The 125,665-nt window shown below is 36.6% G+C and overlaps 1 protein-coding gene across 1 annotated transcript; it reads right to left on the minus strand.

Moving 5' to 3' along the window:
• Positions 1-49,699: 49,699 nt before the first annotated feature.
• LOC111642405 (WD repeat-containing protein 46-like) lies at positions 49,700-120,378 on the minus strand (the record flags this gene model as incomplete). Its single annotated transcript, XM_023388753.1, has 9 exons — positions 49,700-50,072; positions 70,366-70,476; positions 74,094-74,189; positions 81,197-81,291; positions 85,334-85,481; positions 96,298-96,451; positions 97,370-97,469; positions 117,677-117,812; positions 120,123-120,378. Coding segments are annotated over 9 exons (1,210 nt in total), but the record flags the coding sequence as incomplete, so codon positions are not given.
• Between the last annotated feature and the right edge of the window lie 5,287 nt (positions 120,379-125,665).

Here is a 125,665-nt window from a genome sequence, read left to right on the forward strand (position 1 = left end):
ATTTCTAGACTTTTCTACAGCGTGCGGAGCTAGAAATCTGTAAAGGTAACATTTTGTAACAAAAATAAATCTGCCCGAGGATTTTTTAAAACTAAATTAAAAACGGTAACTCCCGAATAAAATCTTAGTCTCGAGGTTCTAAAAGGCGTGCAGAAATTCTGACATCAATTTTTGCTTTATAGTTGTACGCGTACGTGGTGTATACCCGAACGGCAGATTAAGCGGTAAGCGAACTATGCGGGCGCTTAGGGTCCCGAAGGGGCTCCCGCAGTCTTTAAAATGCTACTGAAAAAAGGAATTGCGAAAACGAAGAAAATAGAAATAGTCCAAAAAAAAAAAACGCTTCGATATATATAGATACATGGAAGTAATAAATGATATAGCTTTATGGCCAACAATATTAACGGATGCTATTATTGATCATATCCTTAAACAAATAAATAAAACCAAATAAATTATGGGGCCTAAATGCAAATCCTTGCACGGGACACAGGAATGGCTGGTTACGGCTCTGATTATACTAGTCACTAGTCTGTTGGATGCGGTACGAATTTGGCGTTAGCCTCGGCCCTGGGCATCGGAATTTTGAAGCGAAGGAGGCGATAGTACGTAACGGTTTTATTGAAGGGGGCGATACTACGTTGAAGAGGCGACGATTCGTTAGAGGTTGATAAACACTGATGTAAATGGACAATTTGCGAGGATTATGGCAACAGAGTAAACGACGGAGAGCGATATCGTGTCGGTTACGTAGCCCAACTGCCGGTTATTACCCGAGTCGTCCGCGTACGTTGCCACAAAGTAGTTGCCACACCATTAATATATTATACGGTACAAAGTCGGCCCCGACGGAGAAACTCCTGTGGTTACTTTAAAGTAATTAGAAATCATTATTTATCTTTGTAAGTTTTATCGAAATACGTTTTAAACCCGTGCAAAGTAGTCTCTGAAACCTCTGGGATCGAGGGATTTATACGATATGAAGTCTGCCGTAGACATTTGCTTTCTAAATCATTGTTTACCGTAGGTTTTCATTTGCAGATTAGTACATCGTCGTCCCCGTCGAAACTTTGACTAAATCTAACGATACGCAGCCGACGATTTTTCTCTTATTCAAAGTTTGGTTAAGTAAGTACGGTAATCGATAATAGAGGCGAGAGTCGAATAATTTTGTTTTAGAGCCGTATCGACGTAAATATATCGATTTTACTAAGAAAAGACAATCTTTTAAGTATAGGTTTCTCCAATACTTTATTCGTAGTGTATATAATATCCGTGCGGTAACTAGAAAGGCCTATATTAAAACCGTCCTCCTTTCTTCGTAAATCGGTACCACTGCCTTATTACCAAAACTACTGGGAAATTAACCCGACTTTAAACAATAGAAAGATCAAAATATATTCGAAAGGGGCCAAGAAATTACAACCGTTGTATATTGTAATGCTTGGGTATAAATAAAGTCGCGGTCGTACGCTTTCGCTCTTACACGCACTTACTAAAAATCGTCAAGTAAACGTCCGGTTCGGTTATTATATAATATCTATAATGGCCACATCAAAACCAGAGTTACAAATCTTCCGCTTTCCAACAGTGTTCGGTAAATGCGCTAGCAACTCGGTCGAACTTGGCTTTTCCAATTTAATTCGTTCGTAAAAGTTGTTCGAAAACCATTTGTTCTCAAACCGAAACAAATTTTCCCGTAAGAAACAATATAAAACGGATTAATCCGTTCTCGACCTCCAAATCAAAGCCCTTTTTTTTACTATCTTCGGAGTTAACCGTTTGTCCCTCTCTCTCTAATCTATGACCGGCTTTTGCCTTTTTCGGCAACCGGGGCCAACGTGGGGGTCGACATTTTGTTCGTAAACCGAATTGTTCGAAACCCGACGTTTAATTGTACTCGATTATTAACGATTGTAATTTGAGATAATGTCGAAATCCGCTTACTGTTATCTTTTAATCTAATTTACCGGCAAACTATGCATATCCTGGCACAATTTATTACCCTCATCGAGGTTAGAGAATTTATTATTATAAATTTTTTCATTGTCGTGTATCGAAGTTTTATTTTCTTCGTTAATTAATAACACTTTGTTGGCGTTAACAAATTCGTTGATTTTTATTTTTTAATTTATTTCTTTTCCTTAATTAATGTTTGAATGTGATAAAATTGGCTTTAAAAAGTGTCTTCTGTACTTTTTACGTTCCGTTATCTTCGATAATCGGAAAAACTTAAAGAATAAAAAATGTCGGTCCCTTCCTTTACCCGGCAACATTGACCTAAATTACTCTCATCGAAATTAAGTAACGAAAATAACCTTAAATCTGGGACGAGTTTTTAGTAATTAATCTACATTTGGCGAAATGGAAGGACAAAAATTAAATGTCGGGTTATTCGATGCTTAATAAAAAGTATTCTTACTCCGACTGGAGCAGAGATGCCATCGGAAGAATAACAAAATTTTCATTTCGTTACCATTTTCCTACGCGTGTAACGGTTCGGAATGATAAATCCTTTATATTACGCATACATATATACAGTATATAGGCTATATGTAGGAACAATTATTCTGCGCCTCTTCTTCTACTCGTAACGTCGAGCGAGGTACGGTACAATAATGTACGAAACGCCGAATAAAATAAGAGAAAACCCCAAAAAATAGATAAAATAAAACTTGCCTTATCTTTAGACGAGACGTCACGATATTTTAAGTTTATCGGAGCGCTTTGTTTAATTGGCGAAATCCGTTGTCTCCACTCCGCGTAACGTGGCGTGTTCGGCGAAATCTTTTGTACGGAAACGGAATGCTTTCGTCACTTACGTAATCCTTTGTCTTTCTTCGTGCAGTCTTTTGACAATAGATGAAAAGTTTTTCCGCTTCTTTCCAGGCCCACGTTCGTTTGCCGAGTCTCTCGGCCAAGCGCTGCGGCGGAGGGTAACCTAAAAAGTAGTGTCAAAAAATACCGTTTACCATAAAGGGATGCGGGTATTAATACTATAATTTAGTAAATATTATTATTTTAATTTATGCCGAAGTTAATATTATAGCCAACCACTCTATATCGATACGTCTGCGCACTTTTTCGGCAAATCTATTACGTTTTTCAATTACGCCGTCGTTACGGCCGGTGACGAAAATACGATCTCGGCGAAAACCGTTGTTAGAAGCGCCTATTTAAATACGTCGACCGTATTTAGATGTACGCGCCACCCCACATCTTCTCCGCACAATACGGCGTTATACCTCGGACCCGTCTTTAGAACAATTCTTACATTTTTTAAGTCGGACCTTTCTTCTTGTTTGGGAATGGTGAAGATGGTCCTCGAATTATTTTCGTCAAGTTTATTTCCTTCGACCAGTGTCGGCGCCGTAACTCGTAAATTTCCGATATCTGCCAGGAAACGGCAATATCGATTAAGAAAAGTCGCGTCACCGTTAGCGTAATTCTAACGTAAAAATTCTGGAACGTTCCGACACAGGCGGATGGACGACGACTGTCTCCGGCCACATTTATAAGGATAAATGTCGCCTTCTTAAACTTACTTTAGATAGTTAAAGAAAAGGAAAGGAAAACGGGAGAGGTTGTAAATTATAAAGGTTCGACACCAAAAGGTTTTATTAATTAATTTCACGTATTGCGCAGTAAAATGGGCTGGCACCCGGTTATCTTTTACCATCCCACGCAGCATTTTAATTACATTAAATAATAGCCAGATAATATATTATTAATTTGGCCGGGCAGCGCGATAGCCCGTCGAAAAGTCCCCAATTAGGATATTTTAAAATTTCCGACATCTAGATATAGTACGGTACATATATGGACTTGGCAATTTTGCGCCGAGAAGAGTAGTGAAATTAGCTCTATTCGACGGTAAATTGTGACGTTAATTCTTTTCGTCGAAAGAGTGCGTTTAGAATTAAAAGATTTACGAGTTTCCTGTAGAAAATGCGACGTAATGCGCATTAATTTAAGCGGGAAAACTAGCGATAAAGTGGGACGATAGGATGGCGATGGGTCCGATGAAAATACCAGGTCCGCGACGGCTTTTTTCGAAACGACTCGCGCCACATTTGCCCCCCGAAAATTTTTATTCCACCGTCTTTCCAGCAAAAGTTATGGGCCGACGAATTTTTGGGCAGCTCGGCGTAACGACGGCTCTTACGTCGTTTTCCTACGTTCGGCTGGACGTTCCCACTTTTGTAAAATTACAGAAACGGAGACCGATAGAAAAACAGTTTGAAGTCTTCTACATCACCGTCGAAAGGCAGTCAACACTATCAAAGTTTACTTTCATTGGCGGGCTCTTCCTCGCCTACGTATAGGCAAATCTTGTAAAGTTCCTCTGGCATGGCGCACTTGTAAAAATAAAATGGAAATGTTTTTCTACTAGTCTTCGTTTCTGTTACTTTACGATATAAATAAATTGTTCTTTACATTCCCGGAGGACCGAGGCGTAGGCCTACCGTCCGAGGGATCCAAAACCCAATCCGGAATTTTTCTCCAGCGGTCCGTCTAGGATACGTCGGGTCCCGTCCCCGGTCATCCGGCCCACTTGGACGGGAAATACTACTCTCCTACCGACAACGGATAAAAGAGGAAACCCCGAACGAAAGTGTGGAATATTTTGAAATTGCCGCAGAAAAATTATTTTGATCCCGAAATAATCAAACTGGCAAAAATATTATTGAACTTTTAATAATTGATAAACGTAATAAAACAATTATTTAGTCTAAACACCAAATTCGGTAAGGATATTTGCATAAATTACAAAATGGCAGCATTTTAAAGAGTGGAACAAAAGTTTGGAACGACGAAAAATATTAAACCAAAGTATGAAATAACGACGATTACTATTTCGTAGAGCCATCTTTTGCCCCAATTACAGTCTTAACTCTTTGCGGCATTGTAGAAATAAGGTTTTACACCGTCTTCTTTAATTCTTCTATTATTTTAGCTGCGTTTTGAAGATGGCATTCTTCGAAGACGGGTAAGATCGACTACGACTATAACGTAATAATCTTAATCTTCGCTATCGTTACTTTTTGCCCCAGCAACGCCGGGCCTATCCGCCGGTTATAAAATAAGGTACGATTTAAAAAGGGAAAATGTGGTTTTCGTCACTTTTGATGGCAAAAAAGCTACTAAAAGCTTAGAAAAACTACCTATAAAAGTCGAATGAATTTTATAGTAAAAAGACGAAACCGCTAGAAATGTAATATAAACAACATGGGTTATTAATATAATTAAATACACGAAATTAAAAGTATATTTTATCGGTTTGTAAAAATAATTACCCGTCTGACAAAATTTGACTAGAATTTTCTTTTTTGCCCCGGAAACTGCGGGCCCCGAGCTACAGCTTACGTAGCTTACTGGTAATTCCGGTCCTAGCTTTAGCTTTTCTCGTAATTCGTGGCGTAATTGTAATTGCCACGACGTCCGAAGACGATAAAGTTCTTTAAAGCGTTATCTGGAAGACGAAAAACCGAGATGGGCCACGTCCGACGCTAATTTTCTGTCTGTGCGATGGCCGGCCAAGTAATATCGATCTTACACCCGAAGTCTTTTCACTTTCGTTACGTGGCTAACGGCAGTCGGAGAACGATCGATAACGAAAGCTTAGTTATCGGAACCGAAAACCAAACGTACCGTGCCGTACGGCTAGGAATAGCATTTTCTCCGTCGATTAATTAAACGCCAATCGCGCGCTTCCCATAGAAACTGGTTTTCGTCGTATTCGTTAGCTCAACGATACGACCGAAATAGATGCCTGTCGATGTGTCGCCGCGGCTTCCGTAACCGGAGCATATTTTTCATCTATCCGCCAACGTAACGCCGCCAGTTATTAACACCCCATTCTTTACCAGTTTTTCCGGTGGCGTAGGGCTGGGTAACCGTTTTCCGCCGACTTCCTCCTTACCGTAACGCGCGATAAATACCCGTCTTTCCCCGTCTGGAATTAATGCCGGATGACAAAAATATGTTTTCCTTGACAATTTTAATTAAGATACGGTCGTTTCTCTCCATCGTACGCGTACTGTACCGTACGGGCCTATACGTTCCGTGGCGGGTTTTGTAATTTTTATTTCTGTTCGTATTAGTTAAACGTTTAAAAATTATTACAGTATTTAATTTTTCTACCAATTACCGTAATTCGGAACATTGGCTATTTTTCTTCATACGGCCAAGTTTTTTCGTTTTATTTCTCGCAAGTACCGTAAATGGCCATCCGGACGACTGGACTAGTGACGACGCGGTAACTTCGAGAGTCAGTTTGTAGATTTGGTAAAATTAAAAATTGACGTCGTCCGAGGTCGATTTCTACGTACCGGGCGGTACTTACGGCGGTATAGAGGAGAAGTATATCTAGTTCCGTTTTACTTTATTTGGACTTAAAGTAACGCCATATCGGATTCTACTCGTTTCCCGGGTGGAATAGGCCGGTTCCTTCCCAAAGAACACAGACGGAGCGCCGGTGTATTTCGAAAGAAACGTTACTTAATTGGACAAACGTGTAAAGTATAACTTAGTTTTACCATTTACGCCGTTATAAAATGAAAGTCGGCGCTAAGGAAACGACGGTGTTCGTTATCCTTTCGTTACTTTTCGAAATCCCGGAGTGGCCGCCGTTAACTCCCTCGGGGACGGGAGAGACGAATAAATAGATTTTCTTTCTCTTTTTAACGACGTTATTTATTTTTTACTCGGATACGATTGCCGTGTATTTTCCAAGAAGCGCGGGTTTGTCGGTTTCGATTTAGACGCCGCGGGACGTAATACGTAGGGAAAGCCTTTCCGCCGCATTAAACTCCTCGTACGAACTTAATTTTAGTTACGCCAAAGCATCCACCGACGTAAAAAGACGTAAACTAGACAATTTGTCCAACTTTAACGGGCGCGCGGGCGAAACCTACTTTACCACGGAACGATCTTCCGTGGTAAAGGAATAATTCACGGGGATAAGGAAGAGGAGAGGGTAACCGGGGAAGAAGGCGGCGGAAACCAGCGCGCCGCGCGCCGTCTCTGGGGCTAGCGCGGTAGCCCGGCGCTCCACCCGCGGCTCCTCCGGGCTTCCGTCCGTCCCCAGCCGGGCTTCGGCCGCGGGGTGGAAATTTCGTAGCGGCACCGGCCTAGCCCGTTGGCCTCCGGTCTTTAATATTTTAAAAGCCTTAACGAAATCGTTTTATTAATATTGTCGTTCGTATCCCGGCCGCCACCTTCTTTCTCTCGGCCTTTTCGTCTTCGTTACGTTCCTGACCGTAAAAGCCATGGATTCGGCCCCTTCGGCAGAGGCGTAAACTTCTCTCGTACGTTGGCAATTAATGGCACCGGCCGGTGATTACTAATTATTTACGGAATTTACCTTCCGTCTAGGTCCTAGACGGGCCGGTAACTCCGGGTGAGAAAATAAGAAAACCCGGGTCTGCGCCCGGGGATTACTATTTGCGCGTGTGGGCCTAGTTCTTACCCAACCGCGTTTGGACGGCTGTTAAAAGTCGGAGGCCGTGCCCGCCGCGGAAGAGGAACCGTGGGAAATAACGGGACGGACGAAAACATTTGGGAAAAAGTATGGAAACGGAACGACGACGCATCGTCCCCGATTGGTCGGCCGCGGGTCGTTGCGCCTCGGAGAAGAGAAAGGAAGACGAAGGCGGGTTTACCGACAAAACCGAGAAAATTACAAGTTTGTTTGCCGTAGCCCGAGCGGGAGACGGTGTAGGGCCCGGGAATAAGCGCTAAGAATTATCAAAGTCCAGCATTTTTGATATTTTTGTAAAGATAATTATAACGTCGAGTCGAAAGGTTTTTCCGGGTCTCCTTACATTGGTTAAATCGTTGTAACATTAACCGAACAAAAACTGCATTTTCCATCGATTTCATTACCGTTTATTTAGTTGCGCCGTTACTTTACCAAAAGAAGAGAAAGTCTGGCCATATTTGCCGGCTTCGTTAAATTATGCAAAAACCATCTTCAAAACATTATATTCGGCCGTTTGGCAACTTCACCCAATTGCCCAACGAATTTGCAAAGGTTTAAGGTAAAAGTCGGGAATTCAGCGAAATTTATCGAACTGGCCACGGTGCGCCGTAACCGGCTATTACGCGTAATGGCCGGTTAATCCCTTTTACCGTAACTTATATATAATTCCGAAGATGACGTCGAAAACAGTCCGGCAACGGCGCATAGGCGTATCCACCGGCCGCGGACTCGGCACGAAGCTTCGTATTTCCGGCCGTTAAAGGCCAGGCCGTCCCTTCCTTCTCCGGCGCTACTCGGGCGTTTGGTTTCCGCGGGTCCACCCGTCGGCCACGCGTCTTTCGGTGGCGGATCGTCGACGCCGCGGCAGATTCGACCAAAATGGGAACGTTTTTAAATATTGAAAATAAAAGTACAAGTAAAATACTCCGGGCGAAAATGATAAACGTCCCGCCACTTTTACCCTAACGTCGACTCCCACGTATTACGGCGGCGGAGAAAGAGCCGGGGGATAAACCGTTACCACCCATACGTCCGTCCGCCTAGACCCGTGTTTCTCCGCCTCTAACCAATCGTTGTCCCCTTCGATAAAACCGTTACGTAGTATCGCCGTTGGCTACAAAATTCCCATACCCAGGGACGAGGCTAACGCCAAATTCGTACCGCATCGAATAGACTAGAACCAGAGGTTGCCCCGGGAAGATTTCGAGGCGGCGCTAGATCTCGTCGCGGTGTCACCCCGTAAACACTAAATCGTAGATAGAGATTACAGATACATTTTTCGCATTATCGCGCTTTATCAACGTTCTACGCTGTACTTACGAGATTTGTAACGGAAGTGGGGGGATTACCTCTAAACGCGCGGTTGACCTGGCATCAGAATTTTTCATCCAGCTATTCGGACTCGAGTAGCTAATATTGAAAGATTGATGGCGGGCCACGTAAATTCGTTAGACGGGCCGGATCTGGCCCCGCGGGCCGTACGTCGGCCGTGCCTGGACTAGTATAACGTTATTTGTTTAATTATTGTAGGTTATTACAAATAAAATATGTAATTATTCTTAATATAAGAATATAATTCTTAATAATTTTACTATATCGCCCAGAAAATTGTTTTTCGCCCTCTCCAAAATATAAATAGTTATTAATCGCCCCCTGGACGTGGAAAAACGCCCACACGGGGCGATATCCACCCGGTTGAGAAACGCCAGCCTAGACTTTGGGGTGGCGACCAGCCGGTCGGATTTCGGATGGGCGCGCGCCGACGTATTTGTCGGCCGCCGTCTTCCTTTCCGCTTGTAACTTTTGTAGCGGCGGAGGCGGACGATTTGCCGGAACGAAAACTCCGGACTAGGCGTCCTCCTCCCCCCGCTACCGTCGGCGCCCGCCGCCAATTCCCGGGTGGCGCGGGGCGCCAGACGGGAAGAGACTCCGGCCACTTGGACGCCCGGACCGAACGAAAACGCTGGGCACTTGGAAATATTAGGAGAAAGAGAAACGTGACTCTTCTGTGTACGACGAATTTATTAACCTGCCGATAAATAAATGAAACGAAACGAATAAAATTGTAAAAACCACATTGCCCGAGGAAAGTAGTAGACCGGGCAAATAAAGGTGTTATATTCCCATCAAAATAAAGAATATGCGCTTAAAATATAATACATCGGGCCAAAAATCATTTTATATCGAAATTTACTCCGAGAAGCTTCTTTCCGCCTTTCTCGCCCGATATTCGACCGACGGTCGGACAAAGGAGGAAAGATTCGATTTTATATTCGTTCCATACGGGATGGCACCAAATACTTAGCTTTAAATCTTCGTCGCACTTTTTGTCGTCTTGAAAAAATAATTGCAAACAGTTTTAAGTTTTTTTGGGGGTCCCTTTTATCGACCAATCGTCAATTTTTCTCGCCAATGACCTATATTGGAAACAACCGTAAATGCTAATAACCAGTAAAATCATTATTAATCGATCACTCGGCCTCCGACGGGCTCCGAGTTATCCGGCCGCAAACATCCGTACAGTACATAGAGGGGGAACGATCTTTTGCATTTCTCCACGTTTCCGTGTCCCGGAGTCCAAAAATGCAAAATCTCGACCCATCGTCACACTTTCCTCCCGTTATTCTCGAATAAACGAAAACACGCGCGTGCTCCGAAGGAAAGACTTTCTCGAATTTCCGTTTTGTCACGCTCGGTCGTAATTAAACGACGCGCGAGACAACGATGCCCGGAAATTATTTTACTCGGTACGATACCGAAATGAATTTAAGGTACGGAGAAGGACAAATACAGTATAAAGATTTGGAATTTCCAGGCCCGTTAGACCAATGCGTCGGAAATAACGTTTTTAAACATTCGAAAATTGAGCGATTTATCTCGCGCAAAATACTTAAACTTACCTACGCCAAAGAAGCTTTTAAAGTATTTAAAAACTAGCGAATGAGCCCGGCCTGGCTCGGGCAAAAACTAACGAGAGCGAAGATTAAGATTATTACATCGTAGCCCGTTTTCGCCGGCTGCCAGAATTAGGTTCACCCTCTTCCGAGACTAATTTAAAAGTGTTTAGGCGGGTCTAAAAGTACGTTCGATTTCTCGCGAAACACCGCATTCGAAATAGTACGGTAGAAGCCCAGTTCTTCGGGATTATCCTTAACTTTCTCCCCCTTCCCCGCGGGGAGAATTTTATAAAAACCTCTTCCTGGTGTGTACGTTGTCTCGACGTACCCTGGCCGCGTACCAAATTTTAACTTTCGACTCCTAATCGTTTTAACTCTTAACTCCGCGCTGATTATTATCAACTTATCTCCATTATATTATAAGATTTGGAAAGGTTTAATTAGTTAATAATGTATTCCTCCGCGTCCGTTTAATTGCATTCTTTAGTATATACAATTAAATTAAACAGAAGTACAGTACAATTAAGTTAAACCAGTTCCGAAATATGGTTACAACTACAGATTTAGTTATTCTAAATCGGAAACTTCAATCTTTATTAACAAATCCCTTTCGGTATGATCCGGGTGGGCGTAAAGTGACCTTTGTTCGGTTAAAATTCACTCGTAATTATTCCAGTTGTATTAATAAACTTTAACAGTTTGGTAAAACCCTGCGAAAGGCGCAAAAAGTGAAATTTTCAATATTCTATCATCCCCGGGCAAACCCGCTTACTCGAATAAGAAAAATGTCGGAAGAGTTTAGACAGAAATTGCCGAATTTTGTACGGAGGATTTCCAAAATCGTGTACGGGGAATTTTCCCAATTTTCGAAACGTGTTAGAGCGAAATGGCGTTGTACGAGCGATACCTGTATTCCGTTCCAGCATTACTGTTTAATGGCGTAAATAATCCCGGAACAAATATATTTATTTGTGAATTTGTCTCTTTAATCCGATTTTCAGTTCGGTAGACTATCATATACAGCTTTCAGGTTATCAACTTCTTTTATTGGTTTGTCATACGCATTTCGGACTCAATTGTAATTTAAGTCCCTCTTCAGTACAAACTGTTAAAAAAATTTATATACAATTACTTAAAAATTATATACAATTAGTGAGATTACAAAATTCTTGGCGTGTAGATAATATTTACTGACATAAAACTATTAAACAATTGTTAGACAAATGTATTTATGCAAAAATTGTTTGGTTCCCGCATTTCTACGGTGGTTCCACCTTCAGATAGTACCGAGACCCGACCGATAGCGAAAAACTTGTTAGTGCCCAGCCAGTTTATTCGACTGGAATCCTACAGAAATAGGTCGGCGCCCAGCGTGTTCCCGTACACGATTTTAATATTATTTCCTCGGTCATTTTAAACAAGATTTATGTTTTCTCTCGGCGTTGTATACAGTCTGTCTCCGCTCGGATATAAAATAATTAAATTGATCCAAAATCTTTACTGTTTAATCTTTCGAAAGAGTTATCCGCATTTTGCATTTTACACAGACCGTATCGTTCTATTTTTGGGCCGCCGATAAATTCCCACCGTGTTCCGTTCGTCCTTATTTATCTCCAGAACGGAGTTACGCGGACGAAAGACCGGAGCAAATACGGAAATCCGGGGGGCGGGAGGTTCCGATGAACTACGTAAGAACTTCCGATTCAATATTAACGGAAGTCACGTTATTTCGATTCAAACATTTTCCCCCCATAGGAGTTAGATAAATGAACGGCATTATTATTAAAGAAAAGGTACGATGCGGGGGGCGAGCCACTACTACTTTGAGACGGAGAGCGTACATTTTAAATTAAATAAACGAAAAATACCACGAAAAATTGCGGCCCGGCGCGGCAATAAATACGCGTAATCGCCGGCATCTTTTATATTTTCTCGAGATTTGCCAAGGATCGACGACGACGCCGCGGTTGGGTGGCTCGACCTACGAAATTAACAGAATACATTACGCGACATCCCATTGCGCGTTTACCTTTAGGACAAAAATTTGCACCGGTCATCTGGAAACGGCGCAAACAAAAACAATAGTTCTAGAAGTACTTACACTGGCGACAATATCGATTAGCCACAACGAGAAGTTAGAAATCGAAAGCGTTAGCCAGTTCCTTAGCCGCGCCATGCGTCGAGAAGTTTTAGGCCGAATACGGTCTTAAGTGATAACCAGGAAAATCGCCAGTTAGTGGGTGAGCGAAAAGAGCGGGCGGGGGAGAAAAAATAAAAATATTTGTATTATTCGCCTTTCTACCTCGGCGCCGGGGGCCAACGTCTATTTTTCTTTGTCCTAGATTACCGGAAGTAATCGAGAGTACACCTCCGGTTTTGTTCTTAAATACGAATGGTAGAGATTGACGTAACTGTAGGCGGACTCTTTCTTCCCCGGTTTTTGCTCCGTTTCGCTTTTATCCGTTTCTCGAAAGTAAAGACTCTTAGCCGGTTGTTTATATATTAAAGGCATTTGCGTATCGTATTTCCAACCGGTGATTAGAAAACGTTTATTCCGCATGGGTTAGAATCGCGGTTAGAAAGGCTACTTGTAAGGAAGAAACGGCACGGATTATAGCTGATAGAACGGAAATTAAAGGAAGAAAAAACGAAGGCGGCCGACGGAGGATGGAAGTATTTGAGAAAACGGACGAAAAGGATCTCGAATTCCGAGATTCTTCGCTCGTCGGCAACTTTTGTACGTAGAATATTTTCACCGCGGACAAAAGACGAGTCGAAATTAAACCGCCGAGTCACGAAAGTCGCGTCGATGGTAAAAGAAAAACTGCGACTGACCATAAGATGGCCAGCCAGCGGAACTCGAAAGTTTATCCGAAAAATACGTCCGTCGCTCTAGGAAACTTTCTACGTCCATCCCGTCGTAATAAAAAAATCAGTTTTTCGCCACTGTATTTTCGAAAATTATTAAATCTTTGGCGGAAATTTACGTATTTTTTTTCACGCCACGAAATGGACACGGGTCGTAACGACGGTTAATAGCGGCCAGAGAACGGCCGGCGACGGGTTTTCTTTCGGGTGTGCTCCGTTTTCAGATCGCCGTAACTTTGGAAATTTTGTTCTCGTGTTACGGGCGTCAGTACGTTTTGTATTGTGCGGGCCCATCGGGCTTTTCGCGTGCCATCGATTTTATTTATCGTCGGTTTCCGACGGCTTTTGTTTATCTATTTGTAGTGTAACAATTTCGTTAAGTTATTTTTAACGGTTTTCGAGTTATTTGTACCTTATAATTTTACTGTTACAAAGAGCTGCTCGGCCACGTGGTATTTAGCCGCTCGGCGTGGCTTTAGCCGTTCGGCGTCGGGTTTGCGTGGTCGCGTGTTATTGTTTTTCGGTGAATTTTACAATTGTCGGGTAATCTTTGTGATTAGAATTTGTGCTCTTATCGTGGATGAACCAGAAAAGAGCCTTCTTGATCTTATTACATCCAGTTTGGAAGAGATTATGGAGGCCATTCCGACAAAGTCCCATGGATCGGTTACCACCAAGAAAAGGAAAGCTGTGAGGCAAGCGGCCATGGACATGCACGCCGCTGCCAACAAACTGTTTGGGATGGTGCTAGCCCTGAGGTCATATGGGGTCAAACCATATGCCAGCTATGCGGAGGTCGTGCGTGGTGGGCAGTCTGGTGGCAGCCAAACTACCAACTGAATCACAGACATAGTGTCCTCCAACGCCTCACAAAAGGGGTCCCAGGAGTTAATTATCGAGCCCGTTGAATCAGCTGACGGGATGAAACTCCAACCAGAGCAAGTCATGGAAACTATCACCGAAAAAATTGACCCTACTGGTCTTAATATAGGCATACGTAGTGTCCACTCTCTTTATAGTGGAAGTCTAAAGTTTCGTGTAAAAACGGAGCAAGACGTTGACAAATTAAAGAATGCTATAGAGGAGCTACCGGAGATGAACGACAAAGTGAAAATTACAAAACCAAAGAAAAGGAACCCCAAACTAATCCTGTTAAATGTTCCAAATACCGAAGGTTAAGAAGAATTACTCCATAAACTTTATGAGCAAAATAAACAGATAAGAGGAAAATTCAGCAGTGAAACTTTCAAGCAAAGCTGTGACATAAACCACGCCATTCCCTCAAAGAAGAGCAAAGACCATCGTCACGCAATAGTGGCAGTAGCCGCAGCAATAAGGAACACACTAATACCCCTAAAACAACTGAGCTACGAGTGGGGACACCTGGTAGTGGATGACTACATCCCCATTGTCAGGTGCTTCAAATGCACTGGCTTTGGTCACATAGCCAAATTCTGCGACCAGAGTGAAAGATGCAGTCAGTGCACTAAGAGGCACAATTACAAAGACTGCACTAAACGACATGAGGAGCCAAAGTGTATAAACTGCTATAAAGCCAATAAGAGACAACCAGATGACTTTAAATACCGGACTTATCACAACGCTTTCTCTGCAAACTGTTCTCTAGTAAAAGATTACAAACGTCTTTTAGTTAGACAAACGCTGTATGAATAACGCCTCTGTCCCTCCCGTTTCTTGCCTCTGATCATATCAAATTCACTACCAGTCAAGACTTCAACATTCTCCAAATAAATGCGCAAAGAAGTCGAGCGGCCTCCTCCCTACTTATCAAAACTGCTAACGACTTAGATGTAGACCTCATCCTAATTCAAGAGCCATACACCATTGGGAACCAGATCACTCGATTTGGGCAATGGAGAACATTATTCAAACAGGAAGGGAAAGATAGGCCAAAATGTGGGGTAATAGTTAGGAACAGAGGCATCGCGGCTGCCCTGATCCCGGACCTCAGCTCGACTCGTATCACAACAGTAGCCCTTTTAAACGAGCCTCTGGAATATGTCATCTGTGTTTACTTTTCCCCGTACGATGGGGACGAAGACTGCCTGCAAGAATTGGATAAAGTGGCTAGGGCCCTTAGGGAGAAAAACTTTATTATTGCAGGGGACATTAACGCAAAGTCCCCTCTCTGGTATCATGAGGAGGAGGATGCAAGAGGTAGGATGGTGGAAGACCTCATGATTGAGTAAGACCTCTTTTCTGCCAACACTTCCACTATCCCAACCTTCTTTACAGACCGCGCTAAAGGTTGGGCCGACGTTTGTCTGGCCCCCACTAGCATTGGTGGTCAATTTAACTTATTTGAAACTCAACAGTGCCTTTTGAGAAAAAAAAAAAACTGACAACATCCGCCAGCGACCACAGATATATCCTCTCGGCTATTCAGAAATCAGGCCACCCTCATAGTAACAACATGGAAAGTCAATACAGTCGCAAAATAAACTGGGAGTATTATCGTCAATCGTATGCTCAAAACTAGAGAAACCACACCTTCTCTCCCCTTACTGATATCCAAGCTATAGATAAATACGTCACCCACATCACTACATCTATGCAAACAGCGGTAACGCTGGCCTCTAAGGACACTACTAGAAGGCCTCGTCTCATCCACTGGTGGACAGACTCTCTTGACAACGAGAAGAGAAGGGTCAGAAAGATACGACGGAAATGGTCAAGAGCACATAGCGTGAGAGCCGAACAACTCAAGAAAGAGTATAAGGAAGCCCTGAGGATATATAAAAACAACATCAACAAAGCCAGAACAATGGCGTGGAGAAACTTCTGCACTAAGCACACCAGCAACCCGTGGGGGATCCCTTCAAGGTTGCCTTTAATAAATACACGAAGGCGGCCATACCCCACATCACTACGAACGAGGACTCAAACAACAATAACTATAGCATCCAAGACAATATTAAGAAACTCTTAGAGTTCCACTTCCCTGATGATAACCCCGATGAAGATAAGCAACACCACAAAGATATTCGTGCGGCAAATGACCTTCCTTATAGTGGCCCTGACGACAAGTGCTTCACATTTCATGAGATAGGCAGGGAAATTTCGTCCCTAGGCAACAAAAAATCGCCAGGGAGTGACAACATCACTGCGGAAAGGGTAAAGCACGCCTACAAAGAGGTACCAATTGCCTTTGTTGTTCTCTTTAACGAGTGTCTCCAATCTGGTTATTTCCCTAGATGTTGGAAAACAGCTAACATCATCTTCATCCCTAAGACTAATAATCCGTCATCGGCCAAAGATTACCGTCCCCTCAGCCTTCTACCAGTAATGGGGAAGGTCTTGGATGGCCTTCTTATTGACCGAATCAACTGGCACCTGGTTAAAAATAATCTAATGCACGAAAATCAGCACGGCTTCCGTCGGGGATGCTTAACCATCACCGCCATCCAAAGGGTAGTCAACTTTGTTGAGGGTGCATGGGATGAGGACCAGCATACCCTTTTAATTGCCATTGATTTTCAGAAAGCTTTTGACCATCTCTGGTGGCCAAACATACTTGAGAGGCTAAGGACTATAAATATTCCGACCAATATTTATAACCTAATAAATAGTTATTTGTCAGATAGAAAAGCTGGCTTTTTCTCAAATGGTCTGGACCTAATTAAACAGGTTAATCGGGGATGCCCCCAAGGCTCCAGAAGTGGACCAGAGCTATGGAACCTGGTCTATGACGACCTTCTTTACTCCACCCATACCGGAGAGGACGCACAAGTCCAAGGGTTCGCTGATGATACCCTAATAATGTTAAGACACCGGAATTGTGCCACCCTGCAAAGAAAGGCCAATGAACTTCTAAAAACTGTATACAACTGGAGTGAGCAACATAAACTCCCCATAAATTTTTCCAAGTGTGAAGCCCTTGTTTGCACCAGAAGGTCATTGAGAAAACAACTTCAACGACCACTGAGTATCTACGTCAGTGGACAGAGAATAAAAATTATTGCACACTTAAAGTATCTTAGTGTCATTCTTGACCCTACTCTTAACTGGGGCAAGCACATTGAACAGATCTGCCAAAAAGGGAAGCAGCAGGCTAACTGGCTGCACCATATTCCCAAAAACACCTGGGGCATTAGCCCAAAAATCGCACTCTAATTTATAAAGGCACGGTGGAGCCAGCTTTGCTTTATGCAGCCCAGATCTGGGGCAAGAGGGCCTCTATCGTCTATAACAAACGTCGACTTTTATCAGTACAGAGAGGCTTTGCATTGCGCATCTGCAGGGCTACCGGACTGCCCCTACGGACGCCCAGCTGGTCCTGGCCAACCTGCTCCCCATTCACCTCAAGATTAAGTCCATTGTTTGGAAATGGAATATTCTAAACTCTAATATGGAAAACCTCACGGACGATAAGTTGCAGAACGAAATTCGGAAAGGTGACTTTCCGCCGAACAGCCTTAGCCTCCTTAGTGACATAAGACTACACGGCATTGATAATTATATAACAGGCCTTGGGGCAATGCACCACCCTGCTCTCACTAACCAAATCCAGGTAGAAACCCTCGAGGAAGGCAAGGCTCACTATAGATGGCATGTGTATACTGATGGCGCCAGGAACAATAATGGGACCGGAGCCGCTCTGGTGATGTACGACACCTTGAACAACAAAGTCTTCCATGAGAAATACTTCAGGTTACACAGTCATTGCTCCAATAATCAGGCAGAGATTCGGGCAATGGTCAGGGCCCTTCCCTTGATTACCAGGGGCATAAAGAATTACACTGTGGGTATAAAATTAATAACAGATAGCCGTTACGTAATCCAGACTATTAGAGGAAACAACAAAACGGTGGCAGATGGGATTAAAGCAAGGCACCTTGCCAACAATCTCAACAACTACAGCAACGTTACCCTTTGTTGGGTTCCCGGTCACCAAAACATCGAAGGAAATGAGCGGGCTGATTCCCTGGCCAAAAAGGCTGCTGGTCTGAAGCTAAATCACACCTATGGACGTGTACGTATAACGCACATCAACAGCTACATCCTCAAAAAATGCTATGAAGCGTGGCAATCGGAATGGGAAGTCTCCACTACTGGCCGCACTACCTACCGCTTCCTTCCCTCCATCCACAGATCCTCCTGCATCCTCCTCCATCATCTCCACCCCCCTCTGAGCTCTCCCAATGCCTCACAGGGCATAGGAACCTTCCGGCATATCTACACAGGTTCAAAAAACTTCCATCTCCTTACTGTCATTGTGACAACACTATTATTGGGGATGTATTCCACCATGTCTTCGACTGCCCGGACTTTGACCTCCAGCGTGGTCCTCTATGGATGCACTGCACCCTCAACGGCTAGCCATGACCACCTCCAGCGGACTTTCTATGTGAGATTAAAGAAACATTCACCGTGTTCAACAATTTTATAAACTCCTGCACCATCTTCCGTGGATCCTGGCAGGGTTGCCCTCCTACAGGCACTCCCCTGCCTGCCACCGGTCCATCTTAGGCTGGCCACTCATCCCCCCCGTCGGTTGGGCTCCACCTCTGTCTGCCATAGTCTGCGGGCCTCGTCACTAGTCCGCAATTTCCTTCTAGCATCCAGCTATCATCTTCCGCAACTTGTCCAGCAGCAGTAACCTCTTCCAGTTTCCAGAAACCATAACTCACCGTGTTCGTCAACTACCCGCCAATAAGGACCATCGGACAGACTTTACAGCATCAACACTGCTCGCGCAAGGCACCTCTATGGACTACCCAACTTTTTTGTAATACCCTACTTGAAATGTATTTATTGTATAATTATACTTAGTACCGTACTCTTCCCAGCCAAATTGGCACCTTGTTTATATGTAGATGTTCCTCTATTTTCAATAAAAGAGATGCGTCCGTCCAGGAAATCCCGAACCCTTCCTTTCACCCTCTGCCTCTTCCACCCCCTCCCCGCCTTTTTCCTCTTCCTCTCTAACCTACTTCTTCCCAACTTCCACCCTTTATCCCCACCTTTTCTAACTTCCCGGGCTAAGTCGAAAGACAGCCTGCTCATTCTATTCCTACTGAAGGGTTAATAGCGGCCGCGCGTATTTCCGGAGGAAGCGCTAACGAGAGAAGATCCACGTTTATCGACTTTTGCCGTCGAGACGGGTTTTCCGGTAAAACGGCGCGTTTCGAAGAAGTATAGAACGCCGATAAATACAATTTTCGAAAACTTTAAAACGTTTCCGAACATAATCGGTCCCTAAGCGTTACGTTACGTACGGTACTTGGACTAGGAAGAAGCGGAATATTTCTACTTCCGGCTTCCGTGGTCGGAACGGAAAATACAGTGGCGGGGATAAATTCCCGCTCTCTCCGACGAAACGTTTGTACTTTCCGGACTATTTCCGACCGTTGGGAGCCGACGACTTTTCCGGCGCGATAAGTGCGCCGATTATTTCCAACTTAGGTAAGGCGTAAGTACAACTCGTAGAACGCGTCTGGACGCGGCCTTCTCGGGAAAATTTTAAACCACGAGATCGGCTAAAACCGCACGCGTCACTTAGAAACCGGCTAAAAAAAAATAAAAATACATACTAACGTTAAGTTATTATCCGAAAATTAAAGAAAAAAAAATGTGTCCCTTAAAGTCGATGGCGTCTATCTACGAATGAATTTACTGTATTAGACTATTGGCATCCTTTCTAGAAACGATTTCGTAACGATTAAAATTATCGCTACAAAATATCGCGCGTTATTTCCAATCTTATCGAATGGCGAAATTCGAATCGTCGTTCTTCGCCAGTGGAGTCGAATTTCAGAAAGAATAAAAAACTGGAAGAAGAATGCTGACGCGTAGAAATTGGCGGAAGGAAAGAAAAAAGCCCGACTCGAGTGGCCAATGGGAAAAAAATGACAAAATTGATCGCAGCTCTTTTTACTTTTAAATCTCTTTTATTCGATTTAACCGATTTATAGAAATTCCTGGAAAGCGCTGGCAAAATTCGAGTTTATGCCCAGGAAGTTCTCCTCGGTATCGATCGGTGTAGAAATTTTCCGAAATTTTCCCAATCGTTTCGTTCCCCGGGCGAAATACGGCGCCTACACCCACCCGCCCCTCCTCCCCAAACCCATAGCGCCAATTTCGCTATTTTTAAGTACGGAACCGCTATGGAAAACACGAGCCTATTATTTCCGCTCCGTTGGCGTCAACGCCATCGTACCCGTACGTCGACGTCACTCTACTCGTATATCTTATTTGTCCCCGCTCCGGCTTTTATTTCGCGCTAATTCCTTTCTCCATTGTTTCTCGGTAAAATTATGTTTTGGTTATTTTATTATCGTTATTCCAAACATTTGCCTCCACCCAACTTCTCGCGCCCCCATGCCCGGGCCTAGGGGGTGTAACGGAGATCCGTCCCGGTAATCGTATATCGTACGTCTACGTATTACGAATTAATTACCAACGAACGGGCCCCGCGGCGGAGAAAAGCCGTAGAAAACGAGTCGAGAATAAACGATAGCGCGGTCGTCGTCCGATTTAAAATCTACGTTTTAATTTCGACCGGATATTTCTTCGTTTCGGGTCGAACGTCGTTCCCTATTCGAATAATGTGAAAAACGACGGAACGTTACCCGGTTCGAGACTTAGGCTAAATCTCGGACGTACAGTACGTAATGGTTACGCTTTCCGGCCGGAAGTCTACCGCCGCGTTGGTATTTTTTACGTAAAAGGAAAAAGTTATTCCGGTATCGGACATCGGTGTTTAGCCGTAAATTAAATACTGGGTTTCGGTCGAAGCGATTTCGTATTAGTTCTTCGAAGGTGGGTTCCGAATAATTTTAGCGCCCGGCCCGGCCCATGTACTTTTGTTATAATAAGCCTACAGAATACGTATTTTAATCTTACAAAGGGGAGGTAGTTGGCGCCACGTCCCCGTACGGCGGGCGTAAAAATACAATCCCGATAAAAATTGTACGGATAAAAAGAAGGAAAGACGATTTCGTCGGTAAGGAGTTTAGAAGGAAAGGCGACTTACTGGTTATACGGACGGTTGGCATTGGTTATCGCAGTGTTTTGCAAACTACGCTCCGCCAAAAATTATGAAAATTAATACCAGCCTAGTACAACTTTATTATTATAACTAGCTGTTACCCGCGACTTCGTCAGCGGAGGTTTTGCAAGCAAACCCCATTTACATCCAATATTTCAATAACCATAGTAATTGTTATATAACACCTACCGCTGAAGAGAATTGCCGAAAATCAAACGAACTATTTTCAATTTGATCAATTTTCTGAAACGTTTACAATCGTTCTATAATCGAACCAATACGCAATAACAAATTCGAATTTAAAACGGTTCGAACATTTTTAAAATCGAAATGGATAAAAATATTTATAACAATGTCTGAAATGTTATTAATTTAATACACCTAAGTACTCGATGAAAACTATATTCTCTCCCTCACCCCCCGCGGGGAAATTTCTAAAAATCCCTTCTTAGTGTACATTCTCATGGCATACCCTACTACAACGCAGATAAAAACAAAAAATCGCATCTAAAATAGCGCAGTAGAAGCCGTTCTTCCGGTTAAGCCTTAATGCTCTCCCTCACCCCCCGCGGGGAAATTTCAAAAAATCCCTTCTTAGTATGCATTCTCATGGCATACCCTACTACAACACAGATAAAAACAAAAAAATCGCATCTAAAATAGTACAGTGGAAGCCGTTTTTCCGGTTAAGACTTAATGCTCTTCCTCACCCCCCGCGGGGGACTTTCTAAAAATCTCTTCTTAGTGTGCATTGCCATGGCATTCACTACTAAAACGCAGATAAAAACAAAAAATCGCATCTAAAATAGCGCAGTAGAAGCCGTTTTTCCGGTTAAGACTTAATGCTCCCCCTCACCCCCCCGCGTTGGAATTTCGAAAAATCCTTTCTTAGTGTGCGTTTCCATGACGTACCCTAACTGTGTACCAAATTTCACCTCTTTAGGTTAAGCGGTTTGCTCTGGGCGATGATGAATCAGTGAATGAATGAGTGAGTCAGTCAGGACAAGCAATTTTATATATTTAGATTATTCTCTATCTAGCGCTTTTAATTCTTTTATATTTGATTTTATATTAATAAAATCAAATATAAAAACAAAAATAAATGGGATACTTGGACGACGTATCCGATTTATTTAGAACCGATTAATTTTTGTTACCGAAATCTTACCAAATCATTCTTATCGGGCCGCAATTTTCCAAAACGCGGCTACGAGTCGCCGGACTGTTGAAACTTTACCGACGTTTAAAACCGCCTCCGTTACGATATTTTACTGAAAATACTTTTCGTACTTGGAGTTATCGTCAAACGGCAAAAAGCTTAATTTTGAGGGTAGCGACGAGTTTTATAAAAAGTTGTAAATGCTAATAACGAGTAGAATCGTCGATAAGTCCGACGCGTGCCCGTCTATCTCCTCAACCCTCGATCTTTAATCGCCCAACAATACGCCAACTCCTCGAAAATTTTGGAAAATTTTCGACGGGAAGCGCGGAAGTTATTAAGCCTCCAAGAGACTAATTCGTATTTTTTAAAATTACCATAATTTGCATTTTTAAAAAGTTTTTCACTAAATCACCGAATCCCGTCATTTAAAATTCTGTTTCGTTAACTCTACTGAGGTTGAGAAGAAATCGGAGCCGCGCGATACGCGAAGAAAGGACAGACGAGGAGACGGAGAGGAAGGAAGAGACTCGAAGGTGATAGGAAAGGGAAAACGTATCCTCCGGAACCTTTACTCGAGTTTTGCCTTCCGCTTTTACGCGTCGTTTGCGGATAATGCGGATAATTTTTGTCCTCGCCCGAGAGGGAGCGTAACGCGCCGACGATATAACCGAATTAAGAAATTCGTCGATCGTTTAGACGAACGAGAAAGCGGAGTTTCTTCAGACAGTGACGACGATATCGGACATAAAATCAAACCGACCAATCATCTTATAATTTGTCGACGGATTCGACTCCGACGACGAATCTAAGCGAAGAAAACGATAAAAACGCGACACTCGACCGCGTACTACATTCCTCGTTCTTTCGAAGAAGAAACGACGTTTTGGCATGGCTTCGTACCAACAGTCATTCGGGGCTGTCTGGATTTCCAAGCCATCGATGGTTGGATGGAAAACTTCAAATGGCCACGCAGTAAACGAGAACTTCCTATCGAAGAAAGCCGCCGTCTTAACGTAATACGGCCGCCGAAAAATTTGAGGAGAAGTCCACGAAAGTGGCGGAAGTCTAAAGATGGCGTCTAAATGCAAACGAAACGGGGATAAACTGGAAGGTGCCGAGTTTCACCGCGGGAATCGCGGCTTCCGGTTTTAAAGTTAGCCAAGAGTGATTGGCGGGATTGGTTTACGCCAATGTCAGGCAACCACGCGGCTAGTGGCTGAAAATTCTAAAATCCTTCATTCTTCAAAAATTTCTCCCGCTTAACTTCTACCAGGCAGAAGAAAAATGCGTAGATGTATTCCGACCTATTTTGTAAACGGTAAACTTTATAACGAGTATTAAAAGGAGTGGCGACCGCCAAGAAAGCGACAACTGTCGCCGCTGCCGGGTAGCGCGACTGACGGGCTAAACGCAATCGACGACGACTTCCAGGCAATTCCGCCGAGTGTCGTAGCTTCGGTTTAAGCGACGAGAAACTGAAAACGAGGTACGGCCAGGTGGATAAACTACAGCCCGCCGACTCGTTTTGTGCGGACCACACGCGAGTTTACAAATTTCGCAATTTTATTAATAAAAATAAGAATTAACCTATGTACCGTATATGCATTGAAACATTCGAAAAACTGAGCAATCTCGTACGGAAGTACCGTACGTTACGTTCTCACCTAGGTTTGTGCCGCAATTGTCAACGCTATCGGTCGATCGGCGTTCGACCGAACAATAGCGCCGGCATTCCTCTTTCTCCCTCGTAGAAACTTTACAGCTATCCGCGTAACCCCGGGGTAGAAAACTTTGCTCGCTCCCGATGTACGGGAAAAATTGTACGCCGCTTAGCCTAATCGCGGTAGAAAGTGGCAAAGAAAATGTTTATTTAAAAAATCCTTAATCCGAAGGACTGCCGGTAAACGTTAGTCGAAGCTCGGGTGTCATCGGGCCGTAGGCACGACGCATTTACCCATCGGTAAAATTGGGAAATCGGTGTATGACGTCATTCATCGATTACTGGGAACGAGTAAGCACTTTTACTATTCGGGTGAAATTGTGCGGTAAGGAAAAGCGCCAGTATCACTTTTGAGGCTCCTACCAGCAGGCAAAAATTGTAACCCATATAGTGACGGGGTAAAAAATTTCTATTCGTCCTCCGCCACGCTAATATTTCTTCACTTATTCTAGCGTAGATCTTAGCGAAACCGAGTTTCCAGGAACAAACACGTTAAAAGACCATAATAAAATTAATCTAACAGTAATACGCATATTCGAGTATTAGAGGAAAAGGTGGTATTATGGAACACTGCGGGTATTACGGAACCACCCCATTTCGAACTGATAATAAAGGCGAACTGTAGCGGAATGTGGCTGAACTGAACTAGGCAGACATCCATAGCGAGGGGAAAACCCGTTTTACTTCAGTTAAACGGTTGTCCGCATTTAATCAGAAAATTTGTTTTTTTCAAAAATCGCAAGTTTTGAATGCTAAGTGAATTTAATTATTTTTAAAATATAAATCGTATAGTTGTGGTTCACTGGTGCATGTATTCAATTCCAGAGACTTAGGGGTACATATTAATCTATGTGATGTTCACGTTTTTTAAATTTTGGTCGTGACAGACATAAGTAAATTCAAGATGGCGATGCGTGAAATACGGACCCCATTGGTGCTTTTACAGTAATATGGAACTCAACTCCTCCAAACTTTCTATTTGCAAACAGACATTCGTCCGGAGCAATTTGTGAAAAAGACACTAGGTAGAAAGTCAATTCTTCCCGAGAATATCGAAAAAGAGCTGCTGGAATATATATTGTTGATGGAGGTCATATTTTTCTATTATAAAAGCGTTTTTGCGATAAAATACATTGGAGTAAATAATTTGGTAATTATTTAACATTTTTTTGTACTTTCCTATTTGTTTTTGGCTACATTAAAGCATTTTTTTGAAAATATACGGTAAGGTTCCATATTACCACCCGATTTTCTCTAAGCCTACTTTCGGACTTTTTGTACAAAAGCCTTCAAAAACCATACTTATAATTACACTAGCGAAAAATCCAATTAGGAGCATTTAGTTTACTAGTTACCAGTACTTTTCGCACAAAAAATGTGGGTGTAGTTATGATACCTTGTTTACAATTCACTAAAATATAATTGGGGTTCCATAATACCACCTTCTCCTCTAATACAGTAGTACTTCGTATTTCGAATTTAATTTCTTCCGGGAGTTAGAAGTACGAATCAGTTTTCCCCACTAGAAATAAGGAAAACCGACATTCCCAGACCCTAAACAATACTCATTTCGGTACACTTAAAACAGCGAGTACTCGTAATTTAAATAAAAATAACGCGATTAAACGTTGTAAATAATAAATTAAAATAGGAAAACAACAAATGAAATACGCATTTACATCACCTCAGTGAGGATGGGCGACGTCCCGCTTCTTACAGCCACTGTACTACGCGGTTGTTTGGCATTCTCACAAATATTATAATTCTCTATCAAACATCACCGACCGATGGATGCTTCTGGTTTATTCACACCGGGAGAAGTTTTTCGTCTCGTCTTTAACACGCGAGATCGACGTTGCGGCTTAGCCGTTCTAGAGCATTGTTTCTCAACCTCTAACGAATCGTCGCCCCTTCGATAAAACCGTTACGTAGTATCGCCCCCTTCGCTACAAAATTCCGATGCAGAGGGACATGGCTAACGCCAAATTCGTACCGCATCGAATAGACTAGTGACTAGTATAATGTTATTTGTTTAATTATTGTACGATATAACGAATAAAATATCTAATTATTCTTAATGTAATGTTTTACTCTATCGCCCAGAAAATTGTTTTTCGCCCCCAAAATATAAATTATTATTAATCGCCCCGTCAACATGGAAAACGCCCACACGGGGGCGATATCGCCCCCGTTGAGATACACTGTTCTAGAGAATGGTACGCGCCGCTTCCTTACGTTAACCGCGGTCGCCAGATCCTACCCGGCGCGTACAGCTTTGGCGCTTTGTCATAAGTTCCTTTTTTTACCCGGAACGTCGATATTATACCTTCCTCCGTTGCTTCTCCGACGTTACGGTTAATAAGTAAGAATTATATACGTAAACAGACAAAAATAATGTGAAATACGCACCGTAAATACAGGAGCGTAACGCAGAAATGCTTTCAAAGCCGGAGCGAGACCACTCTGCCTTACCTGTTGTATTTACGCAGGAAACGCATTTTTTTCCCCGCGCACCCAGTTCGAACGTACAGTACGAGTAGAAAAAATCGTTCGAACTCCGGATCGAATTTCTCTCGACTATAGCGTTCGAATTCTGGACATATAGCTTAATTTTATGCTTAGATTTGCGAAACGGTGTTTGTTAAAGATAACGACGACAAACGCATCAGTTTAACTTTGTACTTTTTTGCGTACAAAATAAGTCGGCTGTCGATCCTGGCAGCGATGCCAATTCAGTACATTTCTAATAAACCCGGTTGAATTTCTGATGTAGTACGTAGTAGAAAATTTAATAGATCGGAGTTAAAATACAGTAGAAATAAGTATACGTCTTTCTGTTTTTCTTGTATTTATTATAGAAAATCCAGTCTCATACGTTTAAAATATAAAAGCAGCCAACGTGTAATTCGAATCGATACCGAATTCACAACCCAATTCATAGAATTTAAAAGCAACGGACGGTACGACGTCGGTTTATACGACGAATCGTAAATACGCCATTTCTAACGTTCCGTCGCTCGAGATTGTAAAAAACAAACAAACATTCAAATTTTAACTGTCGTTCATTTTCACAGTTTGCACTTATTTAAGATATTTATGATTACGCCAACAGAAGAAATTTAAGACGTTGGAACAGACTAGCATTCGGTAACGACTAGCGTTAACAATAGTACAGTACAGTAGAGCGTCGTCTATCCGAATCAATCGGGACCTCGGGTCGTTCGGATAACCGATTATGTACGAAAAAATATATTAACTTATTCCATCCCGAAATTTTTCTCCGTCGCGTGTCGCTTCGCGTGTCGATGTTAAGCCTAACGTGAACTTTTAAAAATAATAATCGTAACTATTGTATCGTTAAAAATTATTTCTTTATTTTGTACGAACAAAATAAATATATTGAAAAATATAAAAACAATAAAAAATTATACTTCAGAAGTTAATTTAGTATCAAAAACGTAAAATATTTGAGTAGCCCAAGATATAGCCAAAGATTGCAGCGCCACAGCACTGACGAAAATTTAAATCTGCCGACTGGAATTCTTTCGGATAACCGACGCTCTACCGTATTTATACGAAACAAAACAATACGACCCAAACTCGGTTCGCATTCGCGCGTGTTTCGCTTCGACTGGCATTTTCGGCAGCCGCTCGAGACCATTCGTCCACAACTTTTACTTTCTCGTCGGAGAAAATAAACGCGGCTTTCAAATTCTTCACCGCGCGCAAACAGTCGCGCGACGTTATTACCGACGAAACCTTTAAAAATTACAGGATTACGGATGCCACTGGACGGGTAGAATCCGCAGTTAGCGGGATTTTTGACCGGTTTTATTTCGGCGCGTAAAACAGAAAAATGCTACTCGGCTCGTATAGCCCATACGAGAGAAATGGCGCTTATCCGCGATTGGTTAATCCAATTTTAGAAGATGCGCCGAGGGTAAATAAAGCGTTTGGAAGAAATGAGGCGGAGAAGCCTTTACAAGATTTAATTAGAACGTTGGAGAGTGGTAAAGAAACGGCGCCTCTCGACGCAAGATTTAATTCGTTTTAAGACAATATCGATTCGTCCGTTTACGGATACAATCGCTGCCTTTGGAATATTCGTTGGGAATTAAGGTGCCGCGCGAGAAACGAAACGAAACGGTTTACAGACGACATTTTAAGGAGTCGGTGCGTCGACGTTTTTAGCCAAACTAATTAAGAAAATAACACGAAGCTTAGGTAATAATGAAAATATTTTAAAGAGAATGTCTATTTTTGCGGCAGAAAACACTAAAAGCGTTAAAGCTAAATTTAATCGCCTCAACGAAACATCTTAAACGTCCTCCGGCATTAAGAAATATAATCGAAACTCGATAGAAAAACGTATCATCGATTCGGTGGAAAACTTTTGGTTAGAAGTAGCCAAGGAGAGAACCGTGTAAATTACAATTATCTTTTCTATTACTTTCGAACCGAAATGCCGAGGTAGAAAGGCTCTTTAGTCGGCCGAACGCGGTTAGGCTGGCTCGATCGGGATTGCGTAGGGAAGGAACGGTTACGATAATCTCCGGATAAGAGTGCGGAATGCTACAAAAACAATACCCACGCGGAATCAAAACGGGATTTTGACACGGTTTCGTAATTTTGTACCAACCTCATTTTTTGTTATCGAAAAACTGTATGTAGCGCCGTTATCTTTAGTAAGGTAAGGATGCCGAATATGAGATACCATTTTTATTTTTGACTATAAAAAAATAACTATTACACTTGAAGCTTTACAAATTACAATTTTGAATAGGGAATTTAATATATTTAACAATATAATTGCTATTTAGTCCTAAGTATAATACATTTTTAGTTATATTAGATAAAATTAAAAAAGTCCGAAATCACGTCTTAGGTAAATGGTCTCCTATTATGAGATACTAGGGATTGCTAACATGAGATAGTATCTCATATTAGGTTTAGGTTTATAGTATAAATAACAAATGGAAAAGCAAAACATACCCAATTAAAATCACACTTTTAATTTGCACTTATTAATTAAATGTAGACTAACATCAATCTTTAAAATNATTGCTATTTAGTCCTAAGTATAATACATTTTTAGTTATATTAGATAAAATTAAAAAAGTCCGAAATCACGTCTTAGGTAAATGGTCTCCTATTATAAGATACTAGGGATTGCCAATATGAGACAGTAACTCATATTAGGTTACTTTAGGTTTATAGTATAAATAACAAATGGAAAATCAAAACATACCCAATTAAAATCACACTTTTAATTTGCGCTTATTAATTAAATGGGCAAAAACATCTATACTGGGCAAAAACAGTATACTGTATAATTATATGTACAGTACCTAATTTATATATAATACTGTACAGACGATAGTAATCTCTCCGTAGCGTGGCGCTTGACGGCGCGGAAAGTAGTTCGGCTGCCCGATGACGTTTTACGTAATTATAGGAGGTTTTTTTTACCGTTTTTTACGGATACCGTCGCAATTTTTTCGCTGTCTTATAGGAGTCGTAATTATAGGAACCCGTTTTATAGGGGGTCTACTGTATCTGCTCGGACAGTAGAACTGCTCTCCAAAGCATATCCAGTGGTAAGCTGGGTGGCAAAATTCAACGGATGATCGTTGGGGAGCTAACTGGTAGCACCAGCCACAAAAACTTCGTGTGGACACGGGCACATTCTGGTGACACTGGTAACGAGGAGACTGACCGCCTCGCTAGAGAGGTCTCCTCGAGTACTACTGACATTACCTTCGAAGACATCCCGATGGTGGCAACCAAGAAACTCATCCGGAACACTATGATCGACATATGACAGCGCAACTGGGAAGAGGAAGAGACAGGAAGGACAACATTCAGCTTCTTCCCAAACATTGCACAGCGGCTACAGCTTCAACGCCTCAGCATCAGTAGCGTAGCGTAGGGCTGCGGCACTTTTTAGGGGGCGGCAAAATTTGACAATAAATAATAATAATATCTTGTAAGAATTTGAACCATTTTATTTCATATTTTCGTCTACCTACGATTCGGACCAAATGAAATGAGCACGGAATAGTGGGAATAGTGTTACCGTCCGACTCGCCGTCCGGAGATATCGTGCGCGACCTGTCGACCTTTATTTTCTATGCTTCTACGATTCATTGGTACTCATATACACTTCCAATATCCAATAGGGCTAAGTCATCTAGATTACTTCGCGACCACAACGTCTTAGTTAGAAATAAGAAGATCTTTAACGCACTTATAAACTTTGTCGAGTCAACAAAGGCTCTGGACCCGCAACGCGACAATGAGTAAGAACATCGTCATCTAGTTTAACACGTGTATTGTGTATAGCTACTCGTGTGTAGTCGAGTTACAACTCTATCCGCCAAGCGGTATTTCCTGTAAACCTAATCATAATATTCACCATTTTGATATCAATATTGTAAATTTTATGGTACTAAGCCAGGTAACGTCTACTTTGTGTTAAGGAACTTATAGTCGCGTTTTTATGTACGGACCTAAAAATCTGCGCCTCTCTCGTTTTCTTTTGTAAATACTATTTCCATACGTAACCCGTTTAAGTTTTAAATAGAGTTTCCGATGCGGCTCTCCACCTCCCCTTCCACTTTCCAACCACCTTCGGCCCCTGCCACAAAAGACCTTCCCTCCGACTAACCCTTCTCACTTCATTTCATCTCTTTGAGGATATACCACCGAGTAACGCCTCCTATCCCCCTATAAATATTGAAATTCGAAATACGGGTAACCCCGGGAGGAGGCGGTAGTCGGGTTCCAGGATAAGGCGGGTTAGGCCAGACCGACACTAGGCGTAAAAAGCCAGTTTACGTTCCGAAAAGACGTTTTTAAATACATTTTTGTTTGCTTTGGTGGCGTAAGAAAAAAGTTTTATTTAATTCGGAAAATCTAATTTAAGAAAACGACGCGGATAGAAAAGAATTATAAACAGCGGGCAGCCGACGGACAAACTGCCAAAGGGAATTTTCGGCCTATAAAATTGCGTAGTCAGCGCGGAATCCAAAAAAGCCCTTCTGATTAAAGGGGCTAGCTGCATTAATATACTGTTATGGTGAAAGGCCGTGGCAGGGATAATTGGGGAAATGCTACCAAATTTATTGTATATGGAGAAGGACAAACCTCGCTGGGACTTGGACATGTCCAAATCTAAAAATGCAATTTTTTCCCCCAGATTTAATAACGGAGCGAGTAAAACCTGGCTCCGGGCTTTCTTTCGAAATACGGCCGGAAAGACCGAACCGAAGTTTTCCCCGTATTTCTAGTAATCGGGTGGGGGCGGAATGCCCGGAACTGGAGAAAACAAAACGACTTAGGCAATTCAAGTCGGCGAAAAAAAGAAAACGGCCGCCATCCCAGGCGGAAACGGAAGAAGCGCGGAATTCGTTCCCGTCGGACGGACCCGGGACGATCCGGATCGACGATAGAGGCGGCCGACCGGGGGCATGGGCGTCGGGCCATCTCGTCTAAAGGTTTTCCGTTTCTGGAGGAAACTAAACACCTAAACCCTTTCCGCTTCTCGCCCTCCGCTAATCTCCGGCGGAAAGTAAAGGCCCGAACTCTTTTCGCCTCCCCGCCCTTTCTCGGTCCCCCCCGTTAATCTCCCCGGAGAGGGAAAGTGGCGACGTTAAGGGGAGAGGAGACGTCCCTCCCTCCCGGACGAGAGGGAGCGATTCCTCCGCCGGGACCCGGAACCTCTTCCTTTAATTACGGGCGCCGATCGATGGGAGAGAGGAGGCGCCGGTCGGACGCGGGGTCGACGCCCGCCGTTGGCACATTGTCAAGAAGCGTCTCCCTCCGACGGGAAGATCCGCCTGGTCCGCCCTAAAAAGCGAAGATCGTTCCCGACGGAAAATGGACGGAAACGTGGCGTTAGGCCTTCTTCGTTTCTTCGCCCACCCCGGAAGAAGCGTGGGGAAAAGGTGGTCGGCCGTGGGCCCCTCCGGGCCTAATTACTCGCCGGAAATGTTGTAAATGCCGGGCGGGCCGCGACTCGATCCTTTCCCCTTCCGTCGGAGATAAGAAGAGGGAATTGGGCAAATGCCCTGGGGTCGACGCCCTTAGATTTTTTGGTTTCCTCCGCTAAACTCCGGCACGAGCCGACGCGGCCGCCACGCCGCGCCGGTCGATTTTTCGGAAAAGTGGCGCTTTCCCGGCTTTTTCGGTCGGACCATTTGTGCCGGGTGGAGCGGGAAGCGGAGGGGAAGGAAAACGGGATTCCGGAAGAGTCTCCGGCGCCACTTATTCCCCCAGGCCCGCCTCGTTCCTCCGGGATGAGACAGATCCGGAGCCGCCTTCCCGTCCGTCGCCTCCGGTCTAAAGTTACCCGCGCTAAATTTAAGCCGGGGAAGGGTTTCTGGGACGGAAGGAAAACGTGGCGCCGGCGTTACAGAAAATACGAGGACGGCGGGACTAGACGTTCTTCCGCTTTAAATATTGGCGGAATCCACTGGACGTAAACGGCTTAGCCGCTGGCCCGTTATTTTTTAGTTGGTCGATTAATAATTCTTTATTTTCGAAAATTATACGGCCCGACGGCGTTTCGGCCTCCCCTCCCTTCCCTTTCGTTACTTCCGAGCCAACGGGAAGACGGAAAGTAATCGCAATGTATATTTGTGGAAAATTGCGGCGGAAATAACTGGCGTTTCCCACCGAAACCACAAGTCCTTGGCAGTCCTCCCCGGAATAACGCGGCCGCTAATTTGTGCAATTGTAACGCATCTTTCGCTTTCCCACCGTCGATTATCCGTTTGACCGGTTCAAAAAATTAACCCTTCGGAACGACGTTGAAACGTACGTAAGAAAGGCAATCCGGGCATTTTTCTTCACTAATAACCCAACGGAACGGACCGAGGTTTTGCGTTTTCATTTAACGGCTTTTCCACTTCCCGGGTGGATATAATTAAAAACTGGCGCCCCTAACGAATAGAACTAGGGCTAGAAGGTATTGGTCGGTGGGCCTAAACGTCGAAGCACCGACCGAATAATAGATTTTCCACCCACTGGTCGGTAAAACCCGGTCCGAGCCAATAAAACCCACCCGACGTCGGCGGGTGGTGGTGGGTTGGGTGGGGGCGGCTAGTATAGAACCAGGCCGACCACGGGTTGGGTCGGGGCGGGTGGCGCCTAAATAGAGGCGGGTTTCCCGTAAAGGACCCGGGAGGCATTTCTCGGACAAATGGCCCGCGCCCGGCCCGGTCTTAATCGAATCGAGGCCACGGGAGCGGAAGCCGATTCGGTAGTCCGATCCGAAATCTCCATCGACCCGGACCGAAAACGTTGGATTTGTGGGAAGGAGAAGTTGGTCTTGCACCAATTTATAAAAGAAACGAACGAAAATTGCCGTCGTTTTTTCCTTTTTGTAAATGGCAAAAAGAAAGAGTAATTAAATGCAGCCATTATCGGAATTTCTGCACGCGTCCTACCCACCGGGATAACCCGCCGGACTCTTGGCTTACAAATCGATTTGGCAGCCGGAAAAGCGGTTTGGGTCCGGCTTTCCTCCGGATTTTAGCTCGGGCGGCCGAGTCCAAAGTGACGGGGACCGCGCCCGTTGGTATCGCACCGTAAAATAACTCTCCTTCGGGAGTTATTTTACGGTGGCGATACGGCGCGGTGGGAGCTTGGAAGACGGAAGAAGAAGAGAACGGCGGTCGGAGCTAATTGCCACACGCTTAAACTCTAGTCTTCTCCGGAGACGGTCGGTAATTACCGGAGGAAAGAGGCCAAGGAGATTACGTCCAAGCGGCGGGACGGATGTATTTTACGGAACTCTTCGGTGTCTTCCACGCGCCGGCAAACCGCGGTTATTACGTACGCCTTAATTATCGATCCGAAACGTACCAGGGCGGCCAAATACGCCGACCGCTAGCCCAGCCTACACACTTTCGATTTATAGGTCTTATTCGGTTTAAATTAACTTTTATTATTCTTAATTTTCGTACCGTACCATAACCGCGGTATTACCGAGACCCGGCGTACGTCCTAATAGGAAAAACGTAAAACGATGGCTATATTCGCCAGACTTTTTAATGCGTTGGCGACTTTTTTCGCGTAATTATTTTACTCTTTGCACTTAGCCGGCCTTTACGCGTTATTGTCACTACTGGCCCCGGGCGGCGGAAAATAATAAATTACTCGGAACTATTTACCACACGCTTAACAAGTTTTACGCTTATATAACGAGGGAAACGACCGGGTAGGCGGCGGGCATAATTTTGTTTCGGAAGGGCAGCTAGTATAGAAATTATATAGAAAATAGCAAAAGTTGTGGCAACTACACCCTCTTTCCCTACGCGCATTCCCGACGATATATCGGTTACAAATATTTAAGATATAACGGAAAGGTTAAAAATAAAATTAAATAAGTTGGCCGAAAAGAATTGGGCGCATTTGGAGACGGGCTTTGGCCCTGGCAATATCGACGAGAAAAGTTACGCCGTTCGCCACGAAAATTAGCTCTGCCAAGAGTTGCGATTACAAGAGTCTGTACACACTAGGCGTTTTTCAACGCGCGTTAGCTCGGCGTTTAGCACTAGCTCAGTTTGGAAATGGACGAGAAAGTAATTGATTGTGTGTGCTCCTCCATCGTCGCTATAAGGCAGCACATATATCTCAAAGCGTCCGTAAAGCGCTCGCAAAACGCGCGTTTAACGCGCGCTTGGCTTTTGAGTGTGTACGGCTACATAGAACTCTTGGTTCTTTTAAACGCGCGCTTGGCTTTTGAGTGTGTACGGCTACATAGAACTCTTGGTTCTTTTAAACGCGCGTTGAAAAACGCCTAGTGTGTACAGGGTCCAAAACGAAAGCCAAAGGGTCGTCGCGGGAAAAACTACAAAGGAAAGGAGATTGCGGTTCCCCGTTAGGCCGCGGGGACGGGTGCCGTACGGCATCCGGGTCCTCCCGGGAAATGGCTGGCCGAGTATAAGTAAGCAGTCGACGACCCGGCATTTTCTTTATAAGAAACGAATTAATCCGTGGATACGGAATTATTCGCTATTAAAATGAAATTTTACACGGGTTAAGACGAATTTTTTAATTTAAATTTACCACCGAAGGACTTGGCATTTCCGGAATTACGGTAACGGAGGCCAAGAAAGCGCGGGTTACGATATTTTCTGCCGGGGAACGTCCGTCCTGGCTAACTAGGCCGAAGATAAAGGAGAAGGCTGGAAAATGTTTAGGCTAAACAGGGAGGAACGATCCGACTTCCGGAAAGGAAAGGCAAAGAATTGTTTAGAAGAAGCGGAAAGCCGTTGGGATAATACGTTAACCCGTCAGGCGCGGAGGCGCCCAGGCTCCCCGGACACTTACCGAGTTACTTGCGTTTACGCGGAAAGAGGACGAAACGGCAACCGTTTCCGTCGTCCGTTGCCGCGTGTGAGTACCGGGCTTTAGACGTAAAATGCTGTCGACCTCCGGAGACGGCAAATGCCTTTTTTTGCTTAGGAAGGGAATCCGTTATTTGGCGATTAATTGCCCGGTCCAAAGGGTAGAGACTTTTCCCATCGTTCCGGGACCGGCTTCCGCGGGAAGAGTTTTTTGCTTTTGCCGATTAAACGCGACGAAACCGCCTCCCATTCCCGCGGGTGGCGGATTTTATCTCTCCGCTCGGTCGGGTTTAGGCAAATCGGGTTTTCCGCCGCGCCCGTCGGTTACGTCGTCTCGGACCATTCGCGCTTTTCTTTCGGACCCACCGCCGCCCCGTCCGGCCCGGTGGGAGGGGTCTTTCGTACGATAATCGCCGGTCCCCGTAAGCGGTGCCGCCGACGACGACGGAAAAGCGGTAATTTCGGCAGAGTCATTTTTCCGCCAGGCCGGCTAATCGGCGGCCGGGGTTTCCGGGAACGTCTCGGTCGCTTTGTCCGCCGTCCCGGAAAGTTAGCTTCCGGGACGGCGGAGAAAGAAGAGCCGGAGATTCCGTCCTAGAAATTAACTCCGTTTTTCCTACAAAATAAAATCTTTACCACCGCATTTTATTAATAAAGTAAGTTTTTTCGTATTTGATTCGTCGGAAAAAATGACAAAAAAGGACCCGTAAGCGGTTTAAAAACCCGCTGTGCCTGCCGGCCCGTATCGGCTTTCCGCCGCTTGGCCTATTTACTAGTGCGAATAATCCGAAGCGGCGGTTGCCACCTCCTTCCACCCGTCTGTTCTACATTTCGTCCGGTACTCAAACCCCGACGTATATAAATAGGTGTGGACGCCAACGTTGCCTTACTTATGGAGCCGCCGTTTTGGGGCTTTTTGAATAGTGCGGGTTTTATACAAACTTATAACAAACGGCGAGTGTTATACGACACGAAATTAAAATTACGTAAAACCAGCGAGACTCCATTAAAACGGTGGAAAAATAAAGAACATCCTCGTCGTTCGCCGTCTCCATCCAAACTAATCGCATTAGTTTTATCACCCAGGCCGGCATTTTGTAAAGTGTGCAATAACATCCGAGAAAATTCGAAGGAACCGTACCTCTATACCTGACACTTGGCCACATGAGGCCTACTTCCGGGCTCCTACCGCGCGTTTAACGGACGGCCCGGCTAACGTTTATCGACAGAGAATAAGACGAGTCCTACCCGCCACCCTTGGCCAGATATTCGCCTCCTAACGGCGCAGCGCGGTCGCCATCTCGCTGGCTAGAGAGTTAAATTATAGGCACGGCGATCGGTGTCCGTAACAAACGAATGCGTTAACTCCTACCGAGCAAAAACAGTATTCACCGGCACTACCGCTTATTCTCCACGCTCCGCCACGTCGGATGGCGATCGCCGGCCTCGACCCACGAGGAACGGCCAGGTAAAATCGCGGGTTGGTGTCCGGACCTATTTATATACACCTTGCTCGAATCGAACTGTACCAACGCCTCCCACCGACAAAATCGGAGTTGGACGCAATCACGCGGGTCTGACGTTACCGGTAGTCGTTTTCGCTTACGCTAAACGAAACCAAGCGTGGAAGAGTTCCGAGACGGCCGCCATCTTAAAGTTCTTAGGGTGCGACTATGCAGACGCGAATTTAGAGCGAGTGACAGGTTGCGAGCGATTTAGTTTTCGCAAAGGAAAAACCATGCATAAACGAGAAGCGAGAGATAACGCTAGCGAGAGCGAATTTCTGGTTCTCGCACATATCTGACAGGTTTTGATATTTATCGCGTCTCGCCTCTTCTCGCCACATATTCTCGCTCGCTGGCGTCTGCATAGTCGCACCCTTAGTTTCCTCTTATTTTTCTCGTTTTTTAAGGTTTTGTTTGTTTCTCCCGCGAGAGAACAGTCGAATAAAAGTGTGCGAAAGGTTGGGAAGTCCGTTTGTACTTAATGAAGCGTAAAACACTTATTTGTTGCAGGTTTTTCCCAGTCGTGCCAAACAAGAGTCGCCTGGCAACTGGCCGAGGTCGAAAAGTATGCGTTCGACTTTCCAAAAGATCCCGAACTAAAACTGAAATGGATATGGAAAAGGTGAAAGCGGCTTTCGACTTACCGAATATAACAAGCCACTCTGTGTTTCTTTATTGGATTTTACAGCAGTATCTACCGAGTTGAATTTTTTAAAACTATACAGTAATTAAATTATGTTGCGAGTTTGAAAATTCTGTTGTCGATGCGAGTAAGCGATTAGTTACTTTTCTATATTCAATTTAAGTGCGCGAAGTGCAATTTCCGCCCCAGCCAGTGTTAACACGAGTTGAAACGTTTGATGAAAAGAACGGAAAACTTATAAACCCCGTCTATCGCCCTGGTCTGAAAACGGGATCCTTTCCAAGCGTATTTCCCGATGGACCGAGTCGTCTTTCTGTCGCGCCATCTGTATTCGGGTGCGTCACCGACTAAAATAAACTAGCAACCAGTCGCTCGACTTTCCCGGCAACGTTTAAAATTGAGTACACGTGATCTAAGTGGACAATGTGGACACGTTTACGACGAAACACGAAATCCAAGTTCTATTCTTTTTTATTTATTTACATTCGAAATTGCTTAAAAATGGAAAACACCGAACGTAATTTAAACTGACCTACGTATGCAAAATATTTTAAATTCGTATTGGAATGGCTTTTATACTAATTTTTAAGGATTTAGGTTTACTTCATAAATTTCACTTTTAAGATCACTTTTCCAGTAATTAGGAAATTAACTTAATATTGTGTTCCGGAAACTTTTGAGAACACTTAAAGTGTTCTTAAATGGTCAGAAAAGGAGTGTTGTTATTGCGAAGCGAATAACAAATTTAAATCACGTTTTAAACGTTACCCACTGTTAAAACTGTTCTCCACGGCCGCCATTTTGTCAACTGCGGGCTGCCACGTAAGACGTACGCCGAGGAGTTAAAGCGGTCGACCGCTTTAACTCCCGGGAAAAAGATTATAAAGAAATGCAAAATAAGTCGATCACTTTCGTACAAATGTTCTTTTCGACAACGAAGCGCAACTGCCAGGATAAAATTCTTTAATACGGCACAACCCCGATTATTCGCGGCCGGACGGCCGAGGTGGCAGCCTACCGCTCTGGGGGACCCGGGTTCGAATCCGAATGGGTCGAAAAATCCCCAGGAATTTTTCGGGGGGTGGTCCGTTCGGATATGTCGGGCCCCGTCCCTCACCACCCGGCAGCCCCATTGCGGGCCTGGCCGAACCCGTAATGGGTCTGCAAAAATAGGCCCTCTTAGTGCCCACAGGGCGGAAAGAGTTAAAAAAACCCGATTATCCGAGGTTACTAGGCATACTCGAAAACTGCCAGAAAGCCCAGGGGAAACCACCGACATAAAAGATTGGTGCGGTAGCCCAGGTGGCTGTCCAGCCTCTGTTTATAAAGTTTACGGGACTCGACGGCGTACGACAACGACCACGGTGGCGCGGCTAATAGGCAAAACGGTTTTAAGAACAAAACGTTATGGGACTTTTAATAGGAAGGGTTGGTCCGGCCCGCCAGTCGGACGACCGAAGGTCGGGAGTCCGGCGGCTTGGCCATCGGCGTTATCTCTTTACCCTTTCTTTGCCCAACAGGGTGGAAGAAAAGTAGCGCGTCGACTTACGGACCGACCCGGGAGGATGGGGATTCCCGGGCGTTAAGACGGACGAAAATATAAAAGTCGCGGTTGTTGCGGCAAAAAAAAAAAAACACGTCACGGCAGTGGGTTTGGTCTTTCTACCTGGCGGGTTACGTCATTCTTCCGTATTTTAGTTTACAAATACGCGGACGTACCGTACGTACGCGCACATACGCCGGTATAGATCTGCCCAGGGGTCCGTAGATGCGGACGGTGGGGAGGCGGAAGTGGAAAGGAACGTCTGGTATAGTTTCGGGCGCGGGACCAGAACGGAGAAAAACGCCACTCTTCCACTCTCCCCCACCGGCGTCGTGCCGATTTAATAGCAACGAACGGCAACGGCCCGATTCGTATCCACGCAGCGAGCGCGCCACCCGGAATAAAATCCATTCCGAAGGGTATGCGGCGGAGTTCGAATTATAATAAAGAGATAATGTTTGTAAGTTTGTATGTAGGGATAATCTCCGAAACTACTCATCCGATTTCAAAAATTATTTCACCAATATTTAGAACGGAACTTCGGGGTGGACATAGGCTGTATATTATTCCGTTAAACATTCGTATAAATTAAAAGATATCATCTATGGTTAAGGCTTTTTTGTCCAACAGATGGCGCTACGGGTACGACGACCCAAGTTTGCTTTTCTGCCAGGCATTACGCTTTTCTGTGAAGATGAACTAAAGCGAATCATCTTCTATCTATTTATATAAATAAAAATGTAATGTTCGTTTGTTCCTACCGATTCCTTTGAAATTTTCACACAACGTCGCATTCGAATACGCACGTGTTTATTTAATATACGTGTCGAAATTCAACCCCACTGAAGGGAGATGGACAGGATTAAGGCTTACCGCGAAGAACTCCGCTTCTATTTATACTATTTTAGACGCGGTTTTTTGCGTTTTAATAGGGTACGTCGAGAGAATGTACACTAAGAAGGGATTTTTCGAAAAATTCCTCCCCCACCGGGGAATGTTATACATTTATAATAGATACATTTTGAGTCACAACAACGCGTGGCGGAGTCTGCTAGTAATTAATAGAGAGGTTGCGGCCGACGTTTTCATGGCGAAAACGTGTACGTCGGACGTTCAGTGTCGCTTTCCTGTACGCCTAGAAGTTTGACAATGGTGCTTGGAATGTCGAGCATGATTCCACTGACTATCCAAACACCAGTGTCAAACTTCTAGGCGTACAGGAAAGCGACACTGAACGTCCGACGTACACGTTTTCGCCATGAAAACGTCGGCCGCAACCTCTCTAATAAAAGGATGGACGGCGACGACGGTAACGCGTGACGGCAGACGGAGAAAAGCGTAACCGCGGCGCGGACACTTCCTTAGCGACCTTAAATAAGGAAAATACAACGACCGCCGAGTGCTTCTGTTTGCCGCCAGCTTCGTCCCCAGACGGTCGATTCGCTCGAAAGCCGACCATTTTTGTCCAAACAAATGTTTACCTGCCGATTGCAATTTTAGTTTTTAAATCGGAAAGGGACGATCGAAGAAACCGCCAATTTCTAATTTAAATAGACATTTGGCCAATCGTCCAACGGCTTTCCCCGCCGCCCGTTTACTTGTAATTACGTTTTTGACGTCGGCGGCGCCATCTTTGAAAACTTATTCTTACTTCGGCCCTTCCCACTAACCGAAAACCTCGTCCGGCTGTCTAACGGTTTTCCTCGCCTCTCCCTTAACGCCGCCGAAGGGAACGGTAATTTCCCTCCCGCGGCATTTATCGCTTTTTTCCGGAAAATTCCCCTCAATCCGCCGCTTCCGCCTCCGCCCCGGGAAAAGTTGTGGGTAAGGAACGAAATCTTTAACCCTTTCTTCTCCCAAAAAAATAAAAAAAAACTAGACGATGGCACCGCCTTTCTTCCGTCCGGGAAAGGGCAGTTTCCTTTCAAAAACGTTCCGGAACAGACCGGTTCCGTTAACGTTTGCAATTACAAACCGCCGGCGAAAAGTTTTCCCCGGTCGACAGTTTGTCTCCCGCCGATTTCTCGACACCAAACTAGGAAAAAAGAAAACATTCCCCGCCCTGGCGGTGAAAGGAATTCCGCGGATCGGTCGATCAAATATATAACAAGAATAAATGTTTTTTAATAATGCTATTTACGCATTTAAAAACAACCGGCGCGCGCAGTTCCTTTTCACGATTTTGAAATTTTTTATTGCTTTTCAATTCTCTCGGGGGTCGCCCTCTCGTTCTATCGCCTCGGAGTACCTACTTTATTTTCCTACCCACTTCTCGTGGAAAACGGAATTCTTACTTTCTGGTCCCGTCGGAAGGAGGGAGGAAACACATATCCTTTTCCCGGCGGTTCTCCGGAAAGGGAGACGAACGGAAGGAAAGACGGCGGGCGCGGCCTCCGCCGCTGGTCGGGTCCCCGGGAGCCTTTCCTACGGTGGGCGGTCGGAGGTGACCGAAACGCCCTCTTCGGGCCTCCGATATTAATAAACGCCAGGGAGCGGAGGCGGTTCCTTTCTCTTTGGCCGGGAAAAGTTAAAAAGCCACGGACAGCGGGGCTCCCTCCCCGGGGACAAAAAAGCTTTTCCGGTAATGGGCGGTCGGAGGGGTTTCGATTATCCCGATTGCCTCCGTTCCGTCCGACCGTAATTACCGCCGCGTTAGAAAGCGGAAGACTGCCAACCGGAAGTCGTCCTCCGCCGAGTTTCCGTACCAAACGTAACCGCCTTCTAAACTAAACTAAAACCAACTACATCGCCTTCGTCCTCGGTGTCCGCCCCACCTTTTTGCCTTTCCGCCCGGCCCGGGAAGAGCGAAAAAGCCCTCCCTTTATAAACAAATAAATCGTAAACAGGGGAAAGGGCCCGTTTCCCGGCCGAAGACGGGACTCGACGAAAATTTTACCGATTAGCCTTCGCGCTTTTTTATAAAACTCGTCCGTACGGTGGAAACCGACTTTCGGCCGTTTTATAATAATTAACAATACGCGGATTTTTTGTAATAAAATCCGGTAGCGACCGAGGAAAATTACGTCACCGGTTCCGGATTTTTTAGAATTAGGACCGAGGGTGGGAGGAAAAGTAGAAAGAAAGACCGGGGAGAAAAAGAGTCGCGAGGTTACTCCCCACCCGACAGTTACCCGCGTCTGGCGGGTGTATTTTGTCGGAGTTCCGCAATACGGGCCCGAAAGGCCGACGGATGTCCGGGAGAGAAAAACGCTGGAAAGCGCTTTATTACCTTTCGTTTATTATTATTTTTGAGAAGGGTCGGTCTCTTTACCCCTCGACCTCAACCACCCATCCCGGGAGTCGTTCCCGGTAAAATTCTGGGAAAAGGGAGGAAGGCGAACAAAAAGAGAAGACGGGAAAGGTGTACCCGGAAGAAGACTCCGACCCCTTTTAAGCCGACAGCGCGATTATTTTTGAAAAAATCACTCCCCCGCCTTGGATAGAAGTTAGCGCGCAATCAATCGATGGGCAAAATAAATAGTTAACGAAAATTAGTAAAATATACAACGATTATTTAAATTTCATATAGTATTTGTTACGGAGGCGAGTAAAGAAATCCACCACGACCAAACGTAATTTAATACAACGTAATACGGTGTTATTCGATGGTTAGATGCCATTTATTCTATTACTAATATAAAAGCCGTCGTCGGCGTGCGCGTTGTCAGCAAACGGGGCGAAATTTTGGTTATAAGATCCACCTAACGTTTTAAGACGTTTTGTATTTTCACTACTAGAGGAAAAAGTCCGAAAGTTGTACCGGCGCAAATGCCGTTTTCCGTAATAATAATTTTCCAAAAGTCGGGGAGCGTAACGGGCCGTATTCGGAACTCCCAGGCCCGTACCTAAACAAATAATTTATTAATTAAGGTAAAAAGTTACAATAAATGTATTTAAGACAAATTTTTCAAAACGATAAACCCATTTGACGAAAGTTGCCGCCACCTTCCATTTAGGATTTATACTTTTCCTTTAAAAATAATCATAGGCACGCTCTTTTTTCTCCGTTTCCGCCGACATCCTTTCTCTTCTATCGTATATCGATCGGCGCCTATCGAAAATATCTAACCGGGCGGATACGTCCTTTGGCTTATCGAAAGAGTGGCCGAAAACGCATCTATCGACCTTGGCGGCCCTACCCGGGTTCTAACGATGATTAATACTGTATTTCTATTATTAGATATACATTATTATATCTGGCGGAATGTGTTTCCGAAGCTTACGATAAATAAAAACCGATAAACCAGACCCGTCTTCGACCAACCAAATAAGGCGTTAACGCGCTTTTCGTCGGTGTTTTAATAAGATAAATAAATGCGCGTTAAATGAAAATATCGGTACCCGAATCTTATTCTACTCGTCGCGTACTTTAATACGACGTATAACGCGTCGGTCAAGTTAGCAAAAAACGAAAAACATTTCAAATTACCCGGAAACACCGAGAACGGGTTCCGCCGACGTCCACGCTTCGATTTAATCAAAGGCGGCAGAATCGACTTTTTCCACCCGCCTAGTTTTTGAGCCGGCGCTTCCGAAAACACTCGTCTTTATAGAGAAACGGGCCTTATTTGGCCAATGCGTCTTATTCATTTATTCCTTTTACTTTCCAACGAAAAGAACGGGATACCGAATTGGCGGAAATACTACTCGCGCTTATTAACTATACAATAACGCTTTATCGATTTCGGCCGGACCACGCTACTTCCGGTCGTAGTCGGGTGGGCCACGTCTTTTACCGTAAGTCGGAGTTTAAAATATTTTGGCAAATGGCGTAATTTTACTCGGTTACGTTTTAAAACGGCCGCGTGGCGTTACTTGTACGGCGAATTAAAAATAAAAAAAAAACTGTTTATAGCGACCGCCCGACGTTCTATTATCCGAACGAAAGTAACGATTTAACCCACCCGTTACCGGGCCGCGATTCGAAAAAACCCCCACCGTCGTCCGTCCTTCCTTCCTTAAACTCGACAACGGAGTTAGATATACGAAAGTCGAGACCGGATACGGAAATCTTAAGGGTATCATACCGTAGCCGTAGTTTCTGTAAATTGACGATCGACGACATTTTCCCCATTCGAAAAGTCAGAAAAACAACGCTTAATTTCGTCGATTTAGAAAGAGAAGTTAAAGGGAAACTGGCAGCGCCGCCACAAAATATGCATTTTCGAAACGACCAGCGGGCCCACCGACAGCGAAAGGGGAAATTTGGAGAGACTCGATCGGGACGTGTACTCGGGGGCGAGACATTTATCGGAAGGTGTGGGAGTGAGGGACGGAAGTGGAGGAGGAGAGAAAGCCACCAAGAAGCGCAGTCGAACCCTTCTTCGCCCGCGCTCGACATCGTCGTTCACCGTTAACTGCGTATCCATCTCGGAACGAATAATAAAGCGTCTCGTCCTTTGGCGTTATCGCGCGTAGCCGCGACGACGACATCGGAAAGAGTCGTTTAAAACTCCAACTCGGTCATTAGGCGACGTTTACCCGGAGAGGAAAAGCCGATACGAGGAATAAAACAATGCGAGCGAGACAAAAGAACCGCTCGATTTCGCCCAATAAATATCTTTTACAATAAAATTGTCGCCAATTTAATAACGGAGGAAAGGGCGGGAAATGGCCCTTTCCTCGCCTATAGATTCAAAAAAAAAAGCAAATAAGAACTGCGAAATAATACAGTATATAATATAGAAGAAATCGTTTTATATTTATTTATATAAATTTCTGAAGCGGTCAATAAATATTAGAGAAATTTTTCATTAAATATTTATTTTCCTCGTTATTCGTTCGACTGGGCTAACTTGTATCCGAATCGGCAGACTAGTCGCGCGCTTCCATTCCTTCCGCCAACTTTATTAATTACGAGATATTTTAATAAGTTTTGTAAATTACTACGTTCGATCCAGCCAGTTATATCCGAGTTTTTTTCGTCTGTTAAGCGCGTCCTTTGAGGATTTCCTTACCGTGTATACCAGCCTTTAAAAAAGGAGTCGTTTTCCGGCAAGGAAAGAGAGGAAGGCCGCCCAAATCTACCGGACGGGTCCGGCCCGGGTACCGAGCGGAAACCCGGGCCATCGGCTCCCCTCTTCCTCCTAATACGCTATTCCCGCGGTTACCGTTGGTCCGGGAGAATGGGCCGGAAAGTCTTCTCCTCCCGTCACCCGCCCACTTCTCTTCTTTCGTCTTTCCTCCGACAATAAGTAACCTTTCCGCCTTCCACGGAGGAGGGAAAAGTGGAAAGCGCGGTACAGCGGCCGAAAACCTCCGTTCTCCCAGACGAAGGGGGAGAAACGTATCCGAATTCCAACGATTTTAACCGGGAACGGAGGTGGGTGACCCTCCCGTCGGTAGGTAGGACGAAAGGGAGCCGGCAATACCCGAATTAAATCGGTGGTAAAAAATAGACGGTTTAATTTATATAAAAGCCGCGCGTGGCGTCCGGTGGGAAAACTCGTCGAGTTTCGCGCCAAAGGACGCGGACGTCGGACGGCGGGAATTATCGTCCGGCCGCGGGGAAAGCGCCCGCCACCCCCTTCAATTTCTCTGCGTCGCCGCCTCCGGGCGCTCCCGGCGGGAAATTGCCTACCGTCACTGCCGCCAAGTACCCAACTGGCCGCGGCTTCGAGGGAATTTCCAATAAGATCGTTACGCCGGGTTACAATTTTCACCCCATTTTTAATTTATTCGATTTAAAATATACGTTCTCCGTCTGGAATTCGTAGCGGCTTACCCCCGTAAGTCTTACTTTTTCCGGTGGTCGGTATACGGGAAATCCCGGTTAGTGGAAAATTCGGGGGTCGAAACGATTACCCTAGATTTACGTATTTCCGTACAATAGCCGAATGCCACGTAACCCCAGCGATTTACTCGACAAACGGAATACGGCTACTTAAACAAAACGCCATTTTCGTTAATTAATAATAAACCGCCAGCAAACGACAGGCGTCCGGCCAGAACCTGGCGGGTGGACGCGTAGGTTTTATAAAAACTAAAGCGCAATTTATTCTTAAAGTGGCCCAATTATTAGTCCGGGGCCCTACGAGTATCTCGTCTCGAATATCGGTCGTAATACGCGAAATAAGAGAAAAAAAAGGGTAGTCCGCCAGTAAGGTCCGGTCAGTTCTCGGTCTATTATTCTCGGAGGAATTTCCAACTCTTCCGAACTCGTAGGCCAAAACTCCTATATCCCAAAAGTACGGTTGCCAACTACCGAGTCGGAAATACCGTTAACTCCGTCGGTAGGAATATTTTCCAACCCAGTTTTAGTATATAGTTAATCGGGCCCTTCCGCCCCCGAGCTTTCGTCCGTCTAACACCGTTCTCGAGATTAAGGAAAGACTTTTCCTTCCACCCCAATCCGTTGGCAAAGGGCCAAAGAGAAAAACCAAATTACTTTCGGCGAAAAGTACGGGGAAAACGGTCCGTCTTACACTAAGGGAACTCGGGAAACGGACGGAATTAGAAAGAAAAGAGACGACCCGAGAGGACGCTTTACTACTCCTTTCCCGTTGGCTTGGGTCGGACGGCTAAAATAAATATTTCCGTTTCCTACCCGCACTACGGCGGATCGCCCGCCACTAAATCTCCATAATTTTCACGGGGGAACGCAGCGCGTTACACTTTCCCGCCTCTTTTACTCAATTCCATCGTTCTTCTATTAATTAAATTCATTCGTAATTTATCACCACGCCATCCCTTTAACCGAGGAAAAAAGGCCGCCGGCCCGACGGAAGAAGCGGCTCTTTCCCGGGAGACGGGGAGTCACCGCGCGGACCGAACGGGAGTAACGGATGCTCCGGCCCGGAGCGGAAGCCTCGGCGGTCCCACACCGGTCCCCCGTTAGGGTTAACGGAAGAGCCGCCGGCGCCCGTCGAATATCCGGTGGGCCGATGAGATTAGCCCGGGAGCAAAACCGCTTAAAAATAATACGGAAGTGGCGGTTACCGGAAAGTCGTTCTTCCCATTTACCGGATTTAACCGGTCGAGCCATCCCGGGGTAGAAGATACGGGACCGGCATTTGTGGACATTACCGGTTAAAGACGGCGGTTTTCGTCCCGGATATTTCGGCAACCCCTTTATAAAAATGCGCCGTCTTTCCCACCGGCTACGGGCAATTCCTTCGGGCCCGGCAGGGCCAACCCGTCGACTGCCGTTCCCGCCCGCGGGTGACTTTTTAATGGCGGCGGATAGCGAAAGGCCCGATAATTTCCGATAGACGGGAGCCCGGTTCCTTGCCGGCGTCGATCGTCGTCCGTCCGAGGTTCTCCACCTTCCAATACGCTTAGCGTTTATTTACGACGGGCGTTCTCTCCGTGTCCTTAATAATTAACCCGGCGTTTAAATACTGGGTTAACGACTTTTGAGGTTCCAAGTCCGTCGTAACTGGGTATTTCGTCTTCCGCGAATAAACAAATACCACGGGGAAGATCGGAAACCGTCCCTTCCCCACTCCCCATAACCCCGGCTTTTACCGCGCTAATTACCGAGCTTTGGCGCCGAAAATCCAAGGTGGGGGACGGGAGTAAAGGATCGGGTGGCGGGATAAATTCGGGAAATTAGAATAAACCAGGACGTTCCGTTACCGCCAAGTACGGATACCGGAAACTAACCCGGTACGAACAACGTTACCCATACCGTATCGGTGGATGGAAGAATTGCATATTTTTCTCCAAACCCCAATTCGGATCTTGGCCGCGCCTGAAAAATGTAACCGCTCACCAGTCCGGCCGTTTTCCTACGGTGCCTCTACGCGGGGAATCGTAACCCGCGCTCCGCCCCGTTCGTCCGTCCACCCTTAATGCGCCCGTTACCCTAATCGGTGCCCGGGGCCCGGAGTCCTCGGCGTTTCTAAGGGCGGTCAAAAGCGCGTGGTCGGAGGGGCGCGTGCCACGAAAAGGAGCATCCTACCTTCCGCCACTCTCTTCCCATCCCGGACCACCCGCGCCGTCCGGACGTCCCCGCCACCCGCCGAGAATTAAGTAATAGTTGCGCGCCAGCGGGGACCAACGTCCGTCCCGGGTTACTTTCTCTTACTTTTGCGAAATTGGTTACAAGCGGCTACCGCGGACGGCGGAATTCGGGGTTTTCCGGTTGGAGAAGAGGGCGGGCGACCCGCTTCCGACTATTTTAAAAGGACCTGTTTTTTTGTCGCGGGGAGGCGGCGGGTGCGGGAGACGTTCGTTTCCCGGAGTTTAAAAAAACCGACGGTCGTTCCGTCGCCGGCCGTATTTCACGGGATTAGCCGCGGCGATAAAAAGAGCGGTCGTCTCCGGCTTTGTTTGTCGGAAGACAATGAAAAGAGAAAGGAGAGGCGCGGCGCGAAAGAAAGTCGTTCGGTCGAAGCGCGTTTTCTTTTCGGCCACCGGAGGAAAGGAAACTGTTTTTTCTTTTCCTTTCTTCTTCCGGAAATCGAAACTTGGACGTTTTACAAAAGACGAATCCCCGGCGTAATCCGACCAGTTCCTTTTTTCCCCGTTGCTCCCCACCAAGTTTTTATAAACGCCGACTCGCGCCCGTTTCCATAGTAAGAGTTACATGTAAATCTTTCCCGTCCCGCCCATTCTCCGCCCCCCCGAGCCCTATTTTTCCCAGGCGGGAACTTCAGGTGCGGGAGACGACGGACCTAAATCGATGGAATAAACATCGCGCCGTAACGGTAGCCGGGGAGGATTCGGACGTGGCTTTTTAAACCCTCGGATCGTTCCGTACAAGCAATTAAGCGGAGGCGCGAAACATCCTTTAACTAAGAGGGGAATTCGATCTTCCCCGGACCTTAGGAAACAGAAAGGCCGACAACTCTCCGCCGGAATGAGAACAACGCCATCGACCGGCGGAAGCCGAGATTACGACACAGGAAAACGGATAATTCCCATTCCGCGCAGCTCCGTCTATTTCGTCCCAAGCGCGTTCTTTCCGATTCGGAAAGTAAAGAGAAACTTTCTTCCCGGAATAAACAAACGTCGGAGAATAATCGGCTTTACGGGAGGAAGATAACCGCCGGCGTAAAGGACGATAAACAAATTTTCTTAATAAATAAATTATAAAACCCGCCTAATGGAAGGATAACTTTTAACGGGAGACCAACCCCGACTTAAAAAGTCGGTCGACCAATTTCTCCCAATTATTAATAGGGCCGGGCTTTCGCGCCCTTTCCGCCCGCCAAGAGACGAAAAAATTAAACCGGGGGGACTTTAACCCCGGCAATAACTGGCATTTTCTCCCGTTGGCCGGTAGTCGGACGGAAGAAAAGACGGTTCTTTCTTATTTTCCTCTTCCCCTCGCCACCCTCGGCGGGGGGAGAGGCAAATAAGAAACGGGGGTTCTTATTTGCCTCTTCCGGGGAGGACCACCGGGCTCCCACCCTCTCCGTCCGGCCCCAAAACCAAACTTTTAATTTATTACCGGGACCTTTCTAACAACGGCCTTCCCGTAAACGCTCTCCGCCCTTCCTTAATCTCCGGCTTTTACACCCCAAATACAAAAAGCCCCGATTAATTGTATACCGACTTTGGCTCGGACGCGGCGTTATTTGCGTGGAAAAATTCTCCTCCCCCACGGAGTCCGACTCGACGGTTAACGGGAAGAATACGACGATTTTAACCGCGGTCCGCGTTTTATGGCCGGAAAATAATTTAACGCGGGTTTCCGAATAATTGGCCTTCGACCTCGGCCGAGAATTCCAATTGGACGTTGGGAAGAGCGTAGATGTCGACCACCACCGGACGCATGTTTTAAAATAGAAAAGTACTTTAATACAGAAAACGACAATTTCTTACAGTTACTTCGGTCGACCGCTTTTCGACCGGAACCTGTCTAAAACGGCTTTCTTCTTCTCGCCACCTTCCTTCTTCCCCGCACTTTCTTTCTCCTTTAGCGCTCGCACCACGTGTCTCTGCAAAACATTTACGCAATTAAAACACCTTCAACCGTTAAAAAAGCAAATTGCTAATTCTTCCCCGGGGGAGCGAATAATAATCCGATAAAATGACAGAAATTTTCTAAGTTCCACCGTTTTCGGTTTTTATTAGACCGTTGGGTACGCCCGGTAGAAATTATTATCCCAGGCCCGTCTAATATTATGAAAATAGGAAAACGGTTCCCGCCACTACCCGTTAATTAGTACCGCGTACCGTACATTTAAACGTCGTACCCGTTAATTCGGAGGTAAGAAAATCGTATGGCCGTAAGCGAAAATTATGGGTAAGGAATTTTTTCTCAACAAAATTAAATAGGTAAGCGCGCATTTTCGGGGTAACCACTGTCCGCGGCGGAATCGTCGTATTATCTTTATACCTAGGTCGGAATTTTCTGCTTATAACTACCGTTTACGCCTCTGATAATTCTTTAAATATTACGTAATTTAGGCTATGTAATTAATCGGGACCTCCCGCCCCTAAGGTTCCCGTATCCGGTCTCGTCTTTCGTCTATCTCACTCCGTTCCGGAGACGGAGGAAGGACGGACGACGGCGTAAATTTATAAGTCTACAAATTTTTTCAGTTGTAGCCCAATAAAAGCGTATATTTTTTGGATGGGATCTCCGACTCCGTTTTCGCCACTCGACCTACGAGAAGCTTGGAAAAATTAGCCAAATTTAGGCCACGCGGACAGACGAGGGCTAATAAGAATCGAATTTTTCGCTTTTTGTCATTTTATTGCCAACTTAAACATTATTATCTGAAAATATCCGCGCGGTAACGGGATGGCCGATAGGTTACGGATGGGCCTAACTCGGCCAAAGTTCCGTAATTCCGAACGTCGTTTACCTCCGGTCGATCGGGCTGGGTGGGAGAACCTTTCCGTAAGTGCCACGCCGCGGTTAATTAAACGGACGGCGTCTAAAATAAGTTATTTCGGATGTTTACTGGCAAAAAATTTCTCGTATGGCCTAAATACGTAAAAACGTTTCGTCGGCCTAACTCGGTCGAAAAGGAGCCAAAACGACCCAAGTCCCTTTCCGCCCATAACCCGAGATATCTCGGGCAAGTTACATAGCGTTACATAAAACGTGGTCCTTAATTAATCAATTAATTAATTAATTCTTCGTCGCGCGTAAAGCTGGCTTAAAATCCGTAGAATATTTACATTCGTCACCTTTGAAATACGTTGTTTCCCGAAAGGGTTTTGGCAAATGTTTTCGTTATTTTGTATCGGAAGAAAGCTTCCGATCTCCGAATTTTTATAATAATACCCGGATAATTTAATCCGTACCGGTTGGTGATAAATTCTAAGTTTTATCGCCGCATTTTTATATAAAGCGCTAACTCGCCTATCCGTTTTTTCGTTCGACTATCTCGTGGTTAAACGATCGATACTAAAGAAAAATTTTGCCCGGGTACGCGGTCGCTTTCCCCACCCACCGTTTTAGATATAGAAAAGAAAATCTCACCGTCATTAAACGCGGATAACCTTGAAAAGACGAGTGTTCTCGGTGCTAATTTATCCCGGGCAAATGTTTCTTAGTTACATTTACTTTCTGTAAAAGGTTGGAAATTAGGGACTGCGTACGTTCGTATTCGTTATACGCGACGTAGGAAGTAAATGTTTTGTATTCGGCGTATCGCCACATTTCTTTCGTCTAAATTTTATTTCCTTCAAACTTTTGCGGGAGAAAAACTGTATTTAAAGAGAATAGTAAGTCTACGTCACCGCTTTGTTGGTCGGATAGCGCGACGTTTCCGGCAAATAATAAATCGATGTAAAAAGTTCTTATTAAAATTTATAACTATTGTTTTCCGAGATGTCATCAATTTTCTCGTTAAACAGATCCGACGCATTTTTCCTTTCCATTTTTAAAATGTTTCGCTTATATGCATTTATAATCTCTCCCAAATCTGGACTATTTACATTGTATCGACTACTTACGCGGACGGAAGTTGTTCGTTAGCATAATTTCCTGGAATTTTTCTCGGTATTTACATAAAATGAAAAATATGCTAACAAATCATATATATATATAGACTAAGGCAATAATATTACTTTTAAATGAAATACTTTAGATTCAAAATCGAACCGTCGTTATTTAAACATATTTAAATCTTAATGGTAGTAATTCTCTGCTTTGTTTGTCTAAAATCTTTTCCCAATTTTCGAGACTGCGCTGTTTTCACCGAAATACTTAATGGTGAAATCACTAAAACTGCCACCACCGGCGATATTCCGCCGAAACCGAATTACCAACGGAACGAATCTACGGGTTAGGGCACCGAATGACGCGTTATACTAAAGTGGAGAAACTTATTGATCGCCCCCTTCCCCTAGAATAATTTTCGTTATAAACACTGAAAAAAGAATCTACACCGGAAAATTCTTCTACCATCTTCCAATATTTATTGTATTTTTGTAACGTTTTTGGTTATCCTTTCGAATAGGTTACACATTTTTAGTCGCCAACTTACAGTCTGTTAATTATCTATAAGTACGCTTAATTTTTTGGGTATAGAAAAATCTGTTAACATTTTTTAACTTAGAAAGTCATTTATTACACACAATTCGCTGATACTACACAAATTTTTAGCGATATAAAACGATAATTAACACATTAAGATAAAATTTCTAAAATTTTGAATTTTTTTACCGTTAAGAAATTATAAGCGCATCCCAGATATTTACAATATTTGTTGCAGCTTCATTTTAGTTAATTATATTGACGGTAGACGGTGATAAACGTTACTTCTATCAACTGGCAGCATTTTTTACTTCCGTTCCAGTAACATTTAATTAAGATGCTGGTGGAACAACATTAACACAAGCGAAATCGTCAAAATTCATTCCCTTAGACGGCTTGGAGGTTCTACAAAGTGGTTAAGGTACAGTACATAGCAGCTGCAATAAATAGATCAGTTAATGCTGTACAAAATGTTTTTACGAAAAAAAATTATGGAAAAGTCAGGCGTCCGGGAAGATACGCTAAACTGACATCACCCGACAAAAGACAGGTTTTCGAGCTGTTAACGGATGATGGAGTACCACAAGATAAATTGCGGCACAGCTCCCTGTCGAGGTAGCTCGTGTAACTGTATGGAAATGCGCGAAAGAAAATAAGAATATTAAACACTTAAAGACGAAATCAAAGCCAAAATTAACAATGGCATAAAGAAGCTAGAAAAGATTGGGCCGAGAAAAATGTCGTGGACATCCGAATGGAGAATTGTTTTTTTCAGACGAAAAGAAGAGGAATTTAGTTGATCCCGATGGATTTTCATATTATTCACACGATCTGCAGAAGAGGGAAGAACCGCCAACCAATAGGCAATACGGCCAGGATCTGTGACGGTGCGGGCGGCGTTGGGCTGGAATGGCAAAACAGCCATTGTAATTATACGTGGAAATACGAATTCTCAAATATACCGGGAACTGCTCTACAATAACCTAATCACATTTGGACCAATTATAGGAGGAAACAATTAAGAATTTCAGGGGGACGATGCTCCAATTCCCAACTCCAAGTCCACACGCATCGATGGTTTTTAAATAAAAAAATCAGCGTGATCGATTGCCCCTTTAGAAGTCTAGACATAAATCCAACAGAAAATCTGTGGGGCATTTTAACCAGAACAGCCTATAAAGAAAACAGGCGATATCGAATGAACTTAAAATTGCAATAATGAATGTCTGGGACTCAATCACGCTTTAACATTTACAAAAACTCATTGATTCAGATAATGCATTTAGTCTTAATTTAATGAAGCTAAAGGGGGACCAACTGATTACTAAAATCACTTTAAATGTAAATTTTAACTAACGTACTTATAATTTCTTAACAGTAAAAAATTCAGAATTTTAGAAATTTTATCTTCATTTTGTTAATTATCGTTTTATATCGCTAAACATTTGCGTAGTATCAGCAAATTGTAATTAATGATTTTTCAAGTTTGATTTTAAAAATGTTAACAGTTTTTTTCAGACTGCAAAAAATTAATTGTAGTTATAATTAATTAACAGACTGTACTAGCTGCACCATGTGAGGATGAAAGTGCTACGTACTGAAATATTTACTTAAAATTTTCTTTTGACTTTCTTGCAAATTTGTATCATTTATTCACAAACTAGAAATCACACATATTTTAATAAATGCAAAAATTCGTAAAACTTAATTAGTTTTTGCATTTAATTATAAATAATAAATTGTAATATAATATAGATTAAGAATGTAGCGGCATTATCCTGTCAAGAACGAAATGAGGGATGTTTTATTAATAGATGAGTATTCTTATTAATATTTAATTATGTCATATTAGTGGGAAAGCTGATAAATAAAAAACAAACGAATCAATTAATCATAACATTTACCGTTTGGTTGAAAAAGGTCATTAGCCAATGGAAAAAGAAAAATAACCCGGCAATATTTAAAATTAAGCTGCTAATAGGAATACAAAGAATGACAAACTGCGCTAATTATTAAGGCATTTAGAAAAATATCTTACTTAAAATGAAATAATTCTCTAATAAGCAAAAAGATCATGGGTAAATTACAATTTTTTTTATTTATATGTTAATCCCATAGATTATATGTAAATTTTATGGAGAAGACGACTCTAAAAGAATAATAATAAAGTAAGAAAAGTGGGAAAAGCTGTAAAATCAATTTACAAAATATAAATGTTTGTATTTGCAATGCATATATTTATTTCTAGTTGTGGTACGGCTACCCGTAAAAAGTGTCTTTAAACTCTAGGAACCGTTTTTATCAGTAACGACGAAAGTGAAAATTTACAGAGAAGACAATTTTCTAATTTCAATATTGGAATTCTCTTCAAATTCCAAACTTTGAATAATTTTAAAAATGTGTCATCACCGACCCAGTAAGGTTTGGGACGATATAGTATCCGACATCGCTGGGTCAGTGATGATACACCCCAATGTTTAATCAAACGTTCAATTCTGTAACTTCAAATCATTAACAACAAAATTTATCATATAACGAAGTAGATTTATAATTTATTGTAAGTTAAATGCTATAAAATGTATTAATAAAAGAATAATATGTATTTAAATATGATCTCTCATTTATACCGCACGTTGTTATCTAGCAAACTAATAGCTTTCAAATTCCTCCATTTTAAAATACAGTAATTGCTCATTTTATGTTTATTATTTTTACAAAAGCTGGCATTAATAAACATTTCAAAATCAATAACAAAAAATCAAAAAGGTGACAAAAGATGATGAACGACAAAAACAAAAGCATAATATGTCTGCAGAGTTATTATGATTGTTAACAAATTTAATGATATTTTGGGGAAAAAATTAGTAACTCGTTTGATGTCCCGAAACCATGTTTTTATATTATATTTTGTAGCATTATGAGTAATTATAATATAACTTATATTTCAATTCTTCCTTAATTTCATTATAGTGAAAAGCAAAAGTTTTCACTATAATGAAATTAAAGTTTTACTAATATATTTGTATTTAAACAATAAATTAAAAATGTCATCTAATGTAGTGACAATGCCACTTCTTCGGCCAAAAAGAAAGCGGAAAAATCACTTACTATTAAGGAAAAAATGGAAATGATTCAATGTACCCAATCACAGGAGTGACATTCTGGTGTGTATAATGCATTAAAGTTGGCATGGTGTACAGTTTCAACAATAGTAACCAATTCAGATAAGATAAAGCATGTATGGAAACTACTAATGCAAATATTTCAAAAACATCACAAAGGCATGAAGTAATAAAAAACAGAAAAAAATATTATTAGTGCTATGAATTGATGATATGAATCAAAAGAACTTTCCTGTAACTCAAGCAGTAATCATGAATAAGTCCTTCTTTAAGAAATAAATGAAGAGGCTGGTGATAAATAATTATTTGTGACAAGTAGGGGTTTTTTTTTTGTTTCAAAAACTGTAAACAAATTCTATGTTAAAATTTGCAGAGAATCAGAATATTACTTCAGCAAATGAATATCTGACTGAATTTCAGAAAATAATTAATGAAGTTAGATACATTCCTGACTTGGTTTTAATGTGGATGAGACAGTCTTGTACTGAAGAAGTTGCCTAGTAAGACATCCACAGTTTACAATGAGAAATGTAGTCCTAGTATTAAAGCTGGTAAAGACCAACTTATGTTGCTGGTGGATGGTCACATTCAAACTAAAAACCACTTTTGGTATATTGTATAGATGCACCTTGTGTTATGAAAGGCATTGATATGATTTGTTTGCCTGTGGTCTGGAGTTTTAATAAAAAAGCATGAATAACTCAGACAATTTTTATTAAATTGTACTCTTCATACTTTTGTCCACAGATGGCAAAATTTTGTGCTGCAAATAACTTGCCTAATAAAATTGTTTTAGTCTTTGATAATAGTCCTGGGCATCCAACAATCCTTGAAGATTTATATACTGATACCTTGAATCTTAAAGTGATGTATTTGCTACCCAATATTATGTTCCTTTTGCAGCCAATGGACTGGGGGGGTGTCATTACACCCCCTCCAAGTATATTACATAAGGACAACCTTCAGAGGTATTGTTGAGGAAGTGCGGGCATCTCATTGTTTATCTGTGACAGAATACTACAAGTCCTTTAATATTCTTAAGAGCATAACAAACATTTCAGCAGCTGGAAAGAAGAGTTATAATCGTATGTGAATGATGTCTGGTGGAAACTGTGGCCTTATGCAGTTTCTGACTTTTCTGGATTCAAGCCTGTTTCAGATGGAGTTGATTATGTATGTAGAATAGTCAAGAATTTTGACATTGATGATGCCAATCAGTTTTTAGAAAGTCACTGAAAGTTACTTTGAAAAGAAGATTGAAGAGCTGGCAGCACAATTTACTAGAGAGGATAGTGAAGAGGACAAATAAATTCAGGAAATGATACTATTCAGGCTCTCACCACAGAGATACTTAAAGAAGCTTTAATATAGATACAAACAAAGAGATTCATATGCATGAATCTCTTTGTGACTTTGTGATCATGACTTGGAATGCAATTTTTCTATTGAAAGAGCTGTAACAATGTTCCTTTCAAAATATTTTATAACAGGCCCAACAGACATCCTTACTGAAGTTCTTAACCAGAAAAACCACAAAGCCTGACAATCAAAATGATCAACCAGGCCCGTTTCATTAAGGCTTCATTATGCCACTATTTTGAATGTTTTTGACTTTTAATTTATAACTTTTGTCTTGTTTTATTTATAATTATTATTTATATAAAATAATTATAAAGTAGCCATAAATTTTTATTAAATTGAAAATTTTTTAACTTTTGGTAGTAAATTTTCATACTAAAGGAACTAGTCTCATTTATGTAGTATTATAATTTTGATTTTATGAGCTCCATGATGGCTTTTCTTTTCCACCAGACTTATTACATCATCAATTCGAAACAGAACAATCTAGAAAATCACATTTTCATTTTCTAAAGTATGCATTCTGGACTTCAAAATGGACTGCATACTCTAGAACAGGGCTTCTTAAACTTTCTTTATTCACGACCCCATTTATGATTGTGATTGTTTTTGCGACCCCTCTCCCCCAAAATATATATATGTCGTATTATTTTGCAGTCGTAGTCGTAAGGTCGAGTGTAGGTTGAACAAGACAAAGAAAATTGGAGACCATAAAATAACACGTCCGTNACTAGTTCACACTACAATCAGTGTTGCTGAATCATTGTCTCTCTGCAACAGAAGTGACACAAAGCGCAACTCACGAAACCTATGACACAAAGCGTGCCATTTTCAAACTCTCACAAATTATTTTCAATATTTTGCATTAAAATCTCGCGACCCCAAGATTTCTCTAAGCGACCCCAAATGGGGTCGCGACCCATAGTTTAAGAAGCCCTGCTCTAGAAAATAAAAGTGTGGTTTTCTAAAGATTGTCCTGTTTCTAATTGATGATGTAATAAGTCTGGTGGAAAAGAAAAGCCGTCACAGAGCTCGTAAAATTGAATACAAGACTAGACAAGAGGCATATTACAGAACTCATTACAATTTTGCCTCAATTTACAAAGAACTCCTTTATGAACAGTGGGCTGGGAACATAATCACTTTATAAAATGAGGCCTTACTGTATTACTAAAAATTATCAATTAAAATTTATAATCTGAAAATTGAAGATAGTGAATGAAGGTTACAATAATTCAAAACCAGATTGTCCTACATGGACGAAAATATAATATATCATCAAAGATGTAAGAAATTCGACACTGCCTATTTTCTGTGAAACACTATTTTGTGGATACATTTATGTTAAATGTATGCACTACACGTACACTAAAATAATTACATAATAAAAACTTAAACATCAATTCACTGAAAACTTTCATTTTGTAACATAATACCTTCATCCACTATGTCTTCAATTAATAGTTATAATGATAAATCGAAATTCTTTTATTTACTACTTGTTAATTAATACGTCTCATCCAGAGAATGTTAACAGTACCTTGGGCCCTAAGCAAAAGGTGAATTTAAGCTCCTCCTCCATATAACCTACTCAATTACTACTCATAACTAAATTTTGAGATAAACTAAAATAGATAGTAAATGCAACTGCTTATCAATTTTTCATTTGCATTTGAAAATTATATATTTATAATATATCATCATAAACAGATAAGGATCATATCAGAAAATGTACCAATACTTTTGAGTTTTTGATAGGCGAATTCTCTTATTGTTCATCAACAAAAAACCTTTTTGGTAATTTCCACCTCAATAGATAATATTGCAAGTGAAATCAAACAAGTCTGTTCCATTGTGCTACACATGTAGTTTTCACTCTATTTAAAGCTAAAAGCAACCTTACTCAACTTGTCTTACTTGTTGGGACCAAATGGTTAATGCATAGCAAAATGAACAAGTTTGAGAATTCTAATTTGCAGTCTTTGATGAGCTTGTACAATTTGAATCTGACTGGGTTAGAAGTTAAAAATTGCAATAAGTTCATACTGAAACCTCTTTCCTAAGTCATTTTTTAAAATAGTTTTAAAAAATCAGACTTTACTAAAGTTTTTTATTTTTATTTTAAACTCTTTCCACCCCATAGAAACTATAAAGCCTTTTTTTGACCCCACAGTGGTGAGGGACAAGGCCTAACATATCCTAGAAGGACCATCCCTTTTCCCTTTGAGGTTTTTGATCCATGCCAAATTCACTAGAGTGGTAGGTTGGCACCTTAACCATTCAGCCATCTCTCTCTGTTGGGCTACATCTTCCAAGGCTGTCAGTCTCCATTTCCCGGATCCAAGACATAAACCTAGTTTGTCTAACAGTTAAAATGATTCTGATCTCATCCTCCTTTACTGTGTGCTATTGCCAAATTAAATTATACGATAATTCTAAGCAGTCATCCTATGCTATGTTTTCCATTTTGATAAAGTTCTTGTGAAGTACAGTCAATATTATTTTCATTGTTGTGTAACAAAAATTAAAAAAAAAATAATAATAATAATTGTAATTTCCTTTTCTGTAATTCAGAATTCTTCTTCTAGAAAAAAAAAATCTGGAAGTTATTCATAATACCAATTCAATGATTATTCAATATTATCAGGCCACCTTCAGAAAAAACTGTTTTTATTTAACCCTGGGCTAGTGCAGTGGGGTGTTTCGCCACCCCCAACGTTTTAAAAGTTGCACTATTCATAGATTTCGCAAGAAATATTTGTGTCCTCTTCAGTAGCTTCATGATTTTATGTATAGAGCATGCTCAGAAATTACTACGATGCTGCAGAAATTCCAGTAAGAGAAAAACAACAGTTTTCAGTAGGGTGTCCAAACACCCCACAGTATTAATTACGTTTTTTTTAAATTTTACAAATATTTATTTAGTTTTTTTTATTTTAAAAATAACTATAATGTGACCACATTTATTATTTATAATATAGATATAATAATCAATGTGAATAAAAATAATTTAAGTTTATTTTAATTCAAAATGGCTGACTTTCATAAACACATTGAGAAAATACCAAACATAGCAAGTTGCTTGTCATTTGCACTGAGTGCCAAAGTGCAATGTCAGCTATTGAATCAAAGTGACAAAAATGCTTAAAAAACAATTTAGATTTTTACTATTGGTTTAATAATAAGATCTAATGTAATGAGTTTTGATAAATGTTGTTTTTTATTTTCGTGGATTTATGTACTAATATAATATGTAATCATACCTGAATATAATCATATGTATAATGACACATGCCTTTACCAAATAAATGAGTAAATCTTTATGAATTTTTACTTACATGGTTTATAGACCCAAAAAAATGTTGGGGTGGACAAACGCCCCACTGCACTAATGACGAAAAAAAACTCAGTGCACTAATGCAGGGTTAATGTGTAAATCCAACATATTTCTTTTAAACTAATAAAATAATTTCAGAGTTGTTTCATTATAACAGGAGATAAGATAAATAAAGTATAAGCCAATTATATCCATTAACCAAATAACAAAGTATAAATTAAAATATTATCTGATATCAATATTAAGACAGTAAGTGGATTCATAAAAATATTGTTTATTTATATTAAAGTTTTAATCATATTTTAATACCAAACATATACAGTGGTGACTCGTATAACATACTTAATCCATTCCAGGTGCACGTCCGTTAAGTGAAAAGTCCGTTATACAAAACACATTTTCTCATAGAAATACATGTTAAAACATATAATTCGTTCCGCAGCATAAAATAACCGTAATGTACCATTAAAAAATGAAAATGGAGCAGTCACCAATTATGCTGGGTAGTCAGATGTTGCGAGGAGGAGGTGGAGGAACACTTTCTTCACACATTCATACAGATACAGACATTTTACACATTGCAGCGGGTCTCTTTTTATTGTTTTTTAATTGGAGTCAGATTCAGGAGAGCCTACCGGAGCTTGCAGGGTCAACTCCTCTTGTTCCATCCTTTGTTTCTTGACAGCTGGTATCTTGAAAAACATGTCCAAGGTGGTCTCTCTGTTCTTCAACACCTGTCGGAAATGACGGGCAAGAGTGTCATTGTAGAGATCATTGTTCCTGTTGGCCTCGGCTCTGTTTGGATAATGAGTGTTGGTAAACTCCTGAACATCTCCCCATTTGACAAGGAAGTTTTTGTCAACTTTCACTCCTTCTGATGATTTCTGGCTTTGTTTCAATTGAAATCACCTTTCTGTTTTTTTAGAAGCCATGTTTTTGCACAACACTTGAATAAATGTAAATACCCTGCACTGAGGTGATGTATGTAATAAACAAGGGAGCAAGCCAAATCCCAACGGGAGCTCTGTACTTCAGATATATTAATAATATATTCTAATAATACTAATATATTCTAAAAGTAGTAGATTGTCATTGGCAACAGCAAAAGAGTGGAACCATCATTTGAAACTTGTTTGCCTCACGTAACTGCCGAACGGAAAGTCCGTTGTTCGCAGCCAGTCCGTTGCTCGAGTCACGTAACGGCCAAACAGAAAGTCTGTTGTTTGCAGCATCCATTATTCAAAGTGTAGTTATACGAGGCGCCACTGTATTTCTATTCAAAAACTCAAATAACTGGATATACATAAATTAAGCACCAAAAACAATAAAAAACCTAGCTAGAGTTGTTTATTAACATTTTCTTGCTGGATGTTTGGTTTTTTGGTGCTTAATTTAGCTTTTTATTTTTGTTTGCATAATAAGGTAAATTTTTTCTCTGTCTAAAACATTATACAGAACAATGAACATAAAGTTAACAAATTTACATATAAAAATCCAGCAACAAGTTGCTTAACTTTCCTAGCCACATTTCAAACAGCATGTGTGGCATTATCTGTTGATATTTTATTATTAAAAAGTTTTTATTTTTAATTATTATAAAATGACAAAAAACTAAATTTTGAGGGTAGGGATGGGTTTTATAAAAAAAACTGTAAATTGTAATAATGAGTAAAATCAACATTAAGCCTGATCCTACTGGAGATATGTCACTGACCTCTCTTTTTGTCCCCACCCTATCAATCTTTAACTACCAAAATATAATAGCATCAATCCCCTAAATACACAAATCTCTGCAAAACTTTAGAAATTTTCAATAAAAGTATTGGAGTTATTAACCTTTGGAGAGTGAACAAAATTGTGCTACCCACACATACAAACATCCATACAGAAAAAAACTCCTAAATTTTTTTTTGCATTTCTCTATGTATAGAAGTCCTGAGTCCAAAATGTAAAAATCTTGGGGGGATTATTTTTTGATTAAATATCATACTTTCCCTCTGTTATATATAACAGAGCTGGGAAAGTAACAAAAGTTTAAAATAACTGATCAAATCATTTTAGAAGAAACACTTAAGCTAAGTTAAATTCCCAATTACTTTATTATTCTCATTTTATTCAAGTTTGATTTTTATGCCTCGCTTGCCAGGTACATGGCTACATTTTAGGAAATAATCATTCTTTCTATGTTGGTTAGGTTTGAGATGACATAATGTATAACAATTATCATTTCCTTAATATTTTCCTTGTAACACCATAGATTTTCATTTACCTTTCAATCTAATTTATACTTTCTATTTTTCTGTTTTTCCGTGTAAGATATAACTTACGTAAGTAACTGAAGTTAAGGCTATTATACATAAAAAAATTTATTCCAGGTATTGTCAAAACTGTTTAATTTAAAATGCAAACAAAGATTCTTTGTAGGTTACTATAATTGGAATAAAAATTTTGCTATTGAAAGTCACATATTAGATAACTTTAACATCATTAACATTGATGTCCTTGACAAACTTGTTTTTCTTTGTCTATCAAAGTTATCAGATAATCATTGTCACATCTTAATATTTTAATGATATTCATTTTTTTAACATCCTAATATTTTTGAGATAAGGAACAACTTAATTTGAACCACAGATCATTCACTACAGATAAAACATCAGTTTTTTTTCTTCTTTCTATTGTTATCTCTAAATATATGAGCCATAAATTACAAGATATAAAAACATAGGTAATACTTGATCACTTTTATTCGTGACTAAATTCAGCTAGCAGAAAAAAAAACATTCTTATTTTAACTATTAAAAAAAATTATCTTTGTGTCTGCAAATTATTAGTATCTTACATGTAAATAACTGGATTTTTTTAAAAAGAATAATTAGCTCCTAATGCATGAACCTTGTGAGAACAGAATTATTTTTTAATCCGGTTGGAAATAAAAAGAATGAAATTCAGAACTATCAAATGACAAATAGTATATATTAAAGATGGATGCTCTGAATTAGTTTTTAAAGACTATTTATAATTTATTTTGTATACTAGTACATTCTATATATTAACAGGACTTATTATACTGGAATTATGGATGCAGATATTTAGTCTTACAGTTTAAAGATAATGTTCTTTATTAAGTTCACCTGGTGAACTTAATAAAGAACTAGTATACAAATAACTAGAATGTACTAGAATGTAGAATGTACTAGTATACAAAATAAATTATAAATAGTGTTAAAAAAGGACAAAAAGGCATAATAATTAGTTTTTAAAGAGTTTTTCTTTTGTTCTATCATTTAAAATGAAAATATTTATTTAACATAAAAATTTAATTTTGTGGTTTTCTTATCATACAAATATTTAAGTCAAGAATTGTAACATTTTTTAACATTGACATCTTAAAATGACAAAATTTAATATGCACCAAAATGATGCATATATTAGAGATTTCAAGTTTTAAAATAGGAAATTAACATGTTTAACTATTATTTATTTTTAGCAATATGTCAATTACAGTGTTTTGCAGGCTAAAAATTATATAAACATGTAAAAAACTGAATTTAAATATAAACCAAAAACCTTTTGGTTTTTGTTCATATTGTAATTCCAGTAAGAAAGTATTTTATTTAAAAACTGAATTTGTTAGTAACATTCATTATCTTTAATGGATTAAAGATCAAGAAAAAACAAAAATTATCATGCTGAGCAACAGTTCAAGACAAAGGAAAAGTAATAAGTTCTTTATTGAAAATAATTAGATTCAAATAGTAAAATAATTAATTTACTTAAACAGTGGTGCAACCAGAAATTTCAAATAGGGGACAAAAAGTTTTTGTTGGTTTATTATTATAAAATTACAACTATATTAAAAAAACCACTATACTTAAGTATAAAAATATTGACTCTGTTATAGTTTACTAATCATTTGATCAATATCAAAAAGAAATTGTGGCTGAAAATTAGAGTTAATGAGAATAGCCTATATTATTAGGAATTCTAATTTAAATCCTCATAAAAAATTCTGTAATGCCTTATTAGACTACACAATTCTTTAGGAAAGCCCAAGTTTGAGCTCCATACAGTTTACTATACCAGCTAATTATGATGACTATTTAACTTGAATAAGTAAGTACGATATTATGCTATCAAATCAGAATTAGGAAGATATACAGATAAAACTTTAATATTTACACAGAAGATTTCAAATCAATTCTTTGAAATATGAGGAACAAGTACATGTGAAATTGCACGAGGTGTACAGAAAAAATATCCAATTGGAACTCTGAATTTAATCAAATTTTAAATAACTTGGTTTCTTTGTTGTTCTTAAAAATGGAAAAAAATCCTACATGCACACAAACATATAAAGGCAATAATAATATGTAACTTTTAAGATGTATACATGAAGTAGAGGAGTTAAAAAATTCTTCTGCCAAATTTCATTCAAGGTATCCCTCTATGTTAAATACAAATAAACCAATGAACTAACCTTTGGTAAATCCAGCTACAATAAATTTGAAGCTGGATATACCAAGGTTTAGTTTATTGGTTTATTTCAGTCTATCCAGTTTTTCCACCTCCTTAAATAAAAATGATCCACCCACATTACGCAGGGTGAGCCACTTCAGACTGACCACTTATTAATAGAATATCTCCCTATAAAATGAAAAGACCAGCACAAAACACAAATGGAATGATTCTTGACTAGAGCAAATCATTCTGTACAATAAGAATATTAACTTCAATCTTAAAAAACGTTCTATTCAACTAACAGTTAAATCAATTCTTTTTGGTTATGGGGAAAATGTGATATAGCAGTTTGCAGAATAAACTGTCACCACCTTTATAAACAATGTTGTTATTCTTTGCAACATTTATTTTTTGATTGTGAAAAATTGTTTGAAATTAGAAAAGCAATAACTTGGTATCATTGGAGATGAGAACGTTAATAATTTTCAAAAATTAGTTTGTTATTTTGTAAACATTTTTTTCAAACATTGTAAAAAGCATTCCAAAAATATCTTAAAACTGTATTAAACACTTTAATACACTTTAATAACACACGTTGTATTATTCTCTAATGTTTTCAGCCATATATAATCGACCTTATTCAGGATAAACTTACAAAATGAATGATGGTCGCATTTGACAGAATGAAAAAAATTTAAAACATTCCAGAATATACAATATATAAAGAAAAATATGAATATATGTGTAAAATGATTTAAAAAATCGTTATCATATGTAATCCCCTCCAGGTATCACTAATACTAAAGGAATAAGTAATTAATAATAATTATAATAAATAGCAACATTTTGACTGAAAATTTGAATAATTTTCTATTATAATTCTTAAACAAATTTTAAATCAATATTAAGTTAAAAGTTTTCCAAACTAAGTTCATTAAATTCTAACAATTAAGTTTTTTCACAATGCCAGTAACATTTAATACAGTCATTTTAATAGTGAGGTTATGGCCAAAGTTTTCATCTGTAAAACATGAACATTGCTTACAAGATTGTGGCACTCGACATTGACATTTTAGAGATAAAAACTTTGGCTGCAACCTCACTAATAACTGTAATAAGTGTTTTGTTTTGATAACTAATGGCATGTCAAGGAGGCCTATCGAGTAGAGACAAGATAATTCAAGTTTCACTCGTTGGAACACATTTTCCGGAAAAGGTCAGTTAGCAAGTCATCCTGGACAAGTTGGGACAGGCATGCCAACTGAAGGAGAACCTGCAGGAGAGCTACTGACTCAGCTCCAGATTGGTGGGCCAACAGATCTAGAACTTATATCTAAGGCAACACGACTGTTGGAATCAGGAGAAACAAGCCTGGCCTAAGACTGTATTGTTAGAAGCAAGCAAGAAATGTTGCTATCTATATATTGTAAATAGTTGTCAAATGAACGGACTTAGTCTGAGTTCAAGAAGTCATAAGGTGTTCTTTCTGACATACCACAAATCCGGAAATCAGAAGGCATGATCCAAAATTCACTTGGCACTTTATTAAAATTGATGAATTTATTATAGTTTTCACAATAATTATGTTTCTTTGTTTAGTTAACTGATGGCAATGCAACACTTGGACGATCTGCCTTGAAGGATGCCTTCTGAGAGGTCATTTTAAGGGTAACTGGCCCCCATTCAGGCATTACAGATATGGAGAAAACTCGGAAAAACTCCATGTGGCCAGTCCATCCTGGCAAGATGCGAACCTACGACCAAACTTCCAGTGTTCAGGGAACAGAACTGCTTGGCCAGTGATAGGCCCACAATAATTATGATTACAAATATTACTTATTAAAAAAAGATCCCAATCTTCTACAAAATATTATAAATACAGGTAACCCCCGTATAACACGGCACTTCTATAGCACGGATTCGCTCTAACACGGTTCGAGAATTGGTACCATCCCCCATATAACACGGTACTTTTATAGCACGGATTCACTCTGACACGGTTCGAGAAAAAACCCTCGTACAACAGGAAATGTAATAAATTTTTACATACTTAAGTAATAATAGTTCACGAAAATTATTATTTTCGTGAACTATTAGTACTTAAGTATGTAAATTTTCTCTTCTCGCCTTCTGTCGATACACGTGGTCCTTCTCGAAACTTGTTTCAATGTTGCCAGATCGCGACGCTTCTGCTTCTGATGTTGCCGAATGTTTTTCCCTTATTCCATACTTGCTTTATTCTTCATAAGTGCTTAGCACCATATAAGGAAATTTATAAAGACCTTTTAACTAGAAGCAAGCAATCTAAAATTACATACATTTTGCAAAAGGTAAAGCATGGATCTGAAGATAATGCAGAAAAATGCTCAGAGGATAAGGATAACTTGCCAAAAAGAAAACGCTCTCGGTTAATTAATAGTGTTTCTAGTGATGACGAAGAAAACATTGTTTAATTTATATTAATATGTATCGCTTAAGAAAATTTTAATAAAGATATTTATCTTAATTATGAAAATATACTAGCATGTTTTTTAATTTTTGGAACCTAACCCTCCTTTTCGTATTAGTTCTTTGTTTCGTATAACACGGATTCGCATAACACGGCAATTTTTTGGAACGTAACTACACTACCGTGTTATACAGGGGTTACCTGTACTCATTCTTTAAATACAGTAGTTCCTTGCTATATTGCGCTTGTGGGGAGACAAAGAAAAAGTGCAATATATCTGACGGTGCGACATAACAGAATATTACAAATTCAGAGTACTAAAAATTACTAAACAGATTATACATGCTACAGAATCTCTATCCTCTATTCTATCATCAGTAAGTGTTTCTGATATAAAATAAACTTAGTTTTTCAATACTAAATTTTATTCGTGGTTATATCATATTAATTGATGTTATTGTAAACGTTGATACCACAAATACTCATTTAGCATTATTTTTCTCTAACAATGACGTTTAAAGACATATACTATCCATATAAAAACAAAATATCAGTTGCAATTTTTTGCATTTTGAATCCTCATAAAAATTTTGTAATGCCTTATTAGACTACACAATTCTTTAGGAAAATCTGAGTTTGAGCTCCATACAGTTTACTATACCATCTAAATTAAACTGAAGACTATTTAACTTGAATAAGTAAGTACGATATTATGCTATCAAATCAGAATTAGGAATTCAAGATATACAAATAAAACTTTAATATTTACACAGAAGATTTTAAATCAACTCAACTTCTTTGAAATATGAGGTACTGTACATGTGCAACTGTGATCTTGATCTTTCCGACAATAATTTAATTAAACTTTCTGAAAAACCTCTTCTTGGACTCAGCAAAAGTCTAAATTATCTCCATTTAAAAAATGCAAGTAATTGTAATATACAGTATTGTATTTCATAATAAATCACTTATTAAAAATTCTTATAATTTATATTACAATTACTTGCATTTTTTAAATTATCTCCATTTAAAAAATGCAAGTAATTGTAATATACAGTATTGTATTTCATAATAAATCACTTATTAAAAATTCTTATAATTTATACAGTTCCAACTCAAATTTTTGTTTTAATTTCCACGACTTTCCCCGACTAACGTTGTACAAATTCCCTGACCCTGATATCCCTTACAGTATGGAACATTTGGCTGGATGGCCAAGAAGTGGTCAAGGTGTCATCTTACCGCTCTGGGGGATCCGGATCAAATCTGGACGAGTTGAATATCCCCAGGAATTTTTCGGGGGGTTCTCTATGGATATGTCAGGTCCCATTGTAGGCCTGGCTGAATCCATAATGGGCTTGCTGTAAGAGGCCCTCTTAGTGCCCACAGGACGGAAAGAGTTAAAGTATGGCACATTCACAAAATAAAACAGCATTTGACTTCCTATTTTGCTTCTACAATTTGTTATTTTTTCTAATTAAAAGTTATATATTTTTTATAATTGCCAAATTATTAAAATTCTATTATTTATCTATTATTAAATTTATTATTAAAATTATGTTTTTCTGTTATTAATCCACAACCATAAATCTACATGGCTTTGAAAAAAAATTATTTTTTTATTATTCATTAACAAATTCTATATAATTCATGTACAAAAGTATATATTTATTAATGATATCTCTTAATAAATTTCTAAAACTTTATAAAATATTAATAAACTGGAAAAAATCAGAAATTGTTTTGTTACACAATCAAAATTATTAAAATGAAAAATGATAAATAATACCACTTAAATGATTTATCATTTTGTGTACTTTATAAATTTTTGGGAAAATTTTGTGTAAGCTTGAGAGAAATTTTGGGTCCTAAAAATATTCTGCACTCCTTTTCATAAGTTGTATTGCACCACATTAATTCTTATTGACTGCAGACAGCTACACTTAGTCAAGCATATTGTCAGCAAAAAATCAACAAGGCAACTAAGGAAGCAAATTCTCTGAATTTTTGACAATTTCTAACAAATTCCCTGACATTCCACAACTTTTCTGAACACTAATGTAAATCCATGACTTTCCAGCTGTGTTGGAACCCTCTTATGTTTTTTAATAGAAATTATTATAAGTAAAGTAATTCAAAATTTTAAAAAATAAATATTCAACATATAATAGAACATCAAAACTTTTTAAATGTCATAAAAATTTTGTAATGCCTTATTAGACTACACAATTCTTTAGGAAAATCTGAGTTTGAGCTCCATACAGTTTACTATACCATCTAAATTAAACTGAAGACTATTTAACTTGAATAAGTAAGTACGATATTATGCTATCAAATCAGAATTAGGAATTNCCACAACTTTTCTGAACACTAATGTAAATCCATGACTTTCCAGCTGTGTTGGAACCCTCTTATGTTTTTTAATAGAAATTATTATAAGTAAAGTAATTCAAAATTTTAAAAAATAAATATTCAACATATAATAGAACATCAAAACTTATAACATTACAGAGTAAAAGTTCTGTAAAAAGCAAAATTACAACTGTATAAAAATTTTAGAACTTTCTGTTCAGAAATAAAGAAATCTTTTCCTTGAACATTACAAGTGAATTCGAAATTTCACACCTTTATGTGAATTGACAGTATTGCTTGTAAATGCAGAGACAGTACTTAAAACCAATAAATAACTTTCAATATCAAAAGCAAATATGAATGATAATTGAACTGTTCACCTGTTTTGCTTATTTAGATCTAGATCAATTTATTGTGTTCACCTGCAGTGGTAGTTTTAAAAAAATGGTAGGAATAAAATATCCTATTTTGTTGCAGAAAGAAATTCAATGTCCAAATCCGCGATATGACGAGGGGCTACTGTATTTATGCGAAATATACACAAAACAGTTTTTGTTTTGTTAATTTAAATGATTCAAGTGTTATTTTGAAAATAAATAAATAATTAATAAATGCTACATTTGTAACCAAATAAATTTTAAAAATGCCCAAGTAAATTTAACTAGATCTTTATCAGTTTTAAAATTATTAAATGTAGTCTTATAAATATATACAATACCCTTTTTTCTTGATCGAGAATTTTGTTTTTCCTTTTAATTAATTTCGCCGAAGACGATTTACCCTTTGTCTTCTTTCGTGGCTCGATATCTATTTTTTGAGGCTTCACATACTAAAATAATAATTTTTGTATTTACTACAAAGTATTTTATTTATTAAAATTATAAGTTTATCAATTTAATTAAAAACATTAATATAAATACAAATAATTTGCTTTGTGATAATGAGAAAAATTTTTATAATTGTATTTTCATTCAAATAAAAAACTTTTTCTTCCAATTAATTAGATTTGCCCTTAAAAGCATAATTCTGTAATTATTAGTGCAATCTTTTCTACATTAACCTTACTTTTACTATTGTCTATTATGAAGACTTACTTCATTAGAATTACTTACATCATAATTTCAACTTATTTTAAAGTTGACTAGCAGAGTAATTTGTTTTTTCTACAAAAATATATTTCATCGATTTTATGGTCATATGACATTAACAACATTTGATAATAAACTATAATTGCTTTAATGGAGTAAAATTACACAAATAATAAGATTAAACAACCACCCTGGTATGCACTTTCAACTTTAATGCTAATCATCTGGCCAGACAACACATTTCATATGTTACAAAGAACATCAAAACTTTTTAAATGTTATTCAATTAATGAGTATTAAGCTTGAAAGCAATTACTGACATGTACAGTACAGTACTTATTTATCTTGTTATTTATTTCATTTCACTCTATTATAAAGTTATATCAATAATTTATTCAATTTAACTTAAATTTTGGAGAGTATTTTATAAAAAGTTTTATATTCTTTTTTCATTATCTTGTATTTGTTATATTATAAAAAAAGTGTAAAAATATGTATATGTTACTGTGAATGACCAATATCTTGTGAATGTCAGCATTCACACAGTTGTTTTGTATATGTACAAAATATTTGTTAAATATCATTATTTCTCACTTACACCGGCAAATGTCGACATTTGGCATGCAACGATGGTGAATGTTGAATAAAAATATTTTTATTACGTTAAGACAAAAATGCAACTTTTTAATATGTCAAAATAGGAGAAAGCTTAAGTAACAGTGCATGTAAATAAACTGTTGAACCTAAAGCGAACAGTACATTCTAAATCATCAAAGAAAATAATAAAATAATAAACTTACACATAAATTATGTGATTAACGTTATACAATCTTATTTATTGCAACTTAAACTGTTATGACACTTTGAATTGCACAAGAGTCCCTTGACTTACAGCTGCATTTATTTGTGGAACACTTCTTTTTGCAATGACAGTGTGTACCCTGCACTTTTCGAAATAGCTGCAGCTGCTTCTCTCAGCAATATTTATTGAGAAGAAATCTCATCTATGGAAAGTAACTTTTCTTTACAAATTACAAACTGATTACATTATTACATGATTAAGAACTGATCTAAGAACTGAATGGTGTTTTTTATTCAGATATCACCGATGCCTTACCGACGACCTGTCATCCTCTGCCACTCGACCTGACAAACCGATCCCCACCTCACGGGATCAAAAGAACAAAAATGCCATCCAGCGACAAAGTGGTTGCCACCAAACCGTTGCCGGGAAAAGAGGTACAACCTTGTCCTACCTCTGGCTATCCACAAACGATTTGGCGACAAACTGTCGCCTCTCTGTCGACATCGGCTTCTCGGGTGTCGTTTCGACCTCCACCAAAGCTTATCTGCACTTGTCGACATACACTGGTAATTGTTTGAATGTATAATAATATAACCAAATATTCGGTCTTTCACAAACGTATTTTGTATGTGTCGACATTCTCTAATTTCAATCTTTCACAGTAACATATATACAGTACTGAAAATCTTTACTATTGGCTACAGGCATCCCAACTCCTGTTGTTCTGTGGATGTTTTTGCTGGTAATTTTGATGTTAAAGGAATTTTGTCATCATCCAAACTATGATTTTACTTCTTTCCTTTATTTTTATGCAAAGGCATTAATAAAATTTGATTCTCACTTTAAGTGAAAATTCGATAATGTAAACTATAATAAATTTTGAATATAAAGTATTCCAAAATGTACTTCCACGCTAAAATAAACTGGAAAAAAACAGTTTTTATTCAAATCTCATGAATAAACAAACTTTCCTTTCAGATTTCCTTCATCAAAACTGTAACACGGAACAACCTGCAAATTTTAGAAAAATAATTCTTTTCTTCAAATCAGTTAACTTAAGTACTATGACTTTTGAACATCCTACAGAAAAATGTTCCAATTTTATGGTTACATGGTTCACTTTTCCCATCTGTTCAAAACTTTTACCACAACTCATTGATTCCTGGTGCCACTGTTTCTATTTCATTTTGGTGATAGAAAAACATGTGATTTTAAGTACAGTAGAGTCCAGCTAGTCCAAACACAACTAATCCAAGTGTCTACCTAATCCTAACATGTTTCAGTCCATGGAGAGGAAATTTTTTAACTCACAAAATATATGTTTTTTTGTATTTTCTAGTTGGATTTAAATGGTATTACTGGTACAAAAAGATTTTTGTGTAATTCTAAATCTTTTTGTACCAGTTTCACAACAAAAAAAATTGTATTTTATTGTAGTACTGTATTAATACTGTACAAAATTAATAAATCAGTGTTTGACATGGCCTATTAAAACAGCAGACCTATACAGTTCTTACACACAAAAATAAACAAAAATTATTGATGGTGTTCGATCTATAGAAACCGGACCTGTTTTACCACTTGCTTCTGAATTATTTCAATTATTCGGCTAATCCGAACAAGGCTCGGTCTCAATTAGTTCGGACTAGCGGGACTCTACTGTATTTTATATATAGAGAAGATTAAATAGAGAAGATATATATATTTGTAATAAAGCAGGCATTTGTAAATTTATAATTTATTAATAACTAAATTATTAACTTCAGTTTTAAACTTATAACAACTGAGAACTGGATGTAATATAATAAGAAACATTCACCAATACTCAAAACACTCACTGTGTAATAAAAGCTCTTATCATTAGAAATGCCAGAATTTTCATTACTCTAAAATTATTTGCTAACAAATACACAAATTCTGCAATCAATAAATTTCACATGGCTGCAGCTGTCCAAAAACTTTTTTCACGGGATGTTTTACCTTTCACAACTACTTATTTACGTGAATTAGGATTTTCCACATTAACTCAATTAAAAATGAAAGTTTATTTTAAAACTTTATTTACTGTGTCTTTTTGCTAAATTTCATGAAATATGTATCTTTCCTCTTTTTGAACAGTAATAACTCTATATTCTTCCTTAAAAAAGTATACAGTATATATATAATTCAATTAAATATGTATCATCCATAACAAATATACATATATCATGGGTCAATAGTAAATAAATGCAGTTCTTACAATGGGTAAAATATGAAAAGTTTGAAAAATGCTGGTATATAGCATTACTTAGCAGATGTAAATAAAATAAGTATTTTTTTCTTTTAATATCACACATCATTTGTTAAATAAAGAATTTACTCTCAGCAAACATCAGGTAATGTAATAAGATTAAAATCTCTCTCTGCTGAGTACAGCTGGTATAAATTTAAAAACTTCAGAATAAAGCAATCAATATGACAGTAAAAATTACATAATTAATTTCAAATGTCAAAATTAAAAACTACATTTATCAGTTTATTTCAATATAATTTGATAACAATTAAAAATCTTACCGGAATTTTCTCTTTTTCGGCAAGTTTGTTTTGAAGAGTTTTTACATCCACTCTTGACACCTCTTCTGGATTTAAGGTTATGAATTCTGGTTGAATCTATAATATAATAATAATAAATTTATTGTACTATGAAAAACTGAAGTTTACATAAATAAAAGTTCAAAAATAAACTGTAGTAAATATAGATTCTAAAGTTTAAATAAAATAAGATTACAAAGATAATTCAAAAAGAAAAATTGATGTGTAGGAACATACTAAAATTACAATTTGATGGCATCAAACTGTATTTGTGGGCTTCTCAATTATCTCTAAAAGACTACTAGCATCAATTTTCTAAAAGTGAATAATAATAAATATCTTAAAATTTTCCAGCATTAGATCTATATTATGAACAAGTACAGTACTTCCATCTTTTTGAAAAATCATCCTGAGATTCAATACAGAGTATAATTTATATAATTAAATTCTAATTAAAAAGTATAATTTATTTGTATAAATTACAGTCATGTCCATAATTTAAGGAATTCACGAGTACACATAAAATAAAATAATTAACACTTCAGTGTTGCAGCGTTACAAATTGCAACTTTTTAGATTTAGATGTATTCACTAGCACTTTCAATAGCTTATAGCTACCATCCTCAGGCAAAAAAATCAAATACAATTATTTTCGAATGATTGGTTTTTAACAGACTTTTTAAATTAACTAAAGCACATGGATGGAATTCAGAATAAATTGAAATTAAAAATGAAATATTTTCATAAATTATAGAAATGCACAACAATTGATGTTATATCCTCCAAAATACTTAAAAACCAAATATAGAAATCCCGCAATTGTAGATTTGCTTTTTAATTATTTTTTGGAATATTACATCAATTGCAGCACATTTCTATAATTTTTGAAAATATTCCAATTTTAATTTCAATTTATTCTGGTTGGTTGGTTGGTTGGTTGGTTGGTGTTTTATGGTACAAGGGCCATATAGGCCAAGCTGTGCCATCAATTTATTCTAAATTTGATTCACATGTCTTAGTTAATTTAAAAAGTCCATTCAAAAATAATTGTGTTCAATTTTTTCGCCTGAGGATGGTAGCTATAAGCTATTGAAAGTGATAATGAATACATGTAAAATCTAAAAAGTTGCAATTTTTTAACATTGCAACACTGAAGTGTAAATTATTTTATTTGAATGTTGGCATGAAGTGTATTTTATGACTAGTACACATAGTTGGTTTGCTTTGGCTTCTTAGTATTTAATGGCAAGACAGCACCAACCATATGTTATCATATGGTTGGTGGACAGGATATATATAAAATAAAAATATTGCTTGTAAAGAAAAAATAGCAAGATGTAATACATTAACATAGTAAAATTATAACAGTACAGTAGAGCATCATTTATCCGAAGATCGGTTATCTGAAGGAATTCTAGTTGACAAATTTAAATTTTTGCCAGTGCTGTGGCGCTGTAATCTTTGGCTATGCCTTCGGCTACTCAAATATTTTACATTTTTGATACTAAATTAACTTCTCAAGTATAATTTTTTATTGTTTTTATATTTTTCAATATATTTATTTTGTTTGTACAAAATAAAAAATAATTTTTAACGATACAATAGTCTTCGTTAGGCTTAATATCGATGAAAATTCAACGCAAAACGACACGCAACGGAGAAAAATTTCAACACGGGAGAAATTAATATATTTTTTCGTACATAATTGGTTATCCGAAAAATAAGTTATCCGAACAACCCCAGTCCCCAATTGATTCGGATAAACGACGCTCTACCGTACACATATTTGTGGCTGCAGTAAAGAAACAAAATGCAAGTAGAAATGGTGTATGACATCTTCTGAAGGGAATGATGTAGATGTATGTATATTTACTGATAATGGAATTAGTATAAAAGCATTTTTCACCAGTTTAGGTAATTAGCACTATAAATGGTAATTACCAAATTGCATGTGTAAATGTTACCAACTGCTGAAAACTGCTTATAGACCTCTTGGCAGCATCAAGCATACAATTTACAATATCACCACATTTCAAGCAAACAATTTATAGATGACTACATGACATCAGCATGTATGCAGGGTGACCTGCTGTATGTATTCTTTTAATTATATGACACAGGCTGATCTGTGCCATGTAATTAAAAGAATCTGTAGAACATGATGTACTAAGAACCTTGCATGGATTCCATAACGATGGGCCATTGTAATCTATACTGACAAGTCCTGCCACAGACTAGACACAGATAGTCAACAAGTGTATGTATGGCAAGCCCAGTGCCAGTGACAAAATAAATTTGGGTTCCTATCCATATCATTGAATGTCATCATTCTAGAGGCAGAGAAATCTTCATTTGGAGTGGTATCATGTCAGGTACTTGTATGGTGCTGCATGTGTTTGAATGCAGTATGGTAACAGGCTAGATTTATAGGGATGTTATCCCACAGCAATATGTGCTGTTTTTTAGAGGTGCATGTGGTACCAGGTAAGTATTATCATACATTAAAATGAAAGGGACAATAATACAGTAGAGCATTGATTATCTGAATACCAAAAGCGTTCCAGTCGGCAAATTCAAATTTCCGCTAGTGCTGTGGCACTGCAATATTAGGCTATGTCTTGGGCTACTCGAATATTATTTTTGTTGGTGTCTGTGTTTTAGCTGGCAGCACTAATACAACGACGAGAGGGTACTTAAAGACATGCCAGTATTTGAACAAGGTTTTTTCCCATTGTGAGTGGTGAGTTTAGCCTGTTTTGTGTGGTGTTTTTCTGAGGACTGTGTATAAGGATGTGTGTCGTGCTGAATCAGAACGTTTTTGATACTAGATTAACTTCCAAAATATAATTGTTTTTGTTTTTATATTTTTAAATATTATTTTGTTTGTGAAAAATAAAGAAATAATTTTTAACGATACAATAGCCACGATTATTATTTTAAAAAAAAATTTTGTTAGGCTTAACATCGACAAAAATTCATTGCAAAGCAACACGCAATGGAGAAAAATTTCAACATGGAATAGGTTAATATATTTTTTCGTACATGATCAGTTATCTGAATAATCCCAGTCCTGAATTGTTTTGGATAATCGATGCTCTACTGTACTTGCCCCCAGTCTGGTTTGGTTCAGGAATACCTGGAATCTGAAAATAAAAGGTATCTGGACTGGCAACCCTATTCATTGGATTTAGAACCCCATAGAACATATATGGGAAGTCCTTGGTTGCAGGGTTGTAACACATCTTCCATCATGATGGACCATTCAGAGCTCTGAAAAGTACTTGTGCAACAGTGGATTTGTTACCCCAGGAACTGCTGGAAAATATTATAAACAGCATGCCAAACCACTGTGCAATATGTGTTGCTATTTGCAACAATCATACACACTATTAAGCTTCATAGGACTACAAAGTCTTTGATTCATGGCACAAGCAGTGTCATGCAAGACAATCTATGTCCATTGCTTTTCCTTTTTTCCCATGGGTTAAATGAACCCAAACTTCTTTTATTACTGTATTTTGTTTTGTGATAGAAAAGATGCCCTTCAATTTTGCCATCTCTTACATTACAAAGATGGATTGTTCGTGGCTGCCCACAGGATTGTCTATGGGCCCCTACTATGGAATATCACTTTTGATAAATTCCTCATCACCACCTTTGGGCAGGAATCACATCCACACAGAAAACTTATCTCAGCTCAGAGGACTGCCCTTTTTCATATTGCTAAGGCTTATTGGACTACACCCAACTCCGCCTCCAGGTGATCTGTAGAAGCCACCCATTGATAAACTGTTCAGGAATGTTTGGAGAATCAAATGGGATACAAACATCACTCATCCTAATATCAAACCAGCACAAACATTATTCATCCTGATATCCTTGAGAAACCCATCAGTTTCCACAACTCTACATACCCCAATGAGCTGCCTGGATACTTCCACAATCTATACACTGAGGTGTTGATTAATATTTATACAGATGGTTCCAAACTAGAGGATTTGATCCTGGGATCCCAACCACTTTTCAGTCCCAAAATTTTTGGGATTAAGTTTTCCTGATCCAGAGATTTTCGGGATTGACATCGTTTTAAAAAAGTTGCAAAATAGACTGCATGAAGCGAAACGTTCAGTGCCAGTGCTCTTAACAGAATTGCTTGCCTATCATTTTAAAATAAAATACAAGAAGTTTTATTCCAAGCAAGCAGCATAAATTAATTAACCTAGAGGGCTTGCGATGCTTGCTTGGAATAAAACTTCTTCTATTTTGAAAAGTAAGTGTCTTTGATATAAAATAGCTTAGTTTCTCAATACTGAATTTTATTCGTGGTTATATCATATTAATTGATGTTTACATAAACATTGATATCATGAATGCCCATTTACCATTATTGTTTCTTTAACATTTAAAGACAAATACTGTTGATATAAAAACAATATATCAATTCTTTTTACCTCTATGTCCTTACTGTTTTCATTTCTGTATATATACTGTATAGACAGTTTATACACAAAATATCAGTTGTGATTTTATTATACAGTACTGTGTTTCATAATAAATCATGTAATTTGCCTAAAAATTCACGTAATTTATATTTTTCAATAAAAATTATTAATCCAAAATTTAAAAACTAAATATTTAACATATAATAGAACGTCAAAACTTATAAAATTACAAAGTAAAAATTTCAGAACTTTTTGTTCAAAAATAAAGAAATATTTTCCTTACACATTATACAATGAGTTTGAAATTTCACAGAAACTTGTTAATGAGAAGACAGTACTTAATTAAAACCAATAAACAACTTTTAATATCAAAAGAAAACATAAATGATAATTAATCTGTCCACCTATTAATTAATATTTTGAGACAAAGTTCGCCCAAACAGGATCACCATTTATTAGCTTTGTGTTCCAGACAAATTAAGAATCATAATTACAAAATATCATCACCAGGGGATGCTTTTCTAAATCTACATTTTCCAGCACTTCTTCATTGTAGATAAAAAGCCAAAACACCCCAAAAAGGTTAGATGGTTTCAAGAAGACGTTCGTATACACCAGTTCCTATTTTAGAAAAATTTTATATTTTTTAATTGGAAATTTTTGTGTTTTTTAAAAGGACATTTTAGCGTTTTAGCAGCTAGTAGCCTGAAAAGGAAGGTCGTTGCCAGGATTGTATTGTCTGGAACACAAAGCTAATAAATTATGGTCCCGTTTAGGCAAACTTTGTCTCGAAATATTAATTAAAGAAAAAGAACCATTGGACGAAAGAATTAATAATCTGTCTATCTGTTTTGTTTATTTAGATCTTGACAAATTTATTGTTTACCTGCAGTGGTAGTTTCAAGGACAATGGTAGGAATAAAATACCCTATTTTGTTGCAAAAGAAACTTCATTGGCATTTGATAATTTAATTATTATTGACTCAAGAGCTTTTAAAATTTGGGGGACTAAAAACAAGTGTAATATATCTGACTAGACGTTATAATGAGGGGCTACTATATTTTCAAAGTATATTTTTTATATACCTTAACTGATATAAAAAATTTAACATCACAAGTAAATAAATTTTTTTACAGAAGTGGTTAAAATAAATAAATAAAACAAAGTAACATGTAGTAAGGATAAGCTTAACCAAAAGTATATATTTAATACTGTCCCAATTGCAAGTGGGTAGATAATCTCATTCATTTAATGGATTATCCAGTATAATCAATTATACTGCACACATAATCTGTTATTGGCAAGTTATGATGAATTCGCACAAGAAAGTGAGAGTTAATTTTTAATATCTAAATCACTTGTTAGATTTAGGAGCTGTTAATGGTGCCTATTTATATCTTGTATGCAGGAAAAAAGGGCATCTCTCAGTGCACAAAAGCAGGGTTCAAGTTTTATAGAGGGGTACATAGAGAAGTTGCATACTTTAAAGTGATCAGTACCAAAGATTGGCATGTTCTTTATTCTTGGTATTAGCTCTAATGAGTTGGAGATGACATATTGGTACTCTTTGTAGTAGTCCTGCAAAATTTGATATATCTTTTTCAATAAGGATAACAGGAGATCTAGCCTTGTCCAGTATGGGTGTTATTTTCTGGCATGTGTTGAGTTTTTGCATAACCAAAAGCCTTAATGTATCTGGAAATGTTATAATGGCATGGGAGAAGTTCAACTTTTTAGTCAAATTAGAGCACATTAGCCTATTTACTTTACTCCACAGCTTGTCAACATAGGTTGCTCCACCTGTAAACATTCTGTGCCCTTTATATACTCTTACATTTGTTCAATGTATGCAGATTTTTTAAGAAAACCACAGATCTACTTTTATTAGCTTTGGTTAAGATATTATTATTCTACAATAGCCATTTCTTGGTTTTAGAGATATCAGTCCAAATACACTGGTCATTTTTAACATATTTATTCTTCAGCATTTTAAATATCATCTGCCATCTTAGGAAGTGTAATTGCATAGTATTGTATGTGCTTTTTTCCAGTTCAAGAAGTTTTTCAATGTTTAGGATGACAGAATCTGGAGGGGTGGACTTCTCTCTTGGTACAAACATTGGACTATGCTTAAATACTTTAGTGAGGTAATCAAGTGCTGAAATCTGGTTGCAACTAATTACACACAATTTATTATTTATATGTTCCAGCTTACCAGAAAAAAAATCTTTCCAATTTACATTAGAATACTTTACAAAATTGAATTTTAACTTATAGTTTCCTGTATGTGTTTTAGCTTGTTTAATGTATACATATGTTATCTATATCTACTATTTTGTTCTAATTGAATTTAGAATCAATTATGTTATTACTACTAGTAAAACAAAAGCTAAATTAAATTTACTATATTTTTATGATTTTATTTTAATCTGTTGGATACCTCCAGTTAAACCTCTATCTTTTCTAACTAGATATATATATATATATATATATATATATATTTTATCTTCAATATGAAAATATATGCACATAATAATAATAATATACATACATACATATATATAGATATATATTTTCATATTGAAGATAAAATGAAAGAAAGGAGTCAAGTGGTCACTTAAAAATTTTAGATAAATGATTACCTTTTCTAATAATGATTTAACTTCAGTTTCCCTTCTTTGCTTTTTTGTCATAAATGGGTTTGTTTCAAAAGCATCAAAATTTGGCTCTCCAGAACCTAAATTAGTGAATATAAAATAATAAGTAATTTTATTAAATGTAACTGATATTACAGAGCTTATACAGCTAGTTTAATACTTTAAAATTAAAAATAAAATTATATACAAAGTTAATTATAAAGCAATTCTCTCATTTTATTAATATAAGAATTGTTAGATAAACAAGTTCATATTTTAAATTTTAAAGAATTTTCAAAGGAATTTAATATGATTTTTCAATTACATTATAAATAGAAGACAATTTTTTAGACAATTAGAAGGCATCTTTATGAGTTCTTGTATTGATTCAGAAGTTGCTGAACTTTGCATGATAAAAATTGAGAACATTATTAAAAACCTTTGCAGTGTAATTTTTTACAATCGCTACATTGATGACTGCTTTGTTGTTTATAACATTAAATTAACTGACCCACAAATTATACTTCAATACACCAATAATATCCAAAATAATATATGCTTTGAAATACAAAATGAAAATAATGTTATGTTGAACTTTTTAGATATCACAGTTCAAAGATATAATAATTTTATCACTCTCAAAAAATACATTAAACCACATGACATTGGCAAGGTTATCAATTACTATTCTAACACACCTACGTATATAAAAAAGAATGTATTCAATATGTATATAAACAAAATTAAATTATGTACAATTGATATAGCACACCAAAATGTAGAAAATGAACATATATACTGCATATTTCAATTAAACAACTATCCCAACAAAATTATTGACAAATGGCTATATAATCACACTATGAAACAACCGATGCCTAAAACACAAGTAATTTATAAGAAAAGTAGATTATACCCTGATAATTTTTGAAAGCATACAAAAAATATTTACAGCACATAATATTATTGTAGTCCCCACATTAAACAACAAAATCAAATTTTTTTTAAAAAATCAAAAAACCAATTGTTAGTAAAATAGAAGTATTGTTAAATAATAATTTAGTTTATATTTTCATTTGTTCTTGTCAACCAGAATATTATTACATAGAACAGAAACTTTCCCATTCTTTGTTAAAATGATAGGATTGTTGTGTTTTACTTGGATTACTGATTTTGAAGTAAAATGTTTACAAAAAAAAAAACAACACAAAGAAGGCATGATGACAACAGTACGAACTTACAACTAATACCATACTACTAATACAATATAGATGTCGTGGAGACACAATTATAATATGATCAGTGTGGCCCAATTTAGCAAATTTCTCACTACATCTAGAAAGGTTTTAAAACTGAATAACTTTTTATTTGTTTTATTTTTAATTTAAATTCTTTAATTTTTTTTCATTATTTCAAAACTTTGCCGCAGGCACACGTAAATAGCTCCACGGGTGCACGTGTGCCCATGGGCATAAGGTTGGGAACCCCTGGTCTACAGGTTAGAGATTTGTTAATGCAAAATATGAACAATCTGCCAAAGGGATGCCCATTCAAGGAGATTTTTTTATGGGAAACTGGCTTTTATTTAGATATTAGATATATGAAGAAATGAGATCCATTTTGTGCAACAATTAAACCCTCAACATATATCCAGCAATAAATTAATTTTGCAAACTTTTTGCCTTGCAAAAACAGATATCAATAAAACCTGGCTTAAAAATATTCTCAAGGTACACTGGAATTCAAAACAATTAAATAATAAAACACACCTTTTAATTTCCAGCAATATTTTAATATAACAAAATCATTTTTGACCTGTTTATAGGTCTTCCTCAGTTAGTCCTTACAGAGGAAAACTTATGAATAAAATAAATAAATTAGTGTTTTTGAAATAAAATTGAACGAACACAAAATTACAAATTCTGAATTTCTAAAATTTAAATGCATATAATATAAAATTTTAAAAGAAAATAAAAATTGATAATTAAAATTTAAGTTTTAAAATAAACAAAACATAAATAAATAACTAAAAATAACAGATAGACTATAAGTGTCAAAGTTCACAATTCAAAAATATATTTCCATACTGTGGATATACTGTCTGCACCTCTAAAATTAATACATGTTTGTTTTTCTGAGCTTTAAATATTTCAACCATTTCCAAATATTTTTTTTAAAACTCTTTCTGCCCTGTGGGCATTAAAAAGGCCTCTTTCTGGCAAGCCCATTATGAATTCAGCCAGACCCACAATGGGGCAGCCGGGTGGTGAGGGACAGGGCCTGACATATCTAGACGGACCACCCTGCTGAAAAATTCCTGGGGATTTTTTGACTGGTGCGGATTCAATCCTGGGTCCCCAAAGCAGTAGGCTGCGTTCTTGACTGCTCGGCCATCTGGCTGTCAAATTTTTAAGTATTGGATAATGTTAAGATTTCTATTTAATTGAATTATTGCTGCATCTTCCCATGAAACCTTTATGTCTTGTCCCCTGATGTAGTTGGCTAAAACCATGCTGTTCACATTCTTGTTGATTGTGTGCTTATGTTCCTTGAGTCTTCTAAGAAGAAAAGAAAATAACCATAACCATAAAGAAGATAGGATTATTCCCAAGGTTTTTACTGGACTTCTTTAGTATTATATTGTTACTGACTTAGATATAATTTATAAACCTAATAATAATAATAAGTAATAATTTGTAATTATTGTACTACTAAGGTGTCATACATAAAAACTGGCAAACAAGCTGGAACTGTATACTAAACTAACAACTTGACACCTAAATGTGAATTCCAGCATATAATGAACAAAAAAAAAACTTGAAGTAAAATGTTTACAAAAAAACACAACACAACGATGGCATGATGACAACAGAACGAGTTTACAACTAATGTTCATATGTTTTCGGCTGTCTTAAAGTTTTTTTTGTTCATTATATACTGGAATTTGTATTTAGGTGTCAAGTTGTTTGTCTACTAAGGTATATTGCAATGTTGGCAATTGTCACCATAGACCAGCGGTTCTTAACCTTTTTAGTGGTCAGCACCCCCTTGAATATGAAAATAAGCTCTTGCACCCCCTTAAAAAATGCGTGTATATTTTTTATTTAAGAAAAAACATTTATTGCATAAACAAATTCCATGTTTATTTACAATATATATTACTATATAACATAAAAAGCAATATTTAAATTTTAATGGCTAGGTTGTTGTTGTTTATTCATAATAATTCTATTAAAATGAGGCTCTTTTTTTTGAAAGAGCCATGCATAAATCATCAAATGCATTTAAGCAATTTCTGGCTTTTGTTTTGATGTGCAAAAGTGCTGTATTCAAGGTACGTGAACATGTCTCAACTAGTTTCTGTACTGCACATGACAATGTGACTACATTAACTGCATGAACTGACGACTGATGACAAGTGCTATGTGCTGAGAGATGGTGAAGTAGAGAGTGTAGAAGTGAGACGGTAGAGAATGAAGAAGTGGGGGTGCTGTGTTGCTGGGTACCATGGTTTGTAAAAAACATGGTCACCTCGTTCGTATTTTTTTTTTAAATTTTTGAAATTTCTCTCGCACCCCAGGTTAAGAACCACTGCCATAGACTCTTTTTAGTATGGTATCCAATTGATAAGGGCTATAAGACTAAAATGCATTTTGGAGAAATTAATTAAATATGCCAGTAGTAATAAGCTTGTTCATTAGTCCCACAAAACTATGTTTTTGTAATGATACGGGATGTTTCTGCCTTTCCATCCAAATGCTCAATATGACTTCAGATCAAATTGTGTTGTTTTAAAAATGTAACTGGCTTAGAGGGTTCACATATTAAAAAAATTTTTGAATACATTAAAGTAATAACTATATTGTTCTTATATTCACCAAACAGTGCTATTTCTTCTCCTAAAGGAGAACTTGGAAGAGTTAAAATACAAAATTTCACTGACATGTGCTCAGCAGTTCAGTTCAAGTAGTGTTTAATTATAACCACCCCATATTGTGTTTATTAATACATTATCTTAGAATGGTCAATATTTGAAACTGACAAAACTAGAATCCTTTTGACATAAATGGATTAAATAGAGTTTGAACTTTAATTCTTATTTAAAAACAATCGCTTCTAATTTATGTATATTTTCTTATTTACCTGGAACAAGCATGCTTGTAAAACCTATATTGTGACCAACTCCAAGTACATCTTCATACGGACAAAACTTTATATCTGTAATAGTGCCATTAATAGTATGACATAAATATGGTGCTTCTACAGAAGTTGTACAACAATCTTTATATACCTGTAATATAAATTTTGAGTACTTAAAAATTAATTATTTTCAGTTAAAATAAGATACCTCTAAATTATTTTAAAACTATAAAAATATTTGAAATAAGCAGTCACATGAATTAGCTTGAAAAGTTGAAAATTTAATTAAAAAAAATTTTTTTTCTAGAAAATAAATACAGTAGAGCGTCGTTTATCCAAAAGAATTCCAGTCGGCAAATTTAAATTTTCGCTAGTGCTGTGGTGCTGCAATCTTTGGCTATATCTTGGGCTACTCCAATATTTTTTTTGTTGGTGTGTGTTTTAGCTGGTAACACTGGCACTTTTTTGTGGTGTTTTTCTGAGGACTGTGTGTGGTGCGGAATCGAACGTTTTTGATACTAGATCAACTTCTAAAGTATATTTTTTTTGGTTTTTATATTTTTTCAATATATTTATTTTGTTTGTACAAAATAAAAAAATAATTTTTAACGATACAATAGCCACGATTATTATTTTAAAAAGTTTACGTTAGGCTTAACATCGACGAAAATTCAACGCGAAGCGACATGCAATGGAGAAAAATTTCAACATGGGATAGGTTAATATATTTTTTCATACGTAATAGGTTATCTAAAAAATAAGTTATCCGAACAACCCCAGTCTCCAATTGATTCAGATAAACGACGCTCTACTGTATTTTATTCAAATTCAATATTCTAGAATTCTCACATGGATTAGATTTCATATATTTAAATTTGATTTATCATTTAATTAGATAATATCAAAAGGAATCAGTCAAAAGTCTACCAGAACATGTTTACTATTAAGACAGTGTTTACACATTATTGTCTCCACGTATGACTGTGTTTCTTTGTATATTATAGATCCAATTAAAAAACCGCTTTGTGACACCTTTATGAGAATTGTTATTGCCAGATGTTTTGGCCTCCATGTTCTTCAGATTTAAACCCTGTGATTTTAGCTACAGAGTTACCTTAATTAATTAATTAATTTAAAGATGAAGTCTATCAGGAAAGTATAGGGTTCCTAGAACATAGTGTTGCCATAGTATCTGTAATTCTGTAGATTTAATTTTCATTGTGCAGTATAGACTGCCAGGCCATTGAAAAACATTTCATCTCTCATCAATGGCCTGGCAGTCTATACTGCACAATGAAAATTAAATTTACAGAATTACAGATACCATGGGAACACTTGGACATATACGATTATACAATCTCAAACATTCTGCATTTTATTTACAAACTCTGAATTTGTGTTCTAAAGAATCCGTTTTTTGCAAATGGATTGGTAATTTTTACACTGCACATCGATCGTTATTTTTAGAACACTGTTTTACAATCCATGTGAACTGTTAGTTTAGAACATTTTTAAACACTCCACGTGAATGGATACGTTAAAAATTCTGGACATTTGAATTTTGCATTGTTTGAATAGCTTCAAAAGTTTTGTTTTTATTCATTTTAGAAAATCCAGCTTGTTTTTTTGCCTGAGGAAGAACCACGGAAGGAGTTAGGAAAACGTTTGATTTCTAAGTGAGATTTCGTATTACACAGAGGTTAAAGATTTACGCAAGTTAAATATTTTGGTTATGTTGTAGTAGTAGTGTTGTACAAGGAATACTTGTATATATATAATCAATAAAATCAGGCACATATTTTTATTTTTTAGATTGGTCTTATTAAAAAGGGTTTATTTTGAAAATGGCAAGAATCCAAGGTACAACTCAGATGTAAGACATAAATTAATTATTTCAAATGTTTCCTATGAGAGGAATACATACCAAGAATTTTGCATTTACCAAAGTCAGTCACCTCTTGCATTCAGCATTATGACATTTATAAAACAGAAAAACAGATTCTAAAATCAGCAATTTGTTTTAAGAGTAAAACCCTACATTTACTAGATATTAAAATAAGAAGAAAATATGACAGAAATAACTCAGAACATATAAATGATCAAGCAGCTTATCAACAGCAGAATGAATATATAACTGAATAAATTATTTGGATATTCAAACTTAAATGAATGGAAAGTGGCAAAATAAGTAAATTAAAAAAAAAGTTAACATTAATATCCCAAATAATGTATTAAGAACTTTCCTTAATATCAGGAGTAATAAGTTTATTTAATATTAAAATAGAAGAAATAGGCAATTTAAAAAGAAATATCCAAATAAAAACATCTGAGATGTAAAAAAATTTCACCAAGTAAAAATTTCTGACAATTTAGACGAGAGACAAAATTCTTCTTAAGAGTTTTTCTTTGGTAAAGATAAACTTTGTGCTAGGAGGTGAAATGTATAAAACAATAATATAAACAAAAATCTTGTGGGTACTACTTCCAAGTGTCAAGCTTATCTATACCAAAGAAAAACTGCTAAGAAAAATTTTGTCTGTCATCTAAATTGTCATAAATTTTTACTTGGTAAATTTTTTTTACATCTCAAATGTTTTTGTTTAAATAATTGTATTATTATGTCAAGACATAAATTCAATCAGCGCTTGGCAAAATCCGACTGAATGTGTCATCAACCAAACACTTTCAATATTCATTTCAGTTGGCACCGATTAACACACTACCAATTGAATGCATTGCCAACTGACACTTTTGATACACCATTTAGAAAAATTGATATAAACAGTTTTAATTGGCATAAATTTCAGTTTTTGTTATTCTGAGTAACATTTTGAATAAAATTCATTTGTTTCCATGCAATTTTATCCTTATAAGCATAAAATTAGACTGTAAAACTGAATTAGCTCTATGGGAAACCCCTGTAAACTTTGACCTATCAACCCAGCAGTTTCGTAAACACCTGAATGACAACAAGAAAGACTTAAGTTTAAAATCTCAGTTTTCTAATCCCCTTAGTTTTTTCTCTACAAGTGCCTGCAGTGCAAAATGAAGAAAAAAATACAGCTTTTTTGGTGATTTTTTCACGTTTCAATTAATTATATTTCAGCAACAGCTTTATAGAAAATCTTGAAAGTTTGCCCACTAAGAAAACAATTTTCTTTCAAATGAGATATTTGGAATTACTTTGAAGTGTTTGGGACAGAGAAATTGACTCCCGAAAACTGGCAATTCTGATTCCTGTATACAGTTAACCCCCCTATAACACGTGTCCTTATAATGCAGATTCATATATCAGGGTGAAAAAATTGTGACCGTATTCGTATAAACACGCTAAAAGAGACTCATATAATTCAGTAAAATGTCATCGCCAACTCGTGTCGTGACAGGATTGATCGAATCTAGACCAATAGTGGATATTGCACAAACCGTTGAGTTTAAACAAGCAGCGGACCCACTAAAAACCATTTATTATTTAACGGCCATAAAAATTATATTTATATTAATGATGTCTCCAAAGTTCAGCAAAGTTTTCACAGAAAAATAATTTATCAGGAAGCACGCGAGCGCCATTTGATGACAATCTCCACGACGAAAACAAGATTAAGTAACGGCATCGTCGAACGGTGCACACTCAGTAAGTAATCCTACAATTTTTTGTTTATAGCATAGTTTATATGGCTTATTCCCAAAAAATTATACGTGTTTTGGAAATGTTGAGTCAAATTAGTCTAGAATCGATTAATTTTATGGAAGAAAACCTTTCAAACAGCCGTACTCTGTAAACTGCACACATGCCGGGCTGTGATTGGCTCATGTATTTAAGGATTCCTACAACGTGAAATTCTTATAAAGTGGAACGTATCTACCCTATAATGCAATGACTTTTTTACTTGGCAGGAAGTCACATCAGTGACTCCTGATTAGTAAAATAATAGACAGGAATCTTCTTTGTCTTAGCTTTTTTCTATCTTTATATAAGATCAGCATTCCCATGTTTAATTTATCTTTTCCACTTCTCTCCATCTAGAGCATCCTTTTGCCTCTTGCTCAGATCTACCATTTTGTCTCTCCATTTCAGCTTTGGTCTTCCATGCTTTCTTCTCCCTATCACCTCCAACCTACCAATTCTCTTTCCAACATAGTCCTGACTTCTCTCCACGTGTCCAAACCATCTTAATCTACTTTCCTGCATCTTCTTACTTATAGGACACACTTTGACTGTTCTTATGTAATCATTCCTAATTCTGTCCTTTCTCACACCACACTTCCATCTCAGATTTCTCATCTCTGCTGTCTCCATCTTCTTTTACTGGACTCTTTTAATTGCCCTTGTCTTGGCACTGTACATTGCAAATTTTACCAAGGTTTTTATAATCTTACTTTCATTTTGCATCTTATTTTCTTAATACACATCACCCATTCATCTTTCTCAGTTCAGGCATCCACTCTGACCTCTACACTGGATTTCTGCACTCATTCTTCCATCACTTTCATACAATATATATGATCCAAGATATTATATTTGGAAGCTGTTATTAACTTTAACTCATCCCCTCCACCAGATGTCATATATACTGTCTTTGCTCTGCTGATCTTCATGCCTCTCCCTTCCAGTACTTTTCTCCATTCCTCCAGCTTCTTCTCTACCTTATCTTGAGATGTTTTGCACAGCATATCATCCACAAACAGTATACTCCATTGTACCTTTCTCTTCACATCTTCCACCAATACATCCATCATCAAATTGAACAAAAACAGTCTAAGGCTAAGCCCTGGTGCAGTCCAACTCTTGTAGTGAATCTCTCTGTCACACCTATACTACTCTTCATATGAGTCATTGCTCCCTTAAACATTTCCTTTACAAGTCTTACATACTTTTCTGGTATTTCCTTTACCCTCACACATCTCCATACATCCTTTCTAGGCACCCTATTGTTTGCTTTCTTTATGTCTATGAATATCATATGCAGTTCTGCCTGCATCTCTCTATATCTCACCATCAACTTCTTTAGAGCAAAAATCACATCTATTGTTCTGCTTTCCAACATGAAACCAAACTGTTCCTCATCTATAGCTGTCTCTTGCCTTAACCTTCCTTCCACAATTCTCTCCCAGATCTTCAATGAATATGACATCAATTTAACCTGTCCTACGTTGTTCCTGAAAATATTTGTGTTGACCTCATTGACCTGCATGGGTGATCCCGAATATTTTTGTGTTTACATCGGAACATTTTTGATACTAGATGTCGCTATGTGTCACAATTTTTATATTAAAACGAACTTTTCAAATATAATTTTTTTTGTTTCTATATTATTCAACATATTTATTTTGTTTGTGAAACATAAAAAAATAATTTTTTACGATATAGTAAACTGATTATTAAANTCTGTTATCTATCTTTCCCACGCTAAAACGTTATTTTTCTCACCAAAACGAAAGAATATTTTATAACAAAAATTTAATATTATTTTGAAATTATTAATTTAGACCCGGGGCCTATTCGGATTGAAATATCTTGGGCCAAAACATAATGACCTTGACTGGTGGACCCAACTTATCTTGTTTCTGCATTGGAAAGTTTTGATACTAGATGTCGCTATGTGTCACAATTTTTATATTAAAACGAACTTTTAAAATATAATTTTTTTTGTTTCTATATTATTCAACATATTTATTTTGTTTGTGAAACATAAAAAAATAATTTTTTACGATATAGTAAACAAGATTATTATTTAAAAAAAATTTTAGGCTTAACATTGATGAAAATTCAACATGGCGTCACAAGCAACAAAAAAATTTCAACATTGAACAGGTTAATTCCTCTGTAACTCCCACATCTCCTTTTCCTTTATAACTTGGCACCATAATATTTTCCCTCCACTTATCTGATATCCTTTCTTGCTGCCACAGCATTTTCATAAGATAAAAGCAAACTACAGTAGACCCCCTATAACGCTTAGATACGTTCCACGCTAACCGAAAATTACGTTGTAGGAACGATTAAATACATGAGCCAATCGCAGCCCAATAGGTGGGAACTTTACAGACTAAGGCTGTTTGAAAGGTTTTCTTCTATAAAATTAACCGATTCTAGACTAATTCCACTCAACATTTCCAAAATACGTATAATTCTTTGGGAATAATCTGTATAAACTATGCTATAAACAAAAAATTATAGGATTACTTACCGAGTGTGTACCGTTCGACTACGCCGTTGCTTAAAGGTGGTTTTCATCGCGGAACAGCACATTAAACGACGGCCGCGATTTCTAATAACGAATTTTTCGCATAAAAATAACTTGACCTTTGGAGACATCATTAACATAAATAATTTTTATGGACGTTGAATAAGAAGTGTTTCTTTCACAAGAAATGTATAAAATTAGTGCTGTATTAGACTTACGGTACCTAATTTACATACTGTACAGACGATAATAAACTCAACTTACTAGCCTAAAATCTCCGTAGCGTGTTGCCAGGCGGCAGAAAGCATATATATAATTATAATAAAGTTACAATAAATTAAGTTAATATATAATTATATATACAGTACCTAATTTATATATAATTAATATATAATTATATGTACAGTACCTAATTTATATATAATTTATATATAATACTAAACAGACGATAGCAAACTCAATTTAGCCGCTCCGTAGCGTGGCGCAGGGTCGGAGGAAAGTAGTTCGGCTGCTCATCCACTATTGGTCCAGACTCTATCAATCTTGTCGCGAAACGACGTTATAGGAGGTACGTTATACGAAAGTTGCTACAATTTTTTCGCTACGTTATAGGAATTGTCGTTATAGGAACGTACGTTATAGGGGGGTCAACTGTATATCAACATCCTATTTGCCTACACATCTCCATATCTCACAGCTGGGATCTGATCATATCCTGTTGCTTTTCCATTCTTCATTCTCCTTCTTGCTTATATCTGCTGTCTCACCTTCATTTGCCTCCCCATCTTTGCATAGCACTCTTGGATTTTCCTCATTCAGTACCTCCCTAAAATAACTCTTCCATCTTTCCTTTATTGTTTCTTGGTCTTGTAACACTTTACGTTTCTCATCTTTTATTGGTTTAATTGATGTGAAATCCTATAATGTGTTATCCTTCACTTTCACAATTCTTATCAGCTATCTGTCTCTGTCTTTTTTTTCTGGTTCTTCATTAATCATATCTCACCTTTGCCTTTGCCAGTGCCACAGTCCTTTTTGCTTCTCACCTTATATATTTCTTTATCTTTCCTATTACTTAACATTTCCCACTTCCTTGTTCCATCATCAAGCCTCTTTTCTGTAGGGTGGTCCTTTTCCTGATGTTTTTCCTAATACCATCTATCCAACTTTCCTTCTAATACAACTATTAAACTCCCACCATTCCTGCAAATCTTCCAGTAACTTTATTCTTCCAAGCACTCTTTTCAGGTCACCATCTTTCAATTTCCACCACTTTATCCTTTGTTCTTCCTTTCCCGGGTGTGTCTGGATCTTTTTGTCAACTATTATCACCCAATCAACTACTACCAATCTGTGTTAAGTAGCTTTATAATCTTGCAATTCCCCATCTCTTTAAAATGTTTCATGTAATACTTAAAGTAGTCATTCTGGCTTATTCTATCTCCACTGTTGTATGTTATAAGCCATTTCTCTTTTTCTTTCAAGTATATATTGACTATTACAATGTCAAGCACTATTGCATATTCCACTATTCTATCTCCCTCTCTATTTGTCTCACCTATATTCCCACCCACCATGCACTCTTCTTTCTGTCTTCCTACATGCCAATTTAAATCACTTCCACAATCAACCTTTCACTAGTATTTCCATTACCATTTTATCTAATTCTGTCCAAAGTTATTCTTTTCTTCCCTGTATCCTGGTTGGGAGAGCATATACATATACTATGGAGACAAAACTTCCTCCTAATACTTTTTCATCTGCTCCTCCAGAGAACAGTTTATATCCATCCCCAGCTCCCTTGCTTTACCTCCTTTCCACCTAGTTTCCTGCAGGCATAAGATCCTCTGCCTTCTTTGTTTCATTAAGTCTGTCAACTCTGATCTTCCCAATCATTGTCCCAAAGCTTTACATTGCCCAAAATAATAGATAGGAATAATGAAGGTAAAATACTAATAACAAAAAAGCAAAAAACTTTCTTAAAAAACATTTGCATTGAAGGTAAGATTAAAAGAACACAAATGTGAGATAGCCGGGGCACCTGCTAAAGGGTGCCACTTACTCGGCCTATTCCGTGAGAATAATTCTCGGAGTCTACAAGAATGGTTTTCCTATTTAATAGGAATCCGAGTGGTGGAGGGTCTTATCGTTGAGTGAAATTTGGGGTGGAAGTTAGTGATGGCAAATTCACCTTCTTCCTTACGCCAGGGGTCCCGACACCAGTTTATCAGTTGTTTTACACGTGGATAAACACGCATAGGGAAATCCTATTCCGATAATAATTGAGAGACATTTCTTTATAAAATAAACAAGAATAAATTTAATAAACCATAAACAATTAAAACTAATACAAAATATTATATAAATGAGAGATAATAAATGCGAATTTCAATCTATAAGTCAAGAGAGATACAGACTTATACTATAACCGATATGAGGTCGAAAGAGAGAGCTCACAAAATCATTTAAGAACATAAAACCTGATCATTGTCTTTAAACTTCGGTTCTGTATATGAAGTATTTGTTTCACTTCTAGAATTCTCTGTCTTCTTTCCTCTGGAGAGATCAACTTAACTTGATACATTTATATCTTTAGACTTAATCCTTCGTATATTGTATGGCTCCTAAATCCTTCATATATTGTATGGCTGCTGACATATTGCTCCTAAAGGCCAACACCTATGCGTTGGCCTTTAGCAGCAATATGTGTGGAGTCCTGACTCTTCCAGGTCTGTCGATAAACTCCTTGAATTCGGTTGAACATCCTTTATATCTTCTCATCTACGACCAATTATCAGTCGAGGCTTCATCCACGTGAACAGATGGGAAGGGAATGAAATGAGGGGTAAACAGTTCCCACCAAAGCGAGATTTTTAGCAGATAATGGAAAAACAGAGGATATTCTAACTTCCGTAAAAGGAAGTAGCATCTGTTATCTATCTTTTCCCACGCTAAAACGTTATTTTTCTCACCCAAACGAAAGAATATTTTATAACAAAAATTTAATATTATTTTGAAATTATTAATTTAGACCCAGGGCCTATTCAGATCTCACACAAAGCATTTATTTGTTTAAAACATACATAACTTGGTTCCTCCACTGCAGTAGAAAACTTGTACAATTAACAAAAATAATTTTAAAATTTTATTCTTGGAACAAGACTTATATTTACAAAAATTCAAAAAACTTATTGAAATTAAGAATAGCATTAATCTGATCAATTTAATATAAATATCTTCATATAAATAAAGAATTTGTTAATAAGCATCTTATGAGTAATTCTTGGCCTTGGGTGGTTGTTGTAATTGGAAAAACATTGCAGGTTTGCTTAATCATCTAAACACCCCTTTTAAGTGGTTGTCAGAATAATCATTATATATAAACAAAAAATTTAAGATAAAAACAACACATGTATAATAATAAAAGAATTACAAAGGTAAATTGCAAAATACTTTTTTACACTTACTCATTAGATATAAAAAAGTAAAATAAAACAAATAAAAAAGACATCACTTCTAAATTTGCTTTAACAGAATGATAAAAGAATAACCATTCAGATGAAGAAAGATAAAAATTAGAAAATGACAGCAAGATAAATTTTAAGATTATAAATTGGTCTAGGGATGGCAAACCTTTTTGTGTTCACATGCCATATTGTAAGAATACTTAGCTTTAAAGATATTTATGTGTGCCAAAGTTTCAGACTTCGAATAATGATATTTAAAGAAATTAAACGAATACGCTTTAATTAGAATAAATGTAAAAAAGCTGATTGAAAAAAGGATGATCAAATGATAAACCGAAAACACGATTGAAAAAGACAGAAATCGTATGATACATTATGTGCCAGATGATTTCTTACGTGTCACTTTGGGCACGCATGCCATAGGTTCGCCACCCCTGGTCTAGGACAAACATAGATATAAAGCAGATGACTGAAAAGATAAACATTTTATTTATTGTAAACACTTCTTTTTGAATGTTTGTAACTTGTTTTCTTATGATATTCTGTAATGTAATCTGGGGAAGACTTACTAATTGAGTTGAAAATAATTTTGAGTACAAATTTTCCATTGTTAAAGTGTTGTTATTGCTAAATTTATAAATGAATGTTTTACATTTTCTGACCATTAGAAGTTATACTTTCTTTAATAAGTAATGTTTTCAGATTGATTAAAAACTAATAAAAAAGACCTTTAATCTCTTTAACACAAGCGTGTTAAAATATGTTTTTAAAAAAGTTTTTAAGTAAGTTTTTAGTAAAAATGTTTTTAGTAATTTTTCATGTAATGCTATTTTGTTCAATGCTGTTTTTATTAATGTAAGTAAAACAGTAATTTGCTAAAATGAACAACTGTAGTAATTCTAGAAAATTTCCTAACTCATTGAATTCAAGTGATAATACAGAAAGTCCTTGCTAGTTCAAAATTCAATGGACAAAATAATTTAGTTTTATAGATATATTTATAAAACTGTAAAAACAATGTTAAAAAGTTTTATAATTTAAAATAATAATTAAAAGTTATATAATTATAAATATAGCTAATATTGCTTATTAAGAATTATTGCAAGTTTCAACAAAAATAAGTAGAGCATGGTGGCAAACTGATGCAAAACAGAGGGGTGAAATCAAATAAAGCAATCATGATTGAAGTTCCTAGTATATTATTATAAAATTGCTCTAAAATAATTGTGATTACTTTATAAATTTGTACTTTCAATTTTTTAATTTAATGTATAAAAATATTACTATATATTAGAACAGAACAAATTATTACTTCAACAACATTTCCCATTCCAATTCCAATTAAATTTCTTTGGCTAAAATCTATACAGTTTGCTGATGAATGTAAACGATAAGACTGCAGATTTTTTAAGTTCCTAATATCCCAAATCTTCATTGATCTATCTGAAGCACAGGTAGCCATATATCTAAAAAGAGAGAAAAAAAAAAAATCTGTTTTATCAACATAAATAGTACTTGAACTTGGCACTATATTTAAATAGATGAGGAGAAAAAATGCTTAATTCTGAATACCAAAATAGATTTTTATTCAGTAACTTTCTTTCAAATGTATTCTAATGCACTTGCTAATGGTAAAATACAGCTGATATTGTTCTTATAAGAGGAAATACAGTATTACTGAAAAATATGCATTTTGGTTTCCAAATTGAGCAAATTATGCATTTTTAAAACATTATAGATGAGAGAGAAATCTCATTTATAACGTTTATATATAAACTTTGTAGAATATTAAAATATCAAGATGTGAGAATTGAACATAAAGTAAAATGACCTGATGATAATCTCATCAGCATCCATGACATCTCAACTTTCTGAATCAAGAGAAGGTCAATTTATGCTTTTTCAGTCTATTGTGACATCTTTTCTTCAACTCTTAGTCACCTTGGAAGAATTTGCACTTTTGAATATGATAGATAATGACCAATTTTAGTCAGTTACAGTGTTAAGGTTATTACTTTGTAATAACCTTAACACTGTAAAACTTGCTCATATAGCTCATGAGAGTTCTCATAGAACATGTGCTCAAGGTTGCTCCCCTCACCTGTACAGTTTCAGTCACAGCTATATTTAAAAACTATGGGTTAATCTGCTAAACCCTATATATAGCTCACACTATAACTAAACAATAAAATGTACTGTACTTATTGCATTCATAAATTTAAAAAATATAATAATAGTAAATTTGAAAATTGTTTTATTATTTTGTAAAATCCAAAAAATACTTTTTAATACTGTAATAATGTATTTGAATAATAATCTTTTATATTTAAAAAAGTTTAAAATTATTTATTAACAAATTTATTATTTTGTAATTTTGTATTTACCTTCCATCATTATTTACAGCTATTGCACGCACAGAATGTGGATGACATAACATAGTAGCAAGAGGTTCATTTGTATTCGGTGACCACATTGCAACAGTGCCTAAAAGAAAAGAAATCTTTCGTTATTATATATATACTTGTTAAATTACTAGAAAATGTGTCTAATAAATTACAAATGTATATTTTAAATATTTCCCTAATTGTTTGTTTGTGCCGTGTGTGCGTGTTGCTCTTGCATGTACAGTATAACCTCTGAATTGTGGACACTAAACGCTAAAACTGAGAAGTTTGTCTATCTGGTATTAGGAAGTATATGATGGTGGTTATACTGTACAGTACTTTGTCATCATATAGGTAAGAATACAATGGATTATGAAAACATCAAAACTTTAATTCATTTAAATTAATGTTTTTGATCTCTTTACATAGGTCTATGTCAGGTTTAACAAGAGAATTTAAACTTTATATTGTAATTGAAATTCTAACATTTTATTTTAAAAACAAATTGAAATAAGATTTGGAATGCATATGACTGCATATCTTAACTTGATATTAAACATAACATATATGTATAAAATATTACATAATATAATTTAGTGATAAATATATTGTCAAAGAATTCAATAAATCTAAATAATTTACAGTAAAATTATGACAATAAAAGAAAATTGCAACAGAAAAGGTTATAAAGGTCCATAAGTCAAAGGAGAAAAAAAATATATATATTTTTGTGTATTTTACAATTACATAAGAAGAAAAGAAAAGGTTAAAACTATAAAATAAAGTGCCAAGAAGAAATAAGGTTAAGATAACTTGTAAGACTGATTTACTCGATGTTTGCTGTTTATAGTATATGTCGCCCAATCACCATATTGAATTGTCTACCAGTGATTGACATGCTTTCGATAACATTTCTTTTCCTTTATTATTATTAATACATTAACCTGCCCACAAAGCAAGGAATATTTCATATACCTCTAGTGTTTTTAGTTTATGAATGAAAAATTATTTTTAATAGTTCTGCTTAGTCTCAGCACACAGACACTCCAGGCTTGCTTGCTATTTGAGCCAGTGCTGTAGTGTGTTCATTTTTACTAATGTCATACAGTAGAGCATAGTTTATCCAAATCAATTGGGGACTGGGGTTGTTTGGATAACTTATTTTTCAGATAACCGATTATGTACGAAAAAAAATATTAACCTATCCTACATTGAAATTTTTCTCCGTTGCGTGTCGCTTCGAGTTGAATTTTCGTCGATGTTAAGCCAACGTAATTTTTTTAAAATAATAATCGTGGCTATTGTATCGTTAAAAATTATTTCTTTATTTTGTACAAACAAAATAAATATATTTTTCAATAAGTTAATCTGGTATCAAAAATGTTCAATTCAGCACGACACAGTCCGACTGAAATGCTTTCGGTTAACCGATGTCTCAGTTGATCAGCTTTCGGATAAACGATGCTCTACTGTATTTACATTCTTTTATTGTTTGCATTAATGATCTATTTGTCACACCTATGTATATCAGTTTTTGATTAAATCTATCATTCTTTACCAGGATTACATATACTCTTGGAGCTAAGCTTATATTGATATTTTCTTTGTCATTTGTTAGAAGTCTGAAAAAGCTAGAAGTGCATTTATAAGTTATTTTTGCTTTCATGTGGATGACTAATGTTTTATAAGTGAGAGTGAGCCTAGGGTCATAATCTAACATTAAATATTTTTGAGATATTCCTTCTGTAGTCCTTTCTCTTTTTATGTTTGGCTGTATTAAGGTCATCTTCTATTTTCTTAGATATCTCTAAAATCAAATCTGAGCTGTATCCATGTGCTGTGCAATTTTTTAAAACATGTTCTATTTCTTTAAGTATGTCATCAATTTTAAAGCAATGAGTATAAACCCTGTGTACCGGCATTTTAAATACAGTAAAGCATCAATTATCCGACCTCCGATCAATCGTCACATCGGTTAACAGACCGCGTTCCAGTTGGCAAATTCAAATGTCCGCTAGTGATGTAACACTACAATATTTGGCTATGTCTTGGCTACTTTAATATTATTTTTGTTAAATTGTTGCGTGTTTTAGCTAGCAACACTGGCTCAACCATGAACAGGAGGCCAGTATTTAAACAAGGCTTAATTTTCTAGTTATGAGTGGTCGTTTGTTTTGTGAGCAATAAAATAATTTTAAAATAATTTTTAACGATACAATAGCGACGATTATTATTTTAAAAAAAATTTTGTTAGGCTTAACATCGATGAAAATTCAACACAGAAGTAGGTTAATAGTGATATACTAATATACTAATTACATGGGATATACTAATAATGTATTTTTTCATACTTTTCGGTTATCCGACCACAACCCCAGTCCCCAATTGAGTCGGATAATCGATGCTCTACTGTGCTGCTGTTTTATAGAATGGGGGATTGCTAGACTATGAAGGGATGAAGGACTTGCAATTTGGTTTTCGATATATCTGTATAAATATTTGTCCACCTGCTAACATGATATTGAAGTCTAGGAAGTGAACTTGCTTGTTGCTTTCTTAATCTAATTTACACTCATGTCCATAATTTAAGAAATTCACAAGTGCACATATTAGCTGCTGCTGTAAAGGAACAAAACACAAGTAGAAATGCTTTGTGACAACCTCTGACATAGGTGTGTGTAAATTTACTGACAAGGGAATTGTGTAAAAGCATTTTCCGTCAGTATGGGTAATTGGCATTGTAAGAGCTTGTTATTGCGTCATGTGTGCATATGTTATTATTTAAACCTATGAAAAGACATAGAAAACATTCATTTAAATGAATTATAAAGTGTTGCTGAAAAGAGTATTTAAGGCAGGGGTGGCAAAAACGTGGCGCATGCGCCAAACTTGGTGCATTGGATGATTACAAGTGGCGCTTCAGTTGGTTCCGAGCAACATTGCCAGATTTGGCTTCATTGCATACGCAATTCGGTGCAATCGACCTGTTCACATTTTTTTTTTTTTCTTTGCTTGTACGTTACACGATGCATTAGTGTCCATGTACACCACTGATGTCATATAGTCATATAGAACTATTTTATACGGGTAGCTACACTACAACCGCATTTTTCATTGCTTGTTCTGTGGCAAATCTGAATTTTTGTCTTATAAATTGAAATACCTAATTAAGGGGTGGCCGAAATTTTTTTCCGCCCCGGGCTGCTAACACTCACGGTACGCCACTGCGCATCTGAACTCGTCTATCAAAAAATTGGCGCATGGTATGCAAAAGGTTGGCCACCCCTGATTTAAGGTGTTGTTCAAGCTATATTAGTTTCAGCTTACAGAGATGTTCCAAAAAAATTGTAAAAATGATGGAGCCAGACTGTTTCTATTCTTCTTATGTAATTGTAAAATACACAAAAAAATAGATTTTTCCTTCTCCTCTGACTTATGGATATTTTATAACTTTAAAGAAATTTTTAAAACATTGTATCAACAATGTATAAAAAAGATTAAAGTTAAAAAAGGTAAAAAGGAGATCAACTTGCAAAGAAAACTTTTATTTACATTAATAAACCTCCTAAATGCATTTCGCCTATGGAAAGCCTCTTCAGCAGGTCTAATCACACACAGTTCACGTTACAGAGATGTATTTCTTATATTATTTATCTTTTCAGCTATAAAAATCTCATTTTAATTGAATTCTAAATAGCAAACAAAATGAACAGGACACTTTAAATAGTATATAAAAATTGCAACAAAACATAAATGTTGAGTAATTGTTAATTCATGGAAAATGACATGGGTGGAAATGACAAAAAAAAAAAAATGAAACTGTTGTATTGAAGAGAAGGATGGATGAAAGTTGGTTTAGGCAGTGAGAGTTCGAATGTTGAATTACAAAGACAATTTGCTAGCCACTTTGAGGTGTGGATATGTATTCATTATTATTGCATTTATAATATTTATGATCTAAGTAACTAATAAAAATCAATATAGGGATTTCTCTGCTTTAAAGTTATCAAGTAGGTGTAATTTTTCAAGCATTTTTGCCTTTTTTCAATAAATGACTAATTAATACACTCCACCATACCTTTAAAATGCAGTCTACTTTGGATAGTTATCTAACGTTTTCGGTCTAATTCATAGACCTTCTTCAGGATTGATGTAAAAATTTTTTTAAAATTTGAACTTTCCCAACGGTAATTCCAACAACGCACATTCCACAATCTTCCAAAATTCGATTGCGCATGTCCATTTGCTCTTTATAATGCCGCCGCTTTCCATGCCGATAAAATTTACAAAAAAGCAGAAAATTTTATTGCATATCACATTGTGCAATTAGACGATACAATATAATCTTAAAATGGTCGATAAATATTTTAAATAAATATCACAGTTCAGAGTGCAATAATTTATATCACAGATTAGTATTTTGATGAAAAATAAATTAAATTGTCTGAATCAGACAATGTAACTACAGAAATATATGATAAATATTACATTGAATTATTTTAATTGTGTAATCTAGCTTTAAAATCAAACAACTAAATCACATTACAGAAAATGACAATTGTTCCCGTAAAAATATAAATCTGGTTCAGATTTTAACTAAAATAAATATAAAATTTTTGATTAAATTTTTAAAACAACTTCACTTTTGATTATAAATACAGATGATTTTAAAGAAAATAATTGCACAATTTGTAATAATGAATATTACTACACTACAAATAAGCCACCCTTAATTGTTTAGAGTGCTCATCTTCTAGAGGCAAAAATTGAAAACTTCATATGAAACTAAAATTTCATTGCATATAAATATGTACTATTGTTTAAATAGTACATATTTATATAAAAAATTTATTTTATTATATATTTTATTTGACTCGAAAATTTATATTTAGCCACTTTTCTCTGTATTTATAAATGTGCCAGGCCTCTGCATACTTTAGATGTCGTTTATTATCAATCTTTTGTATAATATCCGCCTTGCTCCATTCGATTGCAATCTCTATCGTGGGTCTTGCAGAGATTGCAATCGAATGGAGCAAGGCGGATATTATACAAAAGATTGATAATAAACGACATCTAAAGTATGCAGAGGCCTGGCACATTTATAAATACAGAGAAAAGTGGCTAAATATAAATTTTCGAGAGTCAAATAAAATAGCATCGGCATTATAAAGAGCAAATGGACATGCGCAATCGAATTTTGGAAAATTGTGGAACGTGCGTTGTTGGAATTACCGTTGGAAAAGTTCAAATTTTTTAAAATTTTTTACATCAATCCTGAAGAAGGTCTATGAATTAGACCGGAAACATTAGATAACTATCCAAAGTAGACTGCATTTTAAAGGTATGGTGGAGTGTATTAATTAATAATGCAGTTAGAGATTTAGTAAATGATTAATTAAACATTACACTAAGTCACCACAAAGCTGTTAAGATCATAAATGGCACCATAAGTTTGAGAATACCAAATATCTACCCACACTTTAAAGTGACTGGCAAATCACCTTCAATTATACAGCCTTTGAACTTTCACCATGAATGCTGTTGTCATAATCATTTTAAGTTTCTTTTCATTACTACTGTACTATGGTCAAATATTAAAGACCCCTATATCTGGTTTTGGTCTCTACATGATAAAAATTTCATATATATATTTTTATATATGATTATGTTTGAGATGATCTTGTGTTCCAGGAGGCATATAATCATTTTTTTAGAGATCACCAGACAAAAAGGGCCTTCCCATGCTTTTGCACCTATAAGTTATTGTTGAATTGGAAAATGAATGAGTAACACAGAATGTATGCTAATTCCAGAATTTGTTGGTGTGGATTTGAAATCTAATAACATGGATATTTCAAATCCTTTATTCAGTATTAGATTTCAAATCCTTTCATTTCTCAATCTGACTGAGGCTCTGTTTTGTTTGATAAGAGATTGGCTAATGGGTGAAATCAACAATGCATCCTGTTCCAAATATTTTGACAATGAGTATAAACCTTTCTAATTAGAGCCTTAAACACTGCCAATTTATAGTAGAAAGAGTTATGGGAGGCCCAAGGAATGAACAGCAGATTGCAGATGGGTTTTGTAAACATATTGGTTTTAATTGCACCACTTCAAAAAAAGAAGAAAACATCTAGGAAGTGTGCCTCACAGTCACTTTCTTGTTCCAGATTTATGTGAGGTCATACAGGTTGTGTTAATGTCACTGATTTTTCATTTTTTATCTAAGTATGTATTTGTAATTTTATTTTATTCTATTATTTTAATTTTTAATTTAAACCAACTGGCATTCAATGTTTGGAAAATTATCCATTATATTCTATTTTCACTAAGTTTAATTTTGTATTCTACCTGTGGATGGTCTTTAAAATGACCGTAAACCTTTGTAATTAAATTGATTTTGCTGTTTTTAAAGGTTTCACGAGTGTCTGAATTTAAAATGTTTAAAATTTGAAATAAATTATGATTGAATTTAAAAATTTTGATACTATGAAAGTTAAATCTACCTAGACAAAAATCCACTATAAAAAAAATTTTTTTAATTCAATTCAACATGTAAAGAACTAATACCAGTCTTTATGCTGGAAGCTGCTGTGCCTTATGTCTGTTCTTGCCCCCCCTTCGCCACGTGGTGGGTCTAACTTGGTGGAGAGGAGTTATGTAATTCAGGGGTGTGTGACCGAGGGGTGAGTGTTTTATGGATGGGGTGTGTCTCAGGGAGAGGGGTGAAGGGAAGTGGAGAGTGGAGAAAAAGGAGACGAGTAAGGATAGTGGAGTGAAGTGCGTGAAGGAAGATATAGAGCCTGTGCAAGCAAGTCCATAGAGATTTTAGAACTTTGGAACTTTTTCCTACCCAGAGTGGAAGAAAAGAAAGGATCGTCGAAGCCCCATTTATGTTGGTATGTTTCCATGTATTCTTGTTACGTCAGCTTGAGCAATTTATTGTCGGGAGATTTTTGTTATCGATTCGTGATATACTAGATTTGTCAGACTCTGTATTCTTGTGTCTCATCCTTATCTTGGGAGTACNGACTGAGTGCTTTTAAATGGTCTTTCCTATCAACTAAACAATTTATAAAACGATTATAAAGAAAGGCCGCATACAAATATAAAAATATTAAAACAGATCGAATATATTTTCTAAAAGTTTCAGTTGGAAATATGATTGATAACATTTTGAAAATATATGACAATCCAAATTCTGCTGGACTACTGTCAAAGATACAACCTCTAATATTGTAAACTTCATCCCTTTTTAACAGTGTTTCTCTCATAAGATCATACATTAAAGCTCCTCCATTACTAAAACAATGAAAGAATAATGGTTTTTCAATCAGATCCATATCTTCTAATAGATTAACAAGTTTTATTGCATTAGATGCCAACATTTTTCTAGAATTTATTGAAATCAGCATTTCCAATGGTGCAATGTACATCAAAGTAGTACAACTGTAATAAATTAAGAAAAATATATTTTACAAACTACAAAGCAGCAGTCATGTGATTGCAAAATTACAAATCTTAAAAACTAAAAATACATCATGATTTTAACTCTATCCAGTAAGCACTGGGTTTATCTACAATGGGTGGCAAGATGATTAGGGACTGAACATATCATCCATGAAAAATTCCTGAAAAGTTGCTTGCCTGGATTTGATCCCTGGTCCCCAGAACAGTGGGGCCTAGGATCAAATCCAGGACTTTTGCATTAGTCATCTGGTCATCAATTTTTAAAATTTAAAATATGAAATTTATTTCTTTAAAAGTAATTTAGTAAATTCTGTAATTTGATGTTTATTTAAAATATAGTTTTATAATAATTTTATTGATATTTTCTAAACTGAAAGAAAAGATTATGCCACTAAATACATATAGTAAGACCTTGCTGATGTGACTAGCTCCAAAATTCCCCTGTAAAACAGCATGGGTTTCATTATAAATCAAACTCCACCTTGGTGGCCACTGGCCATCTCACTTAAATGGCCAGATAAGAGTATCCTGAAGTGATATTTATCCCATTTACATTGCCAACAAAATAAAAAAAACTCAACATTTCTTAACTCAATGTATTATTTAAAGCACTTTAAATAGAATTGAGCTTTGTTGCTGTAGTTATGGAACAGTTTGCCAAGTTCCCTCTTACAGATGACATTCAAATAAAATAATATTAAATTCAATTTGGCCACTGTAAATGATCTCCAGAATTTAGTAAGAAGAATATGAATACATCAGATTTTGTATAAAATTATTGAACAATTGTATTTTATAAAAATATAACTGTAAATTAGCAATGATCTATTCAGTTGGTCTATGTCACTGTCAGGTCACTTGCAACAGTCAACAAAGAAAAATATTACCAAGCCTGTTATAAAATGATTATGTGTGTTTAATATCTCAGGATGGGATAATATTAAGAAATGAGTTTTGACATAGTAGCTTGTGTTTAAGGGATATTAGTGCAGTTAAATTTTAATGATTAAAGGTCAAGGGTGTGGGGAGATACAGGGATGTCATGTCATATCTCAAGAGCGATCAGACTTAACATTTTACTCATTAGCATTTACAATTTTTTTTATGAAACTCATCATTAAGCTACCCTGAATATTATGCTTAAATTAACTATTATAAAATGGCAAAACAGTTTATAATGATTAATAATACAAAAGTTTTATATAAGAAAATCTCATAACAGATGGCACCATATACAATTTTATTTATGATGATTAATCATATAGGAATTATTTTGTAAATAAAATCTCATAACAACCAAGAAAGCTATACAACTCATTGCTAGATTTTCAAACTCTTACAAACAGTTGAGTGAGATTAGACAAAACTGATTCATTGTAATTTTTTGAAGTATTCCAACTATCAAGATAATATATTATATAGTAAACAATTTTTCAAAAAAATTTATGTATTTTTTAAGTTTATAAATAAATTTTCAATACTATAACATTAAAACTGATAAAAGACTATTTCATTGAAACATTTATGTAAAATCATTTTCTAAAGTGAATTTAATTTTATAATTCAGTTGACATTTATTCTTACTGTAGCTATAATTCAATATTCTATTATTGAATTTGTTTGATAAAACTATTGATAAACTAACATTTTTTTTCTTACTGATCAAATAAATACATATAACAAATTTGGCATACTTGATAAGAGTTTTTTTTATATAAATTTTGAGATTAGACTACAATATTGTTTGCAAAAATAATAAATGAAATCAATTGGAAAAGAGCATTGTTCTTTAGAAAAAAATTTAAAAAATGCTTCCTAAAATTAAGAAAAAATTGTAACTATATCAAAAATTATCCTTCTGGTAATGGAAAATATCAATTAAAAAAACTATAGGTCAAATTTTTGGCATTTCATGATATAAATCTATAAAATTTTTATAGGTTAACTATATCCATAGCAAAATTTAACATAGAGAAAATAATTTTTTCTATTCACCATTTGCACTCAATTCATTATTTAAACAAAACGATAAAATATTCATGATATAAACAAACCAGTTTACATATTAAACAATGATAACTATTACACACCAGTACTCACAAATAGCCAATTATTATATTCAGGATTGATTTATCATAAAATACATAATTTTATATTCAAGTCACACATGTCAACTAGAAAGGAAACTAATTTTAGAAATTTATATCTTAAAAAAAGAAAAACTTTGGAAAAATCTCTTTAATTGACTCCATTGAGTTTTCTTCACGTTGAAATGAGTTATGCATCTTATTTGAAATAATTCAGTAATCTATGATAACTTTTAATCCTTGCTATTATTTCATTTGTATAATTTTTTATCCTACATATTCAGTATCACAAGAGATCTCAAAAGATCTCATTTCAGAATTATGTACAATTGCAGCTCTGAATTAAGTAGGTGGGTTCAATTCAAACTCCAAATGAGACAGTTGGGACCTACTCAGAGCTGTAGACCATGCTTATAGGTATAAAAAACTCAAAGAAACTGATGGTTTCTTTGACTTTTTTACACCTATAAGCATGGAAAGGAACATATGACCCTTCCTGAGATAGGCTGATTTCTGGGGAGGGAAATAGTTTATCTGGAATTTTGACAAGCCACAAAATGGGGTAAAATTTAAAAGTATTTAGATAGGATGATTTTGAAGAGGTTAAATCTCACAAAGGGTCAGATCATCAGTTCCTTTAACTTTTTTACTCCTATGAGTATGATTTACTGCTTCATTCAGATTTATAATTTTACTCTAATTTCAAACTGGTTAAATATTTTAGTTGTTTTAGCTCCCTCACACACACATTCATGTAATCATGTGGCATAGATTTAACTACTGATAAACCAGTGGTGTGCCATGACATTTGATGATAAGGAAGCTGTGTTTCTGTAAGAAGCCGATTTCCAGGGGCAATCAGTTATGGTCTAGGGCAGGGGTGGCCAACAGTTTTTGCTCCCAGGCCGAATTGGAAAGAAAACTTTTTTGATGGGCCAAACCAGAGGCTGCCCTAGTAAGGTTTTGAGGTGGTGCGAGATCTCATTGTGGTGTCACCCCATAGAGACTAAATTATAGATAGAGATTATAGATACATTTTTTCACATTATGATGCTTTATCAACATTCTATGCTGTACTTGTGAGATTTGTAGTAATGGAGGGTTAACTCTAAATGAACAGTGAGTTATTTTTCATTGAGCTACTCGGACTTCAGTAGCCAATATTGAAAAATTGATCGCGGGCCACATAAGTTCATTAGACAGGCCGTATGTTGGCCATGCCTGGTCTAGGGTCTATTCATATCATTTGTTCAATAAGCTAGAAAAAACTGCAGACTTCTCTAAATGTATTTTTAATATCACAATTACATTCCAAATTGCTAGCCACAATATAAGGGCTACAATTAAAAATAAAATAATAAAAACTTACTTGATGAAATAAAATGTGTGGTGGATGTACAATACATACCTGGTACAAAATATTCTTCAATTGTATGAATATACTTTTAAAGAAAATTATAATTAAATATAGCTTTGTAAAGAAACGTACATAAAAATAACATAAAATATTCTTTACTTTTTAAATTTTAAAACAATCCACTTAGTCAAATAGCTCTCTATGAGTGACTAATGGATGGAATCAGAGATGGTTGCAGTGCGTGCATACACGCAGACTGCCAAATCCCCAGGGTGCCAATACCAGTCAATGTCAAATACCTCTTTTGTCGCATCACTAATATACCTCAAAGGACGCGACAGAGTTGTTGTAGATTTTAAATGTTTCTCACCATAGCTGTAAAAATCTAAAGTGAAGTGCGTGAAGGAAGATATAGAGCCTGTGCAAGCAAGTCCATAGAGATTTTAGAACTTTGGAACTTTTTCCTACCCAGAGTGGAAGAAAAGAAAGGATCGTCGAAGCCCCATTTATGTTGGTATGTTTCCATGTATTCTTGTTACGTCAGCTTGAGCAATTTATTGTCGGGAGATTTTTGTTATCGATTCGTGATATACTAGATTTGTCAGACTCTGTATTCTTGTGTCTCATCCTTATCTTGGGAGTACTGTATTCTCCCAAGTATATTAAAGAAATATTGTTATAGAATTTAATGATTGTCTTGTCTAGTCCCTATTGAGTCCAGTGGATTCCCCTAATAAGCATTTGTCTCCACCAAGCACACTTGTTATAAATTCTTCCCCTGGTCGAAGCACTCATATTTTATCGTGTTGATTCATTCACACGATATTTTGTACCCCCACACTGCAACATTTATAGAAGCTTCTGAGTTGATACACCAGCATATTCATTGATGCATCCAATTTTTGTGAAGGGATATGCTGATGATGCAAATTTTGCAACAATATGATTTTTAATGAATACTTCCTCCCTTTGGTTAGCTGGCAGTAAAAAGATGAAAGATACATAAAATTTTTTTAAAAAAAGCTTATTCAAAATTCTAAAAAATATTTAATATTTCTCTGACACACCTGAGGCACTGTCATGACACACAAATGTGTAGCAACACACAGATTGGGAAACACTGATATAGAGTATTGGAAGACGTGATTAGTCCAGTATTTTTCAACTTTTTTCTAATAAATAGCACCCCATTTGATAAATAAAAGTTCTTTATAAATCAATATAAAGTTATTGTATTTTTAGTACTTTTAGTAGTATACATAAGAAGTGTTATGGCACTGCTCAGCACTATACTTTGTGGCACTGAGGTCCCCAGTGGCTTAGTAATCACTAAACACTGATGTTGGTCTTGGGTTTGTGTTTCACCAATGGACTGGCTGTATGGCATTTCCTATGATTTCTTTATATTTCTTTAACACCAAACAAGATATTTCTTTAACACCAAACAAGCTCCTATATTATTGGGCTATAATTTAACCTTATTATAGTCTGATAATACAGCAGATCATTTGACATTATTTATAAATTGAATTGTGGACTGATTGTTTATATATTAAGGTTGATCATAAAATAAGTAGATGACAAAAAATAACTTTAACCAAAGTAAGTACCATGGTTGTTAAGGCATTTGTCCCATCTTTCCACCAGGCAGATGGTGCACTTGAAGAAGCTGGTAGGCTGCTGCAACAGCCAGTTCTCTACCGCATTCTTCATCTCATTGTCCAATTAAACCTTTCTTTAATGGACCAAACAAGCTGCAGTCACAAGAGCTGAAATTGGGGTTGTATGGGGGTCCAAACTGCTCTCAGTGGTACTGACAGAGCATATTCTGCATAGCCTGGACAGACATTGTCATGCAAAAGCACAACACCGCATGAGAGATGGCTGGCATGTTTGCTCTTTATTGCAGCTAAGAGCTTCTTCAAGGTTTCACAATAGGAAGCTGAGTTGATAGTCATTTCTTTCGAAACCTGATGAGCACAGGTCCAACAATAGCCATGAGCCATGTCGAAGAATAGAGTCAACATGACCTTTCCCATGCTGATTGAGGTTCGAAGCTTCTTGGGCAGTGGGGACCCACTATGCTTCCATTGTTGACTCCCACATTGTGTGTGTGACTTGTACTAGTGACACCACATCTCATCCCCAACAACGATGCTGTGCAGGAACAAGTTACCTTCTCGCTGGTAGTGGTTGAGATGTTCCAAAGAGGCATCCTTCTTCACTGATGCTGTTCCTCTGTCAGAAACTTTGAAATCTACATGAGGCAAATTTTGTAGTACCCTAACTGTTGGTGTATGATGTTGTGCACATTTCCAAAACTGATGTGCAAAGCATTCGCCACTGCCTGAATCATTATGCATCAATTCTGCTGCATGATGTTGTCAATCATTTGAACAATTCTAAAATTCTTGGTCACTGCTGATGGCCAACCAGGCAAGGGTTATCCTTCGTTGACTGACAGCTGCCTGCAAACTTCCCTACACCAGTTGAAAACGACGGCATGCGAAAGGCCGTCTGCTCCATAAATCTCCTTCATTCTCTGAAAAATGGTAGATGGCTTTTTGTCTTCTGCTGCTAAAAACTATATTACAGCTCAGTGGGCAGTGGGTGCATTTGGAGAAGTCCATGTTGTCAGGAATCTGTTAAACTAGGAGGCCCCAAACTTTTTATCCCGTCGACCCCTTTATGGAATATTTGCCTTCTTATTGACCCCCAGATTAAGTATTTAACAAAAACATTAAATCATTTTTGCATTTCTAATGTTAAGCGATAATGAGACCCGCATAACAACCCAACAAAAGAATTTATAGTTCCCATATCTTATAAAATCCACCCAATAACATTAACAGAAAAAGGAGATATTTTCCACTGATTTATATTCTTAAAAAATATTAGCAAAATTATGGATAGATGGAAATTTGCCTATAGTTCTTAAACCGTACATATCATAATACGTAAAATACACACTTATCTTTGAAAACATAACATTACAGGCATACCTCGACTTACGTCGTTTCAAGTTATGTCGTTCCCGATTATACTTCGTTTGTCAAAAAAGTATATGGAAAAATAAAAATCAAGTTTAAGTCATTTTATTCGACTTTATGTATGTCCGCTACAAATATTGAAGTCGTAATATCACTAGTAAAGCGTTTAAAGCACATAAAATCATATTAAAATATATACAAGTATGAACTGTATTTACAGTACATGCATTCGTAAATTTAGATTACTTTTTTTCTGTACTATATTAAAAACTAAAATTTATTTGTTTGTAAGCTTAAAATAGATCCTTTATTAACCATATATTATTAAAAATGCATTAATAAATAAAATACAGAACCGGGAATAGTAATTTACGGTTTAGCCTAGTGATAAGTAGATTCGGAGACAAGCAAATTCGACTTACGTCGTTTTCCTGGAACCAATTACCGATGTAAAGCGAGGTATACCTGTAGTTATATTGGATGAAAAAACCTCTGTCATTTTACGACTACTACTGAATGCCTTAAAAATATGTTGACATGCCTTTTTATTAAAATAGTTAATATTAGTGGGATGGATGTGTCTGAAAAGAAGCAGCAAGGTTATTGACATACGATTGAAAATTGGTAAGTTTTAGTCGCAAAATCACCACGGTTTTCCAAGTTCAATCTGTTCCTCTGTTTTGTCAAAATTGCGTTCGTGTGGATAAAACCAGCTTCAACCATGTATGAAGTTGGGAATGCAAGAAAGGTTTGGTTTCTGCTCTGAGCTTGGGATATTTAGGACAATATTGTTATTGCTCCAAAATTCACTGAGGTTTTTATTTTTAAACAACGCTTTAGCTTCGAAATCTACATATATTTCATTCAGTTCATCTTCTAAGTAAGGTTCACTACCTTCATTATCTATTTTTACATCAAATGCATTAGCAAACCATTCAGGAACACGCTTTCCAAGTCTTCGAAACGTGCTTTAAAGTCTTCTCTTAATTTATCACGATGTTTAATATATATCTCCAAATTACGGTGTGAAATCTTTTCATTTTCTTTTAGTACTCGCAGGTTTGAAAAATATTTAAAATCGGATCGTGCCAGTGAAGATTTAAATAGCTCCATTTTTATTCAAAAGGCCATAATGATTGTTCGAGCTCGAATAATTGTAACATTTTTTCCTTGCAAACACTTCTGTACTATATTAATGATTTTCGATATATTACGATATTTTCTTTGTAAAGGACAAAATATCTACATTTAGATATAAAATACTTAGAATGACAACACTAGAGTGTAACAGTGCAACGTATGTCTGTGTATAAAGAACTACCAGCGTTTATAACATGTTTGTAACACTAGTACAGTTGCCAGATGCGTGAAAACAGAGTAACACATGCTTAAAGAGGTGTAGGCTAAGGCAAAACTCAACTTATAACTAGGGTAGTCAGTAATGTTGTTGATCATATCAGTATTTCGAATTTTTATTAGAATATTCTATTTTTTTCCTAAACAGTTTAATTGATTATCTTTGGTATTAATCGACTCCCTTTCAACCCTCGTATATTAATCGACTCCTGGAGAACTCTTATCGACCCCAAGGGGTCGATATCGACCACTTTGGGGACCCCTATGTTAAACCATTAAAAATATCGTTCGATAATTTCAAAAATATGAAATTTGTGAAACCATCAGATTAGTGTTTGAAAATCGTAATCTGTTGTCAGTTTGGTTGTCTGTGGCTCAAACCCAAAACCTGTAATGAACCGTTGCACTATGATTATGGTTCAACATGCACTGAAGCTTCTTTATATGCAGTGTTGCCAACACTATCTTCAGGAATGTTGCCAACAAAAAATAAATCTACTTATTTTATGATCAACCCTAATATATGTGTCTAATACCTATAAAGGAGTCTTTTTTCCAATAGAAAATCCCCAGATAGCAGTCTTCCTTGGCAAATCACCCAAGTATTACATTGTCTTTTCCCATCATTTCGCAGTACTCTTAAAATGTCATTGCATCATCCCAGTTGAAAACCACTGTATTAGTCTGTATTATGTAGTCTTAAATGTCGCACTTTTTGGGTTTTGTAAGAGATGTTCTAAGTAAGGAATTTTGGCATGTCTTCTGTATTTTTAATTCCATTTGTAAAATGTTTGGCTTGTTCCTCATGAAGGAATATAAACTTTCCATACCAAAATGTGAATTTTTTACATCAGGGATCTTCCAAATTCATATTATTTGTTTTGAATTTTGAACATCATGTATGTTTTTTCAACATGACACAATTGTTGTTTCATGTTTCGTTCTTTCTCCTTGATCTGTCAGTTTTTTTTTGTTGGTGTGCAATTGTGCTGTATTATATGGTGGGCTTGGTATGTAATTGTCCGTAGAAGAGTTTTTCAGTTTTTGAATATAATTTATTTTGTTTTTGTAGTGTATAGTATCATTTGAATCTATGACTTGGTTGCATTTCAGTGTGTCAATATATTCCTGTACATGAATATTATGTGTGTTTTAATTCTATTCAATTTCTTTTTTATTATTATTATGAAGGCAATCTAGAAAGTACCAGCTGTTTGCAAATCATGATCTTCATGTACGATAATACCCATCCCCACAGTGTCTGGACAACAAAGAAATTCCTTGCAAGTTTTTATTGGAAAGGCTTGGACCATCCAGCACAGCCAAAATCTGGTCCCAAGTAATTATCATCTTTTCCCACAGCTGAAGACCTTGGGTGAAATATACTGTACAACAGAAGAAGAGTTGAAGGATGCAGGCAGCTGCTATGTTTCTGTTTGGACTGGCAATAAAGGAGTATTACAAAGACATGCAAAAACATTTGGATATTTGTTGTAGTGTACCTACAACAAATATCCAAATGTTGCAGGTAACTATGTTAAAAAAATAATCAAATGTATTTAGAAGTAAAATAAAATTTGTTGTTCAGAAATTGCTACTGGTTGTTGTTTTATTTCAGAATGGGTACCTACTTCTGGATTTCCCTCATATATATTTAAAGTTCAAATATTCTATTTTTTCCATTTCACTTATTTTATAATGACATTTACAATAAATTGCTAATAGAAATGAAACAAATGGAACGGAAAAAACAAATGTCTGAGTATATATGCCTGAATATATTTGATTAAGTGGCATGTTCAAACAGTAACTTCAGATGTGGAATATATTATGGTGTAGATTATTTTCATTTTAGTAATTTTCTATGGAGTATATGACACTGTAAATTATATGCAGAAAATTTCAATAATTTTTTGGCTTTTGTATTTTTTCCTTTCAAATGTAATGAATATTGCATAATATGTGTATTATTTCAATTAATCTTAAAATATTAATAATTAAAATGAAAAACAATCAATCAGTAACTTAGAAGTAAAATTTAAAAGATACTGAAGTACAATGTTAGAAACCATTGAGTTGTGTTCAACTCCTAGTGACTCTATGGATAAATAACCTACAGTGGGATCTGAGTATAGTAAGTTTTTTAAGATATTCAAGACTGTTGCCTGTAGCTTCTAAAAATCCATTCATCCATCTAGTATATTAATATCATCATCTTCCTCACTTTTTACCTTGGCAAACATAAATATCTTTTCCACTGAATTAGTAGCATGCATAATATGACCAATACATGAAAGCTTTCAATTCAAGATAATGATCAGATTTGATTTCCAATAAAGACTGAACAACCTTATGGCTGTCCATAGGACCCCCAACAGTCTTTTCTAACACTAACGCTCAGAAGAATTAATTTTCTTTCTTTCATTCTTGTGTGTGACAAGAGCACCCCTGGAAGTCAGAACTCTGACACCAGACTTCTAGAAATAGGAAACCTGTTTGAATTGTTATGTGTTATCTAATGTGTGTGTGAGCTGTCACATATGTGGTCTTATGACAAGGAATGGAGGAAGAAGTAAGAGAGGCAGGAAACTCCGGAAGTGATGCATTCAATGACAAAATTATACTAAAACAAAACTAAATTCATTTGACAGGAGTATATTCTAGATTACATAAAGACACATAGCAATAACAGTAAAAGGCTTATTGAACTATATCTATTGCCCATAAGAGAGAAAAAGTTTATATTGAGTTGCAAGTACATAAATACCTTAAAATACAGTGGTACCTCGGTATACGTCTGCTTTAGAATACATCAAATTCGGAATACGTCCTGTTTGGACGAAACAAATTTTGCTCAGTATACAACTTTTGTTCGGTATACAACTTACTTCAATTATACGTGCCATCTATGAACAAGTAGCACTATCAGTGTACTAAACCAGACTAAACGTTTGCGCTGCCACGGTTTATAACTTTGTTAAATTTCTTCTGATTTTAATTTGTATGTAAAATGTTATTATTTTTATTAATCATGAATTGTGAAAAGGCAAATGAAAAGCAACAGAAAACTAAAAAATGACTAGAATCACAATGGAACTGAAAAAAAAGATTGTTGAGAAATATGAAGGTGGCACGCGTTGGAGATTTTAACTGTTGCATGCCGTATTCCGAGAACGACGATATTGACAATCGCGAAAAATAAAGACATTATTAAATCTGCTAACGTTGTGAAAGGGGTTAAATCAAGTTCTAAACAGAGATTGAAGACATTAGATCATGTCGAGAAATTGCTTTTACTTCGATAACTGAAAAACAGTGCGCTGGCGACATCCTATCAAAACCAATTATTTACGAGAAAGCTAAAAAGATACATGCTGATCTCATAAAAAATCAAGTATGAACTAGCCAGGAAAGCGAGGTGTTAAAGCCAGCCATTTTTTTTTTCACATGAGAACGGATTAATCATTTTTACATTACTTCTTATGGGAAATGTTGGTTTGGTATACGTCCAATTCGGTATAAGTCCAAACATCAGGAACGGATTAAGGTCGTATACCGAGGTTCCACTGTAGTTCAAAAAAATTCTTAAAATATGAGGATAATTCTCAATCTGTTCTGGCTTTAGTGGTGATAAACACAGTCAAACTACACTTATAACAAGAAAGAAATTATTTATTCTCATTTTCATTATACAGCTATAAGTTACCTATCATATGATAGGTAAATTATAGCTGCAGGTTATAAGTGTAGTTTGAATGTGTTTATCACCACTAAAGCCAGAAAAGACTGAGAATTATCCTTGTATATTAAGAAATTTCTTAAAAACTTTTTGAACTATTTTAATTTAAATTTCAGCCCCATTGAATATTATAAATATTTTATTAATTTTATTATAGATAAATACCTTTGACGACTTCAATGGGAGATAATGATTCAGAGAAAATGGCAACCAAGATTTGAACTGATTACCAAGACTATTTAGTTTTACCAAGACTAAATAGTCAATTATTAGCCAATTATCAGACTATTTAGTCTTGGTAATTGGCTCATATTGACTGAACTGGACTGCTACCACAAACTGGACATTAAAAGAGACGGTTGGTCTCTTTGAAGCAGCTGAACTAGACAACCTTCTAGATCTTTTCTTGGTCCTTTTATAATTTTCCATGTTCCCTCTAAGTCAAAATGCTACCCAAAAAGGCAATATCAGATGGAAATTCCAAAATTATTCAATCCCAAATTTTTCTCTGCTTCCTCTGATGAGTGACCATTTTCAAGAAGAAGAGTTGTTGAAAAGGAAACATCATCTTTGACAAAATCTTGTCATTTCCTCATCATTTTTCTCCTGAAATTTTCTTTTTTGTTAACATTTATTTAAAATTATTAGAAATATTAAGTTTTTATAAAAACTGTAGCTCAGGATCTCACATACATAATGAATTCATATTTGAATATAAAGGAATCTCAAATCATAATTTGTATAAAAGAGTTAAAGAATATTATAAGAATATAAGATCACATAAAAATATCTATCTAGGTGCAAAACATACTGAATTGAGACCTGATTGTTTTATGGAACATTAAAGAAGTATTGGAAACCTTAAAATTAGAGTAGAACCACTGTACAGAGAAAGCAATATAAATCTAAAAAGGAAGTTTGAAGAATAACATTTAAATGTAAAGACTCAGATTACTTAGTTCTGCCTTGGAAATAACTTGCAAACACTTTTCTATGTTGTAAGAATTCATAATTTGTCAGGTGTATTTTATTTTATTATTTATTTTAATTCATTTTTATAATAAATGAATTTGGTAATGCATCATTTCATTTTTTCTTATAAAATTTCTTATTCAATATGAAAAGGAATTAATGAAATGGAATTATTGTTGACAATGAAAATTATACTTCAAAAGCAGTTGAATTTTTTAAAAATCTCTATTAAAGCAGTTTGATTGTTATTTCAAGTAAAGTTATTGGGTCAGATTTAACAGAAATCAATGAATCGATAAATTGTATTATTCAATTATATAGAACACTTACCATTAGGATGTCCTGTTAAGAGTACTCCATTGTATGGATTTTGAGCCAAAACATTTAGACGATTATGCTTAGTAAAATACTGAGCAATCATTTTTCCAACTGATATATCTAGCCAAGATAAGAAACCTTTCTCACTCTAAAAAAAGAAAATTACATAAATTTTTTGTTACTAAGAAATGATATTACTTCAATTTATTATTATATTGTGATATTAATATCATTTAGGAATTTTCTGTAAAATATTAAATTATATTATTATAAATTTGGTGTTAAGTAATATCAAGCAGACTCTTGGAGACATGCTGACTGGTTCAACCTTCAACCTTTTACAATTAGAACATTATGCATCATTACAATTTATAATTTAAAGTAAGCAGAATTATTTTTTAAATTGTAGAAATGAAAATGAGAAGATCATTATTCAAACTATTCAAAAATACAACATATGAAACTATAAAGTTTTACTGTAAAAAACCTGTTTGTTTGCAAGAATGCATTTTTGTTTTTAGAGACCACTAATTTAGAATTATGTGCAATAGTTTATTAATTTAATTAGGAAGTATACTGTACAAATTAAAATACATGTAGATGTTTAATTTCTCAATCAAAGTTAACTGAAGACAATATAATTATTTTTATTATTTGTTGACTGTTGTTGACAAAAAGCTGTGAAACTGTATCATGAAAATTTCTTTGTTGACAGAAATTTTCATGATATAGTTTCACAGCTTTTGTATTATTTTTACACTAAAATACAATATGATACAAAAGCCAAGATCATATTTCAAATAAATAAAACAAAATCAGATGAATTATTTGGATTAAAAAATTCTATTATTATATTATTAGTTTTGATTAAATTATTAATGTAATTTGTTTTAGATGTGAACAGTGCACTAACATATATAAATGTTAATTAAAAATTAATTTTATACTTTTATTTTTAAATGCATCTAGGAAAGAATATTTCTGTGAAATACAACATAAGTCATATAAACAAATACAAGTACAGTAGAACCTCGATTATCTGGACTAATTGGGGATGAAGGTAGTCCGGATAAGGAAAAATTTGGATAATCGAAACAAATACTTTAATTTGTCTTTTAATGATAATACAACATGTTTTCTTTTCGATGACATATCGGTAATATTAAAAATAAATACTGTATTTAAATTGTGATTAAATTTTGAAGAAACAAATGTTCTTCAAAATTTCTTCTCTTGAATGATAGTCATACTAGTTACATCTCTTTTCTTTTCATTTCCTTTTCTTTAATCCAAATTAAAAGCAATCTATCCATTTTTTCATGGATGGCACGCACATCTTTGTTTTTCAGATGTGATTTTTGTTACTCCTTTGGCTGCTTTATATTCTCAATGATATCTTTCATAGCTAAGATTGTACCTACTGTATAATTGTTCAAGCCATAATAATAGCAACATCAGACATCTGCCTATTCTCTACCTTGGCTATTATCTCTTGCTTGGTTCCTACAGTGAGCATAGTTCTTGACACTCCAGTCTTTTAGGGTCTTTAATATTATCACTTTCTTTTTTTAAATAAAAAGTTCAGAAAAGCATTTACAAAAATTTAGAAAAGAGAAATCAACTAGCACACAAAAACATTACTTAAATGTGTGGCCTGGACAGAATACAAAATTTGGTGTTAAAACATTAATGAATATCCAATGGAACAGTTAAACTCTCACCTTTCGAAAATAAAAACTGATGCAAAACTTAACAAGTGACCAACAGTCTCGCAAAGACTATAAAAAATTCCTTTTGTCAGAAAGGTAAACAAAAGGCTGGAATAACAATGGAGTGTTTCAAAGGTCGAAAGAATACTATCCAATCGGTATCGGGTTGAGCATCGGTGTCAACATCTCATGCACTCTGAAAGGTTTCAAATTGTCAACTGGAGACAATGGAAAACCAATTGGTATTCATTATTTTACATTGCTTCTTCTTGTGTTTGTTCTGTGAGGTGTTCATTATCCGAACATAAAAATCTTTTTCCAAAGTGTTTATTGTCCGATTTGTTCACAGTCCAAACTGTTCGTTAACCAATCAACCCACTGTAGTTGATTGTCATCCCAAGAGATGGTGTTGTAGAGGTATGGCATATACCTGATTTATCTAGCAAGTCAATCTATGCCATTATATAAAAACTTACACAGCATAGGTTGGGGGACCAGTGGGATGATAAATCTATATTTTCTAATCAATAAAAAGTTATTTTTAATGCCATAAGACAGTGAGTACATTATAGCATAACAATTGATACTTTGGCATAAAGTGTAATTAATTTTGCTATAACTGTTAATTTTATTATAAATTTTGTTATATAACAAACTTCAAACTTTGTTTTAAAAAGTGAAAGTAACACACTATTAAATAAGAAATGTTAAATATATCTTAACTATAATAATAAACAAATTGTTCTTACCGAAGTAGCTAATAAGAAATGATATCGTAGAAATTCCATACAAATGACTTGATATAATTTTTTAATGCAATGTAATTCAATTCCTTTGTTATCATAAATATAAACCCAGTCTTTTTGGGCTGTGGCAAACATTGTAGGATTATGAAGCCATTTGACATCATGTATTGATTCCATAACATTGATTTCACAAAATAATTTTTTAGTCATCCAATCAATTACAGCGAGATGTCCTCTCTTCCCTCCAAGCAAAAGATGCCTAAAAAGTCATTTAAAATTTGCATCATATTTATTTATACCATCCATTACTTAACTATTACTTATGAAAATAACATATGTTTAGAAATAATTTTAGTTTAAAACAAATTAAAATAAGAAAATTTTTTACAATCTTACAAAAATTAATACAGATGAGATCTATTTTGGTTCAATTTTCTTATCATAACAATGTATTGCTCTTCTTGGCTTGTACAAATATTGGCTTGTATAAAACAATGGAATTGTAGAAGTATGGCATATACCTGATTTTTCTAGCAAGTCAATCTAAGCCATTATATAAAAGCTTACACATTATTTAGCTGGTTATATAGTAAATAACACCAGCAAACCTTCATAATTAAACCAGCAAATAAATTTTTAATATACTTTGACAAGTACTTTCGATCCTAATTGGGATCTGCTTCAGGTCAAAATGTTCTATACAAAAATTTGGAATGCTTAAGAGCATGAAAATGTAGTTCACTTCACGCCAGCGTTTAGAAATTAAAAATATAACACTTCTGTGTTGCAACGTTATTGACAGCGATTTGTTAAATTTCAGACGTGCTCGCTAGTACTTTCAACAGTTTTTACAGTTCAACCGTCGTCTTCAGGCAAAGTTCTATTAAAACATACAATATAAGGGGAGGAAATTATCTATATTGGAGCTACCACCAGAATGATACGGTCCTGCATCCTCGAACATCAAGAAGACATTAGAAATAATAGACCAGCCACAGAATTAGCGAAAAGGTGCTAGAACAAGATTATCTTCCACTTTGGAACCATGTTAAATTACTTAAGCATTGCAATGATCGTAGGCAAATATTCATATGGGAAAACCTTTACATATCTGCTGCTTTGCCATGTAATGCGCCGACATTGGAAATACCACAGCTATGGATAACTTTATTTAAACAATCCAAGTTATAATTTTGTGTTCTGATTTTATTCCATTACTATGCACGGCACCATCAATCAATATTTATATTTTTTGGGAAGTTCAAATTATTACAGCAGGTTTCTTTAAAAATATTTATTTATTCAATTTTATTAATTTGTTCTATATTCCAACCACGCGCATTACGTAATTTGGAAAGTCCGTTAAAAGCTGTCAATTCGATTTCATCTGAAGACAATGGTTGTTGAAAGTACTGTTGAAAGTACTTTCAAAAACTGTTGAAAGTACTAGCGAGCATGTCTGAAATTTAACAAATCGCTGTCAATAATGCCGCAACACGGAAGTGTCATATTTTTAATGCTTAAGAGCAATTTTACATTCTAACAAGTATAAAAATCACACCTGTGTATTAATATTAACATTAAAAATAAACAATAAATAATTAACAAAATAAAAATTAACATGAAAATTTAGTATATATATTTGTAACAAATCCTAACATAAGTAGTTGATTTCTATTTGTTATTAATGTTGTCAGGATCGTAAAAAAAAATGAAACTGGCCTGTTGTAGTTTAGCTTCCACACCAGTTTCCAAAGCATATATTGTAAGGGCGGTGGTCTGCTTTTTGTTATCTATATCATATATCATAGGGGCCAGCTGTTTTTTAAGAGACCTTTTGGTTGATCCAATGTACAGTACATCAGATCTCTGTGAAATCTGTTGTATCTCACTGCTAAATTTTTATGTGTGAGGACCCGAACAGGGGTCGACTGAGAGGTCCGAATTATGGGTGTCGATTTAAAATAAAAAGCTCCTTTTCAGACGCTAAGGAAACGGATTAGGTGTCTCGAATGAACAATGCATTTGTTTTTTTTCGTAAATTTGTTAAACAATGGAAACGGATAAATTCGAGGAAAACGCGACAAGAGAGAGGAATCATATTCAGTCGCAACGTTGACCTCTCCCGCGCCCTTCATTAGGTTTCGAATTGTCACCAGGTGACTATGAGAGACCAATGGAGAGGCGACGACGGTTAAGAAATCTATAAAACCGTGCAACTCAAGAGAGAAAGGTTCTTGGTTCGTAGTTCTTGGTTCTTGGTGCTCCTCTTCAGAATTTTTGTGATCCTACGTATCAACAGCGACCGAGGCGGCAACTCCTGTGACTTACTGTCGCTCTCCCGTGACGTCGTAATTTGCACGGATTTGCCTTTCACCAGAGACTTTCGCCGAAGCTGTGCCGCACGCCCCGGAGCCGTCGATCTCAACGTACGACATCGAAGGACCAAACGGAGAAAGTCGGACCCTTGAAGGAACTTTTAATTTGGTCCCCGAGCTGTGTTACGTTGAAAATTTGAAGAACGTTGTAAGAATCTTTTGTAAAATAATAAACAGGTTAAAAATGGTAAACCTGTCTCAGAAAGTCATTCTGCGCCCACACGACAGAAAGAACCACTCGGCTGTCGAAAAACCCTCACCCTAATCGGCTGACCTCACATATGTTAATTTTTATTTTTACTGTTAATATCAACACACATTTGTGATTTTTATACTTATTAAAATATTTAATTGTTCCAACAATTTTAAAATGTAAAATTGCTGTCTAAGCATTCCAAATTTTTGTATAGAATGTTTTGACCTAAAGCAGATCCCAATTAGGATCAAAATCACTTGTCAAAGTATATTAAAAATTTATTTGATGGTTTAATTATAGAGGTTTGTTGATGTTATTCCTGTCCCTAATAATAATNAGACATTATTAAATCTGCTAACGTTGTGAAAGGGGTTAAATCAAGTTCTAAACAGAGATTGAAGACATTAGATCATGTCGAGAAATTGCTTTTACTTCGATAACTGAAAAACAGTGCGCTGGCGACATCCTATCAAAACCAATTATTTACGAGAAAGCTAAAAAGATACATGCTGATCTCATAAAAAATCAAGTATGAACTAGCCAGGAAAGCGAGGTGTTAAAGCCAGCCATTTTTTTTTTCACATGAGAACGGATTAATCATTTTTACATTACTTCTTATGGGAAATGTTGGTTTGGTATACGTCCAATTCGGTATAAGTCCAAACATCAGGAACGGATTAAGGTCGTATACCGAGGTTCCACTGTAGTTCAAAAAAATTCTTAAAATATGAGGATAATTCTCAATCTGTTCTGGCTTTAGTGGTGATAAACACAGTCAAACTACACTTATAACAAGAAAGAAATTATTTATTCTCATTTTCATTATACAGCTATAAGTTACCTATCATATGATAGGTAAATTATAGCTGCAGGTTATAAGTGTAGTTTGAATGTGTTTATCACCACTAAAGCCAGAAAAGACTGAGAATTATCCTTGTATATTAAGAAATTTCTTAAAAACTTTTTGAACTATTTTAATTTAAATTTCAGCCCCATTGAATATTATAAATATTTTATTAATTTTATTATAGATAAATACCTTTGACGACTTCAATGGGAGATAATGATTCAGAGAAAATGGCAACCAAGATTTGAACTGATTACCAAGACTATTTAGTTTTACCAAGACTAAATAGTCAATTATTAGCCAATTATCAGACTATTTAGTCTTGGTAATTGGCTCATATTGACTGAACTGGACTGCTACCACAAACTGGACATTAAAAGAGACGGTTGGTCTCTTTGAAGCAGCTGAACTAGACAACCTTCTAGATCTTTTCTTGGTCCTTTTATAATTTTCCATGTTCCCTCTAAGTCAAAATGCTACCCAAAAAGGCAATATCAGATGGAAATTCCAAAATTATTCAATCCCAAATTTTTCTCTGCTTCCTCTGATGAGTGACCATTTTCAAGAAGAAGAGTTGTTGAAAAGGAAACATCATCTTTGACAAAATCTTGTCATTTCCTCATCATTTTTCTCCTGAAATTTTCTTTTTTGTTAACATTTATTTAAAATTATTAGAAATATTAAGTTTTTATAAAAACTGTAGCTCAGGATCTCACATACATAATGAATTCATATTTGAATATAAAGGAATCTCAAATCATAATTTGTATAAAAGAGTTAAAGAATATTATAAGAATATAAGATCACATAAAAATATCTATCTAGGTGCAAAACATACTGAATTGAGACCTGATTGTTTTATGGAACATTAAAGAAGTATTGGAAACCTTAAAATTAGAGTAGAACCACTGTACAGAGAAAGCAATATAAATCTAAAAAGGAAGTTTGAAGAATAACATTTAAATGTAAAGACTCAGATTACTTAGTTCTGCCTTGGAAATAACTTGCAAACACTTTTCTATGTTGTAAGAATTCATAATTTGTCAGGTGTATTTTATTTTATTATTTATTTTAATTCATTTTTATAATAAATGAATTTGGTAATGCATCATTTCATTTTTTCTTATAAAATTTCTTATTCAATATGAAAAGGAATTAATGAAATGGAATTATTGTTGACAATGAAAATTATACTTCAAAAGCAGTTGAATTTTTTAAAAATCTCTATTAAAGCAGTTTGATTGTTATTTCAAGTAAAGTTATTGGGTCAGATTTAACAGAAATCAATGAATCGATAAATTGTATTATTCAATTATATAGAACACTTACCATTAGGATGTCCTGTTAAGAGTACTCCATTGTATGGATTTTGAGCCAAAACATTTAGACGATTATGCTTAGTAAAATACTGAGCAATCATTTTTCCAACTGATATATCTAGCCAAGATAAGAAACCTTTCTCACTCTAAAAAAAGAAAATTACATAAATTTTTTGTTACTAAGAAATGATATTACTTCAATTTATTATTATATTGTGATATTAATATCATTTAGGAATTTTCTGTAAAATATTAAATTATATTATTATAAATTTGGTGTTAAGTAATATCAAGCAGACTCTTGGAGACATGCTGACTGGTTCAACCTTCAACCTTTTACAATTAGAACATTATGCATCATTACAATTTATAATTTAAAGTAAGCAGAATTATTTTTTAAATTGTAGAAATGAAAATGAGAAGATCATTATTCAAACTATTCAAAAATACAACATATGAAACTATAAAGTTTTACTGTAAAAAACCTGTTTGTTTGCAAGAATGCATTTTTGTTTTTAGAGACCACTAATTTAGAATTATGTGCAATAGTTTATTAATTTAATTAGGAAGTATACTGTACAAATTAAAATACATGTAGATGTTTAATTTCTCAATCAAAGTTAACTGAAGACAATATAATTATTTTTATTATTTGTTGACTGTTGTTGACAAAAAGCTGTGAAACTGTATCATGAAAATTTCTTTGTTGACAGAAATTTTCATGATATAGTTTCACAGCTTTTGTATTATTTTTACACTAAAATACAATATGATACAAAAGCCAAGATCATATTTCAAATAAATAA

The sequence above is a fragment of the Centruroides sculpturatus genome, unplaced genomic scaffold, assembly GCF_000671375.1.
Source record: "Centruroides sculpturatus isolate CEXI.00-Female unplaced genomic scaffold, Cexi_2.0 scaffold1530, whole genome shotgun sequence".
NCBI lineage: Eukaryota > Metazoa > Arthropoda > Arachnida > Scorpiones > Buthidae > Centruroides > Centruroides sculpturatus.